The following is a 144,179-nucleotide window of genomic DNA, read 5'->3' on the forward strand; positions in this document are numbered from 1 at the left end:
GCTTACTATTGATGTAGGTCGTTGGGGATTACAAATGGGCCATATTGGTTCAGACTTAGATATAACTCCCTTATAAACCGATCTCCCGATTTGACTTCTTGAGCCCCTGGAAGCCGCAATTTTTGTCTGATTTGGCTAAATTTTTGCACATAGTATTCTGTTATGACTTCCATCAATTTGGCAAGTACGGTCTAAATCGTTCTATAACCTGATTTCTCCAATTTGTCTAAAATTTAGCATGACTTTTTTTTTGTGACTTCCAACAACTGTTCCAAATATGGTTCAAATCGGTCCATAATCTGATATAGCTGTCATATAAACCGGTCTGGGATTTTGACTTCTTGAGCCTCTAGAGGGCACAATTATTATCCGATTTGGCTGAAATTTTGTGCAACGATTTCTCCCATGACATTCAACATGCATGTAAAATATGAATCGGTCTATAGCCTGATACAGCTCCCATATAACCGATCTCCTTATTTTATTTCTTGAGCCCCTACAGGACACATTTTTTATTCGAAGTGGCTGAATTTTTATACAATGACTTCTATTATGAGCTCCAACACTCAATTCGATTGAACTTGATGTAGCTCCAATAGCATAGCAATTATTTTCTTTTATCCTTTGTTGGCCTAAAAAGAGATACTGGGAAAAAAAAACTCGATAATTGCGATCCATGGTGGACGATATATAAGCACGCATTTACTTGTTGTATCTAGCGGGACTCTTGGGTTGTTTGGTTGATTTCGGTGATTTGGATTATTACAATTAAAGAGAATGTTAATGTTTTGGGTTTTGTATTGTTTTTCGCTTTGATACTTTTTATAGAGTAATTTAACTACTCTATCCTGAGCTGATTTAACATTTCTGCAGCCTACTCCAATTCCGCATATCGTAATGCCGTGTCGTATGTACAATTCAGTAAGAGAGAAGTATGCTTGTTTGAGTACGTATAAGGGCGAACAGAGGCTTAGATGATAAAGAACATATGAGGATTTTCTGATCTTCTTTTGAACAGTACCAATTTTCCATTTAAAACAGCTATCTAGATGAACTCCAAGATACTTATAAGTGTCCACTTTTTCAATTGTGGTAGTACAAGTCTCGTTGATATTTTGGTTTTGAAAATACCTTTTGTACAGACATTGGGTGTTGTGAAAAATTATTTCGGTTTCAGCAGGAGTTGTGTGGCGTGTTCTTAAATGCACTAATATTGTTTTTGATGCTTTTTGATTAAATCATTGTAATGGCACCAATTTGTAATGGTGTCCAGTTCACTTTGCATTATCTCCGTTGCTGTCTTGATACATTTACTTGATACTATAACAGAGGCATCATCTGCATACGCGAATGTCGTTCTGAATAATTTTCATTTAGCTTTTAAACCAGCTTAGTAAGTCTAAGCTGGAGTTTTGTATGCGAAAGGGTATCAAACGCCTTGCAGATGTTTATGAACAATGCCAGACAGTTCATCTTCTTATTGAGATTCTATTGTATATAGTTTCAAAAATATCCCAAAAGTTGGTTTGTATTTTTTCCTTTTTGGAAGCCGAATTGTGATTGTGACATCCAAATATAAAATGCTTAGCTGCCACAGAATTTATCTACCAAAATTAAAATGACACTTAAAATTGGTTTTAGTTGTAAAAAATTTTAACAGAAGGTGGAAACAATCGTCAGTTATTGATTCCTATTATAAACTGAAAATCCCAAATTTTGCTCTTACATCTTTTTGGCGGTAAGGGTACGAATTCATATCCACACAGTTTAATATCAATACCACATAAAAAGATTTATACTCTGTCCACATTTTCAGGGCTTCCAGAAGAATTGCAAACTTTTTGCAAGTTATACATGAGTAACACATCCTAATTTGGTTACAGCAACCTCCATAATATTATGCGCCCCAGGAATGCAATTAAAGGTCCAGTCAGGAAAACCGTCAACTCGCTTCTAGGTCAGCACATGATACAATTAAGAGGTAGTGTCATTAGCACAACAACAAAAAATCTACCCCCCACGAAATTACCTTGAGTGGCAAATGCCGTTAATGGAAATGTCAAAGTGGTTTGTTTTACAATTTATCTTTTACAAATGTGTCTTATATTTGTATTTTCATCATTATAACACTGTTTTGTTGCTTATGAGTGGAATATCAGACCAAATAGAACATCTTTTTAAGATTTTAGAATAATATCAAAGCTGTGATATCGGGCATTTGACATTTACATTTACTGCATAATCAAAACAAAAATAAAAAATTGTACTCCGCTGTTCGCATGACATCACCTTATTAGTCAGCATCATCATTCAAACGCTGCACGAAACATTTGCTTGTCCGGAGCAGCTGAGAAGAAATTAAATCGAAAAGGTTCATGCCATTCCTCCTGTAGCCAATGATAACCAGGAAGCGCCGGTAAATTTCGCCTACAAAATATCAAACATGGGTACATTTGTCAAGAACGTGAATGGAGGCTATCATCTTTCATACCCCTCATTGCGAAGCGAACTTGTTTGCCTTCAACTACAACATCCAGCAACAAATGTAGACTTTGCAGAATGGTTATCTATTCTGCATCGCCTGGCCTATATTGCCATGACACTTTGCCGTCAACATCAGCCAATGCCGCATCAAACCGCAGCCATCATGTTATTACTGCAACGCCACCAAACTGATAGTACGTCAACGTCACTGTCAGCTAAAGTCCACTATGTCAGGGTGAGTGCACTAACCTAAAAAACTGTTCACAATCTTTACAAACGTCCATCGATGAAACATGGAACTTTATAAAAAATCACAAGACAGGAAACTGGGGCATCAAGTAATATATTGTAACACAAAACTCCGCTGTGACATTAACAATTGCGCAAACCCACATTACCACTAATTGCACAAAGCACTATTACAACTCGGGTTAGCAACGGATCAACTTTATTTTCCCAAGAGCGATGGGATAAAAGATAACTGCACGATTACGACCGCTTCACAAGGCTCACAAAACGAAAGACGAAATTGCCAAGCAGCTAATTCTTCCTAAAATGTGCTATTCCAGATTTTGTTCATAACCTAAAACGGGCAGCACAGAACCATACCCATATATGCTTTCATTGACGACGACGCAAACGTTTCTTTGTTGAACCTGGAAATAGCACGGTTCACGTGGAGCTACAATAGCTCAATACTCGCCGCGTACCACAATAAACCGAGAAAATCCGTGAATATTAAGATAAATCTTCAAATATTTTACTTACTTTAATTGGCTATGACAGAACATTTGTTCCACTAGCCGAAAGAAGAATAGCGTTACATTCGCCTCAATCTTCTGTACCCATTTTATAATCTTTGGCTCCAAGTTTCGAGGTGTCGCCCACCACTTGATATTCCATCGGGCTTTTGGTCTTCCCGGTTTGCGTGTACCACCGTGTTTGCCTTCAAAAGACTTCTTTGCTGGAGCTTCTTCATCTATTCTGACATCATAACCCAGCCAATGCCGCCGTTATATTTTGGTACGTGTAACAATGCTATGGTCGTCACACAGCTCGTGGTTCATCCGACGCCTATATTCTCCATTAACGCAAACTGGTCCACATATATTTTACGACGAATCTTTCTCTCAAACACTACTTCTTTTGACAGACCTATGCTATTGATGTCTTCGGCATAGGCGAGTCCTTTTGATGTATTGTGAGTAGTGTGCCATATCTACCCGAGTAAAAAACGTTGATATGATCAGATCCAATTATATCTGGCATCAGTTATAATGGGATCCGAAAAATGGTTATATATAATTGGATCTAATTGGATACAATCTGATACAATTTGATCTCAAATTTGTCCCAGATATAAATAGATCCAATTATATATAATAATATCTAATTGGATCTTAAATCTTTAATTACCCGAGTAAAAAAAATTGATATGGCCAGATCCAAATATATCTCGGATAAGATAAAGTTGTATCTAATTAGATCCCAACGGATCTTCCATATCCATTTATATAATTATATCTGATGCTTTGTATAACCATATCTGGTAGTAGATATAATTGGATATGGGACCAGATATACTTATATCTGCTATACATAATTATATCCAAAGAGATATGCTATATACATGACTATATCTGGCCTGGGATATAATTTTATCTTGGGCTATATATATGTATATCTTGCGCTACAAATAACTGAATTTTGTTCTTTCAGTGTTTTTAAATGTAGAAATGCTTAAGTGTTATTTTAAATAAAGTAGCAAATAATATATTTATATTGGTAATCCTAAAGTATTAGGCATTCAATTCTCAAAACGTGAAATATTCTATCATTTTTTTTAATTTGATCAATATGTGATTTATGGGAATTTTATTTTTTAAATGTAATATAATAATATTGTCATATTTTAGAAAATTTGAAACATAAATGTGGGTTCCATAGTAAAAATTACCAAAAATCGGGAGTACGATTGTATGGTACCGACGCCTAAAGTTGGACCGATCTGGGGCATATTCGGCACAGTTGTAGACAAGATATATTCATTTACAGATAGTGCCAGTTGCCCAACAACAAAATACTGAGTGCACTATCTGTCAAAATCAATGATTTGTGCAACTCTGATTTTGTGTATGTTAGTCGTTCGCTCCATTTTTCGTGGTTTGTGTGTCATGTCACAATACACACACACAAACAAAACTGGTTGCTAGATAGTGAACTTCGCGAAAAATTGTACTCAGCTGTTTAGGGTATACTACCTAGTAATTATGTCACGGTTGTAAACAGTAGAGAAGTGCACGTGAGTGATTTTTGGCATGCGACGTTTACTCGACATGGAAAAAGTATGTTCCAACCCGAATTGATCAATATTTTGTTGAGGCTTCCCTATATGGGAACATTTCCAAAATATCGATTTTACACCAAGGTTGGCAAAGTCTGAATCGAATTGGTTAAGTCTAAATTGAATTGGGAAATGTTTTATACATCTTGGTATGGATATTTCCTTTAATGTAATGTATATTTCGTAAATAATGCGGCCGGTTTTCATGGCTAATGGGGACAACAGTCTTTTTGCACATTTATGTTGTTGTTACATAAAATCGAATGGAATATGTTTTCTTGGTTCTATTTGTGTTTTTTTTTTTTTTTTTTTTTTTAGAAGAAGTGATACCAAATAAAAGTTTCCTACGCATATGTTCCATAAAGCTTGAATGTAGCAATACTTGAAAATCGATTTGTTTTTAGTATTTTAGCTAAGCGACCTTAAAATATTGGAAATATTTCAAGCTTTAATACAAGCTCAAAAAAGTGAAAACATTTCCCGTGGAAATTTTTTTAGTGTGAACCCATGAAAATTTAATAAAAACTTGGCAATATTGATCTTAAGATAACGGGGTGGTTTGATATCACAATGAAAGGAATTGGCATTTTAAACTTTTCTTAATACCTCCGCTTTATGAAAATGGAAATAAATGATAATACTTTGATGGCCAAAGTTTGCGAAAACATCAAGAAAATGGAAGTATCTTTTCTGGCAAAAAAAATATATTTTTTTTTTTTATTGAAAACGATGGCATTTTAAACAGATAAAAAGTGTAGAACTAGCCCGAATGAATTAGCTTGTCTGCGTAATCGCCTTATCGCCTTAAGTCTCATAGCCTCACACTTATTCTGTATGACAATGGGTCGGATATCTAGAATAGTCTTCAGTGCCCTAGTGGGCGTGGTCCTCTTCGCTCCGCCTATGTTGTCTGAACCCGTTGTATGTTCCTTATGTTGCACTTTTGCTCAACCAAACTACCAAGGCGTAAGCAAGTATTGTTCTAATCACGCTCCTGTAGACCCAGTGGACTATCCCCGGATTCAGGACCCATTTTGAGCCTATGGCCCGTAATAGGTTATTTGTGGTGGTCACCCTAAGGAGTGGCGATAAAATGCCCCCTTTTGGCATGCCCTGGGCCACTTTCTCCCACTTTAAGCCATGGCACCCGCAATTTATCCACAGGTTCATATGGTTTATCCGGTCTCAAGGATCCGGTTCTCCCAATACTGGTCTAAGGATTGGATCAATGTGTCTGTCCGTACAATGGTATCTACAACACGTTCCATGGTTTCGAGTAGAAAGGACGTAAGGCTTATTGGTCTGTAGGCCTTTGGTGTCGCATAACTTGCCTTGGTGGGCTTAGACATAAATACCACCCTTGCCTCCTGCCAGGCTTTCGGAGTATATGCAAGTTCTAGGCACGCTGTGAAAATAGTGACCAGATGAGGCACCACATAGTCGGCATCCTTCTGTAGTAACGCCGGAAATATCCCACTAGGTCCGGGTGACTTAAATGGTTTGAAGCTCCTCAAGGATTCCTTGACCACAAATTTCGTTATAATGAACCTTCGATCAACCTCATTATTCCAAGATTCCTGTGTCTCCGTGAGTCCCGTCGTATCCTGTGGAAAATGGGTTTTCATCAAAAGCCTCAACATGGCCTTCGTTGTTTCTGCTTTCACACCCATGTCGTCTACAAATGTTTCAGTTTAAACATGGGTTTTTGAGAGAAACTTTTTCGTCCTGGCGGCGTCATTAGCGCTTTTGACCGAGTCGCAAAAAATCTTCCAGAAGACACGTTTTGCCGCTCTGGTAATATTATTGTATTCCTTGAGCCGCGTGTATTACACATTCTAATATACTTCCGCTGTTTTACGACGTGCTCTGTCAAAAAGTCTGCGGACCTTTTTCCCAATTTTGGGAATCTCCCCGGTCATCCAGGGGTTGCTTGGGCTGATTTCCTTTCTCAAAGAGGACAGTCATAATCCTGAAGACTTCTATGGTTGAACAATCCAAATTATCTTACCCAAGTTTTCTTCTTAGTGGTCTTCCGACCTTAGCCAGGTGGTTTTCAACTTATTACGGAAGCTTTTCGGATTCGGAGCTAGCCGTGCTATTCTAAACCTAATGTAGCGGTGGGCTGAGAAGGAATGCTCCATGGAGATTCTCCAATCCCAATTAGATATCCGAACATATTGTCACATCTAAAACCTCCTCCCTAATCCAAAGGTAGCGGTGTTACCAATATTAAGTGTTTTTAGATCGTTAGTATTCAAGAATCCTGCCAGGGCTTTGCCCCGCTTATTAATGTTGGTACTACCCCACGAAATGTGGTGAGAGTTCGTATCGCACCCTATTATTACTTCATTTCCTGTCTGTTTTGCTTTCCTCACCAGCCTAGTCTTCCTTATCTCGAGAAAGTCGCTGATCGTTCCCTCGTCGGGTCGCTGTTCGTTAGGCTGTGTTGGGTCTCTCTCCCCTGCACTGCTTGATGTTTGAGTATTAGGATCTTTGCTTATCCTAGTCTTCCCAATATTGAGAGAGTCGGCGATTGTCTCGTCGGCGGTAGTACGCCATGCCCGTAGTCTTAGCCAAACTTGTCACGGAGACTTGATCAATGCCCACCACAAGGAGGGATCCCTTCTTCGAGCTTTGCGCTTTAGAGAGTGTGGATACCCCCAACGAGCTTTTTGATGGTTTTTGGTGTTGCTGAGGGTGTTGCCTTTCAAAATAAAAAGAGGGAAATTTTTCTGTTTAAAATTCAATGTTGTTGTTATTGTTTTTTGTACATTCAATGTTATTTAAAATTCATTAGGTATAAGTAGCGATTAAAATAGAATTAAGTATTTGATTTTAGTTAGGATCAAGTATAACAATTAATTTTTAGGTTAAAATAGCAAATTTTACAATTAGGTTTAGATAGCAAAATTTATGTTTAGTTTTAGTAGGACAATTCCATAATAGGCATAAGTAGAAAAATTTACAATTGAACTTTTGGATCAAGGAAATTGTGCAATATTTGAACTTGTTGTTGGTATAGCTAGTGGCCCGCACTTATGTTTGGTGTTGGTGTCCCGCACTTTGGTTGTTTTAAATATGTGTTGTGTTGGGTTTATTTCTTGATGAATCTTTGTGTTATGCCTTTGTGTCACTTCACGTCGGGAAATTAAATTTTGTTTCACTGTTTGTTTCTCAATAATTGTCCAATGTTCATATATTGTTTGTATGTTGGTTAATGTTCACTTTTCACTTGTTATCACTAAGAGGAGAGAGTTCACGATAGCGCGGGTTTATGTTTTCAAACGACACTGACCTTTTGTTGGTTGTTGCTTGTCACTTGGACCCCGCAAAAACGGTTAACTTTCCAAGCGACAAGCAACAATTCCAGATAAACAAATATGCAAATAAGACAGAATCAGCGATTAAGAATTATCATAAATGTACCGTTATGTGCAATGGTTCGTGCAAAGTGCAGCGGTGAGATGTCTCCTCATATTTCGTATGGGTGGACCCCCACCAGAGTCCAACTCATGTTCGATAACCCGTTCATTTACCAACTGTCTCACCTGGGACCGACGATCTGTTGGAAACCTACCGGATGCACAGCCGATATCGATGACTAAGTCATCTCTGTTGTGCTTCCTTGCCACTCCGGCGGAGGATGATATACTTAATGTTGTCACCCAAAAGGTAAGGATCCATAAATCAGAGAGTTGTTATCTTCGCAATATGGCAATACTCTATGGCAGCCCTTCTGGCTATGGTGGCAGTGGCAACATCTTTTGTAGTGACGGAATTGAACGAGTAGTCGGTACTCTTTGGCTACAAAAAACAGATGTCTTTTGGTTTTATTGCCAATTGGCTAAAATTAAAAATAATACGTTGAATTTAAAAAAAAATACAAAAAGATAAATGTGTTGAGCGTGCATGTGTCTTTATACAATCCATGTGGATTGTGATGTGGCCTCGTGGTCATGGCGAAACAACATATGGAGAAGGCCTGGAAATATTGTGGGGTAATAGCTGGTACTATGTTTTTTTCGAAACATTTTTTTTTAGATTTTTAAGGAAAAAACTTGCTGGTTTCATTCAGTTGGACATCCCCTTATTAGTTATTAAAAAATCTTCATAAAAGTTTTGTGTTTTCATAAAGATTTTTATAGTGTTTCAAAAAAGTAACCGTGAAAAATGTCTGTTTTCAGCTGTGGAAAACGAATATAGTATCAGCCTTAAGTTGGGAGAAATAATTCCCGGCAGATAGTTATACCCAGTGGAAGTACTGGTTGGAGCAGCTTAAAAGAATTATGAAATTTGAGAGACCAAGATGTTATGCCATTGGTTTAAGAAGCTGTAAAGTCGGTTTGCACGTATTTGTCGCTGGAAGTAAACCAGCATTGTCAGTGGTGGCATTGGGATAACGGACAAAACAATCTTTGCCCCAACACAACATCACACCAATCTACAATACAAGTAGAACGGCAAGCCACCGCAATGAATTTACGAGTGCAAAAGAAGTCGGATTCGCACATGCTAGATGAGGTGCAACCTGGAAAATAGAATAATGGAGTTGGCTTAATGCTGGCTCGAAATGTTTGTTGGTGGATTTTAAATATTGACAATCTTTTTATTTTCAGTATATTGTCAAAGCCCGGCATTGGTGTTCAGGTGCTTGCAAGATGTGGTGCTTAACTTTAACGGTGAATCGTTGTCGGTTGACCTGTCACAGAAAGAAAAATCTGTATTGTATATGTTTCATCAAGATGTAGGTGCCTATCGGCGGCAATTTCTCAATTTTCTCCAGACTAAACGATGAAATCTCAGTGAAGCCTCTCTATCTGAGTCAGTTCTCGTAGGCGGGGACGTTATTAATGGCACCCCTGCAGAGACGATAACCCAGCCTTATATACTTAATTTTTGGTAATTTTTAAGTAAATTTTTTTGTATAAATAAATAGTTCTTGTCCTTTTCTATATGTGATACCAAAAACCATGTAAGCTGTGCTTTGTATTTTTGTTGTAATTTTTACTGAATTCTCCTAAAGCGTTAAATGTAAATTTTTAACTAAAAACCTTATTTTTTATAGTGATTAAACATATCATGAATCTCATATAATAATAAATTTAATCAAACCGAATGTACAAATTCTTTTAATATAAAACACAAAAACGTACAAATCAACCAAATAAAACAAATATATGATTCAATAAATGCATCATTTTTCAGTTCTAACATAGTCATCCTTCAGTTAATTATTTTGGAAGGCCACCGGAGGTTTATTCATCGGTTCAAAAAGAAAAGAAATGCAACAGTAAGGCTACACATATTGTGCTTTTAAGTCTCTCTATTCCTAATTTTTACGTTTTGAGTCCTATCGGGAGAAATATTAATAACTCAGAATATATTCAATATCCAAACATGCCCATAAAACAAATAGCAAGAATATTAAACATGTGATTCTGATAGAGTATAAAGTCGCATTACATGTTAGCTTATTCGATCGTTTCAAAAACAAATGGCTTCTAACAATATTTTAATGAGATTCATGCTGTATCATTTGCGTAGTAATATGCCTCCGGTTGGTGAAATCTTATTTTACCTAATGCAAACATAAATTACAAAGTTAATCAAATCCACAATTTTAATGTTGAAAGAAGAGCCCACGTAAAATTAAACGGGTAGGTTAGGTTAGATTGAAAAGAGGGTGCAGATATTAATCCGCCCCATGCCACTATGGACATACACCTAACCCAGTAATCGGCTTGTTAAGTTAGGAATTTCGTGAAAACAGGGCAATGACAAAGGAAATGCTTCAACGTCTCATCGTCTTCACTGCAGGCCCTACACATGCTATCACTTGCCGCACCGATTTTACATAAGTGAGCTCCAAGTCCTATGTGTCCCGTTATAATACCAATAGGTATACTGACCTCCTTCTTACTTCCTTTCAGTAATAGCCTCTTCTCACGATCTGGATCACCCCATAGGATTTTCGACGTCCTAACGACCGTTTCGCTGTTCCACAATGTTGCATGCGTATTCGTCGTCCACTTACTTAACTCGGACTGCGTCGACCCGAAAGGCTTCGGATTAACCAAGTTTATTTACGCCATTCCTCTGGCCTTCACCGCCAAATCGTCTGCCCTTTCATTTCCCCTTACCTCGTTATGGTCCGGCAACCAAACGATGCGGATTTGCCATTCTCATAGAAGGCGTTAATCTCCTTCTTACACTGCAAGACTGTTCGTGACCTTACCGTCCTGGTTGTTATTGCCCTTATGGCAATTTTACTGTCGGTAAAGATGTTCACACTCGACGTCCTCGCGTTAGCACTACACCACCTCGAATCTCCGCCTGCAGGACCGTATTATGGTCAGGCAGTCCAAAACAGATCTCAGTCCCTGGGTTTTCAATGTAGACCCCCAGGCCCACTTTGTCCTCTAACTTTGATCCATTCGTGTAACATGATCTTTCAGATGGCAATACTTAGGTTCCGTCAATCCAAGACTGTGCCGATGGCAGCAGTGCCTCGCATTCGACTTCAAGGTTCATCTTAGGTATCCGATCGGAAACCTCTTCCCTTCCTTCCTGGTTTCCTTTCGTCGCCTCGATTATACAGCGATGGTATGAGCTGCTCCCATCCTCAATCAATTCTCCCATAGCCGCAGTGGCTGGTTCACACTTAATCTGTATGTCAATGGTTCGGATATCTAGAATAGTCTCCAGTGCCAAGACAACATACTCTCTGAACCTGTTATATGGTCTTTATGTGGCACTTTTTCTCCATAGCAGTCCACCAAACTACTGAGGCGTAAGTAAATATTGGTCTAATCACGCTCCTGTAGAGCCAGTGGACTATCCTCGGATTCAGGCCCCATTTCGAGCCTACGGCCCGTCTGCATAGTGCCCAACATCTGTGAGCATTCTCCGTACCCTTCTGAATGTGACACTTTTCAGTTTTCTGTCCAAGATCACACCTAAGTATTTGACCTAGTCAGATATCGATATCGTCTTATTGAGGAAATTGGCCCACCATCGTCTTCCTCGTGAACAGGCATATTTCAGTCTTCTCTGGGTCTAGCCCAGTCATATGCCATATGCAAGACCCTTTCGTATTATTATAACATCGTCTGCGTAGCAGACTGGTTAAAACCCTCCTCAGTCAGCATCCATAATAGGCTATTTATGGTGGTCAACCACAGGAGTGGCAATAAAATGCATCCCTGTGGTGTGCCCTGTGCCACTTTCTCCCTTATATTTATGCCATGGGACACACAATTTATCCACGTGTTCCACGTGGTTTATTCAGTCTCTAAGGACCGGGTCCACCCGGTACTGGTCTAAGGATTGGATCAGTGTGTCGGTCCGCACTTTGTTAAAAGCTCCCTCGATGTCAATTCATACCGCCAGTGTGTACGTTTTGGCATCGAAGGCAGGGCAGTCTCCACCGCCCTTCCCTTGACATAGGAGCGAATTCATAGACAAATAAAGATTATATGTGATACAGATAAAGGCATTTATATTGTTGTACTGTTAGTCAAGCGATATACTATTTTCGTAGCATGGTATTTCACTAAAAGCTCTTTAATTGTCGAAAATAAATATTCAAAATATTCCATACAAAGTAAAAGAAGGCGTAGCGAAGCGGGCTCGGCTTAGCAAGTTATTTATACAAATGCGTGCACAAATCTTAATAAATTTTATTTGACTGGTATGCCCACACATGTCTGCATATTTTAGTTGCAAATTTCACAAATATTTGCATTTTTTCCTCGTATTGTTGTTGAAACAAACCAATTATTGTCGGAATCGGACCAAAACGTGATATAGGTGATATAGCTCTAATAGCATAGCAATTCTTTTCTTTTTGGTATCAAAATATGCGATTTGTGTAAAAATCATTTAGTACATTTATATAGTTACTATTTGTACCTTCATGTCAAATTTCTGAGCTCTAGTTCAATGTGTAAAGATAGTACGAAATAGTACCAAAAGCGTTACTTAACGTACGTTTCCCCCGTATTCTTATTATACCCCCACCATAGGATGGGGGTATACTAAAATCGTTATTCCGTTTGTAACACGAAATATTGTTCTGAGACCCAACAAAGTATATATATTCTGGATCGTCTTGAAATTTCGAATCGATTTAGCCATGTCCGTCCGTCTGTCTGTCAAAAGCCAGCTAACTTTCGAAGTAGTAAAGCTTGGAGCTCGAAATTTCGCACAAATACTTGTTATTAATGCAGGTCGGATGGGATTGTAAATGGGCAAAATCGGTCCATGTTTTGGGATAGCTGCCATATAAACCTATATCGGGTTTTGACTTCTTGAGCTTCTAAAGAGCGCAACTCTTATTCGATTTGGCTAAAATTTTACACCAAGTATTTTATTTTGACTTGCAATAACTCTGCCATGTATGGTCCAAATCGGCACATAACCTGATATAGCTCCCATATAAACCGATCCCGGATCTTGACTTCTTGAGACGATAGAGGACGCAATTTTTATCCGATTTGGCTGAAATTTTGCATGAAGTGTTTTTTTTCTAACTTTTAACAACTTTGCCAAACTTGTTTAGACTCCCTACTTAGGTTGCCATAGTGGTTATGTATAAAAATCTATAGCTCTAGCTCAATTAACAAAGAATGTGTTACATAGCATCATTTGTTCACTGTGATACCACAGGAACAGTCCTACCGTTATACCATCCAGATCACTTTAAAAGGCCCAACAATTTGTGAATGTTCACATCAGTTTATCCAGACAATTGCTCAAAGAAATGGGAGTGGAACCCCTACTGCTTGCCAGTGCGGGAAACACACACAGTAGATGTTCTATAGTCTTTGTTTCCTCGACTACCTCATCGCTTTTGCAGAAGTCTTTACTTACAACCATCAGTCTGTCAGCATGTTTTTCGATCAGGCAGTGATCTGTCATGACGAACACAATGGCTGAGGCTTTTGTTTTAGTCAACGACTGAATAGCGGCAGACCTGTTCATGTCTAGATTGGGCCACATAATTGGCATAAATGTTGAATTTAGAAATATGTTCCCCAGAGATTTTATGGTTCCATTGCTGTCTTAGAAAACATTTATGCCAATCGTCGTTATGACATTATATCTAAGCCATTCTACCACTTCTTTAATTGTAAGGAAATCGGCTTGACACACACTACGGTGATCGGGTAACCTTCTCGATATGACCAGTCCTATTTGTTCAAAGTACAGCCCAGAGTCCATCTAACGTCTAACTCGGAATCATCCGTATGTATAGAAGTCTATGAAACTTCCATTACCTGGGATATTGTAGTTCCAACCGGTTCTATCCAACCGGTTCTATCAGTGGTACAGTACTTTTTATCAAAAAGCGGCTCAGGCAATGTGTAATCCACACTACCTGGAACATCCGGCATTGTATCAAGCATAACACAGTGTCCGTAGTCGCCGCACAAGCAAAGGGAAAGCTGCAAGCCTCTAAAGTTCAGAGCCATTAGGTGTAGCATCAAATTCAGTGCAAAAGATAGCATGTAGCATACAACGGTCAATTTCAATTTCTTGAAAAGCCAGTACATGTTGATCAAGTCAATGAGCAGACAAGTTGGCATTGGCACGCTTATTCGGCTCGGCCTTATTGCTCGTCGGTGGGTATGGGATCTTGCCATTGTCAAGCTCGAAAACGCTACCATAAAACTTTGAAAAGAATTGTCTATAAAGCGTGCAAGTTAAGCTAAGATGGGGACGAAATAGCAACGCAAGAAGTAGAAAAGAGAAAGAAGAAAGTCGATTTCGCAGAGCCTATTGTATTCAGGTTATAGCTGTAGCAACCTGAAAAGTCTATGCCCACCCATCCATGTTACCTGGTATCCACCAATATATCCCTGGTAACCCATAACCAAAACCTCCCCTCTACGCTACTGCGGTGCCTTCAGGAATCAAACATAAAGAAATTGCTTAGCACATATCTATCGATTTCATGATTTTATTCGACATTGTAACCGATATTAATTCAAAAACAAACATATTCATTTTAAATTCACAAACATTTTTCTTTAAACCCTTATATATATATATACAAAAGATAATAATAAAAAAACCAAAAAAAAAGATAAAAAAACAAACAAATCAAAATAACTTGCTTAACTGCTGTTGTTAACTATATGGCTAAAATTTAAAACGAAATGATTAACAGTGACAGAGGTTTGTTCGTAGGTGTCTGTTACGATCGACTGAAATGTTAAACAAAAATGTTAATGCGCATATGTTCAATATGCATAAGAAAGCAAAAGCAAATAAAAAAAAAACGCAAAGCAAAATGATCGAAGTTCAATGACCTGTTTCCGGACGGACAGGTGAAATTGCAAATGTATTAGTGTTATTCTCTGTTTGGTCTTATTTGCTGCTTAAAATTGTGTCATAATTTCAAAACATAAAACCCAATGCAATAATTACAACAACAAATGAAAAAGTAAAACGATTCTTTTGGTCACATCAACTGGTTTACCATAGGGAAAACAACAAAAACAACATTCACGTTTGTACGGCTATGCATTTATGTACTGAGAGTAAGGGACCACCATTCAAAAACAAGTGAGCATATTAAACTGCAGCCAAGAGCTTGCTATATGTTTCAATGCCTCTAAAGCTGTAAGGAGAAAATAACAAGGCATACACAAAAGGAAAAAAAACCCTTGAACGCCTACGTGAATGTTATTTTCGAGTCCTTTTACCAGGATTTATAAAATGTTCTAATTATTTTGATCTATTTGAAATTTATTGCAGCTGAATTTGTGACCAAAGAAATATATTTTGAATTTATTGAAAATAAAAGAGAATCTTCATTGAAACCACCACTGCTCTTCAATATTCTAACGGTCTGCTCAAATGATTGGCACAACTAGTCCATGCAGCCACAGCATTAATGACAGCAAGTGGTGTTTTCAAATAAAGCAACAACAACAACAAAACAAAGGAGTAAAGAAACCACTTACTTGTCGTTTAGATCCCACGATGAAAGGCCTTTCAGCAGGGGTATGCGGGGCAGGGCTATTTGCACTTCCCAACACTGGTGGATGTTCTTATAACTTACTAGATTTGTTGGTTGTTTTATTTATTGTCTCTTTTATGTGACTTGTTGTTGTAGTCTTTGGGTGTAATGTTTTAATATGATTTTCTTCTTCTTTATTAGTGTTTCACTTTTTCTAAATTTTTTAAATATATCCTTTTTTTCTTCGACCACTTTCGTAATTTTTACCCTTTAAAATTTTGGAAACTAAATAAATTTTAGAGACACTATAAAGTTGTTAAAAATGTTACTTTTTCTCCAAAGAACCGATTTAAAAAAAAATGAATATAAATGGAAGCGGTTCAAAATCAAACAACACATACGAACAAATAACATGCGATTTTCATGCATGCAAAGCAGACTTCTGCTTGGAAAAAAAAAAATCAATTTCTTTCTTTTTCAGGTTCTAACAGTTTTCAGGCTATCAAAGCAACGATCTTTTTTTTTTTCTAATTCGCACTATAAAATAGGTCACTTTTAAGGCTGCGAATATGAGCAGGAACACACTATTTTTTTTTTTTGTTTGGGGTTATATAGCACACAAAGGCGGTCAGGGCTTCGCCGCAGTCCCCGAATACTTCCTCTCCACTCCCCTGACCACGGACACAACGCGGGGAGTAGGAACGAGTTAATTTCACGACGCTGAGTAACAGACTGATGGGTTCCGTGTAAATGGGATGCAATGGTACTCCAAGTCAAGCCAGGGACTTCGTTCGCCTCAAAAGAGAAACCAAATCGACCAAAGAGAGTTAGAAACCTGAGGGAAACACACGACCTCTTATTAGAATTGGAGCAAAGCAAAAAAAAACCAAACTTAATTTACCTTTGTAGGTTTTTAATCGGGAAATGGTTAATGCGGGTTTCATATGCGGCAAATCAATAATTGAAATGACCGGAAATAAATTATGATTCAATGGTAGTTTGGCTCAAAAATTTATCCAAACACCCTAATTGGAAAATTTAACATAAGTTAGAATAAAATTCCAACCTTAAAACAGAAAAAAAAGAAAATTCGAAATAAATGAAAGTAAATCACTTTATGCCGACCTACCGACACCCGAAAAATAAGAAAAACTCACAATGGATAATTAAAGAAGTTCCGAAAACTGAGCGGTTTTCATAAAAAAAAGGATGACGTTTCAATAAAAAAAATTCACAGCAGTTTTATTAAAAATTGACTCAACAAACAACGATCGTAGCTTTATGTACACTTGTTCACTCTGGGAAAGCTTGCCAAAAATGAGGAAGATGGCTTCTCGGCCAGGCCCTTTTCTACTCTCGCCAAAGCATCAGAATTTCCCAAGCTCTTAGCAAAGTTTACAACAAAAAAAGAAATGGCCCGACATATACCAATGCAAAACAAACTCAATATGTCGCGGAGAAAAGGAGATAACATCATTGCCTAGGGCATAAAGACTCAATGGCATAGCATAGATATAACAGCGTTTAACTGTAATGTGCGAAATCACAGGTATAATCTAGGGAGCTATTTGCCAAACCAAGCCACCAACACCATAACACAATCAGTCTGGCCACAAACCGGAAAAGGAACAAAAAAGAAAAGAAAGATTTAAACCAACACAGCCACAAGCGCCATTACATTTACCCCCCCGCCAAAATCAGGTTTCGGGGAGGAAAAAAAACTCGAAAGCTGATCACGCTTGTGGATGTTCATTGCCTTATATCCTTCGCATGATAATTACCAAGGGATCGTCCTTGTAGATCCTCAAGTTCGTAATAGTAATTGCCCAGTTTCCTACGTATCCGGGCTTTAACAAAAGTTGGAGCCAACTTGGCATTGTAACCCTGCTCAAAGTTGCTTTGGCGAAAATTTCTCCGGAAAACCTCTTGACCAACTTCGTAGGAAACCTGTCTGGAACGAAGGTTATATGCCCTTTCATTGCGCTCAAACTGCTTCCTCATGAAATCCGAAGCCTTAGCACGAATAATATAAAATGAGTCCGAACGATTGAAATTGACAGCCCTATCATCTAACATGCCCAAGTTTCTTAATAATTTATAAGAAGCACCATTGGTCACCATATGCTGACCGAATGCCATGAAATAAGGGGAAGTACCAACGGAGGAGTGAACTGTAGACCTAAGTGCACATGCAATTCGACTCAGATTCTCATCCCAATCCTTCTGGTTAGGATTTACATACGCCCTTATCGCAGAAATAACTGATCTGTTCACTCTCTCAGACGCATTTGCCTGGGGAGAGTGAACCGCAGTATAAACATGAGAAATGCCATAATGTTGCAGAAGTTTATTGAAATTATTCGCCCTAAATTGGGTTCCGTTGTCGGAAACAACAACCTCGGTGAAAAAGTGTGAAAAAGATACTCCTCCAGGAACTTGACAACTATATCGGCCGTAAACTTCTTAACAGGATGGATAAAACAAAATTTCGAAAAATGGTCCAACGCCACAAAAATTCCTACGTTACCGGTTCTGGACCTAGGATACGGTCCTAAAAAGTCTACATACAGCCTCTGGAAGAACCTATGAGTCCCCCCTGCCTTACCCATCGGTGGTCTCATAATGTAATTCGGGTGTTTAGTGGATTTGCAGATCTCACAACTGTTAATGTAATTTCGGACATCATCGACCAAATTTGGCCAGTAGTAATATCTTCGGATTCTCTCCAGTGCCTTATTAATTCCGCAATGAGATGAGAAGGGGTCATCGTGGTGCTTTCGCAGGACCTCAGGAACTAAACCCGATGGAATCCAAAGTTTCCATGCCAAGTCGTCAGTTGTTTGTTCTCCACATGCGTGCTCAATCCTTCTATACAAAAACCCATCGATTATTTTTAAGTCAGGTGTATGATCGATATTAGCTTGAACCCTTCTTAACAAGTCTTTGTAGTCTTCGGAGTTAAAGTGGGTAGAAGTCAAATCTACAAAAACCCCACTGTCCTTACCTATCTCGGACAAACACAAGACCTCGGACAAGTCATCAGAGTTGACACGGGAAAGCGTATCAGGAACTATATTTTGCGTACCCTTTCGATGCTCAATCTTAAACCGATAGCCTTGTAGTTTCAAAGCCCATCTGGCCAGCCTTGTGCTTAGGTCTGTTTGGGACATGAGCCATTTTAATGATGCGTGATCAGTTATCACAGTGAACTCATGCCCCTCGACATAAGCCCTGAATTTCTTTATACTCAGCATTGCTGCCAAGCATTCTTGTTCGGTGACACTGTAGTTGCGTTGGGCTTGGTTGAGTTTCTTAGACATAAAAGCTATCGGAAACTCATCACCCTCCGCATTCTTCTGCACCAATACACTTCCTATTCCTGTTTTGCTAGCATCGCAGTGTATGTAAAAAGGCTGCGAGAAATCAGGACTATGCAAAACAGGGGCTGAACTCAAGATTGACTTTAAATCCTCAAAAGCTTTCTGGGCATCATCGGTCCACGCAAATTTTCTTTTTGCCTTTAACAAATCTGTTAAAGGAGTCGAAAGGGCAGCATAGTTCCTAATAAATTTCCGGTACCAACCCGACATACCAAGAAAACGTCTGACCTGTTTAACAGACCTCGGTGTCGGGAATTCTGTAACGGCGGCAACTTTATCTGGGTCTGTTCGGATAACCCCGTTTCCCACAACATGGCCTAAATATCGGACTTCAGTCACGCAAAATTTACTTTTCTCGACATTTATGGTTAAACCAGCGTTTCGTAGACACTTAGCCACTTCCATTAACACAGCAATATGTCGCTCAAAGGATGCCGATACCACAAGAAGATCATCCAGATAGACAAACACTTCCGATCTGAGGTCCGCAGGTATCACCCGGTCCATGAGCCTGCACATGGTCTGTGGCGCATTGCATAGACCGAAGGGCATGACTTTGAAATGATACAGCGGCCTCCCAGGTACCGTGAATGCTGTCTTATCTTTCGATGAGTCATCAAGTGGTATTTGCCAAAAGGCATCTTTGAGGTCCAAACTACTGATAAATTCCGCCTTGGGCAGACGGCTTAAAATGCCGTCGATATGTGGAAGCGGATAAGCGTCACCTATTGTCAGAGAGTTTAGTTTCCTGCTGTCGAGACACAATCTATTTTTGCCAGGTTTTCTATGTAGCACCACTGGAGAAGACCAGGCACTAGAGGATTCTTCTATCACCCCCATGGCAAGCATTCGGTCCAACTCTTCATAAATCAACTTCTCAATCGCCGGAGAGACTGGGAAGTGCCGTTGTTTAACTGGTTTTGCATCACCAGTATCGATGGTATGGCATAAAACATTAGTCTTTCCCAGGCCCGCCTTCGCGAATGAAGGGAAAAGACCTATCACCTTTTGCATCTCGAACCGCTGCTCGGAGGTCAACACAATATCACCCAAAATCTCACAAACGTCAGGGAAAAGATTAAGCGAACCTATGGCCGGTAACAAAGACGGTGGTAAAAGGTCATATAAACGCCAAAAATCGATCCCTAAAATCAGATTCTGCGAGAGAGTAGGTACAATGAAAAGCCTTATGTCCATTTTTCGACCGCGAAATTCAATTGAAGTCTCCAAAATCCCTAAAACCTTTTGAGCTTTGCCATCGGCAGTGTTCACTGTGGTGTGAAGAGGTTTGTATGGAATATCCGAATGTAACATTCGTGTAGCCGCATCAGAACCTAAACAGGATACGGAAGCGCCAGTATCGAGGAGACCCATCATATTTCTGCCTAACAACTGAACTTCAGCATAGGGTCTTACATCTCCAGGTCTGTCTAGGACAGAAACAGAGAAGATTTTCCTCACAGATTTAATCTTTTTCCAAAAAGTTTTCATTCTAATACTCGACCTACTAGGCCTGTAGTCTTCACCAAAAATCCTCTTTCTGACTTCATAATAATTCCTAAGTCTCTCATGGAAAGGAACCAAAGGATTAGGACCTAATCGTCGTTCTAACTCAGGGTTATCTGTACAAAGTAATCCCTTTTCATTTCCATTTCCTGTGTAGTTAACACCATCATTTCCATCGTTAAAGCTGGGTGATTTATTTTCAAGTCTGGGTAAATTATTGTCATATCCGGTTAAAGTACTGTCAAAATTGGGTAAAATATCCTCACACCCTATTTTGTTTCGGGGCTCGTTCGAGCATGACTCGTTTTGGCTGCACCCTTTGGTGCCATCGCTGAATAGTTTTTTGGATTCGAGCTGCATTTCCTACAGCTGGGTTTGTATGTCTGTGGTGCCCCACACCCATAACAAAATATGGTGCGTTCTGCCAAACAATCTTGGTAACGGTGTCCCGCCCCTCGGCAATTCCAGCAAATCAAACTAATTTCTGCTATATCCTCATCAGGTGGCAGCAACTCTAATACCGGTGTCCGTTCAGGTTCGATATCAATCTCGGATAACCGCTTTTGGAGGTGACCCACCTTACTACCAGAAACACCATGCCTTTTATAAACGTCCTGAATGAAAAATTCACGGCGGCGGCAAATCTCACGAAGTTGACCGATAGATTCTATTTTCATATTCAAAATTTCGTGCTGGATTTCTGGCAAAAGATTACGTCTCAAGATCTCAACCAGTGTTTTACCACTCAAAGGCTGCTCCAATCGATCCACGAGGTCGATAACCGATTCGTAAAAGGAGTCAAAAGATTCATGAGACTTTTGTTTCCGGTCTCGGATCGTCTCCCTAATATCTACATCCGTACGCGAATCCTTATACTGTTCATGCAGTGCACGACAAAGATCTGGCCATTTAACAATATCTACCGTCTTGTGGAATCGCCAAAACCAATCGTTGGCTTTCCCGTCAAATAACGCACTAGCATTGCCACACAACAAATGAAAATTGCCACCTAAGGTTTGGTTTGTCAACGCTTCAACCCTATAGATAAAACTGTCGACCGGCAAACAGTTTGAGCTTCCATTAAATTTCATCTTCCAGTTAAACATAATTTGGCTAACCTTATCGGGTCGGATACATAAATCAGGCACGGTGACTGATCCTGCAGAGTACGGGCGATTAGTACCAAGCCTAGCATCAAAAGAATCCTGACCACCACTAACATTCGGCCGATTATCTGATGATGAAGGCAAACCAAGGAGCTGCTCAAGTGTGCGCTGCTCTACATCAGGTAATGTATGCATTCGTGGTGCTCTGTTAGCATCCGGTGAAGACGTGTTCAAGGCATGAGAAGAATTTATATCCACTCTGTTCAATTGAGGTGGATTACTCTGAATGTGGCCCATTTGGAAGGCATTCGAACCCAATCTAGACAAACTGGTCTCAACACTCTTATCAACCAAAGTCGAGATTTGGCTGGACAAAGCGGACAAAAGTTGGGATTGCTGTTCAGAAACAATCCTAGATACCATACTCTGAATGTCATTCAAAGAAAATTCAGACATACCAAGGGTCGTACTAGAGGAGGTATTAGAAGGTTTTCCCTGTGAAACATTAGTCGCATTTCCTGATTGACTAGATGTAGATGGGACTAAATCGGTTGATCTCATTGAGTCAAAATTCTTGGCTTTCGATGAAGATCTAGTAGCTACAGGTGATGAAGCAGGCTTAGGCGCCGACGGAGTAGGATCTTTCGTAATTTTCTTACCACACACTGGGCAATTAGGATTGGTTTTAATGTGATTGCTAACACAAGTCTTGTGAAATAAATGCCTGCAAACAGTTTCAGTCAAAACGGACTTATCTGGGACAGTAGCATTGCACACGCCACATTTTGGACCGTTTTCCTCACTAGCTAGCGCGGTAGGCAAATCCTCATTACTACGTTGGAGTACCATTTTGAAAAAAAAAACCCAAGACAACAAGAGAAGAAAAATCGAAGTAAAATCCTTCACCAGACGACTTCACGAAAAGTAAAAAAAAAACCCAAAAATATTTGAATTTGAAAAGCTAAAAATATTCAGAAAAATATTTCGCTTTTTATTATTCAAAAACAAAAACAAAAGTATGGAAGTCAAAATAAATCCCAAAAAAATAAAAAATGTAACTCTTAAAAATCAAGAGAAAAAAAAATATTCCAAGACGGAAAAAAAATCTAAAATAAAAAAGAATAAATAACCAAAAATAAAGCAAAAAAAAAAAAAAATAAAAAACCAATAATGGAAAAAAAAATCTAATAAAAATCGAAATTTCCAAAACCCAAAATAATCATGAAACTATTTGATTCCTTTAGGCGACCACCAGTAGAAAGGGAGAACAAAATATAAAATATATCTAGGCTCTAAAAAAAAAGAAATTCCCCAAAAGAGAAAGTTAGATCTAAAAGAAAAGATAAGCTTACGTTGGTTGCAAACGTAATCGAAAACATTCACAAATTCCAATACGTAAATTAGAGAGAAAATATCTTAAGAATTTTAAAGTCTAGGTCAGTATTAGACAGAGATCCAAAATCCTGAATTCGCCAAACAGCAAAATACAAAAGATACCTTCATAAAGATACAAGGCCGTGTACCCCTATAACTGGTAGTATTCGACAGCACCACTGCATTTAACGAAATACAAATTCCATTGAAATTGAGATACACAGAAGAAAATTGAAAAATTGGAAAGGATGGGAATACACAAAAAGATAGAAAAGGAAAATAGGAGCTGAGCGATTTTGCCAAAATATAAAAAAAAATATTTTGAAGTTTAAAAAAAATAAATTAATTTACGAAAATCAGTTTCAAAACGCTCGGGCCCCACGTTGGGCGCCAAAAATTTTATATATGTAGCATACAACGGTCAATTTCAATTTCTTGAAAAGCCAGTACATGTTGATCAAGTCAATGAGCAGACAAGTTGGCATTGGCACGCTTATTCGGCTCGGCCTTATTGCTCGTCGGTGGGTATGGGATCTTGCCATTGTCAAGCTCGAAAACGCTACCATAAAACTTTGAAAAGAATTGTCTATAAAGCGTGCAAGTTAAGCTAAGATGGGGACGAAATAGCAACGCAAGAAGTAGAAAAGAGAAAGAAGAAAGTCGATTTCGCAGAGCCTATTGTATTCAGGTTATAGCTGTAGCAACCTGAAAAGTCTATGCCCACCCATCCATGTTACCTGGTATCCACCAATATATCCCTGGTAACCCATAACCAAAACCTCCCCTCTACGCTACTGCGATGCCTTCAGGAATCAAACATAAAGAAATTGCTTAGCACATATCTATCGATTTCATGATTTTATTCGACATTGTAACCGATATTAATTCAAAAACAAACATATTCATTTTAAATTCACAAACATTTTTCTTTAAACCCTTATATATATATATACAAAAGATAATAATAAAAAAACCAAAAAAAAAGATAAAAAAACAAACAAATCAAAATAACTTGCTTAACTGCTGTTGTTAACTATATGGCTAAAATTTAAAACGAAATGATTAACAGTGACAGAGGTTTGTTCGTAGGTGTCTGTTACGATCGACTGAAATGTTAAACAAAAATGTTAATGCGCATATGTTCAATATGCATAAGAAAGCAAAAGCAAATAAAAAAAAAACGCAAAGCAAAATGATCGAAGTTCAATGACCTGTTTCCGGACGGACAGGTGAAATTGCAAATGTATTAGTGTTATTCTCTGTCTGGTCTTATTTGCTGCTTAAAATTGTGTCATAATTTCAAAACATAAAACCCAATGCAATAATTACAACAACAAATGAAAAAGTAAAACGATTCTTTTGGTCACATCAACTGGTTTACCATAGGGAAAACAACAAAAACAACATTCACGTTTGTACGGCTATGCATTTATGTACTGAGAGTAAGGGACCACCATTCAAAAACAAGTGAGCATATTAAACTGCAGCCAAGAGCTTGCTATATGTTTCAATGCCTCTAAAGCTGTAAGGAGAAAATAACAAGGCATACACAAAAGGAAAAAAACCCTTGAACGCCTACGTGAATGTTATTTTCGAGTCCTTTTACCAGGATTTATAAAATGTTCTAATTATTTTGATCTATTTGAAATTTATTGCAGCTGAATTTGTGACCAAAGAAATATATTTTGAATTTATTGAAAATAAAAGAGAATCTTCATTGAAACCACCACTGCTCTTCAATATTCTAACGGTCTGCTCAAATGATTGGCACAACTAGTCCATGCAGCCACAGCATTAATGACAGCAAGTGGTGTTTTCAAATAAAGCAACAACAACAACAAAACAAAGGAGTAAAGAAACCACTTACTTGTCGTTTAGATCCCACGATGAAAGGCCTTTCAGCAGGGGTATGCGGGGCAGGGCTATTTGCACTTCCCAACACTGGTGGATGTTCTTATAACTTACTAGATTTGTTGGTTGTTTTATTTATTGTCTCTTTTATGTGACTTGTTGTTGTAGTCTTTGGGTGTAATGTTTTAATATGATTTTCTTTTTCTTTATTAGTGTTTCACTTTTTCTAAATTTTTTAAATATATCCTTTTTTTCTTCGACCACTTGCGTAATTTTTACCCTTTAAAATTTTGGAAACTAAATAAATTTTAGAGACACTATAAAGTTGTTAAAAATGTTACTTTTTCTCCAAAGAACCGATTTAAAAAAAAAATGAATATAAATGGAAGCGGTTCAAAATCAAACAACACATACGAACAAATAACATGCGATTTTCATGCATGCAAAGCAGACTTCTGCTTGGAAAAAAAAAATCAATTTCTTTCTTTTTCAGGTTCTTACAGTTTTCAGGCTATCAAAGCAACGATCTTTTTTTTCTAATTCGCACTATAAAATAGGTCACTTTTAAGGCTGCGAATATGAGCAGGAACACACTATTTTTTTTTTGTTTGGGGTTATATAGCACACAAAGGCGGTCAGGGCTTCGCCGCAGTCCCCGAATACTTCCTCTCCACTCCCCTGACCACGGACACAACGCGGGGAGTAGGAACGAGTTAATTTCACGACGCTGAGTAACAGACTGATGGGTTCCGTGTAAATGGGATGCAATGGTACTCCAAGTCAAGCCAGGGACTTCGTTCGCCTCAAAAGAGAAACCAAATCGACCAAAGAGAGTTAGAAACCTGAGGGAAACACACGACCTCTTATTAGAATTGGAGCAAAGCAAAAAAAAACCAAACTTAATTTACCTTTGTAGGTTTTTAATCGGGAAATGGTTAATGCGGGTTTCATATGCGGCAAATCAATAATTGAAATGACCGGAAATAAATTATGATTCAATGGTAGTTTGGCTCAAAAATTTATCCAAACACCCTAATTGTAAAATTTAACATAAGTTAGAATAAAATTCCAACCTTAAAACAGAAAAAAAGAAAATTCGAAATAAATGAAAGTAAATCACTTTATGCCGACCTACCGACACCCGAAAAATAAGAAAAACTCACAATGGATAATTAAAGAAGTTCCGAAAACTGAGCGGTTTTCATAAAAAAAAGGATGACGTTTCAATAAAAAAATTCACAGCAGTTTTATTAAAAATTGACTCAACAAACAACGATCGTAGCTTTATGTACACTTGTTCACTCTGGGAAAGCTTGCCAAAAATGAGGAAGATGGCTTCTCGCCAAAGCATCAGAATTTCCCAAGCTCTTAGCAAAGTTTACAACAAAAAAAGAAATGGCCCGACATATACCAATGCAAAACAAACTCAATATGTCGCGGAGAAAAGGAGATAACATCATTGCCTAGGGCATAAAGACTCAATGGCATAGCATAGATATAACAGCGTTTAACTGTAATGTGCGAAATCACAGGTATAATCTAGGGAGCTATTTGCCAAACCAAGCCACCAACACCATAACACAATCAGTCTGGCCACAAACCGGAAAAGGAACAAAAAAGAAAAGAAAGATTTAAACCAACACAGCCACAAGCGCCATTACAAGCATAGTCCTCAATGCGGCTGTGATGCACAAGTGAGCCATCCTTTGGATACTCTTGCAGTTGTAAAGGGCATGAATTGATTTTCTTGCCCTTTCCAAAATGTTGGATTTGCCCAGCAAAACACGATCTATAATCATAATGTATTTGTCATTCGTATTATAATTTTTTACCCATGTGTGTATATATGTACACCGAAAGAAACATTGATACCGAATGATATTAGCTATACCGTAATAATACCATAGCAATACTATAGAGTATGTATGTATAGCATATTATATAATCAATACCATACGGTCAATCCCATGGCAGCCGGCTGTACGTACCGGATTGGCCCGAGGGAGTCCCCCATATGTCCGAGGAAATATAGCTAGCTGTAAAAAAATTCATATTCCATAGTCATAAGTATCAGACGATGCCTATCACTTTTATATATGCTGAACACGTCATATGACAAATACTTGTCGTCTGATAGCACCTTAATGGATTTATTCAAAAGTATAGGAGACCTGCTTGAATTGTCACTCTGTTGACCCTTCTTTGTAGATCTATAGATCCTAAGCCTGCCATAAAGCATCTTTTAGTATGTAAGTTATTAATCAATTTTCTTACGGTAGTAATGATTTCCCGATGCTCTTGCTTCCTCATTATTGACGTTGGTTTTACATCGAAATGCTACCATTGAATATTCTTTGACAGCGAAAGAACCCTCTATGTCGTCCACAAAAAAGGACGACAGACTAATAGGTCGAAAATCTTTCACTTTTGTGTGATAAGATTTCAAGCTTTTGAAATACATTAGTATTTCTCCATCACACGGGTGTCCTGAAAATCTTTCAATTAGTCAGAAACTAAAACTGATAACCGCAAACGATTATTTGTGTACCGGGTCAAGAATTATTCTCTTGTGTCTCCCCTGCTACAGAGAACGGGTATCTGAACGTATAGACCAATGGCAAAAATACTAGTACACAAGAAAATAATCCGAATCAGGCCCATGGGTTTGCAAATAATTGCAATCGTGTGCTTGTCACTGGCATAGACACATTCTCCCACACATCATTTTTCCTTTTTTGTTTTGACTGAGTAAAGAACAGCCCCAGTACATTGAGTAACTCAGTCGAGTGCCAATGGTAAACTCGGAAAAAGAGTTTATCTTAGGCACAAAAATGCTGGTATATCCAATGAAGAAAATCATTAAAGGTACAAAAGGAAATAATCCCAATCAGGCCCATGGGCTTGCAAATGATTGCAATCGTGTACTCGTCACTGGCATAGGCACATTCTCCCACACATCATTTTTCTGGTTTTGTTTTGACTGAGTAAAGAGCAGCCCCAGTATATTGAGTAGCTCAGACGAGTGCCAATGGTAAACTCGGAAAGAGAGTTTACTTTAGGCACAAAAATGCTGGTATATCCAATGAAGAAAATCATTAAAGCGAAACCAACAACTCCCATAAGCAGTTTTTTGTTTTACTTATAACATAACGAATACGGAAGATCATAATACAAAACCATAATGGAGTTCGGCATAAATGGAAGACTTTTAATATAATTGTGTATAATAATTTCGAAAAAAATCCAATTAAACTCTGAAACAGTTTGATTTACCAACTGCTTTTATTTGGTAAATATTTGAACTTGAATTATCTATTTTAAAATAAACAAGTAAAAGCGTGCTAAGTTCGGCCGGGCCGAATCTTATATACCCTCCACCATGGATCGCATTTGTCGAGTTCTTTTCCGGGCATCTCTTCTTTGGGAAAAAAGGATATAAGAAAAGATTTCCTCTGCTATTAGAGCGATATCAAGATATGGTCCGGTTTGGACCACAATTAAATTATATGTTGGTGGCCTGTGTAAAATGTCAGCCAATTCGAATAAGAATTGCGCCCTTTGGGGCTCAAGAAGTAAAATAGAGAGATCGATTTATATGGGAGCTGTATCGGGCTATAGACCAATTTAGACCATAATAAACACGTAAGTTGATGGTCATGAGAGAATCCGTCGCACAAAATTTCAGGCAAATCGGATAATAATTGCGACCTCTAGAGGCTCAAGAAATCAAGATCCCAGATCGGTTTATATGACAGCTATATCAGGTTATGAACCGATTTGAACCATACTTGGCACAAAACACGTCGTGCCAAAATTCATTCAAATCGTATAAGAATTGCGCCCTCTAGAGGCTCAAGAAGTTAAGACCCAAGATCGGTTTATATGACAGCTATATCAGGTTATAGACCGATTTGAACCATTCTTGGCATAGTTGTTGGTTATCAAGACAAAACACGTCGTGCGAAATTTCATTCCAATCGGATAAGAATTGCGCCCTCTAGAGGCTCTAGAAGTCAAGACCCAAGATCGGTTTATATGGCAGCTATATCAGGTTATGGACCGATTTAAACCATGCTTAGCACAGTTGTTGGATATTATAACAAAACACGTCGTGCAAAATTTCATTCCAATCGGACAAGAATTGCACACTCTAGAGGCTCAAGAAGTCAAGACCCAAGATCGGTTTATATGGCAGCTATATCAGGTTATGGACCGATTTGAACCATACTTGGCACAGTTGTTGGATATCATAACAAAACACGTAGTGCCAAAATTCATTCAAATCGGATAAGAATTGCGCCCTCTAGAGGCTCAAGAAGTCAAGACCCAAGATCGGTTTATATGACAGCTATATCAAAACATGGACCGATATGGCCCATTTACAATACCAACCGACCTACACTAATAAGAAAAAGTTCAAGCGGCTAGCTTTACTCCTTCGGATGTTAGCGTGCTTTCGACAGAGAGACGGACGTACGGACGGACAGACGGACGGACATGGCTAGATCGACATAAAATGTCACGACGATCAAGAATATATATACTTAATGGGGCCTCAGACGAATATTTCGAGTAGTTACAAACAGAATGACGAAATTAGTATACCCCCCATCTTATGGTGGAGGGTATAAAAATATATACATATTTTAATAAATTAATTAACAGTTTAATAAATTTAATTAAAAGTATGTTCTATATACCAAGAATGAAAGGTATTGTCAGGGTAAAAAAATATCTGCCACAAATATAGAATTTATCGCAAAAAAAATATTTATCGTTAACAAAGTCCAACATTTTTCGGAAAAGTTTACTTGGCAAAAATTTTATTTGTGTGAAACTATTTTTTTTGCGTGTAGATAAGATAGAATGTTTTTTATGTATGTCGAAAACTACACATCTATTAAAACTTACTCACTGCCCCAATCCCAAATACATAAAGTGAATGTTCTTGCATTATTCCAGTACATAATATGTATTTTTTCAAAAAACAAAAAAGAAATATTTTATAATTGAATTACATAACTTTACCATACTATTCTAGCTCTTTTGTAACTGCTGCATTATCCTCTGCGCTTAGAGATTTACGTCCTGTGACGGTAGTCGAATCCACCGAGCTTGTAGTAGGCTCTAAGGAATCACCTACATATGGCTTTTTAACGGGAGCAGACGGTTGAACGAAACCCAAACGAGCACTTGGTATCATTGTTCCAGATTTCATAACGTCAAATGACATCAAATTTCCAAACAAAACGTGTTGAATTATTGGAAATTTTGACAAAATCTGTAAATTATGAAAAGACATTTTGTTAAATTAATTGCAGTTGATTGTTGGAGATGCGTGTTCAAATTTGATTCGAAACAAAGATTTTATGATATGTACTTCAACTATGATTTGATGTTTTGGTGGAAAACTTATAAAGGGTGATTTTTTAGCTACCATCTTTTTGGCAACACTGGTTGAAACAGCTCACGCACGTTTCGTGTTTTGTTTCACTGTCCAGCATCTTCAGTTTGATCTATAATTTAACCATGAATCGTCTTACAAACGAACGACGCTTGCATATTATTAGCAAAATACCTGCTCCGTTAAGAAAGTTCATCGCGCGACTAAGTCCATCGTCGACGAAGATCATTTTTGGCTCAATAGGTACGTAAATGAGCATAATTGTCGATTTTGGAGTGAAGATCAGCTAGAAGCATTGCAAGAGCTACCAACGCATCCAGAAAAAGTCACAGTTTGGTGCGGTTTAAGGGCTGGTGGCATCATTGGACCGTACTCCTTCAAAGATTATGCGAATCATAACGTAACTGTGAATGGTGATCGCTACCGTGAGATGATATCCAACGTTTTTCTTGACCCAAAATGCAAGAGCTTGACTTGCACGACATGTAGTTTCAACAAGACGGTGCCATATGCCAAACAGCACGCGTAACAATGGACTTATTGAGAGGCGAGTTCGGTGGAAATTTTATTTCACGTTTGGGACTGGTCAATTGGCCGCCTTGATTGTGCAATTTAACGTCTTTAGACTATTTTTTGTGGGGCTATGTTAAAGCTAATGTCTATACAGACAAGCCCGTTTTAATTGACGAATTGGAAGACAACATTGAACCATTTATTCGTCAGATAGCAAAATGTCGGAAAGAGTATGCCAAAATTGGACTGAGCGGATGGAGCATTTGGGGCGCTGTAACGGTCAACATTAGCATGAAATAATCTTCAAACATTAAATTATTTGGACCATACTATCGATTCAAATAAAGATTTTATGAATTTTTCTGAATTTTATGTGAGAAAAAGAGACCCTAAAAAGAGACCCAACATCAGGAATTCAAATCAAAAACAACAAAATTGTGGACACCCAAAACATCATAAACACGACGATAAGAAACAGGTTATTGAGTAAAACTGCTAACGCTCCAAGGATAAATGGGATAAAATCCATAAAACAGGCACCCCACTTAGGCTGATATGTTCCTCCATAAACTCCCCTACATACGGATTATCCAAATACATCACAAAGATATTAAACAATGTTACGAAGGACTCAATATACAACATAAAGGACGGAATAGAATTTAAAACGACAATCAACGACCAAGAGATTAAAGACACGGAATTGCTAGTCTCGTTCGATGTTGTATTCTTGTTCCCCAGTGTTCCTGTCAATCTGGCGATATCGACAATTAAGGACAAATGGACAATTATTCAAGAATATACAAAAATTCCAATGGAAAACTTATGTACAAAGGATTCCAGATACTTTATGTATGACGACAGGTTTTATGAACAGAAAAAGGGCATGCCAATGGGGTGTCCATTATCGCCGATTGTAACAGACATAAATATGGAGGAACTACTAGACAATTGTATTGATAAACTGACGAGCAAACCGCGATTTTTGACCATATATGTAGGTGACATATTTTGCATAATCGACAAGAATGAAGTAGACAACACACTCCGAATATTGAATTCATTCAATAAACAGATCCAATTTACAATGTAATGCGAAACAAATGGCATGCTATCCTACCTTGACACAATAGTCCATAGGAAAGGCAACAGATTGAAGCTCGATTGGTATCAAAAATAAACAGCATCGCGAAGACTCATTAACTTCTATTCAAAGCCACTGCCACAAATTTCATCGATAGGGTTTTCAAAATAAGCGACAAATCCTTCCACAGCGAAAATGAGAAGAGAATTCGAAACATACTAGAGCAAAATAATTTCCCAAGAAAAACGATAACGGATCTAATAAAACACGTGAAGACAAGGATACGAAGGAACTTGCACAAAGAATTTTGAAAAGGACAACATATATTTCAGGCTTTTCGGAGAGATTTGGTAATTCCAACATTTACAACAAAGACTCATACCAACTGCCGCTAAAAAGCGGCAATACCGTCAACAACCTATTTAGCAAGACTAAAACCAGGATAAGGAAAGAGGAAAAATCGAACGTAGTATACAAGATAAGCTGCGATGGGGACAAGTCCAATATATGCCCAATGGCATATATTAGCACTACAAAAACAAAACTGAAAACAAGTGTTTCCGCTCATAAATCGGATCAAAGGATAAGTCTTTAGAACAGAAGACTGCACTCACAGCTCACTGTGCAACTCGAGGACATGTACCACATTTCAAGGACGTCAACCTAACTACAAAAGAAGATTCACATTAGAAATGCTGCACATAATTAACACCCCAACTGCCGAACGTATGAACTACAAAACGGATACAGACCACTGTGCACCAATATATAGAAACTTAATACAAAAATATAAGCAATAGACTAATAAAAGCAATAGACAATAAGCTTCATTCTTGTGTGGTGTAAGAAATAAGTTCACTTGTTTTAAAATATAATTTCTGTTTCAAAATTTTAATCAAATTCATATTTTGTTTCTGTGCTTTTGTTAAATTCTGTTTTATGGTACTATAATCTTGTTAGTCATCCATTCCCTGATGAAGATTACCGGCGGTAATCGAAATATTGGGAAATTTTTAAATAAAACAATTAATAAAAAAACACCGACATCTGTTTTTGATAATTGTACATGACTTCAAGCCGAACTATCCACGAAATTGTAATCAAAAAGGTCAACAATACACAATATAATTTAAAATTGTTGCTATAAAACCTACAACATCTATAAAAAATTATATTATCATTAAAAAAAAAATTTAATTCAAAATAGTTCCAATCGGTTATTTTGACCGGTTTGGTCTTTCTAGTGTTGAACAAGTAAAAGCGCATTAAGTTCGGCCGGACCGAAAATTATATGCCCTTCACTATGGTTCGCATTTGACAAGTTCTTTGAATGACTTTTTCAAATATTTTTCTACGCTCGTACATATCATGGCTATTAGAAGTCATAAAAAATTCCTCCTTCAAAATTTCCAGCAAATCGAGGAATACTTGCACTCTCCAGAGATTTAGGAAGTCAAATTGGAAGATCAGTTTATATGGCAGTTATATCAGGTGATGGACTGATTTATACCATGCTTGGCACAGTTGTTGGAAGTCATACCAAAACGACACATGCAAAATTTCAGCCAAATCGGATAAGAATTGCGCCTATTTATACGGTAGCTATATGAAAACATGGACGCATTTGACCCATTTACAATCGCAACCGACCTACACTAATAACAAGTAATTGCTACTTCGAAAGTTAGCACTCTTTGGAAAGATCATCATGACGATCAAGAATAATAATTTCATACTTGATGGCGTCTTAGACGAACATTTCTAAGTGATACAAAGGGACTGACGAAATTAGTGGATGGTATAGAACATAGATGGGCAGCATACACATCTCCACATTAATTCCTACGCCTGCAGGAAACATACAGAGGCACACGTACAATGTAGACAACTTCGTATTGCTTCGTTCGACTGACTCTATTTCAAAACTATTTCCTTTAATTGATGTTCGATGATATTTGTAAAAACCTGCACAAGACGACAATAGTGTGCAACAGAATCTCTTTTTTCCCGGCACGGGATAGCTGTGAGCACCACACAGGCTGGAACATTGAGGTCCGATCTATGTGCTCTTCATTGCTGTTACGATAAACTTAGCTGCGAGCTGCCGGGCGCGTCCACAGGTTGCGGATAGTGGAATGCTCTATACGGAAAAGCTGCAACGCGGACAATCAGGGGTTTCGAGCGGAGAGTCTCAGTGAGAGGCCGGGCGACACCGGCTCTTGCGCAAATACTGAGTACCTATGATGTGAGCGCAAAGAAAAAAGACGTGTGTGTGTGTGAGTTTGGTCTAACCAAATTGTTGACAAGGCAAGCAAGCAATTGTACGAGTTGAACTACACTACACATAGTACTTATGAATATACAATATACGGCTTTCGCGTCTAACAGATATCGGCACTTAGGTGGCGACACTATACCAGACATGAACCAAATTGGAGGAGTAGAATGGAAAAGAATTAAGGATTTTGTAAGTAACACAGAATTCCTAACTTTGATTTTCTATTTCAAGGTTACTTTTTTTTGTCTTAAGAGCGCACAAGAAGCCGATTACTGGCTCAGGTGTATGTCCATAGTGGCATGGGGCGGATTAATATCTGCATCCTCTTAACCTAACCTACCTAACCTTACCTATGACGAGTATAGTAAATGTTTTATACAAAATTGCATACCACTTTTTGAGGGCACAAAGGCTCATATCTCATCCAATTTTGATGAAACTTGAAAATGTTGGTTATTTAAACTCCGCGTACCCCGTTTAGGGCACATATGATTGTGATAAAAAAAAAACAATATTTTTTATTTTTCGTACGGATACAAAGTGATTATTGTTCTGGTTTTGACTAATCTTCATAAATAGCTCTCTTCTATATAAACACAGAAAAAAATAAGAACTAGGTTCAATTAAGAAATATGCATATTCAATCGAAAATTTGAAAATTTGAAATTTGTATTATTGATTAACAATTTTGCAATTTGTATTTATGATAAGCTCAAAAAGCCAATTAAAGTTGTTATTAACTACATAATCCAATTATATGAAAGTTGCCCTTTCTTTTAAACAACTTTTTTACTCTTTTAATAAAAATAAATAATTGATATTTTTCACACGAACGAATAACTTTTTATTTCATTGAATTAAATTGCGTATAAAACATGAAATAAAAATATAAAGAAAAGAGGAAAAATTGCCGTTTCCATTATGAACCTCTCTTCATTGTCGGGGACATGGACTATAGAGTATTATAAACAAATTAATTTATATACATATTTAAAATGAATCATAATAAATACCAATCATAGCATTTTGCGTACAGTACAACGCACAGTGGGCCAAATGGCAAAAAAATTGGAAATAAGTCTACAACTTTTTATCTGTTGATTTTAGCCATACAAAATGTTCTAGACATTTGTAGAGGAGGACATAGGCTTTCAGAAAAGTGCTGTTGTTGGTCCATATCTTTAATACAGGGTGAGCTACAGGGTGTGAAAGTTGACCACTTTTGACTTCTCCAAGCTTCTGGGGGCCATAACTTTTGATCTACTCAACCGATTTACATGATTTAGGACTCTAGAGAAAGAGCTTGACAAGATCTAAAAAACTTATGCATAAAGTACCATGCCATCGTGTACTGTTAAGGAGTTATGAATTGTTTAATTTTAAAATATGAAAATTTGGCCTTGGTTTTTTTCAGTGTTTTTTTAATAACTCCGTCAATTTTAAAGCTATAAACTTCATACTTCACACAAATTATGCCAGCATATGTGTGCATAAAATACAAAAGGAATCACGTGAATATCTTTGGCGGTTTAAAAATGGCATCGTTTTCAATATGAAAAATATTTTTTTTGTCAAAAAATTGCAAAATTTTTCAAAAAAGATACTCCCATTTCCTTTAAGTTTTCGCAAACTTTGGCCGTCAAAGCATTATCATTTCTTTCCATTTTCACAAAGTCGAGGTATTAAGAAAAGTTTTAAGTGCTAATTTGGCTAATTTCGATATCAAACAACACCGTTATCTTAAGACCAAAATGGCCAATTTTTTTACTAAACTTCAAAAGTTTCTCACTGGAAAAAAAGTTCCACGGGGATTTTTTCGCTTTTTTTGAACTTAAATGAAAGCTTAAAATGTTCCCAACATTTTAAGGTATGTCTCGCCATATCCTAGCCATAAATGAGATCGTAGCGATCAAAATACTGAAAAAAGTCAATTTTCAAGTAGTGCTATATTCATTGCTAAAAAACAAGTATTACGTCACATTTTATTGCAAAGATGTTAAATAAACTTTTATTTGGTAACACTTCTTCTACAAAACACAAAAAGAATCATGGAAATATCTCTATTCTATTCCATTTTATGGAACCGGCAATAAAAAAGTCAATTTTTCAAAAAAGTCGAATTTCCCAAATTTTGTTTTTGTTGTCCTAATTGCACATGACACACTATAGCCATATTTACGCAACATACCTTATCGTAAAGGAAATTTTCATACCTTTCCAACGATGTATAAAACATTTCTCAACTCGGATTCTATCTACTCTAAAATTCATTTACACTTCATTAAACTCTATATAAAAATGTCTATTTGTGAAATGGAACCTTATATGGGGCCTACACTAAAACATTGATAGATTTGCCCAGGGTTTACAATACAAATGTGTTAGAATAAAAAAAGGTCTCCTGCCAAAGTTTAAAAAAATTTGAATAAAAATATGTGTTTTAGAGCGAAAACACTTCGCATCGGCGTGCGTTTATATGTATATTAGCTACTCCCAAAATAAAAAAGCATTTTAGTTTTGTATTATTTGATTTTATTCTCTACCAAATAATCTAAGGTATCAAAATTTAAAAGCTCTTTAATTTGAATGGCATCGGGATCGTCCTTATCTATATCGTCACATATTTTTGGTAGCCATTTAGTTCTGATGCTGTATAGTACCGGATCAGACGATAACAATAAATATTGAAGTAAATCATAATTTTGGTTAAATTTGGTGCTCTTTCGGGTATTGAAAAGCCGGAACTGTTTAACATCTCTATTACGGGATTCCTGAGCTTCTTCTGTAAGTTCTCCTAACGGAAGTATGTTGTATTCCACAATTTCCTTGCCATGATGTAAGACTTTATGTACTGTCGGTGTTAAAGCTTTCCACGAATATAAATCAGATAAAATGTTTTTTGTGTCATTACTATAAGCTTCAAATTTGGTTGAATTTATCATCTTTTTGCTATTGATTACAGCCAAAATCACTTTGAATCGTCTTAGCAAGTGTTCATCAAGACCGGTTATTTTAGATGTCGATACGGGGTCCTCAAAAAACCGCCTTGCCGAGTTGCCATCATTTGTGCTTCCGTATCCGTAAAGAGGTTTATCTATTATAAGTCCCTTTTGTTTAAACTCCAACTGGATTCGATTCTTCTCTTCCTGCCTCATTTTGTGAAGATCTTGGTTGTTTCTAGCAGAGACATCGCGGTTTCCAGGGCTAGTCCGATATTTAAGGTCATACGATAAATGCAAACAATACTCCATGAATCGAATTCTACAGTGCAGGGGCGAAATACCGAAATTGAGCGCATTTTCGTTTACTAAATTTTCATCAGACTTGTCCTCGAATTGCCCATTCTTCTTGCCACAAATATTGCATCTCCAATTGGACATAACGCCAGTTAATGCGTTTGCCACCTTTCCATCGATCATAGTGAGTTGTAGTTGAAACGAAACTTTTATATTTCTTCCCAATTGGTTTATAACAATCATGGGTAATGCAGCAATTTCTTCCTTTATTTCGTTCACCAAAGATCGTGTTGTGTTCCGGTCTTCCTTTGTATACTCAAACCGAATTGGGCGACATAAATATTTTGACCCAGGTGTTCTATTTATCCATATATCTTGAAATGCATTTTCTTTCGATGATGAAGATTGGTCCTTGTACAATCTCATTCTCAATGGTACTAATGATGCCATGAAAATTGATGCGAAGTTGGTATCTATTTCTGTTTGTTGCTTATATTCGGAAAATCCAGATGATCCATCACAACCCCATTTGCTGATCAAAACCACTTCGGAATTATTACATGTGTTCAACTGTTCTTCAGTAAAATTAGAAATAATTCTAACAGCTGTATTTTCAACAAGATCAGCAAGTTTCACTCTTGCTTTTAATTCGTCCACGTATATATTTGATGGCACCATTTTCGTCCTGGTGTTGTACAATTTATGTTTTGAGGGTAAACAACCCCATCCTTTTTCACGAAGAGCCTTCCTCATTGTTGAGTATTTGTTTCTTGAGAGGCCTAGGTTCAAAATCAGGGCCAGTGCATCTTCCTCCGTGAATTCTGTAGTCGATTTTGGAGTTGGAATACTTTCTACCATTCTCTTTACCCTTTTCGGAGATGCTAATGGTAAAACATCGACAATTCGTCCAACATTTTTTGGTTGTGTTTTTAACAATGCTGTTTTGAACGTATCTTTTATTAAATTTGGCGGATGTGCCGCCAATAGTTCCTCTTGTTTTTTCTTTTTGGTTTTCTCCGTAACTTCGTCGTATGCTTTGCTAGGCCGGCCGGGAATCAGCGGTTTAATTTCAATAAGTAGATCCGATTTCAGCCACTTCTCATACATTTTGAAAAACTTGATTTTTGCGAATGAACATTCTGGCAACCTTCTCTCAAATGATTTGTAGAATTTTTCAAGTTTGTCTAAAGCGTCTTTATTTAGCCTTATTCCATATATGTGGTCCAAAGTGTAAACAAGTTCCTTAAATGACTCCGTGTATGATTTGGAATCATTTTTGATGTCCCATACAATTTTCGAAAGAGTGGAATACTTCAGTATGACTTCCATAACTTATAAATGTCCTTTACGCCTCTACAAAATATAATGAAGAAAATTTGGATTTTGTTCAAATATTTATGCAATATATTCACAATTAATGACCCATTTCAGGTATCAGACGCAATCGTAAAAAGGGGTCCAAAGTGCCTCTTTTTACTTACTCTTCTATAATTATTTACCTGGACTCGAATTTGGTTAAAAAAAATGACAATGAATTTTTTATGGGTAGGTTTTTTCACATTCATTGATACGGTGGATTTCCTGGGAATTCGACATAGCGAAACAGGTAACATTTGTCTGCATCAAATCTTAACACAAATATATATATATATGCAGGTATATTTCTAGGTTACTTTTTATTCAAAAATCATCAGCTTACATTAAAAATAGATGTAGGTACTATACAAACGCACGCCGATGCGAAGTGTTTTCGCTCTAAAACACATATTTTTATTCAAATTTTTTTAAACTTTGGCAGGAGACCTTTTTTTATTCTAACACATTTGTATTGTAAACCCTGGGCAAATCTATCAATGTTTTAGTGTAGGCCCCATATAAGGTTCCATTTCACAAATAGACATTTTTATATAGAGTTTAATGAAGTGTAAATGAATTTTAGAGTAGATAGAATCCGAGTTGAGAAATGTTTTATACATCGTTGGAAAGGTATGAAAATTTCCTTTACGATAAGGTATGTTGCGTAAATATGGCTATAGTGTGTCATGTGCAATTAGGACAACAAAAACAAAATTTGGGAAATTCGACTTTTTTGAAAAATTGACTTTTTTATTGCCGGTTCCATAAAATGGAATAGAATAGAGATATTTCCATGATTCTTTTTGTGTTTTGTAGAAGAAGTGTTACCAAATAAAAGTTTATTTAACATCTTTGCAATAAAATGTGACGTAATACTTGTTTTTTAGCAATGAATATAGCACTACTTGAAAATTGACTTTTTTCAGTATTTTGATCGCTACGATCTCATTTATGGCTAGGATATGGCGAGACATACCTTAAAATGTTGGGAACATTTTAAGCTTTCATTTAAGTTCAAAAAAAGCGAAAAAATCCCCGTGGAACTTTTTTTCCAGTGAGAAACTTTTGAAGTTTAGTAAAAAAATTGGCCATTTTGGTCTTAAGATAACGGTGTTGTTTGATATCGAAATTAGCCAAATTAGCACTTAAAACTTTTCTTAATACCTCGACTTTGTGAAAATGGAAAGAAATGATAATGCTTTGACGGCCAAAGTTTGCGAAAACTTAAAGGAAATGGGAGTATCTTTTTTGAAAAATTTTGCAATTTTTTGACAAAAAAAATATTTTTCATATTGAAAACGATGCCATTTTTAAACCGCCAAAGATATTCACGTGATTCCTTTTGTATTTTATGCACACATATGCTGGCATAATTTGTGTGAAGTATGAAGTTTATAGCTTTAAAATTGACGGAGTTATTAAAAAAACACTGAAAAAAACCAAGGCCAAATTTTCATATTTTAAAATTAAACAATTCATAACTCCTTAACAGTACACGATGGCATGGTACTTTATGCATAAGTTTTTTAGATCTTGTCAAGCTCTTTCTCTAGAGTCCTAAATCATGTAAATCGGTTGAGTAGATCAAAAGTTATGGCCCCCAGAAGCTTGGAGAAGTCAAAAGTGGTCAACTTTCACACCCTGTAGCTCACCCTGTATTAAAGATATGGACCAACAACAGCACTTTTCTGAAAGCCTATGTCCTCCTCTACAAATGTCTAGAACATTTTGTATGGCTAAAATCAACAGATAAAAAGTTGTAGACTTATTTCCAATTTTTTTGCCATTTGGCCCACTGTGCAACGTTAGGTACTCCTTTACCCTAATTTTCAAAAACACAAGATCTCGCAGATTTGTTAGTACACTTACAGTAACCTAAACACAAAAATGTGGTATCAAAGTGTCAGGTGTGGTACCTGGTGGGCCGCCCCACCCCAAAAATCCACCAAATATATATATATGAACCAATCACGACATCAAGGAACTCTAACGAAAGTTATCAAAGAGTAGAAAACGGGGGACCACCCCAGCCCCTAAAACACCCCTAAATCGGACATATTTGGCATTTGAGAGAAGAATGCGAATCTGATACCAAAATGTGGGAACAAGTGTTTCGGAGGCCGCCGCTCCACCAAAACACCACCCAAAGAGGACAAATTTACCGACCATAGCAATATGGGGCTCAAATGAAAGGTCCTTGGGAGCAGAGCACGAATCTAATATCAACATTCGGAAAAAAGTGTCTAAGGGGTCACCCCCCACCCATAACATCGCCCAATAGGACGTATTTGCTGACGGTTGCAATATGGGGCTTAAATAAAAGATATTGTAGAGTGGAACACGAATCTAATATACAAGGGTTGCCTTTTATATTTCGGGGTTTCAAAATATTCCCCATTAAGATCTATGCATTTTTGCATGCGTTTGAACCAATTGTCGAAGCACTTTTGTCACTCTGATTGAGGTATCTCTAAAACATGCATTCTGAACGCATCAACCGCTTCTTCAGGTGTTAAGAAACGTTGACCACTCATTTTATTTTTTACGTACGGGGATAAAAAGAAGTCGTTCGGTGCCAAGTCAGGAGTATACAGCAGATGACTCATCAAATCGATGTTTTGAGTGCTCAAAATTCAGTTGTTTGAGCCGATGTGTGAGAGCTCACATTGTCGGGGTGATAGATTTCTTGGAAGACAACTGGCAAACAAATGGTTGTGTACCACTCAGAATTGACTGTTCCGAGCAACTTTTGTTGGATTTGGCTAATCTTGAAACACCCAGTATAGACTGCTGTTTATTTTCGGGCTCATACCCGTAAATCCACGATCCATCACCTGTCACGATGTCATTGACAACAAATTATTTTGGAAGACCTTCACGAAATTCATCGGTTGAATTCACCATACCATCGATAAACACCGGTCCTTGATGCAGCTTCATCGCCAAAAATTTAACTTAGTTCATCGATGCACTGTTGTTGAGTTAATCCACGTCGAAAGTTGTAAAAAATAATGGTATGAAAATGTTCACGATTTAATTTAATTTTTTGGGTGAGATGAATCTTTTAATTTCTGTAAACAACACAAATAACGCTCGTAAGTCAAAACGTTCCGAATACGTACAAAAGTGTCCAGCTTTACGATAGAGTTGTCAGCTGGCAGATTGCAACATAAGGGTTGTCCAATCTCGAAATATAAAAGGCAACCATCGCATATTGTCAGGGCCAAGTCACTCAGTGGCCCATCCCTCAAACTCAGAGCAGACATGTTTGCCGACTATAAAAATATGGGGCTCAAATGAAGGGTATTGGGGAGTAGGGCACGTAATTGATACCTATGTTTGGGACCAAGTTTTTGAGGGTCCACCCCTTCTGCAAAACACCCCCCAAACAGAACTTATTTACTGGAAATGGCAATATGGGGCTCAAATATAAGGTATTTTTGAATAGAATACGAATCTGATGTCCAAATGTTGAACCAAGTATTTGGAGACCGTCCGTCCCCCAAAACACCCCCAAAGAGGACAGGTTTACCGACCAATGGCAATATTAGGCTCAAATGAAAAGTATTTAAGATTAAAAACTTATTTTATATCCAATTTTGGGGCCAAGTTTTGGGGGCTGTTGTGGTCCCCAAACATTTGGTTTCACAATTGGATATCATATGCGTTTTCTACTCTTTAATGCCTTTAATTTGAGTCCCATATTGTCGTGATTGGTCTATATACAATATATAGATACCCCACCTGAAATTTGTAAGTGTACAAACAAAATTTCGCTTAAATAGCCGTACCCATCTCCGAGATCTTGTTTTTTTTAATTAGGGCAAGGGGTGTCCAATATCAACAAACGAAGTAACCTATATTCACCATCTGTAAAAATTTCAAGAAAATCGTTTCAGCCGTTTTTAAGCGTTTACCGAAGATTTTAGGAATTGTACATGATATACAAACTGCTTGGTCTTCTTTTATAAGAGGTTGCACAGATAAGGTTGATTGTGTATGAAACTGCAGCTTTTTACTTGCGGTATGATGATTGCATTTTGCAAATTTTTTCATTAAATAAAAAAAGTCCTTTAAACTTGCGATAAACGGTGCCAAAAGATAATCAAAAACTTGTATTTGCTTATTTCACAAACTTTTTCAACACAATTGAGGGTAATTTCGTAAAAATTTGCAAATTAATTTTCTATTTACGAAGGAACAAAAAGGGGAATTGGTTAAAATGCTCCATATAATAATTCATTCGGCTTTCGACATGCCAACTTGAATGATTCTAATCTGTGACACTTTGGTCTTTGGTGTATATGGAACATACAAAAAACAAAGTCAAATTCATTTTTATATATAAAAAGATATTCCCTACCACGTTTGCATTCTTTCAATTCCTGCAATTTGTTGAGTTTGGAATTTGTCCATTCCATTTGTTCACATCCTAATTTTTTCCGCTTTTCATTATTCCACCGTAACGTTTCTCACAATAATTTTTTACTTTGCTATTATAATTATATAATTTTATTTTATGGAGAGATAAAAGAACTCATACTTTCTATTTTTCTTGATATTGTTTTTTTTGGCTACCCACGCCACTTTGTATCTGTTTATGTTAGAAACGATACATATAATTGACTCATTCTCACTTCTTTTCGCACTGAATATGTGTGAAAGGGACCACAATACAATCTTGATCAATGTAAAATGTATACTATTAAATAAATATTTAATTCGTGCAATTAAAAATATGTTGAACGTACGCCTTGTTTACCAATCATTTGGGGTGATACAAAAGAAAATCGAATTTCTATGTCAAAAAAATTATTAAAGTTCAATTCAATACAATTCAATTCATTCAGTCATCCAATGATTAAGGGTACTACATACAATTTATTTACAATAGTTTATGAGATCTATCTTAATTTAAATATTAAAGCATATAATTCTTGCGCATTTGTTTTGGGTACTTGAGATTTCCGACAATGAATAAAATGTTAAGGTAAAAATTGGTAAAGAAAAACCTTATCTAGTAAAAAGAAGGGGATTTTCAAAAATAATTTAATGCTTATAACTTAGTTATTTATATACAATAATCTACTATAAACAGAATTTTCCAGTTTATTGATGAAATAGTTATACATAATTGTGTTAAAAAATTATTCTATGCATTCCATTATTATTTCATAAGAAGAGCTTCTTACTTTTGTAAAAAAAATTAAATTTTGTCTTTCTGTAAAATCACGAAATTTGTCATAGCCAATCTTCAGTGTTTGCTGTCTATCATTTTCAAACATTTGTTTTGAATGATAAACATTTTTTTAATGTGACATCTAGCAGCCTTATACCAAAATAGGCCTAGTGACGCAGTTAAATATAAGATTTTTGACTAAGTGGTGGGCGAGTGCTCGCAATGACTTTTTTTTCGCAGGCGCTATTTATAAATATGTTCGCTAAACAGAAGTTTATGGTCCAGAGTAACAGCAAGATATTTAAAAGTCTTTTGTTGTTGTTGTTGTAGCAGTTTATTGTGTACTATCTTTCGTCTGCTTGATTCTGTTGAGTGTCAAGACCCAGGAACTCCGCGACTAAGATGGGGTGCGTCCACAGGGATCTGGGTCTGAGTCGAGTGGGTCTGGCCGGGCAGTTAAACAGGTGACGTGTATCGTGCGGTCCCTGGTTACAATCGGGACATACATCTTGCACGTCGGCATCAATCCTAGCTCTGTGGGAATTGAGGCGGCTGCATCTGCCGGAACGTAATTGAGCCAGAACCACTCTGGTTTTCCGGGGGAGGTCGATTTCTTCGGGTGCAATGGGTGGCGGTCGTTCTCCAAGGACTACATTCACCCGGTAGCCAATTAACGCGTCTGCTACCGTGTCTGCATGAATGTTGTTCAGACCCGCTTGATATGTATGCCGCTTGATCTAGAGGTTCTCTCTTGTAGCGCTGGACCTCACGCTGTGGATCGTGTAGATCAACCTTAAGGCTTCTGGGCGGTGGGTATCTATCCACAAGATGATGATTTGGATGATTCCTGCGATAACAGCCCAGAAGGTATTGTTTAGACAGCATGTAGTTATGTCTTCGCACTGGTAGGATCTTTGTCTCCTGATGGAGGTGGTCCACATGAGAACTAAGGAGACAGCCCGTCGCAGTTCGGAGGGCGGCATTCTGACAGATCTGAATATTATTCCACTGCGTGTCACAAAGTTGACGTGACCACACTGGCGCTGCATAACTTACCACAGACCGGCCAATTGCTTTGTACGTGGTCAACAAGGTTTCTTTGTCTGCACCCCAAGTGCTGCCAGCGAGTGACTTGAGGACCTTGTTTCTACTTTTGACTTTATTGCAGATTGCTGTGGCATGTGGGGAGAAAGTGTAGGAGCTGTCAAATGTGACGCCAAGTATTTTGGGACACTTGATGGTCGGAATCATTTCTCCATCGACCATCACAGTCAGCTCAGAATTCACCTCACGCGTATTTGTAGTGAACAGTGTGGCTGAAGATTTGGTGGCGGATATCTTCAGATTTCTTGCAGCGAAATATGAGGCAAGCTCGTTGAGGTAGACGTTCAACCTATCGCAGATGTCATCAATGGGTGGGGGACCTGATGCCATGATCGTACAGTCGTCCGCATACGATACGATCTCTATGCCGTCTGGAGGAGGTGGGATGGAGGATAGGTAGAGGTTAAACAGAGCCGGAGATATCACCCCACCTTGGGGAACTCCCTGTTTCACTCTACGGTGTTTTGACTTCTTATCCCTAAATTCCACAAATGACTGGCGGCCACACAGATAATTCGCGACCCAACGTTTCAGGCCTAGCTGGAGGGACGTGTTGGCGATCTCATCAAATAATTTGGCATGGCTGACCGTGTCGAATGCCTTCGATAGGTCCAGTGCCACGAGGACCGTCCTATCACATGGCCTGGGTTGATTGAAGCCACGGCAAATGTGTGTGGTGATGACATGCAAAGCTGTTGTTGTGCTGTGCAGTCTCCGAAATCCGTGTTGATGCTCGGCGAATGGAAATTCTCCTACGAGGCTCGGGAGGAGTAATGCCTCAAGCGTCTTAGCCACTGGTGAGAGAAGGGAGATCGGTCTGTACGACTCCCCCAAACTCGGGTCCTTACCAGGCTTCAGTAGCGGGAGCACTCTGCCCATTTTCCAGACATCGGGAACTATAAGAGTGTTCAATGACAGGTTAAGGACTGTGGTAAGGTACTCAACTCCAGGGAAATCCAGATTCTTCAGCATCAATGTAGAGATTCCGTCGGGGCCCAACGCCTTGGAAGGTTTGGCGCCACGGATGACATTCGTAACTTCGCCCACGGTAAATTGTGATGGATGTTCATCGGCTCGGAGACCACGAATACGGCGAATGGCTCTCCTCCTTGCCCTGTCTCTCTCGGGATGCACAATAAATTGACGGTTGAACAACCTGGCGCATCTCTTCGGATCAGTCACGGTTAACTCGCCAAAAGTGACTGAGGTCCTGTCGTCCCGTCTACCGGGGTTCGAGAGAGATTTAACAGTGGCCCACAATTTGCCTGCACCGGTGCCTAAGTTACATTGCTCCAAGTGTTCCAGCCACAAATTCCGCTTATGTTCGTTGACTACCCTGTTTATTTCCAGATTCAGCTCGCTGATTCTGGGGTTAGCGGGGTCCATAGCACGAATCCCATCACGCTCGTCTGCGAGTACCACTGCTTGCGCCGGGAAATTGGGTCGCACTTGTGGTATTCGACCGGCTGGTATAAAGCGAGCGGCTGCTGCGTTGATGATGTCTCGGAATTTCCTCTCGGCCACAAGCACATCAGAGGGGGGTGGCAGTTCATTGAAGCGGCGATTGGTATACTCTCTGAAGCCAGTCCAATTGGCCTTCTTGTAATTGATGAACGTCCGGCGCTCAGAGGTTATGAAGTCGGGTGGTCGGTCGATGGTGAGGATTATGGGGAGGTGGTCTGACCCCAAAGAGATGACGGCTTGCCAGGATACGTCACTCAGGAGATCAGGGGATGCGATTGAGATGTCTGGCGAGCTGCTGCACCTCCTCGTAATCCTAGTGGGGGCATCCTCATTCACCGTGCAAAACGTGGAGCTATCTATCTGCTCTGCCAAAGCTATGCCACGCTGGTCGTTACCTAGGGGAGAATGCCATGACGAGTGATGTGCATTAAAATCCCCCAGAACCAGACGACTATGGCCAGATAGCAACCCACTTATGTCGGGGCTGTAGGCCTGGCCATTAATCGGGACACAGCTACCAACCGGCGGTATATACACGTTGTATATATCTATCTCGGCAGTACCAGACCTGACTGCTACCCCCATACATTCCATGTATGGGTCACTAGCGTCAAGCGCAGGCGAGATAGGTCTATACTGCACGGAATGGTGTATAACGAAGGCCAATCCCCCACCACCATTCCTTGAGCGATCCTTACATAGCACATTGTAGCCGTGACAACTGTGCAAGCTGCAGGTGTTAGTCAGCTTTGTCTCCTGGATCGCTGCGACCGATATGCTCTTCCGACTCATAAAATCTACAATCTCATCAATCTTGCCTCGCAGTCCATTGCAGTTTAACTGCAAGAACGATACATTTCCCGACACTGGCCTGGCAATAGTAGGGCTAGGGTGCTGTCGTTGCATAAATTGCCGTACGGGAGAGGTCGGGGGGGTCACATAGTCCGACGACGAGGACGCCGAAGGCGACGACGGCGACGCTTGTGACCCACTGCTGGCTATGTTCGCACAGCACCTAGCGACATAGCCAGTATGACTATACTCCCGTAGCGAGATTAGGCCAGAGCAAGAACGGAAATGTACCCACTCCAAGCACCGGTTACACCTCACCGACACTGACCGATGATGAAGGCGGTTCTGGCAAACGGAACAGAACCAGGGTCCGGGGTTCTTTTCAATCCCGGCACGGACCAGAAGCATACGGAGAAGGCACTCCGGGAAGTGCCTCTCCCATGGCGAAAAAAGACGAACACGTACACTGAGGCGGCAGCCCTTGCCGATGAAGATTCCATCGGGTCAATCCGATGCGTACAACCGGCTGCCATGGGATTGAATAGTCTTTTGTAACACTATATTGTTTCCATTAAAAATAATCGGACGGGATGGATTCCTTTTGGAGATTTATTATATGGAAATATTATAGCTTGAGTCTTTGTACTAGTTGCACTAGTTGACTGCTCGAGATTAGTGCCATATCGTCAGCGTAGTAGGCAACGTTGAATGGTCTAGACGGTTTAAAGTCAGATGTGTGCAGAGACTATAATATTGGTGATAACCTGCAGGGATACTTTTTAACGATGAAGTTTTGTTGTTGATGGATACACAAAGCTACGGTATTTTAAATAATCGGCAATAATTTTGCATTAACATTTCAGAAGATTCATGGAAATTAATTTATAGATTAGCCCATGGGGCCACACGTGTCGAAAGCTTTCTGGATGTCTAACAAAACAATACCTGTTGACTTCTTGCCTGATTAGTTTAATAGAATTTTATTACAGATTCGTTTCGATTCGTGTATCGTGCTATGTTCTCTTTTGAATCCAAGTTGTTCGTTAATTATAAGATTATTTGGTACAGCAAATTCTTTAATTCTGTAGAGAATACATTTTTCAGAAACGTTGCCTAGAATGTTTAATAGACTTATAGATCTGTAGCTGCTTGGATTGTTTCTAGACTTGGAAGCTTTGTGTACAGCCACAACTTTAGCTTTTTAGAATTCCGACGGAAAATAATTAAGCTTCATGCAACTATTAAATATTCGAACCAGAATTTTAGCAATATTGTCCAATCCTGGAGCTTTCGTCACTTTGATTTTGAACAAAATAGAGGATAATTCGCTTTCGGCAATAAACACAGCATAATTCCCATCAAGCGGGTTTGAAATGAAATTTTCACAGTTCTCAAGATATTATGTTCTGAGGTATGTTTGAAATTTTGTGTAAGTATATGACTGTTAACAAATTTGCTAGCAAGAATTTCAGCCTATTCATCATCTGACACCAATTAATCGTTACCAACTTTAAGGGGTGATAATTGCACTTTTCGTTTTTCTCTAAGACTTCTACTCACTTTCCAGAATTTTTTATCTCCATATTCTCCAGAAAATTTGACCATTGTCGAAACATTTATTTATTTCTCTGTTTATCGTCTTAATTAAGAACTTAATGCATTGATTTTATACTAATGAGGTTCGATCATCCGTGGAACGATTTGCCTTTGTCTTGAATTCATTCCTTTGACGTATATTCCTCATCGTACTGGCTGGAAGGGAAGCTACTTTGAAATCAGATTTTCGGGAAACCGCACTATATCTTACTCTTAGAATCAAATTCGTAAATGCTTCTAATTCCCAATTAATGGCACATATCGTGTAGTAAAAATTGGTCGAGAGTCTAATATGACTACGGATTTCCTGCTTGAATAATCTCCAATTGCTTTGCGCGTACTCATAACCACTCGTTTCAGTAGAATTGATGGGCGAGCATCTTATAGTACACATGACTGGGCAGTGATCTAATTGAATCTCATATCCAAAGGTCCTCAGATGCATCGAGAGAGAGGTGTTACTCAAAACTCTCTATTGCATTGGGTTAAAGCTACCATGTTGTTTCTAAAGTTAGTTGTATACCTGGGACAGTAAGCGGTGCATAAAACTATACTCTTTGATTAATTTTAACATCTATTGATAGATTCTCAATGTATGTGGTATGCGGTAATGGCAGAAGTCTGTGTTCGAAAGACCTGTGAATCAAGAGAGCAACACCTCCTCCTCTTGTATCAATTCTATCGTTTCTGTATAAAATGTAATTGCAGAAGTACGGTCTATGGTCAGAATTGAACAAAGTTTCATCGACGCTACATGTATACTGTGCTTCTCAAGTAAAACTTCAAATTGCTTGAGAGTTGTATAGTTAGAAATTTCATTAGAATTCCAGTGAAGAATGCGGAATTGTTGATTATTTAATGCCATAAGCGTGTTTTACCATAGACATTACTACATAAATTTGCTATACCTTATTAGTGTATTGACTAAGCTCACTAAGAGCTGAGTTGAATATATCAAATAACTCATCGAAGACAAGAGATCATTTTGAGTGTAATCTCTTATTTCTGCTGCATAAGTACTTCGTTTATTGCGAAGACTCTGAAAGTTGTTCGGCGGGTTTCTGCTGGTGGTAGTTTGCTGCTCCGGGACATACCCAGTTCTACGCAGTGGTGGATGTGATTTTCTCTTACGAAAATTTTTAACCCTCTCTCTGATCTCTAAAAAATTAGCACGGTGTGGGCAATTGATGTCATTGGTGGAATAATCACTTCTCTCATTTCCGTACTTTTTACTTGGCATTCTTTTTGAACATCCAGTTGTCGGTGGGATGCTTGTTCGCACAATTCATGCATGCCGGACGTCTATTGCAGTTCTCGCCTCGGTGTCGTTCTTCGTACAAACTGTACTTTATAGACTATACTTCTTATTTATTAGGGTCTATTCTTTCCTCGTCCACAATGAAAGATCGCCAGACCTGGACGGCCTCGGGCCATGATGGACTTGTTTAACTTGTTTTCCAAAATTGGATGAAACATGTCGCGTAACCAATTTTAAGCAAGAAATATAAACTTAACAAGAGTTTACGGGAACACTGATTATTCGCAAGTTCGTTTAACTTTTCGCAGAACGAAAGCCGAAAACGAACTTGAAATTATTAAAGCTATTAACACTTTGTTTGAAAAGTTTTTTATAAGTCAATACTACATTTAATCGCTCAAATTTAGGTCTATATTTTTTTTGTGTATATATAAATATGTGTTTGTTTGTATGTTCGTATGGCTGTTTGTGGGTTTGTTAAACTAACTTGTTCGTATAGACTCCCCCTTACCCCAAAAGCACCACCCAAAATAAAAGTAGACTGATCGAGAGAATGTAGGACTCAAATGAAAGGTATTCCGGAGTAGAATACGAAACTTCTTAAACAGTCATATTGACCAACCATAACAATATAACACTCAAATGAAAGGTATTCGAGAGTAACGAAGGCATATAGACCGATTATTGCGTTAGGTGTTTGTTATTGCGAACTTTAGGTGTCTGAGGGGCATCCATCCCTAAACCGCAACCAGACCTGCTTACCGATTAGTGCAATATCAGCTTGTGTAAAAAAAGGTTGCTATTTCCAAAAGAGAATAAGCTACCAACGCTTCCACTATACCGTGTGTTTTCTCTCAGCCACATACGCTCTTTTAGTGATTTTTGAATGACAAAGCACCTCACAAATGTCCCCAGCATTAGGAGATAACGACCACCTGTGAAGAATTTTTTTCTGGTGTTCTCGCCTGGATTCAAATCCTGGCGTCCATCGTCATATGGTGTCATACGGAGGACTATCCTCACACGGTGGACTAAAAAAAAAACAAGTATAAGCGTGCTAAGTTCGTCCGGGCCGAATTTTGTGAACCCACCCATGGATTCTGCTAAAAATGTATACAAAATAAATTAAGTTGAAGTGCATTTTCTACATACCACCAAACTTTTGTCAAACTTGCAAAAATTAAAGCTTCTAATAACCAAACAGGATGGTGGAGAGACTATAGACTGATTTGGATCATACTTGGCACAGTTGTTGGAAGACGTAACAGATCACTACATGCTAGTGTCAGCCAAATCCGATAAAAATTGTGGCTTGTAAAGCCTCAAGAAGTCAAATCGGGAGATCGGTTTATATGGGAGCAATATCAGGTTATAGACCGATTTTTATTGTACTAGGCACGTTAAGACTTGTTGGAAATCTTAACGGAACACTACATGCTAAATTTTAGCCAAATCGGACAAAAATTGCGGCTTCCAGGAGTTCAAGAAATCAAATCGGGGGATCGGTTTATATGGGAACTATAGCTAAATTTATTTTGCGAAAGAAATCATTTAAAACGGTTGAGTAGTTAAAGTTATATCCTGCAGAAGGGAGATGAAAAGTGCTCAACTCTAACACCCTGTGTAAACTATGGGGGTCAACTAAAAAGCTTTTTTTACTGAAAGCTTATGCCCTCTTCTACAAATGTCTAGAACATTTCGTAACGATCAGTCTAACCATTAACGTGGTACGAATTTTCAATAAAACCTATGGGTGCGCCAAAACATACTGAGTCGATTCAATTGTAGCAACTTCATTTGCTTGAGACTTGTTGCAGCTTAAGGCCAAAACAGAACGAGCGCATTGTGCAATAACTCGGCAAAAAAAAATCCTCAAAAACAACGCCCAAAAGTTAAAGAATTTTCAACGTTGACGACTGAAATCGAACGTCATTCTGTGTTGCAGTGCGTGAAGAAGTGTTTTAAAGCATCAAAGTTAAAAATTGTTTTACTTTTGCGCGTTGCGTTTTGTGGAATTTCTTTGCAGACTTGCACTTTCCAACGCGGCACTCAAAAACAACTAGATTGCTACACTAGCTTGCTTCGCGTGTATCACACTTAACGCAACATTAATCTGTGTTGTTTGACATACACCATTTAGTCTCGGCAATATAACCTAACGAATGATCGCACACTAGTGACGCCTTGTGCATTCCTTTTACGCATCTCGAACTTAAAGGCATCTCTTCTTCTTCTGGGCATACTATGCATTTCTGATGTGTAATATGAGGAACCCATGACTTGTCATAATTCTATCTTAAAGTACAGTTAAACCTCGATTATCCAAACCTCTCTTAACCGGTTACCCTGTTAACCGCCATTCTGCGATTTTGATTTTGGACCTCTATAATTCTTGGTTTACTTCTATTATCCATGCCTCAATACTGTTCCCTCTTTTAACCGTGGTTAACCTCTATTAACCGTACTTCAACAATGCTCCCTCTATTAACCGTGCTTATCTCTACTATACGTGCACCACACATTCTGTTTTCGCATTTAGTGGGATTCCCCTTTTTATTTTGAGTTAAAGTTGAGTATCAAATAACTTTACGTCTGTAATTGAAAGCTGGCTGTTCAAGACGTTTGTTCGAAAATGGCACCAACAACAAAAGAGAAAAGAACAACGAAAAATTCTTTCAATTGAGGAGTTATTACTGATTGAAGATTACAGTAAAAACATTTTCGTTGGTTTGATATCAGAAAAATATGATGTAGACAAACAAACTACCCGATTTAATTAAAAGGAAGAAAACAATTTTGAAATGTTGAAGTACATACATAAATCAATGGATGGTTTGAAGTTAGGGTCTATGGCCGATGGCCAGAAGTAAGACAACATTGACTTCGATAAGGAGTGCAAAATGCTTTTGCTTCCAAATAAGTGTAAGTACAACCAGATGTTAATATTCTGATATCTGAAAAAGTTACACTAACATTCCTTTCAACGAATTCAACATGCTTAATCTTTTCTACGGATCAAAGGGAAATCCGCTTCAAACAGTAAATCAATCATCCAGAAACTTTTGGCTTCAGACAGCAGATTGAGTCTTTCAAATTCAATACAACTTTGGGGAAAGCTGTTATGTCTTGCGACAGTGCATCACTACAAGTTTGACGTAATGTTTGGAGCAACCAACCCAAATGTATATGCAAATTTGCCCATAAACATGCCATTAAGGAACAGGGGCAAACTTCTCATATATCAATGAGTGCAGTCCGATTCAAGTTTTAAGCTCAATGATAAGACCTCCTTTTTATAGCCGAGTCCGAACGGCGAGCCGCAGTGTGACACTCTTTTGAGCAGAAGTTTCTATATGGCATAGTATCTCACAAATGTCGCCAGCATAAGGTGGGGATAACCACCGCTGAACATTTCTGTGATGGTCTCACCAGGATATAAACCCAGGCGTTCAGCGTCATATGCGGACATGCTGACCTCCAAAAAAAGGGAATTATACTGTTATTATACAATCAAACATTGCAATAACGCCTGACCTCGCAAAGTAGATGGAGTGCGATGATGATATCACATCCTGTGTATCTGATGCCATAATACATAAGGCTACCCAAAGCATACGAGGCTGATGGGGATTCCGAAGAATTAGACGAAGGAAACTCAAAAGACCCAGAAATCCATCATTACCTCAAACAATAGAGGCAGCATTGTATAAGTACTGTCGAACTTCCCTGCAACGAACTTCCTTATAATAAATAAAAATTGAAAACACAACTTTTTTCAGGAATTTTCACACATTTGAACCGGCCGGTGCCGACCGGCCTCTCACTGAGACTCACACACACCCACACGATACCGCTGATAGTCTACAACAGCAGTTGCAGCTACCCCGTTTACCGAACATCCTACTATCCGCAACCTGTGGACGCTTTCAGCTTAGCTTCTCGTAATGACGATAAACACCACACAAATCGGAACTGAGAGTTCCAATCCGTGTAGTGCTCATATTCATCCCGTGCCGGTGTAAAATGTTTGTAGTGGCCAAAGACTGATAGGAAAATTGCAAACCAAATAGGAAAAATGTGAGTTTAGAATAAGTTGTGTAGTGTTCGGACGACAGACAAAACAAATACAGTCGGACCTCGATTATTCGGGAACCTTCATTATCCGGGATGGACAAGACCTAAAAGTCTTGGAAAGCGTAGAAGAGCCAAAAGTGGACATAGAAGTTTAAGAATGATCGTTGAGAACGATTTAAAAGAACTTTAGTAACAGGCTCATTGACCTTTAGTAACGGGGGATGCCAAAATATCGGACGAATCTCGAGGCGTATCAAAGTTTACTGCAATCTGATCTTAACAGTTTTTTTTTACGGGTGCAAAACTAATCTGCTGGAACTAAACTTTAAAAAATGTAAGCTTATGACCTTTTTTAGACTAGGTAGTCTACAATCAAGTTATTATTTTGATGGCCGCTTAATTGAATCTTTCTTGTCTATGACCGATCTTGGGATCCTTTTGGATCACCGACTAGACTTCCGCTTGCATATTTCTGTAATTACTAACAAAGCATATAAAAGCCTAGGCTTTACAAAACGCTGGAGTAAAGAATTCTCAGATCCAATAGTTACTAAGCAGTTGTATATTTCTTTTGTGCGTTGTATCTTAGAATACGGTTCTGTAGTATGGAACGCAGTTTACCCTATTCATTCCAATACAATTGAATCGGTTCAGAAACAATTTTTATTATTTTGCCGCAGGAATCGTGGCTGGATCCAACAGGATTTGCCTAGCTATAGTTACAGATTGAATCTAAGTCGTGAGTCGATAAAAGAGAAGTTAATTGTATACTTGAATCATATAAAGCATTTAAACCTATATATTCTTAAAAGCTCGAAAAAAATTATATACGTATATTTTTGTTTCTACATATATATTTAGCAGTTAATTTAGTCTGTAAGGATATTGTAAACTATAGACTTAGGACAAATAAAAAAAAGTGAAAAGGCTTAACTATTCCACTAAAAGTTGAAAATAAGTACAAAATGTGAATATTCCAGCGGCTGGTTGCAAAAGTTTAAAAAGCGAAATGACATTCATAAGCATAAGGCTGAAGGAGAAAAAGTCTCAGCTGACTTTGGAGTTGCCATTAAAATTGTAGAAATGGAATTAATTTATATACACCTAGGGGAAAACTAAGCAGTAAAACAAATGTATAATGGAGATGAAACTGTCCCATTTTGGAATGCTTGCATACAGAGACTAACGGCTAATACTGCTGGTACTCTCAGGGTCAAGGCGTTAGTTATAGAAAAAGTGCTCATACAAAATCATTAATAAGTTTTATCAAACTTCTCGTTATTTATAATGCCAATCAAAAAGCTTGGGTAACTCAGCAAATATTTTTTTGGAATGGATTTAAAAACATTTTGTTTGAAACCAAACCATCATGGTTTTATACACAGATAAAATGAAAAACTATGTTCAATTAAGAAATTTGTACATTCAATTGGAAAATTTGCTGAAATCGGACCTATAAAGGAATTTGTAATATTGATTAACAATTTTGCAATTTGAATTTATGAAAAGCTCAAAAATTCAATGAAAGTGGTTATTAACTCAATAAACAATTCATTTGAAATTGCAATTTCTTTTAAAGAACGTTTTTACTATTTAAATAAAAATAAATAACTGATATTGTTCACATTAATAAAAAAGTTTTTATTTTATTGGATTAAATTGCGTATAAAACATGAAAAATATAGCTTAATGTATTTCTTTTAATGGTCTAAGGCTTCTAAAAAAAGTAACATTGTCGATTTCATTTTGAGCCGCTTTTCGTTGTCGGCGACACCGTCTGTAAAGGGTGTTATAAGCAATATAATTTATATATTGGGTTGCCCAAAAAGTAATTGAGGATTTTTCATATAGTCGGCGTTACTTTTAGCTTGCTTTAGAAAAAAAGTGTAAAAAAAGTATATTTGATTAAAGTTCATTCTAAGTTTTATTAAAAATGCATTTACTTTCTTTTAGAAAATCCGCAATTACTTTTTGGGCAACCCAGTACATATTTATTTAAAATGAGTCGTAATAAATGGCAATTTGAGCATTTTGCGTGGAATACCACGAACTTAAGATCCACATGTGTTATCTTCTATCCTCAGCGCCCAAATCAATACAATCTATATATGGATAATAAAATATTAAAATAAGAATATATAAATAATATATATTTATAAATACCATTGAATAATGTCCTCCAATTTGTTGCGTTTGGAATTTATCAAAATTTTTCTGCATTGCACTATTTCAGCGCAAATTTTTCACAATGAATTTGTTTAACTTTAAAATTATAACAAAAAAATTACATTTTATGTAGAGATAAAAACCACACTTCTAATTTTCTTGATATTTATTTTTTGTCTAGCCACGTCACTTTGTGTATGCATGTGATAGAAACTAGACATATATTTGACTCATTCGCACTTCTTTTCGCATTACATATGTGTTAACACAATATAATCATAGTCAATACAAAATTTATACTGTTAAATACCATATACCAATCACTTGCCGTGATACAAAAAATATCGAATTTCTATATCAAACATAATTAAAGAATTTGACACTTTGTCTGAAAAGATTTGTATAAATCAATACCAAGTTTAATCGGTCAAATTTAGGTGTATATTTTTTCTGAGTAACCATATCTCACAGATGTTACGAGGACCTGTATACTGTTTGAATTGGGAGTCCATTTGCTTTTCGCTGTGTCGAAGAGAATGAAGTTTTCTTACGTATTCATCGTATAAAGTCCAACGCTACTGGTTTATATGAAATCCACCCACGTTTTTTGAAGCTATTAATATCAAAAATAATACCTTTCATAACGTATATTTTCAACTTCGTTTTTACCAAGTCAATCATCCCAGCTGAGTGGAAAATGGCGAAAATTATACCTGTTCTAAAAGTGAATAATGAATACAGTCCCATCATGTCTTTTCAAATTAATAAATTTTTAACTGAGAAAATCTTACTTTCTGATACACAATCGGGTTTCCGTGCAAAGAGAAGATGCAGCTCTGCACTGATAGTATAATTCCTGCTACTATTAGACCACTGTTAAGCGTTTGATACGGTTGACCACCGGATTTTGTTGTTATAACTGAAAAGGCTGTTTAATTTTTCTAATTCGGCTTTTAAACATTTATTGCCATATATCATATCACTCAAAGGACACAAGCTATTGTTATTGAAGAACGAAGCTCCTGCTTATTAGACGTTACGAAAGGGTTTCTCCAAGGCTCCATTCTTGGTCCTTTACTGTTCTCTGTCTACATAAATTATCTGCCAGAAGTTCTAATAAACTGCCAAACACAAATGTACACGGGCGATGTACAGCTATACACTGGTTCTAAAATAAGGGATGTTCACCACTGTCTATCTGGTATAAATGATGATGTACGCCGAATTTACAATTAGGCGAAAAATTTTAAACTGAGCATAAATCCGATAATCCAAATTGGTCGTTATTAAAAGACGCAAGATAACTGCTTTGGACAATATATGTAAGTATGAAACTTCAAGACAGCAATACCTTATCTTGATACTGCGTGCAATCTGGGTTTAACACTAAATTCCAAATTCACTTGATCCAACCATATACGCAAGGCTATTGGCAAGATATATGGAATGCTACGAAACCTATAGGTAATCCGTCTTTCTAAACCATTCCATATTCATATGCTCCTGGCGAAATCCTAATAACCACCCTTCTTTATGGCAAAAAAAAAAACGACACGATAGCATATCACAGATTGTACTGCAAGTATTTGATGTTTCTTTCAAAAACTATCTTGATATCGGAAGCCTCATCTTCCTCAACAAAATAATACAACATCGGGAATCCGAATATCTGTTTAAATACCTGAAGTTTGCTCGTTCCAACAGAGGAATAAAAATTATCCTTCCCGTTAGTTCGTGAGTTACGTATGTTCGAATAACAGTTATTTTTTGATCAGAAATCGTTAATTTGTTGGATCTCAGATCATTACTTCGATGAGTTCCAAATGGAACGACGATGTTAGTATTACTTTGAAGGGGACAACACAATTATTGATGAATAAATAAATACTTTTTGAAAAAATTTAAAACAACGGTTATTTTTGATCAGAAATGACAGATAACATATATAAAATGCCAAATTACATACTCGTACATCCGATATTGCAACAGTAATAGTAAACGTAACGAACGATTTTACCAAAGAGGATATGAAAAGAATGCTTATGTGTAAAAGTGCTTTCCAATTTGGCCGATGGTGAAATTATAGGTATGAAATTATAGAACTTATATATATGACATATGCCACAGATAAGACCCAGAAGGGTAGTTCAGATGAAACTGATGATATTATTCACCCAAAAATATCTTTAAAAAAGCAATACATGCTTCCACAACATTTTTTGGACTTCTTGGAAAGTCCTGGCAGCTTTGGTGTTTTAGACCTAGTCAATGTTATTAAAAATATGTTTAAAAACTGTAAAAAAAAAAAATATTGCTCCTGGGTAAATCGACTATCCCTAATGTCCTTGGTCCCCAGCATCCCGGAAAATCAAGGTTCGACTGTAAAAACGAGCTAAGTTCGGCCGGGCCAATTTTCCTAAAAAAACGTGATTTCGATTCTGAAAAAAATGCTACACTTATACGGAACAACATTTTGCAAATGTCGCCCGAATCATTTTACATTTTCATTCGAACATGTTCATAAGCAGAAGTTGAAAAGCAAAAAACAATATATGGGAAAAAATATTTATAAACCTATAGTTTAGGCTTAAGTGGCAGTCTACCATCAGACTCACTTAGACGTTTTCGTCCATTGTGATACCACAGGAAAAGGAGAAGGAATATGCCATGGCAGCCGGTTGTACGCACCGGATTGACCCGATGGAATCTTCATCGGCAAGGGCTGCCGCCTCAGTGTACGTGTTCGTCTTTTTTCGCCATGGGAGAGGCACATCCCGGAGTGCCTTCTCCGTACGCTTCTGGTCCGTGCCGGGATTGAAAAGAACCCCGGACCCTGGTTCTGTTCCGTTTGCCAGAACCGCCTTCATCATCGGTCAGTGTCGGTGAGGTGTAACCGGTGCTTGGAGTGGGTACACTTCCGTTCTTGCTCTGGCCTAACTTCGCTACGGGAGTATAGTCATACTGGCTATGTCGCTAGGTGCTGTGCGAACATAGCCAGCAGTGGGTCACAAGCGTCGCCGTCGTCGCCTTCGGCGTCCTCGTCGTCGGACTATGTGACCCCCCCGACCTCTCCCGTACGGCAATTTATGCAACGACAGCACCCTAGCCCTACTATTGCCAGGCCAGTGCCGGGAAGTGTATCGTTCTTGCAGTTAAACTGCAATGGACTGCGAGGCAAGATTGATGAGATTGTAGATTTTACGAGTCGGAAGAGCATATCGGTCGCAGCGATCCAGGAGACAAAGCTGACTAACACCTGCAGCTTGCACAGTTGTCACGGCTACAATGTGCTATGTAAGGATCGCTCAAGAAATGGAGGTGGGGGATTGGCCTTCGTTATACACCATTCCGTGCAGTATAGACCTATCTCGCCTGCGCTTGACGCTAGTGACCCATACATGGAATGTATGGGGGTAGCAGTCAGGTCTGGTACTGCCGAGATAGAGATATACAACGTGTATGTACCGCCGGTTGGTAGCTGTGTCCCGATTAATGGCCAGGCCTACAGCCCCGACATAAGTGGGTTGCTATCTGGCCATGGTCGTCTGGTTCTGGGGGATTTTAATGCACATCACTTGTCATGGCATTCTCCCCTAGGTAACGACCAGCGTGGCATAGCTTTGGCAGAGCAGATAGATAGCTCCACGTTTTGCACGGTGAATGAGGATGCCCCCACTAGGATTACGAGGAGGTGCAGCAGCTCGCCAGACATCTCAATCGCATCCCCTGATCTCCTGAGTGACGTATCCTGGCAAGCCGTCATCTCTTTGGGGTCAGACCACCTCCCCATAATCCTCACCATCGACCGACCACCCGACTTCATAACCTCTGAGCGCCGGACGTTCATCAATTACAAGAAGGCCAATTGGACTGGCTTCAGAGAGTATACCAATCGCCGCTTCAATGAACTGCCACCCCCCTCTGATGTGCTTGTGGCCGAGAGGAAATTCCGAGACATCATCAACGCAGCAGCCGCTCGCTTTATACCAGCCGGTCGAATACCACAAGTGCGACCCAATTTCCCGGCGCAAGCAGTGGTACTCGCAGACGAGCGTGATGGGATTCGTGCTATGGACCCCGCTAACCCCAGAATCAGCGAGCTGAATCTGGAAATAAACAGGGTAGTCAACGAACATAAGCGGAATTTGTGGCTGGAACACTTGGAGCAATGTAACTTAGGCACCGGTGCAGGCAAACTGTGGGCCACTGTTAAGTCTCTCTCGAACCCCGGTAGACGGGACGACAGGACCTCAGTCACTTTTGGCGAGATAACCGTGACTGATCCGAAGAGATGCGCCAGGTTGTTCAACCGTCAATTTATTGTGCATCCCGAGAGAGACAGGGCAAGGAGGAGAGCTATTCACCGTATTCGTGGTCTCCGAGCCGATGAACAGTCATCACAATTTACCGTGGGCGAAGTTACGAATGTCATCCGTGGCGCCAAATCTTCCAAGGCCCCGACGGAATCTCTACATAGATGCTGAAGAATCTGGATTTACCTGGAGTTGAGTACCTTAACACTGTCCTTAACCTGTCATTGAACACTCTTATAGTTCCCGATGTCTGGAAAATGGGCAGAGTGATCCCGCTACTGAAGCCTGGTAAAGACCCGAGTTTGGGGGAGTCGTACAGACCGATCTCCCTTCTCTCACCAGTGGCTAAGACGCTTGAGGCATTACTCCTCCCGAGCCTCGTAGGAGAATTTCCATTCGCCGAGCATCAACACGGATTTCGGAGACTGCACAGCACAACAACAGCTTTGCATGCCATCACCACACACATTTGCCGTGGCTTCAATCAACCCAGGCCATGTGATAGGACGGTCCTCGTGGCACTGGACCTATCGAAGGCATTCGACACGGTCAGCCATGCCAAATTATTTGAGGACATCGCCAACACGTCCCTCCAGCCAGGCTTGAAACGTTGGGTCGCGAATTATCTGTGTGGCCGCCAGTCATTTGTGGAATTTAGGGAAAAACACCGTAGAGTGAAACAGGGAGTTCCCCAAGGTGGGGTGATATCTCCGGCTCTGTTTAACCTCTACCTATCCTCCATCCCACCTCCTCCAGACGGCATAGAGATCGTATCTTATGCGGACGATTGTACGATCATGGCATCAGGCCCCCCACCCATTGATGACATCTGCGATAGGTTGAACGTCTACCTCAACGAGCTTGCCTCATATTTCGCTGCAAGAAATCTGAAGATATCCGCCACCAAATCTTCAGCCACACTGTTCACTACAAATACGCGTGAGGTGAATACTGAGCTGACTGCGATGGTCGATGGAGAAATGATTCCGACCATCAAGTGTCCCAAAATACTTGGCGTCACATTTGACAGCTCCTACACTTTCTCCCCACATGCCACAGCAATCTGCAATAAAGTCAAAAGTAGAAACAAGGTCCTCAAGTCACTCGCTGGCAGCACTTGGGGTGCAGACAAAGAAACCTTGTTGACCACGTACAAAGCAATTGGCCGGTCTGTGGGAAGTTATGCAGCGCCAGTGTGGTCACGTCAACTTTGTGACACGCAGTGAAATAATATTCAGATCTGTCAGAATGCTGCCCATGAGAACTGTCTCCTCAGTTCTCATGTGGACCACCTCCATCAGGAGACAAAGATCCTACCAGTGCGAAGACATAACTACATGCTGTCTAAGCAATACCTTTTGGGCTGTTATCGCAGAAATCATCCAAATCATCATCTTGTGGATAGATACCCACCGCCCAGAAGCCTTAAGGTAGATCTACACGATCTAGAGCGTGAGGTCCAGCGCTACAAGAGAGAACCTCTAGATCAAGCGGCATATCAAGCGGGTCTGAACAACATTCATGCAGACACGGTAGCAGACGCGTTAATTGGCTACCGGGTGAATGTAGTCCTTGCAGAACGACCACCACCCATTGCACCCGAAGAAATCGACCTCCCCCGGCAAACCAGAGTGGTTCTGGCTCAATTACGTTCCGGCAGATGCAGCCGCCTCAATTCCCACAGAGCTAGGATTGATGCCGACGTGCAAGATGTATGTCCCGATTGTAACCAGGGACCGCACGATACATGTCACCTGTTTAACTGCCCGGCCAGACCCACTCGACTCAGACCCTGATCCCTGTGGACGCACCCCATCCTAGTCGCGGAGTTCCTGGGTCTTGACACTCAACAGAATCAAGCAGACGAAAGATAGTACACAATAAACTGCTACAACAACAACAAGGAATATGCCTTCTGATTCCTACAGTTGCACCAACCAGATCGCTTTTAAAAACCTAACAAATTGCGAATATTCACATCCGCTAAACCAGAAAGTTCTCAAAGAAATGAAAACCTAAAGTGAAACTCGTTCTGACTCCCAGTACGGGACACATACACACAGCAGATGTGTGTGGCAGTCCTCTTTAAGTCTAGACCAGGCCACATAATTTTGGAATGCCCACAACCCCTCTTTGTGACCATCTACCATTCGTTGAACTTTGAGCCTGATCCTGAAGCCTTAGCTTACATGTCGCTAGAGGTGCACCCACAGATTTCAGTTCCCCAGGAATGTGTAAGGTATTTTCTTGACCCGCAAACTCGTCCGCTCTTAAATTCCCTGGGATACCTCTGTGGGCCACACCCAGAACAGGTGAATATTGAACTGTCATCAAAAAGTGGCTCAGGTAGGGTGTAATCCACATTGCCTGGAACATCGGACATTGTATCAAGGATAACACATTATCCGTAGCCGCTACATGACTAAAGAGAAAACTCCATTAACCTCACGGTAGTAATCGTAGCAATTTGCGTAGCGACAATGTCCAGAGGCATTATATGTAGCATTAAATTCAGTGCATCAGATGGTGTTGTCTTCAGTGTGGCGGTGATGTACAAACACACCATCCTTTAGATCTGGCCGAGTATTGAACAGTAGGTGGACTTTTGAAGCACCGTCCACTAGACTGCAACACCATAAATCAATCCCATGGTAGCCGGTTGTACGTACCGGATTAACCCAATGGAGTTCTCCATTGACAAGGGCTGCCGCCTCAGTGAACAACACACTGCTACAACAACAACAACCATAAAATAATTAAAGGTTTCACAACTGCAGTATATACCCAGTAGTAATTCACCCACAGTTTTGCCAATAGCTCTTTTGAAGGTGTATAGGGCAAAAGTTGCCTTTCTTGCCTTTCCAAAATGATGGATTTCAAGTTCAATCTCCTGTCCAGCAGAACACCCACACGCTTTCTGTAAATGAAACATTCCCACCTCCCAAGGAGACAGGTGCCACAGTAGGCAACTTGTATCTCCTGCTGAAAAGAACTACCAGACCATTTTTGGTAGCCCACTTCGCTGTTGCACGTATAGCTGCCTGAAGTATATCGCCTCGAGTGCTGGGAAACTTTTCCCTAACCGCAATTGCCACGTCATAAGCATACACGACCACTTTTACACTTTTTTCTTCCAGAGACAATAATATATTTCGAAAAAATAACACTGAAGAACAGATCCTACGCCTGCTGTAATGCATCCTTTAGTAAGTAGGTTATTAATAAACTTTCTTACGGTAGTGTTGATGCCTAGAAACTCCAGCCCCTTCATGATTGGCGTCTGCTTTACTTTATTGAAAGCACCTTCAATTTCAAGAAATGCTCCCATTGTATATACCTTGATAGCGAGAGAACCTTCTATGAAGTCGTCTCGGGCGTGGTGGGCTGTTTCAGTGGACTTGTCCTTATCTTTAGGAATCTTCGCCCAAAGATATGCTCTATCAACCTCGATAGAGTCTTCAGCATAAATGATGACGGACCATTAGGACGAAAATCTTAAGCCTTCGTGTGGTAAGGTTTTTCTGTTTTTAGAATGAAAATGACCTTGTAAAAATGTAAATAAAAGCAGAATATATCTCCCTAAGCTAAAGAACCAGTCTGTCGGACACAGCTTGTAATTCAACGGAAGATATATCATCAGGGCTTGGTGGCTTAAAGGAATCGAAACTATTTATCGTCCAAAGAATTTTCGACCTGGTTTATTTAGTACATAGGTCATAAATCCAAATTGCAAAATCGTTTATTAATAATACAAATTTATAATTATAGGACCGATTTCAACGACATTTTTAATTAAATACACACATTACTTAATTGAACCGAGATTTTAATTTTTTTTCTGCGTAGAGGTCTCAGGAGTATCCTCCACGGAGGTGCAGAATTCCACCCATTATTTAATCTGAGCCTTTCTCAGCTCGCCCTTGCATTGTCTTAGCTCAGCCTTACTGACTACGTGCAGCATTTGGAGCAGCCTGTGCAGCGAATCTCTCTCTCTCAATAAACCTAAGAGTGATGCGCCTCTGAAAGAAAGTATTGGTCTGTCAGGGAAGGCCGATGGCCCAGGCAAATTATAGGCATTCGAAGATAAATTAGATGCGGCCTTGTCCTTAAGACTCAAACCGGGTGTCTTCGTCGAAAGTCCCTGCTTACCAGACATCTATCGGCTTGTAAAGCCTGGCGTAGCCGCTTCATCACTCGAGGTCTCAGTAGCAGACAACATCATGCTACGGCCCTATACCACCACCGCAACTGCTGGGTCTGTGGAGTCCATTCTAAGCCTACTCCCTGGCACTAGAACTGCCGCTCAACTAGAAACAGACGCAGATCATTAACGTAATGTATATCACTATCCTTGAGTGACTTTACAATTTACCGAAAATAACTATCTAGTACCAGGTACAGCATATTCTTGCGGAACAAAATAACAAAACGTCCGCTCCACTCAAAGGTTTAAACAAGAATTTCAGCCAAATTGGATAACAATAGCGGCTTTCAGGAGTTCAAGTGGTAAAATCGCGAGATTGGTTTATATGGGAGCTACATAAGGTTCTAGACCTATTTGGACTATACTACGCATAGATGTTAACAAAACACTACATGCTCCATTGTATAAGAATGGCGGTTTCTAAGGGTTCAAGAAGTCAATTCAAAGAACTGCTTTATACGAAAGCTACATCTAAGTCTGTACTGATATGGCACATTTGCAATCCCTAACGACCTAGATCATAAGGAAGTATTTTCCCAAAGTTTCACGCATCCATCTTTATGCGTTCAACGGCATGAGGGTCCAGAAAATGTATATTTTGGAGTGTCGCAGGTCAATATTTGGAGGTGCTGCGGATCCGTGTACCGCAACTGTAACGTTATAGAGAAGTTCGACTGTACATTGAATAATTACGTAGGTATATGTATTATAGAAAGCTATCTATATGAATTTATATGAAATCATCCAAACTCTGTATGGTATTAAGAGAAATCAATAAAAATACTTAAATAATGAAATTTAAGAAAAACCTCTATTAACAGTATTCGGGGTCAAACTGAGGGTCTGGAAGTTGCCTTTCGAAAAAATAACACTGAAGGTTAGAGATAATGAATTCAGAATGGCTGTTTAATAAATATCTCACTAGTTTGAAGTTGTTTAATTTACAAGTTAAGTAGTCAGTTATATGTAGCTTTAGTTAGGTTAGTTGGAGTGATTGAGGAAAATGAATATGTATATTTCATTGGTCATTCAAAGTTTAACTTACCTCTTTCTCGTACATTTTGACAAGTCCCGAATTAATTTTTGACCATGAGGGCACAGCTGATATGCTCCATAGCTGGTATGAATGCTCCGCAAAGTGGCCTTTCTTAACCTGAAACAATTAACAGTCACAATTGCAGAATTAAGAACTATAGTTCATAAAACCTGTTTAATGAAATCTATGCAAGCTATAAACATATAATCATCCTTCAGCGAATTTATAATCTCCTCGTCCAAAAACTTGTCAGGAGTTGTAGGACTCTGAGCTGGAGTACAAAAATGACATTGATTGTTGTTCCGCATAATCATAGAGACTTACCTGCAAGCTGAGCACTACCCCAAATGAATGGCACAAATTGATAATCATCCAAAGACCAAACACCCTGACTGCCTGCGGGCTCCATTCGATATGTCTTTTGAAGACGTCGTGCAAACTTCAAATACGTGTTAAAAAGTCTTAAGGCACAGGCAACATTATCCCGCTCCTCAAGAATACCTCCTTTAAATAGCGAGCACAAGAAAAATATAAAAGAAAGTTCATGTCCCGTTCCGTAATCAATGCGAACGGAATTGCCAAAAGATTCTGAGAGATAGAACCCCAATTCAACCACAAGAGAACATTTATCCTTAGGCACACAGTTTCTCAATATTTCAAATATATCCTGCAAAATGATTAATTAGAATTATTCTCAAAAGAGCACACTATTAGTTTTACTTGGTTCATTTTACGCGACCAATCTCTAAAGGACTTATTTCCAAATCTCTGGGGTTGATCAGTTGGAGGTATCTCATCGACCATGGCGTTCAATTTATCAAACATATCCAGTAGCTTCTGCATTTCCGTAGAAACATATATGTCATCGGAAACTTTCTTTCCCTGAATTGCAGTACTAATGCCATTGATGAATCCAATTAAGTCATGGTAGGCTTCAGAGCGCAACCATTTTTGAATATCGGACTCAAATTTCACCCGCTTTTCCGGTTGAACACAACCGATTAAATCCTCTAGAAAACAAAACTAAAATATGAATATTTTGCAACATATGACATTACCCTGCACTTACGCGGTATATTCTTCGGGTCCTGCACAATCATATCCATGTCAACTCTTCTTCAAACTATTTCAGCTAACACCTTATTAGTTTCCTTAACCATCAGCACTTCGTCCCGTATTATCTAAATATTGCTATTGACCGTATACGACCGAGCAGATAAAAAATTTTGGGAATTCTATTTAGAAATTGTCGTATACGTCTTTGAAGCAGATATTGCATCAGCTGTTCCCTAAAGAAGGTTGCCACTCTTCATGATTGATAACAGATTAATGTAATGGGATGTACATATATCAATGTATGGATGTACATTAATCACAAATTTATTGGAAGAACATAATCGACGCAGTAATGTATTTATACCCTGTTTGTCGACATCGAAAGCAACCGACGTCGAACGCAACCGTTCGTTCGGCCTGCAAACGAAAATAAAACTGATTTGGGTTTGTGTATTATATTTTAACGTCGAATTTATCAGACGGCAAGCCGAATAAAAACCTAAGCATTCCCATACAAAAATGGGTTCATGTATATCGTAACAGTTGTGAACAATGCGAAGCAAATGCCAAAACCAGTCACTTGATAAATTGCTTCGAGCGAGAATTTTTTTTTTGCCAAAATGGAAGCAAAAACATTTGATATTATAAAAATAAAGAATCAAAAAAGGTTGTCTATAACAATTTACAGATATCTCTCTTTAGCGTACTTTCAAGACGTATTTAAAAAGGTAGTCTCACGCGAACAGCTGTTAACATCCGGCCGGGTTTGACGGTATTAAGATGTCCGATTTTTGTTTGCATTCTCTTTGTTGTTATCATCCTTATCGCATATTCTCTGCTCATGTACGCACACACATACACACGTGCGTGTGTTGGCAAAACGCCGATCATTGTTTCACTATGAGGTACTTCATGGTTCAACCAGGATTCACTTAGAAGGTCACGCGAACAGCTGAGTACAATTTTTTTATTTCTGTTTTGACTTTGCAGTAAATTTAAATGCCAAAGGCTTGATAACACAGTTGTGATTTCATCTAAAGTGTTAAAAAGATGTTTTATTTAATCCGATATTACACACATAAACAACTAAACAGTGTTGTTGTGATTAAAATACAAATATAAAACACATTTGACGAAAATAAGTTGTACCCATAGTACAACAAAAAAGTATCGTCACTAGCACAACAACAAAAATCTACCCGCAACGTAACTACTTTGAGGTGTTTTAGTGGCTTTGCAGGTAGTGGCAGTTGCCCAACAACAAAATATTGAGTGCACTATCTGTCAAAATCGGTGATTAGTGCAACTCTGATTTTGAGAATATTACTCGCATGATATAATAACCAGGTAGTGTCAATCCTGATTTTGTGCAACTCTGGTTTTGAGAATATTACTCGCATGATATAATAACCAGGTAGTGTCAATCCCATGGCAGCCGGTTTTACGTATCGGATTGACTCGATAGAATCCTTCATCGACAAGGGCTGCAGCCTCGATGTACAACACACTGCTACAACAACAACAACCAGATAGTGTACCGTAAACAGCTGAGAACAATTTTTTCTCGTAAAGTGCGCTATCTGTCAACGAGTTTTGGTTGTGTGTGTATTATATTGGGTTGCCCAAAAAGTAATTGTGGATTTTTCATATAGTCGGCGTTGACAAATTTTTTCACAGCTTTTGACTCTGTAATTGCATTCTTTCTTCTGTCAGTTATCAGCTGTTACTTTTAGCTTGCTTTAGTGTAAAAAAGTATATTTGATTATAGTTCATTCTAAGTTTTATTAAAAATGCATTTACTTTCTTTTGGAAAAATCCGCAATTACTTTATGGGCAACCCAATAGTTCAGAACCATACACACAAACAACGAAAAATTGCACGTTTTAGTACCAAATTGTACGCCATTCAAAAAAAACTTCCAGTCTTCCAATATATACGCTCAAATGTATTCCAAATGTCAGAGTTTTAACTCAAATTTCAAAGGAAGAACCATTTTGTACGTTTTTGTCCCTTAATGCATGAGTTTCAAATAAATCTTCTACTCGCCCAGTATATATAATCGAGATGTACTGTACCTGTATCCAAAATTTGAGAACCCTAGCTTAATTCATAAAAGAAGGAAGAAACCTCCAGTTACCCATTATATACTGTCAAGGTGATCCTGTATCCCAAATTTCAGAGCTTACCTCAAATTGCTAAGAAAGTATCATATTGTACGTTTTAGTACCTAAATGTACGAAATTCAAAAGGAAGTACGATTTTGTAAGTTTTAGTACCAAAATGTACGAATTTCAAAAAATCTTCCAGTTGCCCACTTTATACTAAGCTAAAGCTCAAATTTTAGAGCTTTAGCTCAACTTGCAAAGAAAGTACCATGTTGTACGTTTTCGTTACTAAATGTACAAGATTCAAAAAAATATTCTTGTCGCCCGATACATACTATTGAGGTGTACATGTAACAGAAAAATTTGGCACTAAACGTCAAGCTTATAGGTTTCGGTAATTATTTTATTTTTCTTCAAAGCAAGCAGCGCTGCCGAAGACATTAAACAAATCAAATTTAAAGCATGAAGAAAAGAAATAAAAGAATGAAAGATACGCGTATTCGAAAATGAGACTATCGAAACCATATATGTGTGCATTACGCCTTAGCTTTCACGGAAAAGCAAATAATGGGTATTTAGATAATGCAAGCGACGCCAACTGCGTGCCATTGAGAGCAGAATTCTGCTTGCGCCATGTTCTTACACAATTCTTATTTATCTACATTCACAAGCGCCACCAACCAGTCTATGTGCGAAGTTCAAATTCTTTATCTAAATATATATGATTTTTCATATTGTGCGTTTTGGTACCCAAAATATAAAAATTTCAAAAAAAACTTCTAGTCGCCCAATACATACTTTCAAGGTTGCAATTGTACATAAGCCTCATCGTTATCCTGTAGTAACAGCTAAGGTATGAAGAACTTGAAATGTACCTTCACGTGATACATCTCGTCTCGTCGTGATTAATGCAAATGCAAATTTTGCCCATGAACATTCCACTAAGGAAAACGGGCAAACTTCTCACATATCAAAGAGTGCAGTCCGATTCAAGTTTAAGCTCAATGATAAGGGGCCTCCTTTTTAAAGCCTTTTAAAGCGACACCTCTTTGGAGAGAAGTTTTGCATGGCATAGTACCTCACAAATGATGTCAGCTTTAGGAGGGGAAATTAGAAAAAAAAATTTTTTCTTATGGTCTCGCCAGGGTTCGGCGTTCAGCGTCATAGGCGGACATGCTAATCTCTGCGCTACGGTGTCCTCCCGTCATCATTAATAAACTGTTAAAATTGTAAAAATCTTTCCTAATGAAAATAATGAATTATCACTTTGATGGAATCATTTTAGTGTTATGTCCCCACATTAGCACTAGGTTTGGTCTTCCGCCAACTCAAACGCTCTCAGTAATGACATTACACAAAGGGATACTTGCATTAGAAAGAGGTCGTTGGTCTTTTAAGGTCTAAGACCATGGTTCATTGGTCTTAGTTAACGCTTTCTATAAACCCCCATTTCCTTAACAGCTCCTTTCCCCCCTACATTATTTATTTATCACTTACTTTAATTGGCTTTAACAGAACATTTGTTCCACTAGCCGAACGTAGAATATCGTTCCAAGCGCCTCGATCTTCTGTGCTCATTTTATAATCTCTGACACCATGTTTCGAGGTGTCTCCCTTTCTTTCACTTGATCTTTCCATCGGGCTTTTGGTCGTTCTGGTTTGCGTGTTCCACCGTGTTTGCCTTCAAAAGGCTTCTTCATCCATTCTGACGATATGACCTAGCCAACGCAGCCGTTGTATGTTGATACGTGTAACTATGCTATGGTCGTCATACAGTTCGCGGTTTATACGACGCCTATATTCTCCATTAACGCAAACTGGTCCATATATTTTACGAATAATCTTTCTCTCAAAAACTCCAGGCACTGCCTCATCTGCTTTCACAAGTACCCATGCCTCAGAACCTTATAACAACACGGGTAGTATCAGTGGTTCGTATATTGTAACCTTCGTCTGTCGAGAGATGGCCATGTTTCTAAATTCCTTACTTAATCCAAAGTAGCATTTCAAAATACATTTTTATATTCATATACGAATTTTACTTCAAGCTCAAGGTCGTTGTTTTTTATTTAAGTTTTCAAAGGAACTCCTCTCATTCATTTTACCAGCTGAACCTATTTCCGCATAAGGGGTTACGATCTAATAAGGAGGATCTTGTATTATTGTTAAAAATTCTTTAAAATACGAAGCACTCGACAGTATTCAAAAAGATAATGTTCAAGCGGCTTATATAAGAATTAAAAGCCGGGGTGGCTCTTTTGTAGTTTCCTCTGTCTATTTTCCGCGAAGACAAACCATACTATGCCAAGAATATGTACAATTTTTTCCACGATGGGTAATAAATTCCTAATTGGAGGAGATTTTAATGCCAAACATCCTTGGTGGGGTTCCAGGCTCATTAACCCGAAAGGAAGAGAACTTCTTAAATGTTTGAAAAGTAAAAACTACTCAGTCCTTTCCACGGGTTCACCAACATAGTGGCCAGCAGACTCACAAAAACGCCGGACCTGTTAGATTTTGCGGTATACAATGGCATCCGAAGCCATCGGTTTGATATCTGCAGTTCTAATGACTTAAGTTCTGACCATACTCCATTTTTTATAAACTTATGCACCGGTGATAACTCTGAGGGCATTATTAGAAATGTTTTTAATCAGAATACTGATATCCAAAAGTTTATGGATTGGATTGATATTAATCTGGACTTAAATATTATTATACGATTAAAAGAAAATAAAGGAATTGATGATACTGTGGAGAACTTTACTTGTACAGTTCACGAAGCTGCTAGTATGGCAACTCCTATTGCTTCGAAAAGAGAAAGAAATAATGTTCACGTTTCTGGCCAAATTCGAAGGCTTATACATGAAAAACGAAATCTCAGAAAAAAGTGGCAAATTTCCAGAAATCAGAGTGAAAGAAGAATGTGCAACAAAGCTTGCAGGGAACTGAGAGTTACACTACACGAATTTAAAAATGATTCCACATCTTTATTTCTTGAGGAAATAAACAACTCAAAATACGATAAGCATCTTCTTTGGAAAGCCACTAAATATTTAAAACGACCTGTTAAAAGAAATCCGATCGTACGGAAACCTGACGGAACATGGTGTAGAACTGAAAAAAGTATCGCGGAAGCATTTGCTGTTCATGTAAGTGAAATATTCATTCCTTACAGTTTCAACACGCATGAAGACAGAGAGGAGATACAAACTTTTCTAATATCGCTATGTCAAATGAGTTTACCACTCAATCGCATTACATCTAAAGAAGTTGAGCGTGAAATTAAAGCTTTAAAAACTAATAAGTCTCCTGAATATGACAATATCACTGCAAATATTGTTAAAAATTACAAAAAAGGGCATACTTTACCTAACGTACATTTTTAATTCTGTTTTGCGACTGGTCTATTTTCCAACTCCTAAGCCAAACAAACCAGAGAACATTTTGTCTTCGTTCAGACCTATATTGCCCTATATTATATACTATACACAGCGGATATGCCAGTTGAAAATAATGACACAGTAGTGACATACGCTGAAGACACAGCAATATTCGCATCAAGTTACTGTCCTGTTGTGGCATCTCATCACGTTCAAAATCAAATGAAGCTTCTGGAGAAATGGCTAAAATTGAATATTAAAGTAATTTCAAACAAATCAAGTCATGCTACTTTTTCAACAAGATATAAAGATTGTCCTCAAGTAAAATTGCTTGACAACCCCATACCACAGAAAAATCAAGTAAAATATCTGGGAATGACATTAGACAGGCGTCTTACATGGAAACGACATATTAAAGCTAAACATCAACAACTGAAAATTAAAACACGCGAGTTATACTGGCTACTTGGCCCTAAGTCCCAATTAAGACTTAACAATAAACTTAGGATTTATAAAACTATATTAAAACCTTTGTGGACTTATGGTATCCAGTTGTGGGGAACAGCCAGCAATTCCAAAAACACTGGAACTAATTGTAAATGGTCTATGGTTCATAAGGAACAACAATATTTTAAAAGATTTGAATATGCCGATTGTAAAAGATGAAATAAGGCGACACACAAAAAACTTTGTTCAAAGGCTGAGCAATCACCCAAACCCTTTAGCTGTATCTCTACAAGATGGCAGCAATGCAACGAGACTGAAGAGAAAACATGTTTTAGTTTTACAAAATATCAAGTAATTTAATCGGAATTATTTAATTAACTAAAATATAATAACACATATTATTGAATATGGATTTTATTTTTATATACATTATGGAGCTGTATAATTCCTGTTATTTAGAAAATAATTCATCATATTTGTTTAATGTCTTTATTAGATAGATTGCAAATAAATATGTTAAAAAAAAGCATCTTAGGATTGGATCAGTGTGTCTGCTCGCACATTGTTAATGGCCCCCTCTATGTCAATGCATTCCGCCAGTGTGTACATTTTGGCATCGAAGGATTCTTCTATTTTATGCACAACTTCGTGCAGGGCAGTCTCCAAGGGTGGTATTTATACCACCCTGGTCCTTGACATAGGCAGGCCGTTTGTATTTAAGCAGGTCGATAGATTTCCGACTCTCTATCATGGTGTCCACAATACGTTTCATGGTTTTGAGAAGAAAGACGAAAAGCTTATAGGTCTGTAGGCCTTTAGTGTCGCATAAATATTCCATCAGGTCCTGGTGATTTAAATGGTTTGAAGCTCCTCAAGGATTCCTTCACCATATATTCCGTAATTATAAATCTTCGATCAACATCAAGTTATACCGTGAGTCCCGTCGTACCCTGTGGAAAATGGGGTTTCCTCAAAAACTTCAACATGTCCTCCGTTGTTTCTGCTCTCGCACCCTTATCGTCTACTAAAGTTTCAGTTTGGACATGGGTTTTTGAGAGAAATTTTTTATCTTGGGGGCGTCATTAACGTTATCGACCTATTCGCAGAAAAGCTTTTAAGAGCCACGTTTTGCCGCTCTGGTTATCTAATTATATTCTTTGAGCCGTGTGTAGTACACTTCTCAATAAACATCCTTTTTTTGTGACATGCTCTGTTAAAAAGTCTGCGAACCTCTTTCCAAATATTGCAAATCTCCCCGGTCATCAAGGGTTTTTCTTGTCCCCGAAGAGGACAACTATCTTTGAAGGACCCCGCCAATGCAGTCGTAATCCTGTTGACATTTTCGTCAATGTTTTCTATACTTGGACAATCTAAATTATCTTGTCCAAGTCCTCTTCTGAGTAGCCTTCCGAATTTTGTCGAGTTGGTTTTCAACTTATTCCGCAAGCTTAACGGATTCGGCGCTAGCCGTTCTTTTCTAAACTTAATGTAGTTATGGTCAGAGAAATAGTGTTCCATGGAGATCCCCCAATCCTGAACCTCATCGATTAGATTTTACGAACATATCGTCACATCTAATACGTCCTCCCTAATCCTATTTACAAAGGTAGCGTTGTTACCAATATTAAGTGTTATTAGGTCGTTAGTATTCAAGAACTCTGACAGGGCTTGGACCCGCTTATTAGTGTTGGTACTAATCCACGAAATGTGGCAAGAGTTCGCGTCGCACCCTATTAGTACCTCGTTTCCTGTCTGTTTTGCTTTCCTCACCAGCCGTTGCAGCTCCGACGTGGGTGGCGATGTCGGAGAGTCGAAAGGTAGATAAAGTGTTGACACGTATGCTCAACCGTCTCCCTGTCTCACCACTGTTGCATCCGACGTTGACAACTCTGGGGAAAATATATAATTCAAATTTTTTATGACAAATAACGCAGGTCCTCGGCCGAGTACCAGTGTTAGTATAGAATAATTGGTAATTGATATGGTTCAGTCCAGAAACTTTGTTCCGGGTCGTCCATGGCTCCTGATTTAAGGCAATATGAATCTTGCCCTTGCTGATTTTCTCCAGCAGAGCGTGTGTAGCAGTCTCGCTTCGGTGGAGGTTTATCTGGATTACCAAAATTATTAATCCTCTAGTAGATGGGCATCTTGGGAGTAGGCGATGATCTCATTGTCTGCTCCCTGTTCTTTAGACTGCATTGACTTTCCTGTATCTGCACTGTTTGATGTCATTGTATTAGGTTCTTTATCTATCCTAGGTGTAGGTGATGGTACCATCGTCGGCTCCTTGTTCGTTAGGCTGCATTGAGACTCCTGTCGCTGCGCTGCCTAATGTTTCAATATTAGGATTTTTTCCTTTTCCCAGTATTCCGAATCTTGAAGTCGGTGATGGGTCCGTCGTCGGGTCCCTGTCTGTTAATCGCTGTATTGGGTCTCTCGCCATTGCACTGCCTGATATTTTAGTATTAGGATCATTGCTTCTCCTAGTCTTTCCAATACTGAGAGAAGCCGCGATTGTCTCGTTGTCGGCCCCCTGTTTGTTGGGCGGTGTTGAATCACCTGCCACTGCACGGCCTGTTGTCGCAGAATGAAAATTTCTGCCCATTCTTGTCTTCCCAATCTTGAAAAAACAGCTTTGCTCCCGTAGTGCGCCATGTCCTTAGTCTTAACCAAACTTGTCACGGAGACTTGATCAATGCCAACCACAAGGAGAGTTCCTTCCTCCTTTTCCTTCCTATGGAAGACCTCCCACTTCTCTGCGACCAAACCTTCGTTTTGCTTGCCCAAGAATCCCAACATGCGTTCCGTCGCAAATTTACTGTCCCATCCCTTGATGAAGACTGTCGCTTTTGTGAGCTGGGAGATGTCCATCCTTCTCATCAGGTCGAGCTTTACGCCCTCCCAGGTAGCGTAAATAGCTCTGACGAGCTGATTGACTGTATCAATACATTCCTCTGGCGACCATCTTCTCCTTCCGTTATGGCTGTGGCTTCCTTTTAGAAGTCACAGTCCTCCATGAAGACTCAGGGGCCGTGCGCGCTTCCTTCGTTTCCGTTCCAACTTTGTTTACCTCCGTAGTACACTGTCTGGGGTCACCATTTCGGGATCAATCCCATGGCAGCCGGTTGTACGTACCGGATTGACCCGATGGAATCTTCATCGGCAAGGGCTGCCGCCTCAGTGTACGTGTTCGTCTTTTTTCGTCATGGGAGTGGCACATCCCGGAGTGCCTTCTCCGTATGCTTTTGGTCCGTGCCGGGATTGAAAAGAACCCCGGACCCTGGTTCTGTTCCGTTTGCCAGAACCGCCTTCATCATCGGTCAGTGTCGGTGAGGTGTAACAGGTGCTTGGAGTGGGTACATTTCCGTTCTTGCTCTGGCCTAACTTCGCTACGGGAGTATAGTCATACTGGCTATGTCGCTAAGTGCTGTGCGAACATAGCCAGCAGTGGGTCACAAGCGTCGCCGTCGTCGCCTTCGGCGTCCTCGTCGTCGGACTATGTGACCCCCCCGACCTCTCCCGTACGGCAATTTATGCAAAGACAGCACCCTAGCCCTACTATTGCCAGGCCAGTGTCGGGAAATGTATCGTTCCTGCAGTTAAACTGCAATGGACTGCGAGGCAAGATTGATGAGATTGTGGATTTTATGAGTCGGAAGAGCATATCGGTCGCAGCGATCCAGGAGACAAAGCTGACTAACACCTGCAGCTTGCACAGTTGTCACGGCTACAACGGCTACGTAAGGATCGCTCAAGGAATGGAGGTGGGGGATTGGCCTTCGTTATACACCATTCCGTGCAGTATAGACCTATCTCGCCTGCGCTTGACGCTAGTGACCCATACATGGAATGTATGGGGGTAGCAGTCAAGTCTGGTACTGCCGAGATAGAGATATACAACGTGTATATACCGCCGGTTGGCAGCTGTGTCCCGATTAATGGCCAGGCCTACAGCCCCGACATAAGTGGGTTGCTATCTGGCCATAGTCGTCTGGTTCTGGGGGATTTCAATGCACATCACTTGTCATGGCATTCTCCCCTAGGCAACGACCAGCGTGGCATAGCTTTGGCAGAGCAGATAGATAGCTCCACGTTTTGCACGGTGAATGAGGATGCCCCCACTAGGATTACGAGGAGGTGCAGCAGCTCGCCAGACATCTCAATCGCATCCCCTGATCTCCTGAGTGACGTATCCTGGCAAGCCGTCATCTCTTTGGGGTCAGACCACCTCCCCATAATCCTCACCATCGACCGACCACCCGACTTCATAACCTCTGAGCGCCGAACGTTCATCAACTACAAGAAGGCCAATTGGACTGGCTTCAGAGAGTATACCAATCGCCGCTTCAATGAACTGCCACCCCCCTCTGATGTGCTTGTGGCCGAGAGGAAATTCCGAGACATCATCAACGCAGCAGCCGCTCGCTTTATACCAGCCGGTCGAATACCGCAAGTGCGACCCAATTTCCCGGCGCAAGCAGTGGTACTCGCAGACGAGCGTGATGGGATTCGTGCTATGGACCCCGCTAACCCCAGAATCAGCGAGCTGAATCTGGAAATAAACCGGGTAGTCAACGAACATAAGCGGAATTTGTGGCTGGAACACTTGGAGCAATGTAACTTAGGCACCGGTGCAGGCAAATTGTGGGCCACTGTTAAGTCTCTCTCGAACCCCGGTAGACGGGACGACAGGACCTCAGTCACTTTTGGCGAGTTAACCGTGACTGATCCGAAGAGATGCGCCAGGTTGTTCAACCGTCAATTTATCGTGCATCCCGAGAGAGACAGGGCAAGGAGGAGAGCCATTCGCCGTATTCGTGGTCTCCGAGCCGATGAACAGCCATCACAATTTACCGTGGGCGAAGTTACGAATGTCATCCGTGGCGCCAAATCTTCCAAGGCGTTGGGCCCCGACGGAATCTCTACATTGATGCTGAAGAATCTGGATTTACCTGGAGTTGAGTACCTTATCACTGTCCTTAACCTGTCATTGAACACTCTTATAGTTCCCGATGTCTGGAAAATGGGCAGAGTGATCCCGCTACTGAAGCCTGGTAAAGACCCGAGTTTGGGGGAGTCGTACAGACCGATCTCCCTTCTCTCACCAGTGGCTAAGACGCTTGAGGCATTACTCCTCCCGAGCCTCGTAGGAGAATTTCCATTCGCCGAGCATCAACACGGATTTCGGAGACTGCACAGCACAACAACAGCTTTGCATGCCATCACCACACACATTTGCCGTGGCTTCAATCAACCCAGGCCATGTGATAGGACGGTCCTCGTGGCATTGGACCTATCGAAGGCATTCGACACGGTCAGCCATGCCAAATTATTTGAGGACATCGCCAACACGTCCCTCCAGCCAGGCCTTAAACGTTGGGTCGCGAATTATCTGTGTGGCCGCCAGTCATTTGTGGAATTTAGGGATAAGAAGTCAAAACACCGTAGAGTGAAACAGGGAGTTCCCCAAGGCGGGGTGATATCTCCGGCTCTGTTTAACCTCTACCTATCCTCCATCCCACCTCCTCCAGACGGCATAGAGATCGTATCATATGCGGACGACTGTACGATCTTGGCATCAGGCCCCCCACCCATTGATGACATCTGCGATAGGTTGAACGTCTACCTCAACGAGCTTGCCTCATATTTCGCTGCAAGAAATCTGAAGATATCCGCCACCAAATCTTCAGCCACACTGTTCACTACAAATACGCGTGAGGTGAATTCTGAGCTGACTGTGATGGTCGATGGAGAATTGATTCCGACCATCAAGTGTCCCAAAATACTTGGCGTCACATTTGACAGCTCCTACACTTTCTCCCCACATGCCACAGCAATCTGCAATAAAGTCAAAAGTAGAAACAAGGTCCTCAAGTCACTCGCTGGCAGCACTTGGGGTGCAGATAAAGAAACCTTGTTGACCACGTACAAAGCAATTGGCCGGTCTGTGGTAAGTTATGCAGCGCCAGTGTGGTCACGTCAGCTTTGTGACACGCAGTGGAATAATATTCAGATCTGTCAGAATGCCGCCCTCCGAACTGCGACGGGCTGCCTCCTTAGTTCTCATGTGGACCACCTCCACCAGGAGACAAAGATCCTACCAGTGCGAAGACATAACTACATGCTGTCTAAGCAATACCTTTTGGGCTGTTATCGCAGAAATCATCCAAATCATCATCTTGTGGATAGATACCCACCGCCCAGAAGCCTTAAGGTAGATCTACATGATCTAGAGCGCGAGGTCCAGCGCTACAAGAGAGAACCTCTAGATCAAGCGGCATATCAAGCGGGTCTGAACAACATTCATGCAGACACGGTAGCAGACGCGTTAACTGGCTACCGGGAGAATGTAGTCCTTGGAGAACGACCGCCACCCATTGCACCCGAATAAATCGACTTCCCCCGGCAAACCAGAGTGATTCTGGCTCAATTACGTTCCGGCAGATGCAGCCGCCTCAATTCCCACAGAGCTAGGATTGATGCCGATGTGCAAGATGTATGTCCCGACTGTAACCAGGGACCGCACGATACATGTCACCTGTTTAACTGCCCGGCCAGACCCACTCGACTCAGACCCAGATCCCTGTGGACGCACCCCATCGTAGTCGCGGAGTTCCTGGGTCTTGACACTCAACAGAATCAAGCAGACGAAAGATAGTACACAATAAACTGCTACAACAACAACAACAACCATTTCGGGATGGCTGGCTTAGTTTTCCCAGAGTACTTGAAAGCGGGGAACTCTTTTTCTTCTTCAGCATATTAGTAATGTTATGCTCTTCGGAAGATCTGATTCTTTTTCCATCTTCCGTAGAAGTGCTTGGAATGTCAGTTCTATTCCTTCCAGCATCCTGCACTTTCGCCTGATTGCGCTGCCGGTACATACTCTTCTGTCTCCTTCGTCGTGCCCCGGATCGCTTTCTCGGTCTGCTTATGAGCTTAGCAAAGCAATCCCCCACTTCATCATCGTACAGCTGCACCCATCTCTTCAAGTTGTCCACCAAATACTGTCAAAGTGTACATACATTCCATATTTCGAGCTTTAGCTCAAATTGCATAAAAAGTATCATTTTGTACGTTTTAGTACCTAATTGTATAAATTTCAAAAAATCTTCTAGTCGCCCAATATATACTTTCAAGTTTTCAATTATACCAGAATTAGTACGTTTCCTTCTACTTCTGGTACGATTTGTATTCCCGTTAGGTGTAGGCAAAGAGAAACAATTTCGTGATTTTGGTAACAAAATGTACGAATTTTGAATAGATCATTTAGTCACCCATCATGTATTTTCCTAGTTGTACCTACGTGCCAAATTTCATATCTCTAGCTCCATTTGCAAAGAAGGTACCAATTTCGGTACCAAAATGTACGGATTGTGAAAAAATTATTTAGTCATCCATCATATATTTTTTATTTTACCCACATACCAAATTTCAGACCTCCAGCTCCCTTTTTAAAGAAGGTACCAAATGGTACTAATTTTAGTACCAAAGTGTACGAATTGTAAAAAAAATCATCATATGTTTGCCAGTTGTACCCACATGCTAAAGTTTAGACCTTTAGCTCCATTTGTAAAAAAGTATCAATTGCGATACTAAACCTACTTTTTCTCCCACCCTGTTCAAAGTTCACCCATATCGTACATTTCTGTACTTTGTTTAGTACCTAAATGTTCACATTTCCAAAAACCCATGTAGTCACCCAAATTAAGGCCGTCAAGGTGTATCTAAGTTCCAAAATTCACAGCTCCAGCTAAATCTTTAAAAAAAACGTACCAATTTTGGCACTTAACGTTCTATTACTCATGACATAATTACCAGATAGTGTACCATAAGCAGCTGAATACATTTTTTTCTCACGGAGAGCACTATCTGTCAATGAGTTTTGGTTGTGTGTGTATATATATTTAATAACCATGACACACACAAACAACGAAAAATAGCGCGAATTAGTAACACACAACAAAATCTGAGTTGCACTAATCACTGATTTTGACAGATAGTGCTTTCAATGTTTTGTTGTTGGGCAACTGCCACTACCTGTAAATGAATATATTTTGCTATTCAGTACAATATTCCAAAATGTTTTTTTTTCTTATTTTTTTGAGACACTCTTCAATTTGAGCCCAAGAACATTCTCCTAGCCCTATCTGTTCGCCCTGGGCAAATAGTACCCATTTTCGTACTATTTAGTACCTTCACGTACGAATATCAGCAAACCAGGCCTTATCTCGCGCCTCGGACCCAATACCAACATATGTGCAAAATTTAATAATTCTAGCTTTAGCCGTTTGAGCTGGGCAGTGATCAGTCTGCCAATCAGTCAATCACGGGTCAAAAACTTTTATTTACTTTTTATCAAAAACCAATTTGGCTATATATTTGCTTCAAAAATCCATGGTTACTTGTAGTTTGATTTGCCGCATAGAATGTCTGAAATGGAAACAAAAGAAAAATTACAATTAGTTGAAGTAACTGTAACATACTTAAAAAAATTTAAATATAACTTATATTTATCTGCTGCTTTGGATATTCATTTGGTGCAAAAATCCGTAGTTGCTCGTGGTTTTAATAATATTAACCAGAGTTGTGATTGCCACTAGAATATCTAAAATTAAAAACAAAAAAATATACTCTTGTTGATGTAACTATAATATAATAAAACTTATTTTAATACACCGGCTTTCACAAAATATTATGTAGATTTGAAGTAGGTTTATATGACAGATTTCGTTTATAGAACAATCAAATAACCCTATTTGAAAGCTTTATAAAGTTTTGTGAATACAGCCGACAGAATTTACCTTAAATGACGCTTTCAGCTATTAATTGTATTCAATGCATCAGAAATGAAAAATACATTTATGCTCACATACCTGTAAAATTAAATGATATTTTGTAAGTACAATAATTAAAATTCTTTCTGAATTATTCACCTTTAAAAATCAGAACTGCTACATTGATTTATTAATTTTCCTTTAACATCTTAAATCGATTATATAGTCACACTTTTAACATGTCGCCGAACGCCTAATTGTGTTTCAGCTGATCAGCGATGATCATTGTGCTCATTGTCATCTATCTCCGCATTATTTTGGCGTTTCGACAAGAAGAAAGCTCAAAACTGATGTGGGTAAAATTAAGTTTTTTTTTTATCTTTCGTTTCTTTATATCAACAAACGTTTAATACACATACGTGAAAAGAGCGTGTTTTGTATTTTGTTGCATCGCAAGCATCCTGGTCGATCTGCCCAAAAAGCGGATTTTTCATATAGTCGGCGTTGACAAATTTTTTCACAGCTTGTGACTCTGTAATTGCATTCTTTCTTCTGTCAGTTATTAGCTGTTACTTTTAGCTTGCTTTAGAAAAAAAGTGTAAAAAAGTATATTTGATTAAAATTCATTCTAAGATTTATTAAAAATGCATTTACATTCTTTTAAAAAATCCGCAATTACTTTTTGGGCAACCCAATATATTCGGGACATTTTTATTTCGCAGAAGCTGCTGCCGCCGTGTAGATTTGTGTTGTCGATATAACTCTTATTTAAATGGCCCACCAGAAGTGGGCCAGTACAGACACTGTAACATTCGATCAACCTGATCCGGAAATTATAAATGCAATGGATGTTAACAGTGAAAACGGCGACAAAACAATAGCAGCACAAAAATAGATGCAGCCAGCATCAAAAACCAATGGCGCCAGCACTGAACGTCGAAGGAAAGTGGTACCGGTAAGAAGACCCCTCTGCCAAAACCTGTAAACAACGGTATTGCCACTAAGACGTCAGAATCCATCCTTGATGCAGAAGAAGCCGTCCTTCTGGCGGAGCAACATATATATGCCACGCTGCCTGGTTCAATTAATCAGGTATGACCTTGGTTTCGTTTCCCAGGCTAATGTGAAATATTTGTGAAATGAGGTGACCTGTATGAGAGATTTCACAAAAAAAAACTGTCCAACCATTTCACTAAAAATTTTATGGTGAAAGCAATGCTAATTCCTCCTTATACTGAAAATACACCTTAAAATCACAAAACAAGTGTTGAGTAACTACTTTTGCGTTGTGTTTTTATTTGTGTCATTAGTTTTTGGGTTAGAAAATCACGTCAGTGTGCGCATCATCTACAATTTGGTCTCAACAAGACAGCCAGCAAGAAAGCCGCAGGGATTTCGAAAATTTTAAAACAAATTACAAGTTCAAGGTTTTTTTTCTTTTTTCTATCTTTTGTTTACCTTTGTTTCAAAACATACAAAAAATATGTTTTAATTTTTCGAACTGTGACTTCGAAAAATTATTTTGTGTGAAATGGCGGTCACCTAAATATTTATTTGGTGAAACGAATGTGAAAAGGGAAAACTATTTTTGGCGTAACCAAGGTCACACCGGAATATGAGTACTCAAAAATTTGTGCAAATTTGCACAAATTGTTACTGGAAGTCGTTGGCGTACTTTATTTGCCAGCAGAAAAATGCGGGAGAGTCCGTGAGAGCGAGCACAATTTTGTGTGTTCGGTTATTGAGGGCTTACAAATTTCTACTGGAGGTTTTTTCCAGTAGAAATTTGCAGCATTGAACAGCCAAAAGAGTGTACATTTTCACTGGAAAAGAAAGGGTTGCCAATGGAAACACCACAAGTTGTTGCATGACAATGCAGCCCGGTCGACAACTCCGACGCAACAGGATACTTCCAGTGAAATCAGTCAAAATGTTCTCAGCTGTGCCACCAATAATAAAAAGTTGTTATTTAGAGTTTTACCAGTATCTCTATAAGGTGAGAAGCGCAGCGTGGATACTTATGCTTTATTTGATGACGGTACGTCAATATCAATACTCCATAAAAATATGGAAGAACAAATTGGAGTACGGGGAAGAAAAAAAATTTGAATGTACAATGGTTTGGTGGACGGTGAGTCGTGAATGACCTTCAATCAGAAGGTTAGTAGAGTTGAGAAGAAGAAACACCACCTACTTCGAAATGTATCACATTTGAGTTACCAAATTCAAAGCAAAGAGCGTAAGAAATAGAAGAGAGGGTTTCTGCTTTGTCTTCCCCGTACCGTAAAATAACTCGCGTTAAAGACACAACATTTTCCATGTATTCCAATTGGAATCACATTGAGGGTTGCAACATTTTCGGGTTATTATGTTTTGATTCGGGCATTCGTTCGAACAATTTTCGTATTTTGCTTTGTTTCTTTGCAACCGAAAGTTGGAATAAAGGAAAAACGAAATATCGTAAGCAATTCAAACATGTTTTGTCTTTAAAATTTGTCACTCGTCATCCCGTATTGGGCTCTAACGCCAGCTCTTATTCTTTCTTACGCTCTTTGATTCAAAGTAGTACCAAAACTCTTAATAGGATTGGACCATGCATCGCTAGGGTTGCCATCAAACTTGAAAATCGACAATTTACCTCGACCTTTTGCATGTAATACAGAACTAGGTTGGGTATTTGTATTTGAACCAAGAACGTCGATGCTACCTTCTCCTCAATCTTGTATTTTCGTTCACCTTGAGGTTCTTTCTCAATCAAATGGCTACAAAATATTTAAAATTAAAAACATGGTTACACGTGTGGCCACTCCAGTTGAATCAAATGATGACATCGGGGCCAAAAGTATTGCCCATGAAACAACGAAACGGATTAGCACACCAATCGATTTCAAACAGGGTTGTTGTGGACAACTTATAAAGTGGAGTTGTCAGATAGTTTCTCGATGGCACTTAATCGACTTGAAGGCACCAAAAGAAAAATGCAACGCGATGAATACTTCTACAAAGAAGAAATAAACTGTAACATTGAAAAGGGATACGTTTGGAAAGTTCCGACGAAGTTCCGAAGTTCCTGCTGTCAGACAATAAATGGTACTTGTCTTATTTTGGGGTAATCAACCCTAGTAAAGAGAAGAAAAAGTTAAGGCTCGTGTTTGGCGTTGTGGCTAAAGCAAACGGAATTTCATTGAACGATAATTTACCGAAGGGGTCTCGGTGTTTTTCGTCACTGCCATCTATACTTTTCAATTTTCGATGTGAACAGATCGCCGTTAGTGCGGATATTAGTGAAATGTTTCCCCAAATTGTTATCTATTGTGGTGATAGGATTTCACAAAGATTTCTGTGAAGAAATACAAAGCGAATTAAGCTGGCAGATGAGTATACGATTGTTGTTATGACATTTGGAGCCACCTGCTCACCATGTTCTGCCATACATATTATGAAGATAAATGCGATGGAGCATACAGAGTGCAACCCCAGAGCCATCGAAGCTATTTGCCAGCACCACTACATTCGACTCAGTTGAAGAAGTCATTACAATTTCAATCAAGTTAAAGAAATCCACAAGAACTGAGGATTTGACATTAACTCGAACTCAAGTTATGCTATACATGCGCTAAATGGCACAGTATTGTCAAAAAAATTTCATTCACTGGCAATGCGGAAATAGTTATGTTTATGTTTAGATTGAAATTTAACAAAGTCGATCAAAATGTCATATCTGGTGAGAAGAAGCCTACTAAATTTCAAGTACCGAGCATAATCTTGTCAACATTTGATTCACTTGGGTTTTTAAGGCTCTTCACGGTTCGTGGTAAATTAGTTATTGCGTAGCGATGTTCGCTGGGATGGGCAAATTAAAGATGATATAAACATTTTCTGGGAACAATGGCGTACTCCGCTAAGGCTGGTACTGTATTCGCTTTTCGCGATATTTTTCGGCAATTACTTTTTATAGATGATACATTTTAAAGCAAAAAAACTTGCTGATTTCATTCAGTTGAATATTCGCTCATTACATGTGGCAAAATTTAAATAAAATTTTTATTTTATCATCGAGATTTTTGTAGTGTTTCAAAAAAGTAATCACGAAAAACATGGGTTTGCAACGGTCAAAAACGAACGCCGTACCAGCCATTAAGGAATATGTCTGAATTTTGTTTGCCACATTATTATTTCCATCCTGCGAAAACTAAACAAATGCAATTACACATTTTTGTGGATACCAGTCAAGATGCTTTCGCCGCCGTAGCATATTTTAGATTCATATCGGCAGATGGCGCTATTGAAGTGAGTTTTGTCTGTGCTAAAACGAAGGTTGCGCCTTTAACGAAAGTTTTAATTACTTGAATGGAATTGCAAGCCGCGGTTCTTGGAACAATGGTGAAACAAAATGTGTTTAATGAACACAAAACTGTGCCAGACTCTACAATCTTATGGAGTGACTACAAACTGTTTTGAAATGGATTCCCAGCTGCCATCGAAACTACAAGCCATACGGCGCACATCGAATAGCCGAAATACTCGGATCCAGCAAGGAAGAAAATTGGAAATTAATTTCAACAAGCCACAACGTAGCAGTCGATGTCGCTCACTGCTATAGCAAAGTTGATTTTTCCTCGCCATGCCGATGGTTGAATGAACCAGCGCTTTTAAAAGATCCAGAGAACAAGTGGCCAAGTTATGCCGTTGCTTCTCCTCACCATGAGGAAAATGACAAAGAAGAGATTCAACCTAAAATTCTCTCTTAATTATGAGGAATAATTTTAAACAATTTGAATGTTCGTCTTATAAACGTTTGAAACGGACGATAGGCCAAATTTTTCGATTTTTGTAAAAATATCGATGATTTAGATAGCCATGGCTTGACTGCCAAAGATTTTGAGAAATCCGAGAGGACCTTATGTCAACAGGTCCAGAGAGAATCTTTTGAAAAGGAACAGTCTCGAAGGCAAATAATTTGGCAAACTTAATGCCCTATATTGGTGAAGACGGCCTTCTCAGAGTGAGCGAAAGAGTCGACTCTGCCGGCTTCTTACCATATTCAACAAAACGCTCGATCCCCACATGCTATCATTTGCCGCACCAATTTTGCATAAGTGAGCTCGTGGTCCTATGTGTCCTATTATGAAACCAAAAGCAATACTGACCTCCTTCTTACTTCCTTTCCGTAATAGTCTCGTGCTCTCACTATTTCCATATTTGACCTTGTCAGATATGGAAATAGTCTTATTGAAGAAACGTGGTGCGTTAAATTGTCCCACCTACGTCTTCCTCGTGAACAGGCATATTTCAGTCTTCCCTGGATTAACAAAAGGGCCATTTGTTTTATTTTTGTATTCATCCAGCCACATTTTTATCCGTTGCTCTCTAACGAACCGTATTCTGTCAAGTAATATAGCAAACAGTTAAATAACAAAGAAACATCCACTAATCGAGACGTCACTATACAATCGTCAAAAAAAATCTACGCTTTTCTAACGGCGTTTTTTTTTAGTTGTAAGAGAAAACCACAAATAAAAAACCCACACATACGTATACAGAGATAGATAAAAGAAAAGTGAAAGTTTTTGCCCGCAGCAACTTACATATCCTGAACAACCTATTTTCGTCTATTTTCAAGAAATTAGGTCATTAAAATAGAACATTGAAGTATTTATTTTGATAAATTAAACCATAATGGTCCATTAATTAAGATAAAAATTAACTTTGTATTCAAGACAAAATTGACAAAGCATGTGATCAAATTGTCTGCAAACATGACCAAACCAAAAAATTGCGTCATTTTACCACTAATTTCAATGCTTCAGGGTATTTTTCGAGAAAACGCTTCTAAATGTATCCAATTATACACTTAAATTTGGCTTTTATTCTCCTTGTGTCTGTCTGAACAAACAAACAATGAAGAAACACCGTTCGCTGGGAAATAGACGTCGTAAGCCTCATATGTTTTAGTCCTCTTTCATATGAACCAACATTTTATTGTGAAACAGCAACAAAGCGTTAAAACACACTGGCGTGTTTTTATTTATCTTGTTAATAGTAATACATTTTTTAAACAACCACCATTTGCGTTGTTCGCCTTTAATATATTGTAGTTATGCGCGGCAGATCGATTTTTTCTTCTCAGACTCCGATAACTTTTTGACAAATTACGTTCATAGGTCATAATCCTATTAGTACTTACGAACGGAATTAATCTTCGAACAACAACTCGCGGGATAACGGTTGCGAGAATAAGGCGTCTGTTAAAAGGTATTAAATTAGGATTATTGTAATCAGCGTTTGCCACCATTTACGAAAAATATTAATTTATACGTTTGTATGTGGGGTGGCGAGCAAGCTTCACTCGGGAACAGGGTGGTCATTGGTTATTTGAAAGCGCCGTTAGCTCGTCTTGTCACATCGAGCATCATAGGCACTCAGTATTTATGCAAGTGCCGTTGCCGCCCGGCCTCTCATTGACACTCTCTGCTCGATATCGATAACTGTCCGCGACTGCCATTGCAGCTTCTCCGTATGGAGCATTCCACTATCCGCAACTTGTAGACGCTGAGCACCACCCAGATTGGACCTCAAAGTTCCAGCCTGTGTGGTGCTCTCAGCTACCCGTGCAAAAAAATATTTATTGCAAAAAAGGATGTAATTTTCCCTTCCGCGAGTATTTTTGAACTAAAATTTAACTGGTTATAAGGAACAAATTTTTAGGAAAATTTCCATACTTGCTTTAAGTATATAAACTAATTGAAATTCCTTTGAAAATAGGTTATGTCTCGTAGTTAAACAAAATTTCATGACAGAAGAGAACATTTCCATAAAGCGTAATAAAATTTATATATCAATTTGGGTAAATTTTTACTATATAATAAGATACTCTTTCATTTTTGAGTGTACAAATGACAACCTCTTCTGGCGCCACGTTGTAAGTTGAAGAAATTCCCAGGAAATGTGTATCAATGAGTAGTTCTAGTGTTTCCTCACTAAACTTTGCTCATAAATTTCCTGACTTCTGAATATATCCCACCCTAATAGGACTCGAGGATAGGATCTCCCTTAGCTTAGCGGCCTCAGATGTATCCTTCACGGAGCTACAGAATTCCACCCAGGATTCGTTCTGAGCCTTTCTAAGCTCGCCCTTATATTTTCTTAGCTCAGCCTTATAGATGTCCCAATCGTGTGGTGCTCTTGTGGGTTTGCTCTGTTAAAGAGTTTTCTGCAGTCCTTCCTTAGACCAAGCAGTTCTGCGGTCCACCATGGCGGTCGCTGTTTGGCCCTTGGCTTGGTACTAAGACATGCCGACACAAGCGATTCATTCAGGGCTTTCGTGATCCGCTTGACCATTTTGTCGTATGTCCTGCGCAGCTTCCACTTCCTTTTCTGGCCTAAGGGGGATAGTCGGCGATAGAATGTGTGCCGAAATTTATCCCAATTCGCCTTTCTTTTAATTTGTCGGGGGAACACTTCTGCAGAATTTTTACCACGACTGAAATTGGAGTCGTCCAACTTCCATTTCCCAGTCGCATATCCCTCCGCAGTCACATCTAGTACCTCTGCCTGTTCCTAGTAATAAAGGTCGGTTTATTCCCTTCAATACAAATCGCCAGATTGCTACTTATAAAATATTCGATAAGCAGCTCACGAACTTTCCCATAGCTGGTGATATTCATTAGCATCATATCCTACAATGAGGCTCTTAAGGCTTGAAGGCTGCCAATAGTGAGCCTTGTTAATTTCCAAAAATTGGAAATACATTTTTTTCCTAAGCCAAATCATTTTCTAAATAGTTGAAAATGATTTGGCTTAGGAAAATCTTTTTCTAAATATTTGATAACATTTAGCGAAGAAAATGCGATTTAATGACTCTCACATAAATTCGCACATGTCGTTAAAAGTAGTTCGCTTATCGCCATAAATTTTTTTTTATATTAAAACCATCATATTTAACTAGAAACTAAAACAAGTTTCAAAAATCTCACTCTAAGAATTTAGAGAAAATTTTTTGTTTATTTTTTGTTTTTTGGATATAAAAAATGGCCGACTTTCGGCAAGCCAATTTTCCCCCAAAACATAACCTTATACGACGGAGAGAATTTTTTTAAAAAGTTTCATTTGTCTACTTTACGCCAATCCAAATTTTATTAAGATACCTCCTTTTAAACTCGAGATAAAATTTTCCTAAGACAGCTCTATTTTTGGGTATTTATCTACCCATACGTCGTTAATGGGATAAGGCGCACGCGACATTATGGTGGCGCGTTCAAATCTTTCCATTTTATACCCTCCACGATAGGATGGGGGTATACTTATTTCGTCATTCTGATTGTAACTTCTCGAAATATTCGTCTAAGACCCCATTAAGTATATATATATTCTTGATCGTCATGACATTTTAAGTCAATCTAGCCATGTCCGTCCGTCTGTTGGAAGCACGCTAACTTCCGAAGGAGTAAAGCTAGCCGCTAGAAATTTTGCACAAATACTTCTTATTAGTGTAGGTCGGTTGGGATTGTAAATGGACTATATCGGTCCACGTTTTGATAGCTGCCATATAAACCGATCTGGGATCTTAACTTCTTGAGCCGCTAGAGAGAACAATTCTTATACGATTTGGCTGAAATTTTGCATGATCGGTCAATCGGTCAATAACCTGATATAGCTGTCATATAAACCTCAAGAAGTCAATACCGCAATTCCTATCCGATTTGGCTGTAATTTTGCACGTGGTGTTTTGATATGACTTCCAACAACTGTGTTATGAATAGTTCAAATCGGTCCATAACCTGATATAGCTGCCATATAAACCGATCTGTGTCTTGATTTCTTGAGCCACTAGGGGTCGCAATTATTATCCGATTTTGCATGAGCTGTTTTGTTATGACTTTCAGCTGATGTGCTAAGAATAGTTGAAATCGGTCCATAACCTGATATGTAAACCGATCTGGGGTATTGACTTCTTGAGCCACTAGAGGGCACAATTAATATCCGATTAAGCTGAAATTTTGCATGAGGTGTTTTGTTTTGACTTTCAGCTGATGTGCTAAGCATGGTTCAAATCGTTATCCGGGTATAGCTGCCATATAAACCGATCTGGTCCTCTTCAGGGAGCAATTCCTATCCGATTTGGTTAAAATTTTGTACAACGGCTTCTCTTCTGACCTTTAACATGCGTGTCGAATATGGTATGAATCGGTTTGTATCCTAATACAGCTCCCCATCCGTTCCCCCAATATTACTTCTTCAGCCCCTAAATGCGCAATTCTTACAAGATTTGGCTGAAATTTTACACAATGATTCCAATATTCAATTCAATTATGGTCCGAAATGAACCATAGCTTGATATTGTTCCAATCACATAGCAATTCTTTTCGTTTATCCTTTGTATATAATTTTTAGATATCGACGGACCCTCCGCCTTTCCCCAAAAACGCCACCCATATCCGAAAGTGGTCCGATGGGCACAATAAGGGTATCAAATGAAGGGTATTGGAGACCTGAAAACGAATGTGGTATTAAAATATGGGTCCAAGCACCCAGCGGTCCCCTCCCACCCCAAAACTCCTCTAAACAGATATATTCGAAGTTCTTGTCAATATGGGACTCAAATGAAAAGTATTAGGCAGTAGATTACATATATGGCATAAAAAATTTGGTCCAAGTTATGGGAGGTCGCTCAACCCCAAATACCCCCAAATGGGCATATTAGCCGACCATGGCTATATGAGACTCAAATGAAAGATATTAGGGAGTATGTTACGAATATAAAATTAAAATTTGCGTTCAAGACTAGGTGGCGCTTTTCTTCTTAAAGATTCGTCCAATGGGTTATTTGACCCATTATGACAATATAGGACTCAAATGAAAGATATTTGAGAAGAGAAAACGGATTTGATATCCAATTTCGGACCCAAGTGTTTTGGGGTACTCCCTAAAGTACCCTCTAAACTGAACTTCATTTCCGTGGGAATAAAGAACAATTTTTTTATATCTAATTTCAGTGCAAAGTGCCGACGGCTGCCCCAACCCCAAAACACCCTCCAAACGGTTCATATTTACCGGCCATGGCAATATGGAAGAACATTACCAACTGTAATTCAGAAGGGGCAAATTTTCACACATCAATGAGTGCTTTTCAATTCAAGTTTAAACTCAATGATAGGGGAACTATTTCTATAGCCGAGTCCGAACGGCGTCCCGCAGTGCGACACCTCTTTGCGGACAATTTTTTAAATGGCCATGCATGGCATTGTACAAATGTCGCTATCATTAAGAGGAGGTAAAAACTACTCTGTCCGATGTTCTCGACAGGATTCGAACGCGTCATAGACTACAATGGCACAAATTCGATATCCGCATTCAGGGCGAAGTGTTCCCACCCTAAAAAGATATTAGCGAGTTAAAGATATTAGCGGAGCTCCACGCTTTCAAGTACTCTGGGAAAACCAAGCCAGCCATCCCGCAATGGAGACTCCAGACTGTGTCCTGCGGAGGTGGACAAAGTTGGAACAGGAACGAAGGAAGCGTGCACGGCCCCTGAGTCTTCATGTAGGACTGTGACTTCCAAAAAGCCACAGCCATCACGGAAGGGGAAGATGGTCGCTGAGAATGGTACGGAGCCGCCCTCTTACGCCAGAGCGGCAAGGATTCCACCAGATCATCGGTCCCAAATGGATGATCTGGTTAGCGATCGGATGTTTGAACATGTGTGGAACTATGTAGAGGGTCCACCCATACAAATGATGAGCTGCGAGTTTAGAGGGGACATCTTTACGCTGCGTTTTGCATCGGCGGAATGTATTGATGCCGTTAAACAGCTCGTCAGAGGTATTCACGCTCCCTGGGAGGGCGCAAAGCTCGACCTGGCGAGAAAGATGGATATCCCCCAGCTCACGAAGGCTACGGTCTTCATTAAGAGATGGGTCAGTAAATTTCCGACGGAACGCATGTTGTTATTCTTGGGCAAGCAAAACGAAGGTTTGGTCGCAGAGAAGTGGGACGTCTTCCACAGGGAGGGGGAAGAGGAAGGAACTCTCTTTGTGGTTGGCATTGATCAAGTCTCCGTGACAAGTTTGGCTAAGACTAAAGGCATGGCGCACTACGAGAGCAAAGCCGTGCAGTGGCAGATGACTCAACACCGCCCAACAAACAGGGGGCCGACAACGAGACAGTCACGGCATCTCCCAATATTGGAAAGACTAGGAGAAGCAAACAGCCTAACAAACAGGAACCCGACGACGGACCCATCACCGACTTAAAGATTCGGAACACTGCAGCGCAGCGACAGGAGACTCAATGCAACCCAACGAACAGGGAGCCGATGATGGTAACATCACCTAATCCCAAGAAGCCCATTTACTTAGGATTTTATAGGCTAAGATAGGCAAAGATCTTAGTGTTGAAACACCAGGCAGTACAGGGAGTGGAAACCCAATAAAGCTTAAAGAACAGGGACCCGACGATGGAACCATTACCGAATTTATAAAAAGTCGGTAGACTAGACTAGGCAATGAACATAAAAGAATGACATCAGGCAGTGCAGTGACAGGAAAGTCAATGCAGTCTAAAGAACAGGGAGCAGACGATGAGATCATCACTTACTTCCAAGATGCCCATTTACTGGAGGACCACCCGGAGCAAAGTTTCTGGACTGAACCATATCAACTACCAATTATTCTATGCTAACACTGGTACTCGGCGGAGGACCTGGGTAATGTGCCATAAAAAATTTGAATTATATATTTTCCCCAGAGAAGTCAACGTCAGATGCAACAGTGGTGAGACAGGCAGACGGTTGAGCATACCTGGCATCACTTTATCTGCCTTTCGACTCTACGACACCGCCACCTACGTCGGAGCTGCAACGGCTGGTGAGGAAAGCAAAACAGACAGGAAACGAGGTACTAATAGGGTGTGATACGAACTCCAACCACATTTCGTGGGGTAGCACCAACACTAATAAGCGGGCCCAAGCCCTGGCAGAGTTCTTGAATACTAACGACCTAATAACACTTAATATTGGTAACACCGCTACCTTTGTTAATAGGATTAGGGAGGAGGTATTAGATGTGACGATATGTTCCGGAAATCTGATCGATGAGGTTCAGGATTGGAGGGTCTCCATGGAACACTCTTTCTCTGACCATAACTACATTAGGTTTAGAATAGCACGACCAGCGCCGAAACCGATAAGCTTTCGGAATAAGTTGAAAACCAACTGGACAAATTTCGGAAGGCTACTCAGAAGAAGACTTGGGCAAGATAATTTAGATTGTCCAAGCATAGAAGACATTGACGAAAATGTCAACAGGATTACGACTGCACTGGTGGTGTTCTTCGAAGATAGTTGTCCTCTTCGGGAAAGGAAACCAGCCCAAGAAAAATCCTGGATGACCGGGGAGAACGTATTGTGGACATCATGATAAAGATTATGACATCCAGGTTGTGCAAAAATTAGAAGAATCCTTCGATGCCAAAACGTACACACTGGCGGTATGCATTGACATCGAGGGGGCTTTTAACGATGTGCGGAGCGACACACTGATCCAATACTTAGAACAGTACCGAGTGGACCCGGTCCTTAAAGACTGGATATACCATATGCTAAGGAACAAGTGGATAAATTGTGTGTCCCATGGCATAAATATAAGGGAGAAAGTGGCACAGGGCACGCCACAAGGGGACATTTTATCGCCACTCCTATGGGTGACCACCATAAAAGACCTATTACGGATGCTGACTGAGGAGGGATTTGAACCCGTCTGCTACGCAGACGATGTTATAATACATCTTAGGGGTAAAGATCCGAACGAGCTATGCAGAGGGGCCGAGAAGGTCTTGCATATGGCATATGACTGGGCTCGACCCAAAGGTCTCAATGTTAATCCAGAGAAGACTGAAATATGCCTGTTCACGAGGAAGACGAAGGTGGGCCAATCTAACGCACCACGTTTCCTCAATAGGGATTTTGATATCTAAATAGGTCAAATACTTAGGTGTAATCTTGGACAGGAAACTGAGTTGGAAGTGTCACATTCAGGAGCGTACTGAGAAGGCTCTCAGATGTTGGGCACTATGTAGACGGGCCTAGGCTCGAAATGGGGCCTGCTATCGAGGATAGTCCACTGGCTCTACAGGAGCGTGATTAGACCAATACTTACTTACGCCTCAATAGTTTGATGGACTGCTTTGGAGAAAAAGTGCAACATAAGGACCATACAACAGGTTCGGAGAACATGTTGTCTTGCCATAGGCGGAGCTATGAGGACCACGCCCACTAGGTCACTGGAGACTATTTTAGAAACTTGGAAGGAAGGGAATAGGTTTCCGATCGGATACCTGAGATGAACCTTGAAGTCGAGTGCGAGGCACTGCTGCCATCGACACAGTCTTGGAAACGGTCGGTAGGACGGCGAAAATCCTATAGGGGGATCCAGATCGTGAGAAGACGAGGCTATTACTGAAAGGAAACAAGAAGGAGGTTAGTATATCTATTGGTATCATAACGGGACACATAGGACTACAAGCTCACTTAGGTAAAATCGGTGCGGCAAGTGATAGCTTGTAAGGCATGCGGGGAAGATGATGAGACGTTGGAACATTTCCTTTGTCATTGCCCTGCTTTCGCGTCAAACTGAAACCGACACTTAGGTGGAGGTACAATACCAGGCATGAACCAACTTAGGGGAGTGGTATTGAAAACAATTAAGGATTTTGTAAGTAGCACGGAATTCCTAACTTAAAATGTTCTTTTTAGAGGTTACTTTATAGTTTTTAGAGCGCACAACAAGCCGATTACTGGCTTAGGTGTATGTCCATAGTGGCATGGGGCGGATTAATAACCTAACCTAACCTAAAGAAGGCGCAGCGGAGCGGGCCCGGTTCGCCTAGTATATATATATATATATATCGCCCGTTTTTCACTCCTATAGCCACTGCAAGCGCATGAATTGACCAATCTTCTCAAAATTTTGTACAACGCTTTCCTCCACGATTACCACAATATCTAAGAAGATTGCTCCAAATTTCGATGTAGCTCCCATGTTTATGTTTGAAAAATGTTGCAATAAAGTGGTCATTTGTTAACCGATTCTCTCGAAATTTAGCGGAAGTATTTTCTTATCATAGAAATCGGTTCCGATTCTGATATACCTACCGTATATGTATTACGCCCGATTTTCACTTCTAGAGCCACTGCAAGCGCATTTATTAACCAACCTTGCCAAAATTTTGTACAACACTTTCCTCGACGACTACCACAATATCTATTGAGTTTGGTTGAAAGCGATTCAGATTTAGATGTAGCTCTAATATATATGTTCGTCCGATTTTGAGAAATATTGCAATAAAGTTCTCATTTGTTAACCGATTCTTGGCAAGAAGGATTTTCTTATAGAAATCGATTCTGATTGAGATATACCTACCATATATGTAATTCGCCCGCTTTTCACTTCTAGAGCAACTGCAACGCATTTATCGACCAGTTTTGCCAAAATTTTGCACAACGCTTTCGCTTCGAGATAGGATTCGTCAGATTTTGGGAAATTTGCAATAATTTTGTCATTTGTCAACCTTAGTTATTACAGTTTGAACATCTAAAAACATTCGACGAGGTCCATTAAAATTGGTTCAGAATTAGATATAGCTCCCACTTTGTACTTCTAGGTATGGGTATGGTATTATACAGTCGGCACCGCTCGACTTTTGCCTTTCCTTATTGGTTTAACCTACAGTTATTATTAAATTAAAACATTTTGTTTCATACTTCTTTCCACGTTATGGGGTTATCTTTTTATTAGATGAATGTTATAACAAGTACTTTATTTAATATTCACGTATACATCAATTATATATAAATGTGTAGTGTTTATATTTATTGAACTTGTGCCGTCCTATCCATACATCCACAAGTATGCTCAATAGAATTTTAATTTGGACACAAATATTTAGTGAAAGTAATAATAATCTATATAAAGGGTGATTTTTTTGAGGTTAGGATTTTCATGCATTAGTATTTGACAGATCACGTGGGATTTCAGACATGGTGTCAAAGAGAAAGATGCTCAGTATGCTTTGACATTTCATCATGAATAGACTTACTAACGAGCAACGCTTGCAAATCATTGAATTTTATTACCAAAATCAGTGTTCGGTTCGAAATGTGTTCATTCACCGTAACGTTGCGTCCAACAGCATCTTTGAAAATATACGGTCCAATGATTCCACCAGCGTACAAACCACACCAAACAGTGCATTTTTCGGGATGCATGGGCAGTTCTTGAACGGCTTCTGGTTGCTCTTCACTCCAAATGCGGCAATTTTGCTTATTTACGTAGCCATTCAACCAGAAATGAGCCTCATCGCTGAACAAAATTTGTCAAAATTTGAACACATTTCGAACCGAACACTGATTTTGGTAATAAAATTCAATGATTTGCAAGCGTTGCTCGTTAGTAAGTCTATTCATGATGAAATGTCAAAGCATACTGAGCATCTTTCTCTTTGACACCATGTCTGAAATCCCACGTGATCTGTCAAATACTAATGCATGAAAATCCTAACCTCAAAAAAATCACCCTTTATAACTAAAAATAAAAAAGGTAAAACAAATAAATAAATAACAACTTAGTTCCTAATTTAGCTAAATAATCTTACTATATCGTAATCGTCAAAAAATAATATAACACAATTGGTCCATCTGTCCAAGATAAATAAACTGCAATTGCAATTAACTATGTACATTGGCGTAAATACATATATATAAAAAAATTAAAATACTAAAGATGGAAAGTTTAGCGAAACATAAGTTCGGCCAAGGTTTTTTCAGTCTGAAATGAAGAGAAAAATTCATAAGGGGAAATTATAAATTTAAAATGAAAAACGTAAATTTGCTGTTTTAACTAAAATAAGAACATATTAAAAATCAATAATTTTATGAGTAATAAACATACGCTTAGTCAATACATACATTCCTTGGTGTTAAACACAGGACAGGTTTCTTGTAGAAAAAATAAAGTTCGTGTTAGCTAATTGGAACATTAATTTATCGTGGGCATAAACAGTCTATTAAGAAATTAAGTTTATTCGTACATTTTTAAGGTTATTTAGAAGATATGGCAACATTACGCAGCAATCAGCGTGTTCACGTACTCAAGAATTTGCACAATTTTTTACGGAAATTCGTCCGTTTTTTACTAAAAGAGAGTGTGAACAAAATTTGGAGAGTTTTGTAAATGAAAGGCTGCAAATTTCTTCTGGTTATTTTTTTTCACCCCAGAAGTTTCTAACACTTTTGCAAATTTTTATTGGCTAACTGTTACTGGATAAGAACGCAAACACACCGTTATATTATCAAGCAATCGGGACTATAAGTCGCTAATTGGCATCCATCTGCTGGTTAAGGTTTATCGTCGGGATAAAAGCCAAAACAGAATGAGCGAGTTGAGGAGCGTTGCGTTGAAATATGCAATTCTGCAAAAAAATCCCACTTAAACAACGCGCAAAACTTAAACAATTTTTAACATTGACGCCTAATAACACTACTTCAAGTATGGCAATACAGAATGAAGCTCGATTGCAGTCGTCAAAGTTGAAAATTCTACTTATGACGCATACACCTTTGTTTTCACCAATACTATTACAATGACCATGCATCAGATGTGCCATGTAAACCCTGCATTACACATATCACTCCTTACAACTTTTGATATTTCTACTGAATTTTAGGAATCATTTCAGAATTAGATATAGTGTCCATATATTAATATCGTCCTATTTACTCTTATAAGGCAGGTGTAGAGTATCATATAGTCGGTACAGGACGACTTTTGCCTTTCCCTATTTGTTTTTGAAATTTGATTTTAAACAGGATTTAGTCAGGAAGGAAGATATTCATTCTCGACCAATGACCCACCCTTTCAACCATCGAATAGAAGGTTGGAGAGGCTGTTGGTAATCTGTGACATGCAGTATTCGTACTTAACGCCAGCTGCTTGGTAGACCTCAACAAGGGTGAAGGAGTTGTACCCTACGGATGCAGCGTTTTGAAGCTAAAAGTACGTTTACATTGGCCACTAAATCTGGATTTATGGCTACTAAATCTGAATTTAAGTGCTAAATCCTGTGTTGTTTTGCAGGTTTTATCATACTAAAATAAATGCCATTAAATATAATCAGGGATTATTTATAAATCCCAAATAAACCCGATATCATGGCTGAAAAATCGATAAAATTACCATAATATGCAACTGTTTTCAAGAGTTGTGTATGGATTTGTGTGATATGCATATTCACGTATACGCATGTAAACGGACAGGATTTGTTTATGGTTTTAGTTAAATACAGATCAAAAATATTTCAATGTAAACGTGCTATAAAGGTGTATGAAAGCGTTGGGATTGGGGAATTAGGAGACGACTTAGCCCCACATACCTATACGAATGAGTTTTCGGTCAAAAATATATTACGAACCGTACAAGTTGAATGATGGCTTACGATCGTAATTAGTTCAAAAGTTATCGATTTTTGAGAAGAAAACTCGATGAGCCATGCACAGTTTACCATCTCAAATACAAACTAATCAATTCGTGGGTGGCTAAAAAGATATTGAAAAGTCAGCGTTAAAAGCTGAACCTCGATTTCGTATTAAAGAGAAAAATAGAAGGTATAAAAACATGTGTTTTTTTTTAACACAATGATATTTTCAAAGAAAAGGGGCATGCAACTACGCACTGCAGATGAACAGGAAGCAAATGTTAGGTTACAACATGCGCTCAATGAAATATTCCGCTGGACATAAGACTGACGAATAAAGCTCAATTAAACAAAATCTGTTCATGTAAACTTTGCAAACAAACCAGTCCAAAACTGGCCCATCTAAGTAAAAATTACGATGGGAAGAACACGTTAAGAACAAAATTATTGAATTGAATCTAAAATGGTCCAAACTAATATCATTTTGGTTTTGGATTATCCAGCTTAGACCAGTAGATTTTTATTTTTTTCGTCTCTATTTCAAATAGAAAAGCAAGACAACAAAAACCCTTAGAAGAGTCTCAGCAATGTGTGTTGTTGGTGTTAGAAGTCTCTTTGAAGAGATGTTGGCTGTTGGTTTTTTTTGATCTGTCTTACTGCGCCATAAGAAGAGATAATGTAACTAGACCCAACGTTTCATTCGAAGGGCATGCTTCTACCATTGCACTGAAAACTAATAAGTGAGTAGGTGGAATCATGTATTCTGTTGGTGGCATCGCAATCTAATGGGGCCTTCGAAAAAGGCCGAAATCGAGATCATTGCAGCCCGCCCCAAATACATTTAACACACCACATTGCTGAGACTCTTAAAAGAATTTTTGCTGTTTTGCTTTTCTATTTGTAATAGAGGCAAAAAAATAAAAACATATTGGTACTATGCTGGATGTAATCCAAAAACAAAATGAAATAATTTTGTGACCAAATAAAAGAAGCGCAAATGCAACTCAATATTCAGACTAAATTATCTTTTAGGCCTAGTATTGACTTCATTCGCAGCGAAAATTGTGAAATATCCTGAATTCGATTGGATGACATAACACAAACAAAAGTCAGATAACAACTCACAACAAAGACAACAGCATTAAAGAAGAGTTGATTGGTGCCCATTTAATGAGCATTTAATTACATTTGTAATGATATTGTAACCGTTGAGTGAAGCGGACGTGATTTTATTTCGCTCCTCAAAGAAAAAAAAATATATCCGTATCTCGGAATAGGTACTACCTATTACGAAAAAAAATTTAAAGTCTTTTGGAGTAGGCCAGAAATGGACTCTAAAGACTCAACATCTGCGGCGGTGGCGTTAGACCGTAGCGTGTTGTCCGCCCCTCTTATAGGTGTGGGTGCTTTGGCACCTGTAGTCGAGATTAATGCTTCAAGCGCACAACTAGTCATCAGACTTATTAATGAGGAAGAGACATATAAACCAGAGGGATGCACAGTTCGTGACTCGGATTCAGACAGCGAAAGCGTCAATGAAACAGTCATCGCGGCCGAATCGAGAGATAAGGGCATCGGGATGGCGGCAGGAGTGAGCGATGGCTTTGCTAAGCTCACAAGCAGACCGAGAAAGCTATCCGGTGCACGACGAAGGAGACAGAGGAGTATGTGCAGGCAGCGTAATCGGTCGAAAGTGCTGGATGCTGGAAGGGATAGAACTGATATTCTACGGAAGCTGGAAAAAGAATCAAATCTCCCGAAGAGCATAGCACTGCTAAAATACTAAAGAAGAAAAGAGCTCTCCGCTTTCATGTACTCTGGGAAAACCAAGCCAGCCATCCCGCAATGGAGGCTCCAGATAGTGTCCTGCGGAGGTAGACAAAGTTGAAACAGGAATTAAGGAAGCGCGCACGGCCCCTGAGTCTTCATGGTGCACTTTGACTTCCAAAAGGAGGCCACAGCCATAACGGAAGGAGAAGATGGTCGCTGAGAATGGTAAGGATCCTCTCTCTTACGCAAGAGTGGCAAGGAAGCACAACAGAGATTAGCTGACTATGCAGTCTTCATATCGCAGATAGACAGAAATTTTCATTCTGAGACATCAGGCCGTGCAGTGGCAGGTGACTCAACACCATCCAACAAACAGGGGGCCGACAACGAGACAATCTCGGCATCTCCCAATATTGGAAAGACTAGGAGAAGCAATGATCCTAATACTATAATATCAGGCAGTGTAGTGGCAAGAGACCCAACACAGCCTTACAAACAGGATCCCGACGACGGACGGATATCACCGACATAAAGATTCGGAATTCTGGGATAGGCAAAGATCCTAATATTGAAACATTAGGCAGCGTAGCGACAGGAGACTCAATGCAACCCAACGAACAGGAAGCCGATGATGGTAACATCACCTACTCCTAAGAAGCCCAATTATTTAAGATTTGGAAGTCTAAGATAGGCAAAGATCCTAGTGTTGAAACATCAGGTAGTACAGGGAATGGAGACCCAATACAGCTTAACGAACAGGGACCCGACGATGGAACCATTACCGAATTTATAAAAAGTCGGTAGACTAGACTAGGCAATGAACCTAAAACGATGACATCAGGCAGTGCAGTGACAGGAAAGTCAATACAGTCTAAAGAACAGGGAGCAGACGATGAGATCATCACCTACTTCCAAGATGCCCATTTACTGGAGGACAACCTGGAGCAAAGTTTCTGGACTGAACCATATCAACTACCAATTATTCTATGCTAACAATGGTACTCGGCCGAGGACCTGAGTAATGTGTCATAAAAAATTTGAATTATATATTTTCCCCAGAGTTGTCACCGTCGGATGCAACAGTGGTGAGACAGGCAGACGGTTGAGCATACCTGGCATCACTTTATCTGCCTTTCGACTCTACGACACCGCCACCTACGTCGGAGCTGCAACGGATGGTGAGGAAAGCAAAACAGACAGGAAACGAGGTACTAATAGGGTGCGATACGAACTCCAACCACATTTCGTGGGGTAGCACCAACACTAATAAGCGGGGCCAAGCCCTGGCAGAGTTCTTGAATACTAACGATCTAATAACACTTAATATTGGTAACACCGCTACCTTTGTTAATAGGATTAGGGAGGAGGTATTAGATGTGACGATATGTTCCGGAAATCTGATCGATGAGGTTCAGGATTGGAGGGTCTCCATGGAACACTCTTTCTCTGACCATAACTACATTAGGTTTAGAATAGCACGACCAGCGCCGAAACCAATAAGCTTTCGGAATAAGTTGAAAACCAACTGGACAACAATCGGAAGGCAACGCAGAAGAAGACTTGGGCAAGATAATTTAGATTGTCCAAGCATAGAAGACATTGACGAAAATGTCAACAGGATTACGACTGCACTGGTGGAAACTTTCGAAGATAGTTGTCCTCTTCGGGAAAGGAAATCAGCCCAAGAAAAACCCTGGATGACCGGAGAGATTCGCAATATTGGGAAAGAGGTCCGCAGACTTTTTAACCGAGCCCGTCGTAAAAAAGCGGAAGTTTATTGGGATGTGTATTACACACGGCTCAAGGAATACAATAAAAATACCAGAGCGGCAAAACGTGCCTGCTCGAAGCTTTTCTGCGAACAGGTCGATAGCGTTGATAACGCCGCCAAGACAAAAAATTTCTCTCAAAAACCCATGTCCACACTGAAACTTTAGTAGACGATATGGGAGTGAGAGCAGAGACAACGGAGAACATGTTGAGGCTTTTGATGAAAACCCATTTTCCACAAGATACGACGGTACTCACGGGGACACCGGAATCTTGGAATAATGACGTTGATCGAAGGTTTATAATAACGGAATTTATGGTGAAGGAATCCTTGAGGAGCTTCAAACCATTTAAGTCACCCAGACCTGATGGAATATTTCCGGCGTTACTACAGAAAGAGGCAGACTATCTGGCGCCTCGTCTGGCCAAAATTTTCACAGCGTGGCTAGGACTTTCATATACTCCGAAAGCCTGGCAGGAGGCAAGGGTGGTGTTTATATCCAAGCCCGCCAAGGCAAGTTATGCGACACCAAAGGCCTACAGACCCATAAGCCTTACGTCCTTTCTACTCAAAACTATGGAACGTATTCTGGATATCATGATAAAGAGTAGGACATCCAGCGGACTGCTCAAAAACAAACAGCATGCCTATGTCAAGGGAAGGTAGGTGGAGACTGCCCTCCACGAGGTGCATAAAATAGAAGAATCCTTCGATACCAAAACGTACACAGTAACAGAATGCATTGACATCGAGGAGGCTTTTAACCGGTGCGGACCGACACATTGATCCCATCTGGTCCTTAGAGACTGGATAAACCATATGCTAAGGAAAAGTTGGATAAATTGTGTGTCCCATGGCACAAATATAAGGGAGAAAGTGGCACAGGGCCCGCCACAGGGGGGAGTTTTATTGCCATTTATGGTGGTCACCCACACCATAAATGACTTATTACGGATGCTGACTGAGGAAGGATTTGAACCCGTCTGCTATGCAGACGATGTTATAATACTTCTAAGCGGTATAGCTATGCAGAAGGGCCGAAAGGGTCTTGCATATGGCATATGAGTGGGCTAGACCCAGAGGTCTCAATGTTAACCCAGAGAAGACTGAAATATGTCTGTTCACGAGGAAGACGAAGGTGGGCGAATTCAACGCACCACGTTTCCTCAATAAGACGATTTCGATATCTGACAAGGTCATATACTTAGGTGTGATCTTGGAAAGGAAACTGAATTGGAAGTGTCACATTCAGGAGCGATTGACATACAGATTAAGAGTGAGGCAGCCATTGCGGCGATGAGACTTAAGGCGATGGGAAAATGGATTGAGGAATGGAGGCGACGATAGGAAACCTGGAAGGAAGGGAATAGGTTTCCGATCGGATACCTGAGATGAACCTTGAAGTCGAATGCGAGGCACTGTTGTCGTCGGCACAGTCTTGGATCGACGGAACCCTAGTATTGCCATTGGAGGATCATGTTACACGGATGGATCAAAGTGGGACTGGGGATTCACATTGAGAACCCAGGGACTGAGATCTGTTGTAGACTGCCTGACCATAATACGGTCCTGCAGGCGGAGATGAAGTGGTGTGGTGCTTACGCGAGGACGTCTAGTGTGAACATCTTTACCGACAGAAAAAACAACCAGGACGGTAAGGTCACGAACAGTTTTACAGTGTAAGAAGGAGATTAACGCCTTCTCTGAGGATGGGAAAATCCGTGGTACAGTAAAATCGGTGCGGCAAGTGATAGCATGTATAGGGCATGGGGGAAGATGATGAGACGTTGGAGCATTTCCTTTGTCATTGCCTGGCTTTCGCGTCTTACAGATACCGGCACTTAGGTGGAGACACATTACCAGACATGAACCAACTTAGGGGAGTGGTATTGAAAACAATTAAGTATTTTGCAAGTAGCACGGAATTCCTAACATAAAATTTTCTTTTTAGAGGCTACTTTATAGTTTTTAGAGCGCAGAAAAAGCCGATTACTGGCTTAGGTGTATGTCCATAGTGGCATAGGGCGCATTAATATCCCTCTTTTCAACCTTACCTGATCTATTTTAGAAAATTCGGCATAAAAAAATAAGATTTTTGTATTCAGAAGAAAATTTTTTAGAGTGGTTTTTACCTTTTTTTAATTTAAATAATTGAGACACTTATTACTGTGCAGCAGTACTTATTGATTTATTTTATCGTAAAGAAAATGATGTCGGTAGGCTAGAGGATGCGTGCAAGACTACCAACGTGAGATCATGAGTTCAAATACCAAAATTATTAAAATTTGTTTTTAAGGATAATAGTAGAGAGTGAAAGGAAAACCCGAGAGCAGCAGTAAAACGAACAAGACAAAGCAGCGCGAGCCCGAACAAAGAAAACAAAAACACCACCACCCAAAGCAAAGCACATGCGTTGGCTGGTTAGATGGTTTTTTGCCTTGCTTATGGATATTTGTTGTTGTTATATGTTGGCTTGCAAAGAGTGCCTTTCAACAACAAATTTGTACTTTGGGTCGTTAGAAATCAAAACAAATTGTTGCAGGAAAATTAACAACTTTCGTAGTTGTTTTTGCGACCAAAGTTGTTGTTTTTCAAAATTATTTTTGGCTGTGTAAATATTAAAGTTGTAACTTCAACTTCTTCTTCGAAAACTTTAATGAACACCTATCATCTCTCAACACCTACCATCGCTTTCGACACTCCTTTACGTTCAAAGGAAACTAAACTTGCTGATACGCGTTCCTCGGTAAGAATAGGAAAGAATCTCTCCGAACCATTTAATACCAAAAGAGGACACATGCTACTCGCTTATGCCGACGATATCGACATCATAGGTCGATCACCGGAAGTAGTAACTGCTGCCTTTGAAAGAATCGAAAGAGAGTCAGTGAAAATGGGTTTGGCAGTAAATGGAGATAAGACGAAATGGATGGTTTCAACTCCCAAAACAGATAAAGAAAATGGAGAAAGTTGGGAACATCAAAATACAATGACTGCGTTGGCTAAGTCATGTTGTCAGAATTGATAAAGAAGTCTTTTGAAGGCAAACACGGAGGTACACGCAAACCGGGATGACCAAAAGCTCAATGGAAAGATCAAGTGGTGGGAAAATTCGAAACTTGGTGTCAGAGATTTTAGAATGAGCGCGGAAGATCGAGGCGCTTGGAACGCTATTCTACGTTCGGCTAGTGGAACAAATGTTCTGTCATAGCCAATTAAAGTAAGTAATGTAGTTAAATGCTCAGGAAATGGGCCGAATCAACTCTGCTTCAATACTAATGTCTTTGTTGTGTTGTTGTCTGGTATGGCAACCATACCGGATCACGAACGCCCTGAATAAATCGCCTAAGTCTACATGTACTAGAGCCAAGCCAAGATGCAAACATCGGCCGAAATCTCTTTAATAGGGCGAAAGCCTCAAGGACACCACACGACTGGGGCGTCTATAAGGCTGAACTAAGGAGATACAAGGGTGAGCTGAAAAAGGCTCAGAACAAACCATGGGTGGAGTTCTGCAGCTCCGCGGAGGATACATCCAAAGCCTCTTGGCTACGAAAGATCCTAGCTTCCAAACTTATTACGATACGATACATTCAGTACCCAGATAATGTATTGATTATGTCCAGTAAAGAAACGTTCAAGAGTATTGTTTCTCCCACTTTGGTATTAATACTTTATTATTGTCTCTGGAATAAAAAGGTGTTAAAGTGGTCCCCATGCATATGACGTGGCAATTGGGATTAAGGTGCTTTCTTTAGAAAGTGTACTGCCGAAGTGGTTTAAGCGTAAACCCGCATAAGGGTTGGTATTCAATTCTGCCGCTAAAATGTTTAATGTTTCACGAGCGAAATTTGACAGCAATCATGTCTTATTGTTTCCATATGAAAACACGTTTCCTTATCTGCACTTATTGTTTTCTCTATTTTATATACTTTTTCTCATATAAATAAAGAAAAAAGAACCACTGAAACCAATAAAACAAAAAAAAAAAAAAATAATAATGCCGGCAATAGTTTCAAGTGTTGCCACTATAATAGTTTTCTGCCATTTTCTGCACTAAAAGCAGAGTACTACTTTTCCGCCTATTTTTAGCCAACGTTTCGCCGACGTTTTTTTTATATGGAGTTTGATTCCGCTTGAAAAGCTGAACAGAATACTCAGCTTAAGACGTTATTTATTCTTTTCGGCCGGTGATACTAGTTACCATCAGAGGCACATGGAGAAGTTAATGTTCCAATTACTAAAACTGCAAAATACCTGGGTGTTTTGAACTTCAATTGCAACATTTTAGGGAATACAATAGATGCAGAAAAATCACTTGTGAATAAAACGATAGAGCCTTTAAATTTAAGGTGGTAATACACGATATGTATTCTCATATGTTTTTTCAAATGTGCCAATTCTGATAGTTGTACACATCGCCTGATACGTTCGCAAAATTTAGTACAACTGATTTTGAATTAAATGTGCAATTCTTTCGACTAAAACGAAAATGTTTGTCAAAATTGTCAATTTACATACAATTAATTTTTGCATCACACCTGTATGCTATTTTCATATGACATAACCTAAAACTTTTAGCAAAAGCTGATATTTCATGTTCAGGTTTTGTGAAAGCTGGTTAAATCATAAAGTTGTTGAAACAATGATATTTGGGATTGCAATCATTCGCCTATAACAGCTGAATGCAGAGGGAATAGATCACGCTTTAATCGAAAAATTGGCATGTGCTAATTTGAAAAGTGATGTTAGTTTCATTTGAATCACACGACATGTACAACTCTATATATGCTAAATTTGGCATGTCATAGGACAACTACATACCGCATAATAGCGCCTTTAGCAAACAACAAAACGAGTAAAGGCGATATTGACCGGCCAAATGATCCGAAGTAATTGACAACGAACAAGTTAAACAATACGATAATGATTTCAGACAATTAAATAAGGGAAGTAAGGCAGTCCAGGCTGCATCGCTTAACTGGTAAATAAGAATACACTTATCACGAATGCACTTACCTGACTCAATGTACAGGTATATACAATGGTATATACCCGCCTTAATGTGCAGATATATCAATTTATTATACTTGTTTTAAAATACAGTTTAGTAGTTTTTGTATGATTTTTATTAAAGCAAAAACATGCATAAATTCATCATTCGTAAACAAACGTTATACAATAGTTAAGAAGCCAACACAATTAAACTTGTGTGAAATTCACATAATATGTCCCAAATACACAAAAAGAGGCAACGATGCGCAATGTGCACTAAAGTGAAAGGCTTACTTTTACTTTAATTGGCTATGACAGAATATTTGTTCCACTAGCCGAACGTAGAATAGCGTTCCAAGCGCCTCGATATTCTGCGCTCATTCTAAAATCTCTGATACCAAGTTTCGAGGTGTCTCCCACCACTTCATTTTTCCATCTGGCTTTTGGTCTTCCCGGTTTGCGTGTACCACCGTATTGACTTCAAAAGACTTCTTTGCTGGAGCTTCTTCATCCATGACCTAGCCAACGCAGCCGTTGTATTTTGATGCGTGTAACTATGCTATCGTCGTCATACAGTTCATACAGCACGTGGTTCATACGTCGCCTATATTCTCCATTATCGCAAGCTGGTCCATATATTTTACGAAGAATCTTTCTCTCAACTTCTCCTAGCACTGCCTCAACTGCTTTCACAAGTACCCATGCTTCGGGTAGGTGGCCTTGTTTCTAAACTGCTTACTTAGTCCAAAGTAGCATCTGTTTGCCAGTATTATTCTTCCTTAATCACAAAGTGAAAGGCAGCTAAGTCAAAACTATTGCGCTACTATTGCCTATTGTAGAACTACAGAATTGTGCTCATCAGACAGATGTTGATGCATTTCATTCAGTTTGCAAACACACAGCAGCTGTGGGAATTTCTGATACCACTGTTCGACGAATTCTCCACCAAGACCTTAAATTTCATGGCTGTGTGGTAGAATCGACTGAACGCTATTTTCTTGTTTGATGCATTTGAAATGCAGGTTGAAAACCTCCTGAAGGCGCGGTAGTTTTTCCGAGTGACGAGGTTCACTTTTAAATCTCCAGCTGCGTTAGCAAGCAAAACATGCATTACTGGAGTGGTGTAAATCCGCGTGAACTTCACCAGAAGCCACGTTATTGTGATCGATTGAAATGCTGCAAAGAGTGGACACGAATTTCAAAAATCGACTGTATACGCAATGGGAGTCGCCATTTGCGCGATGTCATTTTGAACACTGCATGAAAAAAATTGGGACAATGTATTCTTAAAGAAAAAAAGAATTAAAACAATTACTGAAATACTTTTGTTTTTATTGACCTTTGAAATAAGTTTCTCTGGCACACTCTGTATTATATAACGGTACATTGTGTAAAAAGTGAACAAAAGATGACCTATCAAAGTAATGAAATTTATTTTCATTTAGAGCGGGAAAAATAAAGTTCGTGTTAGCTAACTGGAATATTAATTTATCCTGGGGATAAACCTCCTATTAACAAATTTGGTTTTCTCGAACACATTTAAGGTAATTTAGAAGTATGGGAACATTACGCAGCAATAACCAAATAGCGTGTTCGCGTAGTCAAAAATTTGCACAAACTTTTACAGAAAGTCTTTCGTTTTTAAGTAAAAGAGTGTGTGAGAGCGAACAACATTTGGAGAGTTTTGCAAATGGAAAGTTGCAAATTTCTTCCGGTTGTTTTTTTTTTTTCCTCGTAGAAGTTTCTTACTTTTTGCAAATTTTTATTGGCAAATTGTTACTGATTAAGTACGCGAACACGCCGTTATATTATGCAGCAATCAGTAAAAAACACAGCTGAATATATCGATAAGCCGCTAGCCGTCACCCATCTGCCTGTTAAGGTTTATAGGTAGGATAAGCAATAATCATATATTCAAAAACCAAATTCCTTTAACCAAAAGAATATCGGTACAATAAATTGTAACCGGAATGAGAAATCAGGCCTTCATTTTAAGAAAGCACCCATGACATAATTACCAGGTAGTGAACCGTAAACAACTGCGTACAATTTTTTCTCGCAAAGTGCACTATCTGTCAGCGAGTTTTGGTTATGTGTGTGTGAATTATAGTTAAGAACCATAACACGCAAACAAAGAAAAATGGCGCAAACTATTGTAGTAACATACACAAAATCAAAGTTGCACTAATCACTGATTTTGACAGACAGTGCACTCAATGTTTTGTTGTTGGGCAACTGCCACTACCTGTAGATTAATATATCTTGAAAGCACCTAAATAGATTAAGCTGATGTTTGAAAATTAGAGTTGGGTAATTCAGAATGGAACTGGTACATTGGAACGAATCTCAATAAGGAACTGCTGTTAGTATTCATATCTTTTTTTATAGCTCCATTCTTCCTTTATATTTCAAGCACACCTTTTTTCAATATATTCACGTTTTCTGCATTTGTTAATTCGTAAGCATGCCATATTTTTCAATTTCATACAACAACTAAACTAAAGCGTATACTATTGTATTTCAATACCCAACAGTTGTGAATGTTTTGATTCAGGTAAATGACAATTATTGTGGTGGCAACTATATTTATATTTTTTTCTCGTCAACAAATTTCAATTTTTAGTTTACATTTACGTATTTTATAGATAAATCATATGTAGATAAAGAATTTGTGAATATAGATAAATGAGAATTGTCTAACAAAATATCGCAAGCAGAATTCTGCTCTTAATGGCATGCAGTTTGCGTCGTTTGCATATTCTAAATACTCATTCCTTTCCCGTAAAGGAAACTCTGGCCTAATGCACGTATATAGAGTTTCGGCAGTCTTAGGTTCCAATATATGAATATTTCTTTCCTTTTTTTTTGATGTAAACTTGATTTTTTAATTTTTTCGGCAGAGCATCTTGCTTTGAAGAAAAATAAAATAATTACTGTCGCCTATAAGCTTGACATTTGAGAGCACAAAAATTTCTCTGTCATTTCAATCCTCCTTGGAATTTTTTCAGCATTGCAACTATATGCTTTAGATTGACTTTTAAGTAACAAAATGATGAATTTTTTTATGCAGACGAGACATAACCACAAATCGCAAGCAAATATTGATTTCTTGTTTACAAAGGAAAATTCATTTTCAACAAAAGAAATAAATTGGTTTGATTGTCCAAAAAATCAACATCTTGTATTTAAAAAAGTGCAAAAAACAACAATAAATTTTTTTCTCTAATACAAACAAAAAAAAATTTCGTTTAAAAGTTCAAGACAAAATTTAACGTTTTTTTTTCAAAAATATCTGTTTTGTACGAGGAAACAAAAAGGGCATCAAAATTAAAAAACTAACTAAGAAAAGAAATGTACACGTAGCCGTTGATTGGATGGTACCTATAGTCGAGAGTAATACTTCAAATGAAAGAAAGGGTGGTGCTTCAGATTCATCGCAAACGAATCAAAGATTAGGACAAAAGTGAGTGAAGGAGTGCTTAGCCCACCCAAGGGGCCTTTCTACGCGAATGCCTACATTCGCACACCTTTCTTCAACACTACACTTTCCCGAATTAAGGTATCAGATCTATAAAAGCCGCTTTCTTGCCGATTTCGATGAAATTTAACACATTAAGTTTTTTTAGGTGTCCATGCCGAGTATGGTTAAGTTCGGACCTTTTTTGGTAAAGGACCCCTTAAAGACCGATCTCCCGGTTGAAGGTCTTTCACCCACAAAACGCACGAAGTTGCGTAAAATATCCCAATTATCGAAAAAAGATAAAAGAGATAAGATAAGCCCTCGGCTACAATATTACGCAGATCAATCAGTCAGCATGTGTAATAGGTTATATATGGTGGTCACCCAAAGGAGTGGCGATAAAATGCTCCCTTTTGGCGTGCCCTGTGCAACTTTCTCACTTATATTTATGCCATGGAACCCGCAATTTATCTACCTGTTCGTTAGCATATGGTTTATCCTGTCTCTAAGGATACGGTCCACTCGGTACTGGCCTAAGGATTGGATCAATGTCAATCAATGTCAATGCAAACTGCCAATGTGTACGTCTTGGCATCAAAGAGTTCTTCTATTGTATTTTATGTACAGCCTCGTGTAGGATAGTCTCCACCGACCTTCCCTTGACATAGGCATGCGGTTTATATTTGAGCAGTTCGCTGGATGTCCTACTCTTTATCATGGTGTCCACAGTACGTTCCATGGTTTTAAGTAGAAAGTACGTAAGGCTTTTTTTTAGTCTGTAGGCCTGTGAAAATAGTGACCGGATGAGGTGCCACATAGTCGGCCTCCTTTTGTAGTAACGCCAGAAATATCCCATCAGGTCCGGGTGACTTAAATGATTTGAAGCTCCCCAAGGCTTCCTTGACCATAAATTCCATTATGATAAACCTTTGATCAACCTCATTATTCGAAGGTTCCGGTGTCTCCGTGAGTACCGTCGTATCCTGTGGAAAATGCGTTTTCATCAAAACAGTCAATATGTCCTCTGTTGTTTCTGCTCTCACTCCCATGTCGTTTGGACATACATGTTTCAGTTTGGACATAGGTTTTTGAGAGAAACATTTTCATAGCGTTAATGCTATCGAGCTGGTCGTAGAAAGGCTTCCAGGAGGCACGTTTTTCGTTATCCTGTAGACATTGTGGTCAACGTCTTCTATGCTTGGACAATCTAAATTATCTTTTAACCAAGTCTTCTTCCGAGTAATCTTCCGAAGTTTAGCCAATAGGGTTTCAACTTATTACGGAAGCTTATCGAATTCGGTGCTGGCCGTGCTATTATAAACCTAATGAAGCACTGGTCTGTGAAAGAATACTCCATGGAGACCATCCAATCCTGATAAGATTTCAGAACATATTGTCACCTTTAAAAGGCTGCACCATCACAAAAATCCGGAGATCCCAAAACTTATGGAGGCAAATATAACCCGAAGACTCAATAGATATAAACCCTTCGATCTGAAGAGGAGGTTTACCCAGCTACTTGTGCCTTAAAGCATAAGCTGTATCATACATAATTATATAATTTAAATAAACTACTAGTTAGTCCTAATTCAAATGACTAGTTGTAGTATTATACTTAAGCAACATTGTTATGTCTAAGAAATAAAAAAAAAAAAAAAAAAAAAAAAAAAAAAAAAAAAAAAACCTTTAAAACCTCGCTCCGGAAGAGATTTATCTGGATTACCTCAATCATTTGTCCTCCAGTAATTGGGCATCTTGGGACTAGTCTTCCGACACTTTATAAGGTCAATAATGGTTCCATCGTCGGGTCCCTGTTCGTTAGGCTATATTGGGTTTTGTATTTGGTATTTGCGAGTAGAATACGAATCTGATATCCAAATGTGGGACCATGTTTCTGGGGGTATACCCCTTCCCCGAAACACCCCCCAAATAGGACTTATTTACTGACCATGGGAATATGGGGCTTAAATAAAAGGTATTTGAGTGTAGAATTAGAATCTGATATCCAAATATGAGATAAAATGTTTGGGGGCCGCCTCCCACCAAAATCCTCCCCCAAAGGGGACAAAATTACGACCATTGCAATATGGGGCTCAAATGAAAGGTCTTTGGGAGTAAAGCACCAATCTGATATCAATATTCGGGAAAAGTGTCTTTTCCGGGCTTAGTGTGTGGGCGACCACCCAAACCCCCAAAACACCCCTAAATCGGCCATATTTACCGACCATGTCAATGTGGAGCTTATATGAAAGGTATTGGGGGGTAGAGCAAGAATTGATACCCACTTTCTGGACCATTTTTCTGGGGGTCAACCCATTTCCCAAAATACCCCACAAGCAGCAATTTTTTAGTGGTCATCGCAAAATGGGGCTCAAATAAAGGTATTTGGGAGTAGAATACGAATTTGATATCCAAATTTAGGACCATGTATTAAGAGCATCACCCTTTCCCTAAAACACCCCGCAAAGGGTAAAAAATGTTTCGACCATGCCAATGTGTGATATTTAAGATCAGAAAACGAATTTGATAATCTGTTTTGGGCCATGTGTTTGGGAGACGCCTCATCGTGTTAACTCCCCTAAACCAATGGCAATATGGGGTTTAAATAAATGGTTTTTGAAAGAAAAGCACGATGCTGATATTTTTTCAGGGCCAAGTGCCTGGGGGACCACCTCACCCCCGAAAACACCCTTAAATCAGATATCATGAGAGTTGCAGGCTGAAATAAAGTATTTTAAGAATGGAGTACATCCAAACTTAAATTCGTAGACCAATAAAGATAATTTGGGATTCGGACATAGACACTTACATTGTTAAACAATTAGTCAAGCGATATACTATATTTGTAGCATAGTATTTCACTAAAAGCTCTTTAATTGTCGAAAATAAATATTCCAAGGAAATTTTTGTTCCATATAAAGTAAAAGATGGCGCAGCTGAGCGGGCCCGGGTCAGCTAGTCTTAAATAAATGGGCCTCTTGGTTGTAGGTGATGGTACCAACATCGGCTCCCTGTTCGTTAGGCTGCTTTAAGACTACTGTCACTGCGCTGCCTTATTTCAATATTATAATCTTTACCTATTCTAGTCGGTGATGGGTTCGTCGTCGGGTTCCTGTTTGATAGGCTGTGTTGGGTCTCTCGCCACTGCACTGCCTGATATTTTAGTATTAGGATCTTTGCTAGTCTAGTCTTTCCATTATTGAGAGATGACGTGATTTTCTCGTTGTCGGCCCCTTGTTCGTTGGGCGATGTTGAGTCATCTGCCACTGCACGGCCTGATGTCTGAAAATGAGAATTTCTGCCTATCCTGGTCTTCCCAATCTTGAAAAAGACAGCTTTGCTCCCGTAGTTCGCCATGCCTTTAGTCTTAGCCAAACTCGTCAAGGAGACTTGCTCAATGTCAACTACAAGGAGAGTTCCTTCCTCCCTCTCCTCCCTGTGGAAGACTTCCCACTTCTCTGCGACCAAACCTTGGTTTTGCTTGCCCAAGAATCCCAACATGCGTTCTGCCGCAAATTTAAGACGCCTTTGTGAGCTGGGGGATGTCATCTTAGTGAGCTGGGATATGTCTCACCAGGTCGAGCTTTGCGCCCTCCCAGGGAGCGTGGATACCTCCGCCGATGCAAAACGCAGCGTAAAGATGTGTCCTCTATACTCGCAGCTCATCATTTGTATAGGTGGACCCTCCACAGAGTTCCACACATGTTCGAAAATCCGATCGTTAACCAGATCATCCACTTGGGACTGATGGTCTGGTGGAATCCTACCGGATGCACAGCCGATATCGATGACTGCATAAGTCATCTCATCTGTGTTGAGCCCTTGTCACACCGGCGTACGTGGGCGGCTCTTTACCATTCTCAGCGACCATCTGCCTCTTCCGTGATGGATGAGGCTTCAGTTTGGAAGTCACAGTCCTTCATGAAGACTCAGGGGCCGTGCGCGCTTCCTTCGTTCCTGTTCCAACTTTGTCTACCTCCGCAGGACACTGTCTGAAGTCTCCATTGCGGGATGGCTGGCTTGGTCTTCCCAGAGTACTTGAATGCGGGGAGCTCTTTTTCTTCTTCAGCATTTTAGCAGTGTTATTCTCTTCGGAAGATCTGATTCTTTTCCTGCTTTCGTAGAAGAGCTTGGAATGTCGATTCTTTCCCTTCCAATATCCTGCACTTTCGCCCGATTACATACTCCTCTGTCTTCTTCGTCGTACCCCGGATCACTTTTTCGATCTGCTTGTGACCTTTGCAAAGGCATCGCTCACTTCTGAGGCCATCTCCTTGCCCTCATCTCTCGATTTAATTGCGATGACTGTTTCATTGACACCGTCGCTGTCTGAATCAGAGTCGGAAACATTCCTCATTTATTAGTCTCGACTACAGGTGCCAAGACACCCACACCTATAGGAGGGCAGGATAACACGCTACGGTCTGACGCCACCACCACAGCTGTTGAGTCTTTGAAGTCCAATTTTAGCCTACACCAAAAAGGCTTTAAAATTTTTTCGTAATAGGTATTACCTATTCCGAGATACGGATATTTTTTTCTTTGAGGAGTGAAGTAAAAAACACGTCCGTTCCACTCCAATAAAAATTCTTAGGTAAACACACAATTTTTAGGTAATTTGGTCTGATTTCAAGCGTACTATTTCAAAAACTAGACAGTAGATTGTCATTTTTTACTTATTTTTATTGACGGATATACTTAATGAATATAGAAATACAAAAAAAAGAAAATAAAAATGATTCCTTTGAGATAATTTGTTTGCAATTTCTCCACATAGATAAAATTAATGTTTCCTTCCAGACCAACATACACATTATGTGAAAATTTCGAGAAAATCGGTTCTGCCGTTTTTCAGTCTATACGCAACAAACAAACCGAGTCCCATATATCCGTGATTGGCTAATGTGCCTATTTTGGGCGTTTTTGTGGGGTTGGGGTGACCCCTATACTTCGACATGAATTTGTATACCAGATTCATTATCTACTCCCGCATACTATTCATGGTGGTGTTTTTGGGGTAACGGGGGAGGGTCCGCCCCCTTCCGTTATCAATAAATTATAAAGCCTATTCCTACTTCCTAATACTACTTCGTAATCTACTCCCAAATACCTTTCATTTGAGTCCCATATTGTTATGATCGTCAAATAAACCGATTTATGGGGTTTTGGAGCTGGGGCGGCCCCTCAGGTATTTGTATCCAACTTTTATTATGAAATTATACTCTACTTTTGAATGCCTTTCATTTGAATCCAGTATTGTCCCGATCGGTCCACTTTTATTTTCCGTCTCCCTCCCAATATCAAAAAATTATATAGCCTATGTTTCTTTCCAGACCAACCTACACAATCTGTGAAAATGTCAACGTAATCAATTCAGCCGTTTTTGAGTCTATAAGGAACAAACAAACAAAACGACAAACAAACACAAATTGAATTTTATTTATAAGAAGGGGTTTGTTATTTGCTGAAAATTACTGCTGTTTAATTTATAATTGGGTTGTTGCAGGGAGAGTAAACTAAAAGATATTTTTTTATCGTTAGCAAAACAAAATACCTAAAATTATCAAAACACATGATCGGTAATATCAGAACACGCGGGGTGTGTAAACAAAAAAATATTCAAGTGATAGCAATAAACAAGTTAGAACGGGCTAAAGTCGTGCGATTGTCCAAAATCGCAAGGAAATATATATGGGATCTATATCTAAATCTGAACCGATTTCTATTAAATTCAATAGTAGTACTGGGAGTCATTAGGGGATCCTTTGTGCCAATACTCGTATGAATCGGTTAACAAATGACCAAATTATTGCAATACTAGCCTAAATCGGTCGAACAGATTTATATGGGAGCTATATCGAAATCTGAACCGATTTCTATAAAATTCACCAGTAATATCGAGACTTATAAGAGAGCTACATATATCCAAATCTGAACCGAGGCAGGGGATAGAAAGCAAGGGACAAAAGTTGTTGTTGCATTGCTCGTAAGAGCTGTATTTGTACTTATTATCAAAGGAACAAGGAAGCAAGGAACAAATGATTTTGTGGCAGATAGCCAAAAAATAGAAAAAAAATTTTGGCATCCAAGTGCTGTTGTTGTAGCTATGATTAAGAAACAGCAAGTCAAAAATGATGTTTTAATAAGTAGCCCAAAAATGAAAAAAAAAATTGACACATGAGGAAGTTGAGGAGTTGAGTTTGAGGAAGTTTCATGAATGAGAGATTTACCACTACGCAAACGGAGATATGTATGTGTCAGTAGTCTTGCAGCATAGTCCAATAAAACAATAAATATGGGAAAAATAAGATTAAAGGAAATTTCATGACTGAGATGCTGACAAGTAGGCAAATAGAAATGTGTGCGTAAATGTTTGCAAATGCAAACTTGTCCATGAACGTTCCATTAAGAAATAGGGGCAATTTACATTCCATATTCTTTTTATACACTCATAAAAAAAAGTTTGAGGAAAATAGCAAACACCGTCGTGTGAATAGGTTAAAAAGGGGTGCAGATATTAATCCGCCCCATGCCACTATCGACGTACACCTAAGCCAGTAATCGGCTTGTTGTGCGCCCTAAAAACTATAAAGTAACCTATTAAAAGAAAGTTAGGAATTCTGTGCTACTTACAAAATCCTAAATTGTTGTCAATACCACTCCCCTAAGTTGGTTCATGTCTGATATTGTACCTCCGCCTAAACCGGGAATTAGGTACTGTTGGACGCGGAAGCCGGGCAATGACAAAGGAAACGCTCCAACGTCTCATCATCTTCCCCCATGCCCTACACATGCTATTACTTGCTGCACCGATTTTACATAAGTGAGCTCGTAGTCCTATGTGTCCCGTTATGATATACTGACCTCCTTCTTGCTTCCTTTCAGTAATAGCCTGGTCTTCTCACGATCGGAATCGCCATAGGATTTTCGCCGTCCTTCCGACCGTTTCGCTGTTTCACAATGTTGCATGCGCATTCGCCGCCCACTCCCTTAACTCGGACTGCGTCGACCCGAAAGGCTTCGGGTTAACTAAGTTTATTGACGACAGTCCTCTGCCCTTCACCGCCAAATCATCTGCCCTTTCATTTCCCCTTACTTCGTTATGGCCCGGCACCCAAACGATGTGGATTTTGCCATCCTCAGAGAAGGCGTTAATCTCCTTCTTACACTGTAAGACTGTTTCTGACCTTACCGTCCTGGTTGTTATTGCCCTTATTGCAATTCTACTGTCGGTAAAGATGTTCGCACTCGACTTCAAGGTTCATCTCAGGTATCCGATCGGAAACCTCTCCCCTTCCTTCCAGGTTTCCTATCGTCGCCTCGATTCTACCGCGATGGTATGAGTAGCTCCAATCCTCCATTCTCCCTTCGCCTTAAGTCTCATAGCCGCAGTGGCTGTCTCACACTTAATCTGTATGTCAATAGGTCGGATATCAATTTGACCTTGTCAGATATCGAAATCGTCTTATTGAGGAAACGTGGTGCGTTGAATTCGCCCACCTTCGTCTTCCTCGTGAACAGGCATATTTCAGTCTTCTCTGGGTTAACATTGAGACCTCTGGGTCTAGCCCAGTCATATGCCATATGCAAAACCCTTTCGGCCCCTCTGCATAGCTCGTTTGGATCCTTATCTCTTAGAAGTATTATAACATCGTCTGCGTAGCAGACGGGTTCAAATCCCTCCTCAGTCAGAATCCGTAATAGGTCATTTATGGTGGTCACCCATAGGAGTGGCGATAAAATGCCCCCCCGTGGCGTGCCCTGTGCCACTTTCTCCCTTATGTTTATGCCATTGGACACACAATTTATCCACCTTTTCCTTAGCATATGGTATATCCAGTCTCTAAAGACCGGGCCCACCCGGTACTGGTCTAAGTATTGGATGTGTGTCGCTCCGCACATTGTTAAAAGCCCCCTCGATGTCAATGCATACCGCCAGTGTGTACGTTTTAGCATCGAAGGATTCTTCAATTTTATGCACAACCGCGTGCAGGGTTTGTATTTGAGCAGTTCGCTGGATGTCATACTCATTATCCTGGTGTCCACAATACGTTCCATGGCCTTGAGTAGAAAGGACGTAAGGCTTATGGGTCTGTAGGCCTTTGGTGTCGCATAACTTGCCTTAGCGGGCTTGGGTATAAACACCACCCTTGTCTCCTGCCAGGCTTTGGGAGTATATGCAAGTCCTAGCCACGATGTGAAAATTTTGGTCAGACGAGGCGCCAAATAGTCTGCCTCTTTCTGTTGTAACGCCGGAAATATTCCATCAGGTCCGGGTGACTTAAATGGTTTGAAGCTCCTCAAGGATTCCTTCACCATAAATTCCGTTATTATAAACCTTCGATCAACGTCACTATTCCAAGATTCCGGTGTCCCCGTGAGTACCGTCGTATCTTGTGGAAATGGGTTTTCATCAAAAGCCTCAACATGTTCTCCGTTGTCTCTGCTCTCACTCCCATATCGTCTACTAAAGTTTCAGTGTGGACATGGGTTTTTGAGAGAAATTTTTTGTCTTGGCGGCGTTATCAACGCTATCGACCTGTTCGCAGAAAAGCTTCGAGCAAGCACGTTTTGCCGCTCTGGTATTTTTATTGTATTCCTTGAGCCGTGTGTAATACACATCCCAATAAACATCCGCTTTTTTACGACGGGCTCTGTTAAAAAGTCTGCGGACCTCTTTCCCAATATTGCGAATCTCTCCGGTCATCCAGGGTTTTTCTTGGGCTGATTTCCTTTCCCGAAGAGGGCAACTATCTTCGAAAGTTTCCACCAGTGCAGTCCTAATCCTCTTGACATTTTCGTCAATGTCCTCTATGCTTGGACAATCTAAATTATTTTACCCATGTCTTCTTCTGAGTAGCCTTCCGAATTTTGTCCAGTTGGTTTTCAACTTATTCCGGAAGGTTATCGGATTCAGCGCTGGCCGTGCTATTCTAAACCTAATGTAGCGATGGTCAGAGAAAGAGTGTTCCATGAAGACCCTCCAATCCTAAACCTCATCGATTAGATTTTCCGAACATATCGTCACATCTAATATCTCCTCCCTAATCCTATTAAGAAAGGCGGTGTTACCAATATTAAGTGTTATTAGGTCGTTAGTATTCCAGAACTCTGCCAGGGCTTGGACCCGCTTATTAGTGTTGGTGCTACCCCATGAAATGTGGTGAAATTTCGCATCGCACCCAATTAGTACCTCGTTGAGTTGCAGCTGCGACGTGGGTGGCGATGTCGGAGAGCCGAAAGGCAGATAAAGTGATGCCAGGTATGCTCCACTGCCTCCCAGTCTCACCACTGTTGCATCCGACGTTGGCAACTCTGGGGAAAATATATAATTCAAATTTCTATAACAAATAACGCAGGTCCTCGGGCGAGTACCAGTGTTAGCATAGAATAATTGGTAGTTGATATGGTTCAGTCCAGAAACTTTGTTCCGGGTCGTCCATGGCTCCTGAATTAAGGCAATATGAATCTTGCCCTTGTTGATTTGCTCCATCAGAGCGTGTGTAGCAGCATTGGCCCTCTAGTAAATGGGCATCTTGGGAGTAGGTGATGATCTCATCGTCTGCTCCCTGTTCTTTAGACTGCATTGACTTTCCTGTCATTGCACTGCCTGATGTCATCGTTTTAGGTTTTTTGCCTAGTCTAGTCTTCCGACTTTTTATAAAGTCGGTAAGAGTAGGTGATGGGACCATCATCGGCTTCCTGTTCGTTGGGTTGCATTGAGTCTCCTGTTGCTGCGCTGCCTAATGTTTCAATATTACAAAAAGATCTTTACCTATCCCAGTATTCCGGATCTCTAAGTCGGTGATATCCGTCCGTCGTCGGGTTCCTGTTTGTTAGGCTGTGTTGGGTCTCTCGCCACTGCACTGCTTGATATTATAGTATTAGGATCATTGCTTCTCCTAGTCTTTCCAATATTGAGAGATGCCATGATTGTCTCGTTGTCGGCCCCCTGTTCGTTGGACGGTGTTGAGTCATCTGCCACTGCACGGCCTGATGTCTGAAAATGAGAATTTCTGCTTATCCTGGTCTTCCCAATCTTGAAAAAGACAGCTTCGCTCCCATAGTGCGCCATGCCTTTAGTCTTAGCCAAACAAGTCAAGGAGACTTGCTCAATGCCAACCACAAGGAGAGTTCCCTCCTCCTTCTCCTCCCGGTGGAAGACCTCCCACTTCTCGCAGCTCATCATTTGTATGGGTGGATCTTCCACAGAGTTCCACACATGTTCGAAAATCCGATCGTTAACCAGATCCTCCACTCCTCCACCTGACAACATGCTTCGGTCTGACGCCACCACCGCAGATGTTGAGTCTTTGCACGACGAGAGAGACAAAGGAGAGGCAGCGTAATCGCGCAAAAGTGCAGGACGCTGGAAGGGATAGAACTGATATTCCAAGCACTTCTACGGAAGCTGGAAAAAGAATCAAATCTCCCGAAGAGCATAACACTGCTAAAATACTGAAGAAGAAAAAGAGCTCCCCGCTTTCAAGTACTCTGGGAAAACCAAGCCAGCCATCCTGCAATGGAGACTCCAGACTGTGTCCTGCGGAGGTGGACAAAGTTGGAACAGGAACGAAGGAAGCAGCCCACGGTCCCTGAGTCTTCATGGAGGACTGTGCCTTCCAAAAAGCCAACGCCATCACGGAAGGGGAAGATGGTCGCTGAGAATGGTAATGAGCCGCCCTCTTACGCCAGAGTGGAAAGGAAGCACAACAGATATGAGCTAACTTATGCAGTCATCAATATCGGTGCATCCGGTAGGATTCCACCAGATCATCTGTCCCAAGTGGAGGATCTGGTTAACGATCGGATTTTTGAACATATGTCGAACTCTGTAGGGGGTCCACCCATACAAATAATGAGCTGCGAGTTTAGAGGGAACATTTTTACGCTGCGTTTTGCGTCGGCGAAATGTATTGATAACGTCAAACAGCTTGTCAGAGGTATTCACGCTCCCTGGGAGGGCGCAAAGCGCGACCTTGTGAGAAAGGTGGATATCCCCCAGCTTACAAAGGCTACGGTCTTCATCAAGGGATGGGTCAGTAAATTTGCGACGGAACGCATGTTGGCATTCTTGGGCAGGCAAAACCAAGGTATGTTCGCAGAGAAGTGGGAGGTCTTCCACAGGGCGGAGAAGGAGGAAGGAACTGTCTTGTTGGTTGGCATTGATCAAGTCTCCGTGACGAATTTGGCTAAGACTAAAGGAACTACGGGAGCAAAACTGTCGTTTTCAAGATTGGGAAGACTTGGATAGACAGAAGTTTTCATTCTGCGACACCAGGCCGTGCATTGGCAGGTGACTCAACACCGCCCACAAACAGGGGCTGACAACGAGACAATCACGGCATCTCTCAATATTGGAAAGACTAGGCGAGGCAATGATCGTAATACTAAAATATAAGGCAGTGCAGTGGCGAGAGACCCAATACAGCCTAACAAACAGGAACCCGATGACGGACCCATCACCGACTTAAAGATTCGGAATTCTGGGATAGGTAAAGATCCTAATATTGATACAATAGGCAGCGCAGCTACAGGAGACACAATTCAACCCAGCGAACAGGAAGCCGATAATGGTACCATCACCTACTCCCAAGAAGCCCATTTACTTAAGATTTGGAAGGCTAAGATAGGCAAAGATCCAAGTATTGAAACACCAGGCAGAGCAGAGAATGGAAACCCAATAAAGCTTAACGAACAGGGACCCGACGATGGAACTTTTAAGGACTTCATAAAAAGTAGGAAGGCTAGACTAGGCAAAGAACCTAAAACGATGACATCAGGCAGTGCAGTGACAGGAAAGTCAATGCAGTCTAAAAAACAGGGAACAGACGATGAGATCATCAACTGCTCCCAAGATGTCCATTTACTGGAGGACCAATGATTGAGGTAATCCAGATAAATCTCCACCGGAGCTAGACTGATACACACGCTCTGATGGAAAAAATCAGCAAGGGCAAGATTCATATTGCCTTAATTCAGGCGCCATGGACAAACAAAGTCTCTGGACTAAACCATATCAACTACCATTTATTCTATGCTAACACTGGTACTCGGCCACATTGGTGGTATGCATTGACATCGAGGGGGCTTTTAACAATGTGCGGAGCGACACACTGATCCAACCCTTAGACTAGTACCGGGTGGACCCGGTCCTTAGAGACTGGAACAGGTGGATAAATTGTGTGTCCAATGGCATAAATATAAGGGAGAAAGTGGCACAGGGCACGCCACGGAGGGGCATTTTATCGCCACTCCTATGGGTGACCACCATAAAAGACCTATTACGGATTCTGACTGAGGAGGGATTTGAACCCGTCTACTACGCAGACAATGTTATAATACTTCTAAGAGATAAGGATCCAAACGAGCTATGCAGAGGGGCCGAAAGGGTTTTGCATATGGCATATGACTGGGCTAGACCCAGAGGTCTCAATGTTAACCCAGAGAAGACTGAAATATCTGTTCACGAGGAAAGCGAAGGTGGGCGAATTCAACGCACCACGTTTCCTCAATAAGACGATTTCGATATCAAGGTCAAATTCCTAGGTGTGATCTTGGACAGGAAACTGAATTGGAAGTGTCACATTCAGGATCGTACTGGGAAGGCTCACAGATATTGGGCACTATATAGACGGGCCGTAGCCTCGAAATGGGGCCTGAATCCTAGGATAGTTCACTGGCTCTACAGTAGCGTTATTAGACCGATACTTACTTATGCCTCAGTAGTTTGGTGGGCTGCTATGGAGAAAGAGTGCAACATAAGGACCATACAACAGGTTCAGAGAACATGTTGTCTTGGCATGGGCGGAGCGATGAGGACCACGCCCACTAGGGCACTGGAGACTATTCTAGATATCCGACCCATTGACATACAGATTAAGTGTGAGGCAGCCACAACGGCTATGAGACGTAAGGCGATGGGAGAATGGATTGAGGATGGGAGCAGCTCATACCATCGCGGTATAATCGAGGCGACGATAGGAAACCTGGAAGAAAGGGGAGAGGTTTTCGATCGGATACCTGAGATGAATCTTGAAGTAGAGTGCGACGCACTGCTGCCATCGGCACAGTCTTGGATTGACGGAACCCTAGTATTGCTATCTGGAGGATCATATTACACGGATGGATCAAAGCTAGAGGACAGAGTGGGCCTGGGGTTTACATTGAAAACCCTGGGACTGACATCTGTTTTAGACTGCCTGACCATATCGGTCCTGCAGACGGAAATCCGGGCGATCACGGAATGCGTGAAATGGTGTGGTGCTAACGCGAGGACGTCGAGTGTGAACATCTTTACCGACAGTAAAATTGCAATAAGGGCAATAACAACCAGGACGGTAAGGTCAGAAACAGTCTAACAGTGTAAGAGGGAGATTAAGGCCTTCTCTGAGGATGGCAAAATCCACATCGTTTGGGTGCCGGGCCATAACAAAGTAAGGGGAAATGAAAGGGCAGACGATTTGGCGGTGAAGGCCGGAGGACTGCCGTCAATATACTTGGTTAACCCGAAGCATTTCCGGTCGACGCAGTCCGAGTTAACGGAATGGGCGACGAATACGCATGCAACATTGTGAAACAGCGAAACGGTCGATAGCACGGCGAAAATCCTATGGGGGTATCCAGATCGTGAGAAGACCAGGCTATTACTGAAAGGAAGCAAGAAGGAGGTCAGTATATCATAACGGGACACATAGGACTACGAGCTCACTTATGTAAAATCGGTGCGGCAAGTAATAGCATGTGTAGGGCATGCGGGGAAGATGATGAGACGTTGGAGCAGTTCCTTTGTCATTGCCCGGCTTTCGCGTCCAACAGATACCGGTACTTAGGTGGAGACACAATATCAGGCATGAACCAACTTAGGGGAGTGGCATTGAAAATAATTAAGGATTTTGTAAGTAGCACGGAATTCCCAAATTCAAATTTTCTTTTTAGAGGTTACTTTATAGTTTTAAGAGCGCACAACAAGCCGATTACTGGCTTAGGTGTACGTCGATAGTGGCATGGGGCGAATTAATATCTGCACACTCTTTTCAACCTATTTAACCCTTATTAATGAGTAAGTGAAAGCATGTAATCTTTTAGTGACAAAACAGTCCGATGAGGCCCCGGGAAGCCCGGAGTCAAATCACTGTAGTGTAATGCACACCACACTCAACCAAATTTGTTATTCAAAACAGCAAAAATGTTTCCTAAAACAGCAGTTTTTGTCTGCTGAAAATGGGAAAGCAGACATTACTGCTGCTTCAGCAAAAAGGGGCTGCTGTAGTAGTAAACATTTCGATCAGCTAAATCAACAATCAAAATCTTCTGTTTCATGTACAAAAATCTGTTGAAAAAAATTATTGTGATATTTTTTATGTTTGTCTATTACTTGTTTTGATTACTTTAGGTATTTTTTTAGAATTTTTTTTATTTTATGGAAGAGATGGTTTTAATTTGTGAACATCAATGTAAAGAACACGTGTACAGTCAGTGGTGATTATAAGCATTCACTTCTTTTCTTCTAACTTCCCCTTCATAATTAAGCAGCAGTCATATTCAGCAAACAATATTCAGCAGACAGTTTTTGCTACTTTCAGCACAGTTTGCCTTAACAATTTGAAGGGTTTTTTGTTTTGCTTTTCTATTCGAAATAAAAACAAAAACTAAAAACCCATTGGTCCAAACTGTACGTAAATTAAATAACAAAATGAAAAAATAATGTTCATAATTTACAATTTTCGATTTTTTTTTATTTTTTTGCGTATACAGGTGGTGAAAATCGACAAGTCAAATTTTTTGCTATTACAGCATTTTTAAAACAAATTTTCTTTTTGAAAATGATCAGTAAGCACAGAAATTATTTATTAGATGACGAAAATATGTCAAATAAAATTTAAAACACAAATAATTGTGACAGAGGCCGGTTGTATGTACCGGATTGACCCGATGAATTCCTTCATCGGCAAGGGCTGCCGCCTCAGTGTACCACACACTGCTACTACAACAACAACAGAGGAAGATTTTACAACTGTAAGAACGTATCAATAAATAACAGATTTTCAGTTCTACCTCCTTTTTTATTTTTTCTCCAAAAATTGGCGAAACTTGGGACTGACATGATGCAAAATATATGTATATTGAGCAACAGTTAGATGAAATGTCAACCCAACATCCTTTTTGTCGAAAAAGGATTATTGATCGAATTTAATGAAGTGCGAAGAAGAATTTGAGCACACCATTTAAGCAGATGATATTTTCTTGAAATATCAAACAATAATATTTGGTTGTTTTCAGTTTATAATTCTTGAATTTTATGGATGTAAAAGCACTTAAAACTAATTACCTAAATCTGGATAATATCGCGTTGAAATCATAAAACAACATTCAAATAAGTTAATTTTTTTTTGTAATATTTACACAAATAAAAAATTGTCGTTGTTATACTAAAGCTAATTTGCCGAAATTTTCAACAAAATAATTGAATACTAAAAAACTGAGATATCCGCACAGACAAGCACATTCTGAAGGATTTTGGAAGATCTAATCGGTCTTTAATAGTGTTTTGACAAGGTTTACACATTATGACCAAATGTCACCGCCGATGGGTCTTACACCAGCTTCCACAATTTTTCATAAAAAAAATTTAAGTATCTTCATCCATTTCATATTTGCAGAAAAATCTTGAGAATTTTTCGATTTGAAAAAAAAGTGGGTTGAGCCCACCGTAATGAAATCCTCCATACGGCTGTGGTTATATGCCGAACGCTGAATAGTGTTCCAAGCGAATCGATCTTCAGCGCTCCTTCTAAAATATCTGACACCACGTTTCGAGGTGTCTCTCACCACTTGATCTTTCCATTGGGCTTTTAGCCGTCCTGGTTTGCGCGTACCATCGTGATCGCCTTCGCGTTGTAATATGCTATCGTTGTCATACAGCTCATGCAGTACGTGGTTCATTCGTTTCGGTTACGGCGGTGCAGAGGAAGATAAAGTTGCTAACTATCTCGAAATTGTGGTTCCCAACTTTCTCCATTTTGTCTTGTCTCAATTTAGTGTCAGACCTATTTTCACTGATTCACTTTCGATTCTTTCAAAGGCTGCAGTTACCACTTCCGGTGACCGACACATGATATTCATGTCGTCGGTATACACGTGTTCTCTTGTGAGTAGAGTGCCATATATATTCACATCTGCATCTCGTATAATTTTCTCTTCTTGTGCGAAACCTCGTTTGGTATTGAATGGTTCGGAGAGATTCTTTCCTATTCTTACTGAGGAACGTGTATCAACAAGTGTCATCCTGCAGAGTCTTATTAATTTTACAGGGATACCAAACTCAGACATGGCTCGAAATAGCTTTGAACGTATAGGGCTTTCGGAAGCGGCTTTGTAGTCAAGCCGCTTTCGGTTTGTCCTTCTCGGGTTTTTTCCAGGATTTGGCGCAGTGTTAATATCTGGTCTATGCTGGATTTCCCAGGTCTTAAGCCGCAAATAGTTCAGCGGGCAACCTGTCGGCTCCTGCTGCCATATTGTTCTTCAGTTGGATCATAGCTACTTGGACCTCATTCTATACCATCATCAGGGATTGGTTCTGCAGTATACTCTTCACCGCCAACGTCGGACACTAGCAGCTGAGTAAAATGTTGATTCCCTTTCTTGTCTTTGCAGGAGGATGTGCCTGCACAAAAGCCATCGATTTAATGTTTGATTCTTTGGTTCATCTCAATTCGCTCAAACTCACGTCGTTCCATTTCCGTTTTCTTTCTGCTGAATAGACGTTTCTCCTATCTCCTTTCCTCACGATACCTTTCCTTCATCTCGCGCGTTGCTACTGATTGCAGGGTTGCTCTTTATGCCGCATTCTTGGATTCAGTAGCATCTCGACACTCTTGGCGTATCAAGAGTTTCTTGGGGGCGATAGGTCCAGTGCCACGAGGACCGTCCTATCACATAGCTTGGGCTGATTGAAGCCACGGCAAATATGTGCGGTGATGGTGTGTAAAGCAGCTGTAGTGCTATGCAGTCTTCGAAATCCATGTTGATGCTCGGTGAATGGAAATTCTCCTACGGGGCTCGGGATGAGTAATGCCTCAAGCGTCTTTGCTACTGGTGAGAGAAGGGAGATCGGTCTGTACGATTTCCTCAAACTCGGGCCCTTTCTAGGCTTTAGTAGCGGGATCACTCTGCCCATTTTCTAGACATCGGGAACTACAGCAGTAAGGTACCCAACGCCAGGTAAATCCAGATTCTTCAACATCAATGTAGAGATTCCGTCGGGGCCCAAGGCCTTGGATGAATTGGCGCCACGGATGACATTCGTTACTTTGCCCACGGTAAATTGTGATGGCTGCCCGTCGGCTCGGAGACCACGGATACGGCAAATGGCTCTCCTCCTTGCCCTGTCACTGTCGGGATGCACAATAAATTGACGGTTGGTCAACCTGGCGCAAAAGTGACTGAGGTCCTCTCATCCCTTCTACCGGGGTTCGAGTATTACTTAACCGTAGACTACATCTTGCCTAAACCGGTGTCTAAGTTACATTGCTCCAAGTATTCCAGCCACAAATTACGCCGATGTTTGTTGACTACCCTGTTTATTTTCAGATTCATTTCGCTGATTCTGGGATTACAACGAATCCCATCAGTCTCGTCTGCGAGTACCATTGCCTGCGCAGGGAAATTGGGCCGCACTTGGGGTATTCAAATTTTTAACCTTTACCCAGGAGAAAAGTGCAACGTAAGGAGAATACAACAGTTTCAGAGAACATGTTGTCTTGGCATAGGCGGAGCAATCAAGACCAGGCCCACTAGGGTACTGGAGACTATTTTAGATCTCCGACCCATAGACATACAGATTAAGTGCGAAGCTGCCAATGCGGCTATGAGATTTAAGGCGATGGGAGAATGGGTGGAAGATAGGAGCAGCTCATACCATCGAGGTATAAAGGGGTTTCCAATCGCATACCTAAGACGACATTCAAGGTCGAGTGCGAGGCACTGCGGCCAGCGGCACAGTCTTGGACTGACGGAACCCTAGTACTGCCATCTGCAAAGTCATGTTATACGGATGGATCAAAGCTAGAGGACAGAGTGGGCCTGGGTCAACAGGGACTGAGATCTGTCTGTATGAACAGGCCATAAGGGCAATAACAACCAGGACAGTGAGATCACGAACAGTGTCAATCCCATGGCAGCCGGTTGTACGTACCGGATTGACCCGATGTGTATAACACACTGCTACAACAACAACGAACAGTGTTGGAATGTAAGGACGATTGCACGATCCGCATCTTTTGGGTACCGGGCCATAGCGGAGTAACTAGGAATGAGAAAGCAGACGATTTGGCAGTGAAGGCCAGAGAACTGCGTCAATAAACTAGGTTAACCCGTAGCATTTCGGGTAGACGCAGTCCGAGTTAAGGGTGTGGGCGACGAATGCGCTTGTAACTCTGTGAAACAGCGAATTGGTCCGTAGGGCGGCGAAAGTCCTATGCGAAGATCCAGATCGTGAGAAGAAAGTAAGAAGTCAGTTAGGATAGCTATGATACCGAATCATAACCAGTGTTGTCGTTTCTGGTAGATTTTGGTAGGCTGGTGGGCTGACCTCAATTTTTGGTAGGTTTTTCCAACATATAAATACCAGTCAGATCTGGTCTATAAATATAGTCAGATCTGGTCTATAATCGGATCTTTAAGGATCCATGCAAATCACTGTAACGGCGAAAATGGGTGGTAAAGCGCATGTCTGGGCTCAAACAATTAAATCGGAGGATCGCTTTATCTAAATTCGGCACGGTTGTTCATTGAAATTGTTGTTATTTGAAAAAGTTTACCTCCTCCGGCAAACAAGAGGATTTCTGCCTCAATTGCGTCCCGGCTTATGCAGCCGCCTCAACTCCTAAAGAGCTAGCCTTGATGCCAACGTTGGGATGTATATCCCGATCGTGTCCTATGACTACACGACACACGCCACCTGTTTAACTGCCCACCCAGACCTACTCGATTCTGACCCAGATCCGTTTGGACGCAACCCAACTTGGTCGTAGAGTTCCTGGGTCTGGATATTCAGCAGAAACCAGCAGACGAAAGATAGAACACAACACAATACAACAACAACTGTTGTCCAATCCCATGGCAGCCGGTTGTACGCACCGGATTGACCCGATGGAATCCTCATCGGCAAGGGCTGCCGCCTCAGTGTACGTGTTCGTCTTTTTTCGTCATGGGAGAGGCACATCCCGGAGTGCCTTCTCCGTACGCTTCTGGTCCGTGCCGGGATTGAAAAGAACCCCGGACCCTAGTTCTGTTCTGTTTCGTCGCCTTCGGCGTCCTCGTCTTCGGACTATGTGACCCCCCCGACCTCTCCCGTACGGCAATTTAGGCAACGACAGCACCCTAGCCCTACTATTGCCAGGCCAGTGCCGGGAAGTGTATCGTTCTTGCAGTTAAACTGCAACGGACTGCGTGGCAAGATTGATGAGATTGTAGATTTTATGAGTCGGAAGAGCATATCGGTCGCAGCGATCCAGGAGACAAAGCTGACTAACACCTGCAGCTTGCACAGTTGTCACGGCTACAATGTGCTATGTAAGGATCGCTCAAGGAATGGAGGTGGGGGATTGGCCTTCGTTATACACCATTCCGTGCAGTATAGACCTATCTCGCCTGCGCTTGACGCTAGTGACCCATACATGGAATGTATGGGGGTAGCAGTCAGGTCTGGTACTGCCGAGATAGAGATATACAACGTGTATATACCGCCGGTTGGTAGCTGTGTCCCGATTAATGGCCAGGCCTGTTAGTATATGCAATTAAATACTTGTGGTATTGATACTTTGTTTTTACATTTTAATTTAATCATGTATGCTTTGTTCTTGAATGTATATTAGAAGCATAATTTTCTTTTTCTTGTCAGTCGTACAAAACTTTTTCTTCAATAAAAACCTTTTCTTGTATTACCCTAAACATTTTAAATTATTGAAAGTTATCTGGTTATGGGCCCAGATATGGCGGAAGAGATGTTCGCACTGCATTTGTTCGAGGGTCGGAATTACGATAATTGGAAGTTTAGATTGGAAACGGTTTTGAACGAACACGATCTGTTGAAACTAATACAGAAAGATGTCACGGAACTTATTTCGCAAGAAACTGTCGAGGCTAAGAAATTGGAATGAAAGAAGAAGGACGCGAAGGCGAAATCTTTGATGATAAGAAGAATTGGGGATTCACATTTGGAATATGTAAAGGACAGCAAAAGTTCTTTTGAAATCTTGCAATCATTGTCAAATGTGTTTGCCAAGAAAAGCATTTCAAATCAATTGTTTCTCAGGAAAAAGCTGTTGACCATGAAATGTGAAAGCAATGAAAATTTGAACTCGTTTTTCCTCAAGTTTGATAGTGTTGTTCGACAACTGAAATCGTCGGGAGCTACGTTGGAAAAGTTGGATACCATTTGTTTGCTACTTCTTACTTTGCCGGAATCCTACAATAACGTGATAACAGCAATTGAAACATTGAACCCAGATACTCTTGAAATGGACTTTGTAAAAAATCGTTTGCTTGAAGAGGAAAGAAAATATGTGTTCTAGCAATGAAGATCCAGTGGAAAGTGTTGCTATGAAAGTTTCATTTAAATTCAAATGCCATTATTGTGGCAAAATTGGACACAAAAAGAAAAACTGTTTCAAATTTAAACGAGATCAATCTGAGAAATCTGGAAACGTGGCCAATTCCGATTTGTGCTTTATTGCTGACGAAGAATGCTATACAAGTCAAGTGAACAGCAATATGAAATGGATAGTTGATTCCGGAGCCAGCGATCACATGGCCAATGATGAGCGATTTTTCTTCGAGTTGCACAAGCTAGATAATCCAGTAATTATTGGTGTTGCAAAAGATGGTGTAAGTATTGTAGCCGAAAAATGTGGAACAATTGTTGGATACGTCAAAGTGAATGAAAAGTTTTCAAGGTGTTCAATAAAAAGCGTTTTACTTTGCAAGGATCTGAAATGCAACTTATTTTCTATACGACGCATTGAAGAAGCAGGGATGAAAGCCGTATTTGAAAACAAAAGAGTGAAAATTTTTAAAGGGCATACTTTGATATTGAAGGGTGATAGACAAAATAAGACATATGAATTTCAAATGAACTATGCAAATGCAAATGCCAATTTAAGTAACCATCAGCAAGTCGCAGATTTATGGCATCAACGACTATGTCATTTAAATGAGCAAGATATGAAAAAGTTGAAAGCAATGGTAAATGGGATGGACGATATTAAGGATCAAAAACCTTTTTGCGAATCATGTGTTTTCGGAAAGCAACACAGATTGCCGTTTAAAGGTAAGAAAGACAAGGAATATTCTCTTAGACCTTTGCAGCTGATTCATAGCGATGTATGTGGACCCTTAACACCAAATTCCTGGGATGGAAAGAAGTATATTGTAACATTCATAGATGACTATTCGCACTTTACTTGTGTTTATATAATGGCTAATAAATCAGAAGTTTTAATACATTTTAAAAACTACAAGGTAATGGCTGAAAATTTGCATGGCACTAAAATTTCAAAATTGAAGTGTGATAACGGCGGTGAATATTCATCGAATGCATTTAAGGATTTTTGTAGAAATTCTGGAATTACAATACAATATACTCATGCTTACACACCAGAACAGAATGGAAAATCTGAAAGGATGAACAGAACTCTAATTGAAAAAGCAAGATCTATGATATCAAAAAGTGGTGTTCCAAAATATTTGTGGTCTGAAGCAATTTACTGTGCTAATTATGTCACAAACAGAAGTCCAACCAGCTCTCTTTCATCCAACAAAACCCCTGCTGAAGTCTGGTCCGGAAATAAGCCTAACTTGTCAAACTTGAGAGTGTTTGGCTGTGCTGCATATTCCCATATTCCAAAAGCTCAACGAACGAAACTGGATATGAAATCGAGGAAACTACTTATGATTGGTTATAGTGGAAATGGCTATCGTTTATGGGATACATCTGGAAGGAAGCTAGTTCTGTCAAGAGATGTTTTATTTAATGAGACCGAGTTTAATAATCCGCTGCCTGTAAGAAAGGATGTATCTATAGTACTAGAGAAGTCGTATAAGGAAAATGAAAATAGCCTGGAACAAAGTACTGGGACTGAAGAAGAAAACAGTGAGGATGAAATATTCGAAGAAACAGTTAATTTCCCGGAAGCACCAAATATGTTGGAAAATGGCGATATAGATCCAGTTGTGCTTAATGAAAGCACAGAACCAACTGTAGAACTGCGTAGAAGTACAAGAACAATAAATCCCCCTAGACGATTTCATTATATGGCTTTGGCTTTAAGTGCAGAACAATTTGTATCGGAAGTTCCTACTAGATATGAAGATGTTGAAAACTGTGTTGATGCTGATGAGTGGTATGCTGCAATTAATTCAGAATTAAATTCTTTGAGCAAGAACAACACATGGGAATTAGTTCAACGTCCAAACGCAAAAAGTGTCGTAAGTTCGAAATGGGTATTTCGGCGAAAGTTGGATGAAAACGGGAATCCAGGTGAATACAAAGCACGAGTTGTTGCTAGAGGATTTACTCAGTGTCAAGGTTTTGACTACAATGAGACCTATTCTCCTGTGGCTAGAATTGGTACTTTCCGTATTTTGTTAGCAGTCGCGAATAAAATGAAATATATCATACATCAAATGGATGTCAAGACCGCGTTTTTGAATGGATATCTACGAGAGGAAATATACATGGATCCACCGAAAGGTCTTGAATGTAAATCAAATGTTGTGTGTAAACTTAACCGTTCCCTGTATGGATTAAAGCAATCACCTAGAATGTGGAATGAAAGATTTAATTCCTTTATATTATCATTGAATTTTACAAGATCGAAAAATGACTATTGCTTGTATATCCGCACAGACAATGGCAATGTAATATATTTACTGCTTTATGTAGACGATCTTCTTATTGTTGGCAACAATATGAAAGCAATTCAAGATTTAAAATTACAGCTCAAATCGGAATTTGAAATGAAGGACATGGGAGACATTGACGTCTATTTGGGAATTAAAGTAAATAGAAATATTGAAGAATCCACAATTGAAATGACTCAAAAAGGTTTCATAGTAAATCTATTAAAGAAGCTTGGAATGGAAAACTGTAAAAATGCAGATGCTCCAATGGAGCCTAAGTTGTCCTTACCTAATGATATCAATGAGAAAACTCAACTCACTAAAGAACCTTACAAAGAATTGATTGGCTGTTTAATGTATTTGATGCTTACTTCGCGGCCTGATATAAGTGTCAGTGTAAACTATTTAAGCCGTTTTCAAAATTGTGCTACAGATTGTCACTGGAGTCATCTGAAAAGAATTCTTCGGTATCTAAAGAAGACCAAAGATATGAAGCTTTTATTTGATGGAAAATCTGATGAGACATTATTTGCATATTGCGACGCAGATTGGGGAAATGATACCAACGATAGAAAATCTTTGAGTGGTTATTTAGTAAAATTATTTGGATCTACGGTTTCATGGTCTACTAAGAAACAACCAACGGTTTCACTTTCTTCGACCGAGGCAGAATACATAGCACTTTGTATTACAGCTAGTGAAATTATGTATCTACTGAAATTATTGCAGGATTTGAACATAAATATTGATTTGCCTATAACTATTTACGAAGATAATATGTCTTGCATAAAGATCGCGGAAGAGCCTAAAGAACATCAACGAATGAAACATATTGATATCAAATATCATTTTCTCCGAGATCTGGTTCAAGATAAGATAATCAACATTGTTTACAAATCAAGTAAGGAACAAGTCGCAGATTTCTTTACCAAGTCTTTGACAAAAATTCCTTTTGAAAAATTTAGAGATAGTATTGGATTTATTTAATTGGATGGGGGTGTTAGTAAAGGGTGATTTTTTTGAGGTTAGGATTTTCATGCATTAGTATTTGACAGATCACGTGGGATTTCAGACATGGTGTCAAAGAGAGATGCTCAGTATGCTTTGACATTTCATCATGAATAGACTTACTAACGAGCAACGCTTGCAAATCATTGAATTTTATTACCAAAATCAGTGTTCGGTTCGAAATGTGTTCAAATTTTGACAAATTTTGTTCAGCGATGAGGCTCATTTCTGGTTGAATGGCTACGTAAATAAGCAAAATTGCCGCATTTGGAGTGAAGAGCAACCAGAAGCCGTTCAAGAACTGCCCATGCATCCCGAAAAATGCACTGTTTGGTGTGGTTTGTACGCTGGTGGAATCATTGGACCGTATTTTTTCAAAGATGCTGTTGGACGCAACGTTACGGTGAATGAACACATTTCGAACCGAACACTGATTTTGGTAATAAAATTCAATGATTTGCAAGCGTTGCTCGTTAGTAAGTCTATTCATGATGAAATGTCAAAGCATACTGAGCATCTTTCTCTTTGACACCATGTCTGAAATCCCACGTGATCTGTCAAATACTAATGCATGAAAATCCTAACCTCAAAAAAATCACCCTTTATATGCAATTAAATACTTGTGGTATTGATACTTTGTTTTTACATTTTAATTTAATCATGTATGCTTTGTTCTTGAATGTATATTAGAAGCATAATTTTCTTTTTCTTGTCAGTCGTACAAAACTTTTTCTTCAATAAAAACCTTTTCTTGTATTACCCTAAACATTTTAAATTATTGAAAGTTATCTAGGCCTACAACCCCGACATAAGTGGGTTGCTATCTGGCCATGGTCGTCTGGTTCTGGGGGATTTTAATGCACATCACTCGTCATGGCATTCTCCCCTAGGTAACGACCAGCGTGGCATAGCTTTGGCAGAGCAGATAGATAGCTCCACGTTTTGCACGGTGAATGAGGATGCCCCCACTAGGATTACGAGGAGGTGCAGCAGCTCGCCAGACATCTCAATTGCATCCCCTGATCTCCTGAGTGACGTATCCTGACAAGCCGTCATCTCTTTGGGGTCAGACCACCTCCCCATAATCCTCACCATCGACCGACCACCCGACTTCATAACCTCTGAGCGCCGGACGTTCATCAATTACAAGAAGGCCAATTGGACTGGCTTCAGAGTGTATACCAATCGCCGCTTCAATGAATTGCCACCCTCCTCTGATGTGCTTGTGGCCGAGAGGAAATTCCGAGACATCATCAACACAGCAGCCGCTCGCTTTATACCAGCCGGTCAAATACCGCAAGTGCAACCCAATTTCCCGGCGCAAGCAGTGGTACTCGCAGACGAGCGTGATGGGATTCGTGCTATGGACCCCGCTAACCCCAGAATCAGCGAGCTGAATCTGGAAATAAACAGGGTAGTCAACGAACATAAGCGGAATTTGTGGCTGGAACACTTGGAGCAATGTAACTTAGGCACCGGTGCAGGCAAACTGTGGGCCACTGTTAAGTCTCTCTCGAACCCCGGTAGACGGGACGACAGGACCTCAGTCACTTTTGGCGAGATAACCGTGACTGATCCGAAGAGATGCGCCTGGTTGTTCAACCGTCAATTTATTGTGCATCCCGAGAGAGACAGGGCAAGGAGGAGAGCCATTCGCCGTATTCGTGGTCTCCGAGCCGATGAACAGTCATCACAATTTACCGTGGGCGAAGTTACGAATGTCATCCGTGGCGCCAAATCTTCCAAGGCCCCGAAGAAATCTCTACATTGATGCTGAAGAATCTGGATTTACCTGGAGTTGAGTACCTTACCACTGTCCTTAACCTGTCATTGAACACTCTTATAGTTCCCGATGTCTGGAAAATGGGCAGAGTGATCCCGCTACTGAAGCCTGGTAAAGACCCGAGTTTGGGGGAGTCGTACAGACCGATCTCCCTTCTCTCACCAGTGGCTAAGACGCTTGAGGCATTACTCCTCCCGAGCCTCGTAGGAGAATTTCCATTCGCCGAGCATCAACACGGATTTCGGAGACTGCACAGCACAACAACAGCTTTGCATGCCATCACCACACACATCTGCCGTGGCTTCAATCAACCCAGGCCATGTGATAAGACGGTCCTCGTGGCACTGGACCTATCGAAGGCATTCGACACGGTCAGCCATGCCAAATTATTTGAGGACATCGCCAACACGTCCCTCCAGCCAGGCTTGAAACGTTGGGTCGCGAATTATCTGTGTGGCCGCCAGTCATTTGTGGAATTTAGGGAAAAACACCGTAGAGTGAAACAGGGAGTTCCCCAAGGTGGGGTGATATCTCCGGCTCTGTTTAACCTCTACCTATCCTCCATCCCACCTCCTCCAGACGGCATAAAGATCGTATCATATGCGGACGATTGTACGATCATGGCATCAGGCCCCCCACCCATTGATGACATCTGCGATAGGTTGAACGTCTACCTCAACGAGCTTGCCTCATATTTCGCTGCAAGAAATCTGAAGATATCCGCCACCAAATCTTCAGCCACACTGTTCACTACAAATACGCGTGAGATGAATACTGAGCTGACTGTGATGGTCGATGGAGAAATGATTCCGACCATCAAGTGTCCCAAAATACTTGGCGTCACATTTGACAGCTCCTACACTTTCTCCCCACATGCCACAGCAATCTGCAACAAAGTCAAAAGTAGAAACAAGGTCCTAAAGTCACTCGCTGGCAGCACTTGGGATGCAGACGAAGAAACCTTGTTGACCACGTACAAAGCAATTGGCCGGTCTGTGGTAAGTTATGCAGCGCCAGTGTGGTCACGTCAACTTTGTGACACGCAGTGGAATAATCTTCAGATCTGTCAGAATGCCGCCCTCCGAACTGCGACGGGCTGTCTCCTCAGTTCTCATGTGGACCACCTCCATCAGGAGACAAAGATCCTACCAGTGCGAAGACATAACTACATGCTGTCTAAGCAATACCTTTTGGGCTGTTATCGCAGAAATCATCCAAATCATCATCTTGTGGATAGATACCCACCGCCCAGAAGCCTTAAGGTAGATCTAGAGCGTGAGGTCCAGCGCTACAAGAGAGAACCTCTAGATCAAGCGGCATATCAAGCGGGTCTGAACAACATTCATACAGACATGGTAGCAGACGCGTTAATTGGCTACCGGGTGAATGTAGTCCTTGGAGAACGACCGCCACCCATTGCACCCGAAGAAATCGACCTCCCCCGGCAAACCAGAGTGGTTCTGGCTCAATTACGTTCCGGCGGATGCAACCGCCTCAATTTCCACAGAGCCAGGATTGATGCCGACGTGCAAGATGTATGTCCCGATTGTAACCAGGGACCGCACGATACACGTCACCTGTTTAACTGCCCGGCCAGACCCACTCGACTCAGACCCAGATCCCTGTGGACGCACCCCATCTTAGTCGCGGAGTTCCTGGGTCTTGACACTCAACCGAATCAAGCAGACGAAAGATAGTACACAATAAACTGCTACAACAACAACAACAACAACTGTTTTTTACATAAACCCTTGGCTACGCGGATGGCAATGGCGTTATTTTGTTTAGTTTTTCCTGATAATAGTCGTCAATGCATTTTCTAGATTTTCAAGATTTAAATGTAAATTTGCCCAGGGTACATGGGCAAATTTGCAAATTTTAAGGAACAGGAGCAAACTTCTCAGATACCAATGAGTGCTGTTCGATTCAAACTTTAAGCACAATGCTAGAGGTCTCCTTTTTATAGTCGAGTCCGAACGGTGGGCCGCAGTGCGACACCTCTTCAGGGAAAAGTTTTTACATGGCAAAATACCTCACAAATGACGCCTGAATAAAAAATAGGCAATTATAAATTTGATACTTAAATAAAAAAACAGAACATAATTGTATTTGTTGCAGTAACTCTACAACGCGTATAGTAATAAATTGACTTGGAACGATAATAGTTTAGCAAGTACTTATATAGCGGATGCTTTTTTCTTTTTAATCAAAACAGTCTTTGTGCTTATAAGGAAAAGTCCACTAAAAATTCTTGGGGTTAATTTTATACTTATCCATATAATGTATGTGTATACATATACATGTGTTCTAAAATTCATCACTTATGCGATTAATTTGTTGCTTTATATTATCTTTAGGTAATATGTCTTGGCAAACATTGCTCACCTTCTTTAGTAACTCAATCGCTGTTTGCAAAACTGTATGCCATTTCCTCATTTCAGTTTCATGCAACAACTCTTGTTGTCGCATGAGCTCAATCCAATCTTCGTGGTTGTTCGGCAACGTTCTGAAAGTAAAAGACATATTTTGGCATTATTTAAATCGCGAACGAACTCAAATGTTTACAAATAATCCAATCGACGTACTTTAGTGCAGCCAAATTAGGCAGGCGAGCTCTATTTAATAAATCTTCCTCTAAGCGCTCCTCTAATTTCCACAGTTTAAGCAATAATATGACATTAACAATTATGAGGAAACATAATAGAACAAGTACAAACAGTGACAGCCACCTGTATTTATTTGTGGTATCAACAACCACAGTGGAGCTATCTGCAATACTGCGTGAGTTCACAGTTTGTGCACCAATGAAATGTTCTAGGGGCTCAGGTTTAGCCTGTTGTGGTGGTAAATCTTCCTGAGGCCTTGGCTGGACACCAGTTCCTGAAAATTAATATATAAACAAATGATTACTATGCAAAAACATAAAGCAGCTTAGACTAAAAGAATAAAAACCTCTTCGTGGTCGTCTTCCTTTTCCCTTGGCTGGTGGAATGCATGTCTCATTTTGTAATGATTGTAATAGGGATCCATAGAAATCCTCTAGGCCGGCCCATGTATTCTTTTCTATGAAACCTTTAACAACACCCCAAATTGATTTTTTGTACTTTATTTGGGCATGGATTGACAGCATAGTATGATCATCGACCGTTCTAATTAATGGAGACAAAGAAGTCATGCTATATGAATTCACCACTAAAATGTACCGTGTAACCTTACTTTACTAAGCAATAATGGATTAATACACTAAAACTATCTGCGTATGGAATGCCAGCGTTAACGCTATTTACATCTATGGAGTAAAGCTCGCCTTGCTTACTACATTCTCGCATCGCTTGGTACTCGGTGACCTTAAATGATTTTGAAGAAAGCAAATTATTAGCATTTATCAACAATAAGATGGTAATGAGATGGTTTACCTTTGAGGTCTTGGGACCAACGGATGCAGCCAATTGCACTGTAAGGTTTACTGTCCTCGTTCTTTGGCCTTCTTCATCTCGGATCCAATCACCAAACACAAGGTCACTTGATTTTCGTACAGCATGAAAATCTAGTAAGAATTTAGACTTGGAAAATAGCAAATTGAACAATGTTTCTATATTTATGGGTAGAATGGTGTGCACTAACTGGCGTCCTTCGTGGAGCGATGAGCATTCAGTGGTAGCAACAAATCTGAAAAAATAAAAAAAATATAAAAAATTTACAAACAATAACTTCCGACCATATTTTCGCATAACTGAATGTCGTTTAATAGAAAAATGTCAATTACTTGAAATAACCCAAGCACGCTACGCTATGCCTTCTACAATACACAGAATAGAAAATTACTTATATTTACAATCTAAACTTCTAGGTCTCATGGTTGTATCATGACAAATATACTCCACATTGTTCGCAAACACACTTTCCAATACCTTTCGGTTGAATGCAATGCATATTTCAAAAAGTTAAGACTGTGCAGGCGCAAAGGCACTAACCGAAAATGATTTTTTTACAGGTGGACGGCCATATATGCTTCATTTGAATATCATATTGCCATTATTGGGCTACATGTCCACTTAGGTATAGGGCAGACTCTGAACCACTTGTTAAATGTTTGAATGTCAATGTCAGATTTTTTTAAATTGACAACATGTCCTTTCGAGCAGTATTGGAGGCCTTTGAGATTGTTGGCCCAAAATTTCGATGTCAAATTCCTACTCTATTTTCAAATACCTTGAGCTTGAGCCCCATACTGTCATAGTAAGCCTACATGTTTATTGGCCTACATTTCAAAGAGTTTTAAGCATTTTGGGTTGAAACTCTCTGAAAGTTGAATTCATATTTCAAAGTAAGGTTTGTACTTACTTTACGAACAATCTTGTCATAAAAGAAAGAGCACAATTCGCATCGTTTGGGTCATCGAGCCATAACGGAGTAAGGGGGAATGAAAGGACATAGAGAACTTCCGTCGATAAACTTGGTTAACCCGACCCGAAACCTTTCGGGTCGACGCAGTCCGATTTAAGGGCGTTCGCGACAAGCACGCATGTAAAATTGTGGAACAATGAAACGGTCGGTTGGACGGCGAAAATCCTATAGGGTGATGCGGATTGTGAGAGGACGAGGCTATTACTGGAAGGAAGTAAGAAGTAGGTGTCAGTATAGCTTTTGATGCCATAACAGGACACATAGGACTACAAGCTCACTTATGCAAAATCGGTGCGGTAAGTGATAACATGTGGGAAAGATGAGAGACGTTGGAGCATTTCCTATGTCATTACCCGGCTTTCGCGGCTAACAGACACCGGCACTTAGGCGGGGACACGATACCAGACATGAGCCAACTTAGGGGAGTGGTATGGAAAGAAATTCCAAATTTTGTAAGTAGCACAACAAGCAAATCACTGGCTTAGATTTATGTCCATAGTGACATGGATTTTATAAGTTAGAAGAACATATTGATTATAGAAGACAACGCTGACCAACACCTGCAGCCTGCACAGTTGTCACGGATAATATGTGCTACGTAAGCATTCTGTGGAGTAAAGACTCATCTCGCCTGCACCTTGAGCTAGTTAACCCTACATGAAGATAGAACTATACAATGTGTACATACCGCTGGTTGGTAGTTGTGACCCACTTAATGACCAAGCTTAAAATTCCACCATAAGTGGGCTACTGTCTGGCCATAATCCTCTGGTTCTAGGAAAGTTTAATGCGCATCACGTTTCATGCCATTCTTCTCTAGGGAACGACCAGCAGGGCATGGCTTTGACAGAGCAGATTTATGGCTCCACGTTTTGCACGGTGAATTAGGATGCCCCCACTAGAATTACGAGGAGGTGTAGCAGCTCGCAAGACATTTCCATTGCATCCCCTGATCTGCTGAGTGACTTATCCCGGCAAGTCGTCATTTCTTTGTTATCTCGTCTACCGGGGTTCGAGAGTGACTTAACACAGCTTACCTAAACAAGTACCGGTAGACGAGATGACAGGACCTCAGTCACTTTTGGCGACGTAACTTTGACTGATCCGAAGAGATGCGCCAGGTTATTCAACCGTTTAATTCATTGTGCATCCCGAGAATGAAAGGGCTCGGAGTAGAGCCATTCGTCGCATCCGTGGTCTCCGAGCCGATAGACAGCCATCACAATTTACCGTGGGTGAAGTAACGAATGTCATCCGTGGCGTCAAATCATCCTACGCCTTGGATGCTGAAGAATCTGGATCTTCCTGCAGTTGAGTACCTTACTACTGTCCTCCACCTGTAGTCGAACACTCTTATAGTTTCCGATGTCTGAAAGATAGGCAGATTGATCCCACTACTGAAGGCTGGAGAGGCCCCCAGTTTGGGGCAGTCGTACAGACAGATCTCCCTTCTCTCACCAGTAGTAAAGACGCTTGAGGCATTACTCCTTCCGAGCCTCGTAGGAGAATTTCCATTCGCCGAGCATCAACATGGATTTCGAAGACACAACAACTGCTTTGCATGCCATCACCGCACACATTTGTCGTGGCTTCAATCAGCCCAGGCCATGTGATAGGATGGTCCTCGTGACACTGGACCTATCGAAGACATTCGATACGATCAGCCATGCCAAACTATAACGCCAATGCGTCGCCCAGCCAGGCCTGAAATGCTGTGTCGCGAATTATCAGTGTGGTCATTCATTTGTGGAATTTATCTCCGGCACTGTTTAACCTCTACCTATCCTCCATTCAACCAAAGCAAACGGCCGGACTGTGGTACACATTCTCCCCACATACATCAATTTGCGATAAAGTCAAAAGTAGAAACAAGGTCCTTAAGTCACTTGAGGAGCTTGAAAGTAGTCCTTGGAGAACGACCGCCTCCTATTGCACTTGAAGAAAATGACTTCCTCCGGCAAACCAGATAAGTTCTGGCTCAATTACGTTCTGGCAGATGCAGCTGCCTCAACTTCTACAGAGCAAGGATTGATGCAGACGTGCAAGACACGACACACGTCACCTGTTTAACTGCCCATCCAGACCCAGGTCCCTCTGGACGCACCACTCAACAGAATCAAGCAGACGAAAGACAGAACAAACAAACAAACTGCTACAACAACCTCTTTTAGAATACTCTTTCTCAATTTGCTCCTCATCCTCATGGATTTTATTTTCGGAAAATTAATTATCATTAATTCTGGACATCTCTCAATGCATGCCAATTTCGTTCAGGGGTTTGGCCGTAATATGTACCACAAACTCGCCATTATAAAAACCACCAACTTCATATGACCTGTTGTAGGAAACTAATACTTCATTTTCGCGGCCTTTCTCTTCGAAAAATTACTTTTCATTTATTTATATTCGTCGCTTCTCTGGAAAAATATCTTTCGATTAATGAAAATTTCATTAAAATCCAATCTGCCGTTTGGACGTATTATGTACCCCAAAATCGTCATTATAAAACCCTTGGCCGTTTAATAATATTGGGTTGCCCAAAAAGTAATTGCGGATTTTTTAAAAGAAAGTAAATGCATTTTTAATAGAACTTAGAAGCAAGCTAAAAGTAACAGCTGATAACTAACAGAAGAAAGAATGCAATTACAGAGTCACAAGCTGTGAAGAAATTCGGAATATCTTCAAGAAGGAAGATATTCCGACTTGACCAATGACGCATGCTTGTATACCAAGGATCCCTTCAGATCCTGAATCCACATTTGGGAATGTATCCTGAATCC

General features: G+C 39.9%; 3 protein-coding genes and 1 long non-coding RNA gene across 12 annotated transcripts in view; 1 reads left to right on the plus strand and 3 right to left on the minus strand.

Annotated features, from left to right (window-relative positions):
* The first annotated feature begins 1,465 nt into the window (after window positions 1-1,465).
* LOC106091727 (uncharacterized) lies at window positions 1,466-9,873 on the plus strand. Of its 6 annotated transcripts, XR_009397704.1 has the most exons (5): window positions 1,477-1,738; window positions 1,817-2,067; window positions 2,183-2,719; window positions 9,013-9,349; window positions 9,445-9,873. XR_009397704.1 is itself a non-coding variant. In XM_059365284.1 (3 exons), the coding sequence occupies exons 2-3, from the start codon at window positions 2,444-2,446 to the stop codon at window positions 9,055-9,057; spliced, it is 321 nt and encodes a 106-aa protein (XP_059221267.1). In that variant the 5' UTR covers window positions 1,466-1,738; window positions 1,817-2,443; the 3' UTR covers window positions 9,058-9,421. The 6 variants fall into 6 exon arrangements, 1 of the variants encoding a protein (XP_059221267.1); XR_009397706.1 differs by having other exon boundaries at window positions 1,473-1,738; window positions 1,792-2,719; XR_009397705.1 differs by having other exon boundaries at window positions 1,474-1,744; window positions 1,817-2,719.
* A 20,083-nt stretch (window positions 9,874-29,956) lies between these two features.
* On the minus strand, window positions 29,957-67,386 carry LOC106094078 (serine/threonine-protein phosphatase 2A activator). The gene is made up of 6 exons (XM_059365327.1): window positions 67,138-67,386; window positions 66,789-67,078; window positions 66,393-66,735; window positions 66,239-66,339; window positions 66,078-66,185; window positions 29,957-30,292 (listed from the first exon to the last, which is right to left on the minus strand). Exons 1-6 carry the CDS (start codon window positions 67,172-67,174, stop codon window positions 30,044-30,046), a joined length of 1,128 nt encoding a protein of 375 aa, XP_059221310.1. The 5' UTR covers window positions 67,175-67,386; the 3' UTR covers window positions 29,957-30,043.
* Window positions 56,028-56,684, minus strand: LOC131995968 (uncharacterized). The gene is made up of 3 exons (XR_009397718.1): window positions 56,513-56,684; window positions 56,293-56,451; window positions 56,028-56,220 (listed from the first exon to the last, which is right to left on the minus strand). It is a non-coding gene; the product is annotated as an uncharacterized LOC131995968 (long non-coding RNA).
* A 29,939-nt stretch (window positions 67,387-97,325) lies between the features above and the next one.
* LOC106094426 (protein Aster-B) overlaps window positions 97,326-144,179 on the minus strand; it is a 99,310-nt gene continuing 52,456 nt past the window's right edge. For 2 of the 4 annotated variants that reach the window (XM_013261640.2, XM_059364268.1), the window contains 5 exons: window positions 140,409-140,661; window positions 140,209-140,339; window positions 139,945-140,141; window positions 139,578-139,872; window positions 139,250-139,498 (listed from right to left, as the gene is read on the minus strand). In XM_013261640.2, the coding sequence (XP_013117094.2) occupies window positions 139,300-139,498; window positions 139,578-139,872; window positions 139,945-140,141; window positions 140,209-140,339; window positions 140,409-140,661 (1,075 nt within the window). In that variant the 3' untranslated portion in view covers window positions 139,250-139,299. Of the gene's footprint in view, window positions 97,659-139,249; window positions 139,499-139,577; window positions 139,873-139,944; window positions 140,142-140,208; window positions 140,340-140,408; window positions 140,662-144,179 lie in introns of those variants that run through there. The other 2 variants (XM_059364267.1, XM_013261641.2) reach the window with 2 other exon arrangements.

This window comes from Stomoxys calcitrans, chromosome 3 (assembly GCF_963082655.1).
Source record: "Stomoxys calcitrans chromosome 3, idStoCalc2.1, whole genome shotgun sequence".
NCBI lineage: Eukaryota > Metazoa > Arthropoda > Insecta > Diptera > Muscidae > Stomoxys > Stomoxys calcitrans.

Coding starts and splice junctions, on each gene's coding strand:
- LOC106091727 (XM_059365284.1), top strand. CDS start 2,444: ATGGGTACATTTGTCAAGAACGTGAATGGAGGCTATCATCTTTCATAC. Junction 2,720..9,012: donor CTAAAGTCCACTATGTCAGG/GTGAGTGCACTA, acceptor GTCTGTTTTCAG/CTGTGGAAAACGAATATAGT.
- LOC106094078 (XM_059365327.1), bottom strand. CDS start 67,174: ATGGATATGATTGTGCAGGACCCGAAGAATATACCGC. Junction 66,736..66,788: donor GGTCGCGTAAAATGAACCAA/GTAAAACTAATA, acceptor ATCATTTTGCAG/GATATATTTGAAATATTGAG. Junction 30,293..66,077: donor TCAAAATGTACGAGAAAGAG/GTAAGTTAAACT, acceptor CATAATTTACAG/ATTTTGTCAAAATTTCCAAT.